General features: G+C 51.9%; 7 protein-coding genes across 12 annotated transcripts in view; 3 read left to right on the top strand and 4 right to left on the bottom strand.

The window, feature by feature from the left end:
- The first annotated feature begins 4,378 nt into the window (after positions 1 to 4,378).
- Positions 4,379 to 15,648, top strand: LOC120497664 (polymeric immunoglobulin receptor-like). The gene is given in 9 exon segments (XM_039699427.1): positions 4,379 to 4,521; positions 8,074 to 8,169; positions 9,256 to 9,585; positions 10,371 to 10,694; positions 11,288 to 11,611; positions 11,967 to 12,465; positions 13,921 to 14,063; positions 14,189 to 14,247; positions 15,053 to 15,648. Coding segments are annotated over 8 exon segments (1,887 nt in total). The 5' UTR covers positions 4,379 to 4,521; positions 8,074 to 8,087; the 3' UTR covers positions 15,179 to 15,648.
- A 3,254-nt stretch (positions 15,649 to 18,902) lies between these two features.
- LOC120497636 (interleukin-20-like) lies at positions 18,903 to 20,466 on the bottom strand. Its single transcript, XM_039699381.1, has 5 exons — positions 20,308 to 20,466; positions 20,152 to 20,217; positions 19,597 to 19,749; positions 19,144 to 19,218; positions 18,903 to 18,980 (listed from the first exon to the last, which is right to left on the bottom strand). Exons 1-5 carry the CDS (start codon positions 20,464 to 20,466, stop codon positions 18,903 to 18,905), a joined length of 531 nt encoding a protein of 176 aa, XP_039555315.1.
- A 14,720-nt stretch (positions 20,467 to 35,186) lies between these two features.
- IL10 (interleukin 10) lies at positions 35,187 to 39,854 on the top strand. The gene is made up of 5 exons (XM_039699380.1): positions 35,187 to 35,351; positions 36,559 to 36,621; positions 36,849 to 37,001; positions 38,146 to 38,211; positions 38,456 to 39,854. Exons 1-5 carry the CDS (start codon positions 35,187 to 35,189, stop codon positions 38,546 to 38,548), a joined length of 540 nt encoding a protein of 179 aa, XP_039555314.1. The 3' UTR covers positions 38,549 to 39,854.
- Positions 39,855 to 50,679: 10,825 nt separating this feature from the next.
- Positions 50,680 to 78,655, bottom strand: MAPKAPK2 (MAPK activated protein kinase 2). Its single transcript, XM_039699357.1, has 10 exons — positions 78,528 to 78,655; positions 57,636 to 57,775; positions 55,905 to 55,969; positions 55,190 to 55,269; positions 53,483 to 53,609; positions 53,200 to 53,275; positions 52,967 to 53,091; positions 52,636 to 52,721; positions 52,215 to 52,295; positions 50,680 to 51,215 (listed from the first exon to the last, which is right to left on the bottom strand). Exons 2-10 carry the CDS (start codon positions 57,773 to 57,775, stop codon positions 51,072 to 51,074), a joined length of 924 nt encoding a protein of 307 aa, XP_039555291.1. The 5' UTR covers positions 78,528 to 78,655; the 3' UTR covers positions 50,680 to 51,071.
- A 12,692-nt stretch (positions 78,656 to 91,347) lies between these two features.
- DYRK3 (dual specificity tyrosine phosphorylation regulated kinase 3) lies at positions 91,348 to 102,237 on the bottom strand. 2 transcript variants are annotated; one of them, XM_039699348.1, is made up of 3 exons: positions 102,081 to 102,237; positions 101,353 to 101,468; positions 91,348 to 97,671 (listed from the first exon to the last, which is right to left on the bottom strand). In XM_039699348.1, the coding sequence occupies exons 1-3, from the start codon at positions 102,118 to 102,120 to the stop codon at positions 96,106 to 96,108; spliced, it is 1,722 nt and encodes a 573-aa protein (XP_039555282.1). In that variant the 5' UTR covers positions 102,121 to 102,237; the 3' UTR covers positions 91,348 to 96,105. The 2 variants fall into 2 exon arrangements, with proteins under 2 accessions (XP_039555282.1, XP_039555283.1); XM_039699349.1 differs by lacking the exon at positions 102,081 to 102,237 and adding an exon at positions 101,824 to 102,009.
- Positions 102,238 to 107,711: 5,474 nt separating this feature from the next.
- On the top strand, positions 107,712 to 115,495 carry EIF2D (eukaryotic translation initiation factor 2D). Its single transcript, XM_039699414.1, has 15 exons — positions 107,712 to 107,868; positions 108,876 to 109,066; positions 109,287 to 109,370; positions 111,346 to 111,436; positions 112,029 to 112,136; positions 112,437 to 112,726; positions 112,823 to 112,940; positions 113,409 to 113,454; positions 113,596 to 113,699; positions 113,819 to 113,977; positions 114,093 to 114,182; positions 114,289 to 114,384; positions 114,591 to 114,711; positions 114,976 to 115,150; positions 115,250 to 115,495. Exons 1-15 carry the CDS (start codon positions 107,813 to 107,815, stop codon positions 115,318 to 115,320), a joined length of 1,800 nt encoding a protein of 599 aa, XP_039555348.1. The 5' UTR covers positions 107,712 to 107,812; the 3' UTR covers positions 115,321 to 115,495.
- Positions 115,496 to 116,097: 602 nt separating this feature from the next.
- RASSF5 (Ras association domain family member 5) overlaps positions 116,098 to 139,572 on the bottom strand; it is a 29,164-nt gene continuing 5,689 nt past the window's right edge. For 3 of the 5 annotated variants that reach the window (XM_039699407.1, XM_039699405.1, XM_039699406.1), the window contains 5 exons: positions 134,376 to 134,494; positions 121,145 to 121,258; positions 120,011 to 120,308; positions 119,570 to 119,685; positions 116,098 to 118,981 (listed from right to left, as the gene is read on the bottom strand). In XM_039699407.1, the coding sequence (XP_039555341.1) occupies positions 118,829 to 118,981; positions 119,570 to 119,685; positions 120,011 to 120,308; positions 121,145 to 121,258; positions 134,376 to 134,494 (800 nt within the window). In that variant the 3' untranslated portion in view covers positions 116,098 to 118,828. Of the gene's footprint in view, positions 118,982 to 119,569; positions 119,686 to 120,010; positions 120,309 to 121,144; positions 121,259 to 129,684; positions 130,176 to 134,375; positions 134,495 to 139,572 lie in introns of those variants that run through there. The other 2 variants (XM_039699408.1, XM_039699404.1) reach the window with 2 other exon arrangements.

The following is a 139,572-nucleotide window of genomic DNA, read 5'->3' as shown; positions in this document are numbered from 1 at the left end:
GCTCCTCACGGGAACCACAGCTGCTCCCAGTCGTGTTATCAGCTCTGCTTTTGCTGGTTTGCATCACCATCATCGTCCTCACCCTGGCCAAAATCAAGCTTCAAAAGCAGACAGGTAAATTGGCCAGGCAACACGTTTTGGGGCTGCGGTGGTTGTTTTGCAAGGGCTTTGCTTGTGATTTCCAAGGGCTGGAGTCTGACCCATGGAATATTTCCATCTCCCAGACACGTGTCTGGTCTGCAGCCCCAGAACGTGGCTGCACCTGCAAGCAAAGTCCTTGAGAAGTTGTTTGGTTTTGTTTGAAACGTGCTCAAACACAAAGCAAATGAAGGAAATGGAAATGCTGGAGCTAAAAGCAAGGCTGGGTTTTTGGGGGTAGAGATTTGTGGCTCCTTGGGTGACAGAAAATCCTGGTGGGAGGGACCTGTGTGGTGTGACTGCTTCACTCTGGGCAGCTTCTGGGGCCAAATCAAGCTCATTCTATGCAAAGCTGACAAAGACAGGCCCAAAAAATCCTTTCTAAGTACTGATTTGCAAAGATAGGTGCATCTGTCTCAATCCAGACCGTGTAATACCCATAGAAATAAATTTAGGGACAGAAAATCTTCAATAATGACAGCAGTGAGGGGAAACGCACAATTCAGAAGACGGAAACTGTGAAATAATGGCCTAAAATTGGCCTAATTTGGTGTCTGACACGCTGGAATACTTCAAGAGGTGCTGGTGGGGGTGTTCCCGGCAGTGCATCCGTGTGTTTTGTTTTACAGGAGGAGGAAGAAGCAGCACAGGGAGCCTGGAGCCAGCTTTAGCCTGTGCTGGGCTGAGCCCTGGCAAGGAGGAAAGGATGGAGGAGAACCCGAGCCCAGGAGAGCAGCAGGAATTCAGGATGAGCTTTGTAGGCAAATGTAGGTGGGTGTTTGCTGAAACTGGCGCTGTAAGTGTCCTCTCTCTTGATAAAAGAGAATAAACTGACATTTTAAGCAGGGGATTTGTGGCTTAGTAAGGAAAAGCAGGTTTGCAGTCCAGGAATCACAACCCACAGCCCAAGAATCACATTCTGCTGCCAAACTCCTGCCTTTACTACTTCCCAAGAAACCTTAAGGCATGGATTTCATAAGACTTGGATTAAATCGTACATCAAGTTTATATATTTACTGTAGGGTCGATTATAATTTTTGATTGCAAGCAGTAAAGCTGTTATCTCGCTTCCTGCCTCTTTCAGTAAATTCTGATTTCATATCTCCTTTCTCAGCATTAGACAAAAGTAATTATTGTTCTCAGTGTTGCAACCATGTCATTCTCTTTTGTTCTGTTGTGCAGGACAATCTCTGCTATCCTTGGAACTATCAGGATGACCAGCTTCTATGTAAGAGTCTCAGATTGTTGATGCTTTTTAGAGAAAAGCTCCTGTAAAAATCATCTCAGAAAATATTTTAAACTGTATCTAATCTGGAGGAATTGGTACCAGTGAGAAGGACTCCACTGAAAAAAACTAGTGGAATAGTGGCTCAGAAATTTGGTGATTTCATGTTCTCACTCCAATGCACCCACAGCCAACAGGGGTCTTCTGGTCCTAAATATAAATAATAGAAAGAAAAATTACACTTCCACTAAAACCTTGCAAATCAACTATACTATCAATATTCTGTGAAAAACTCCTAAAAGGGAGAATAAAACCCAGAAATTATTTGTGTCTTTCCTTCTCAGCTGTCTGAGCTGGGGTAAGCCTGGGATAATTCTGTAAACCCAGCAGGAAGTTGACTCCAGAAGTCCCCTCTGACCTGGGTTTTTCCACCTTTCTCTTCTCAAAACTCCCTAAAATGTAATTTTAAATACCAAGTTTGGCATAAACCCAGAAATACCTATGAAATTACTTCTACAAATACCAGAAAGAGGCAATTTCAGATCACAGCTTCTCTTGTGTTTCATTATTTTACAGTTATCCTATGGGGAAAAATTACTTTTCAAGGTGCCTGATGAAGACTTGAGCCAGAACCTTCTGTGAAAGCCCCTGGGTACCCGAGCTGGGAATTTTCTCTGTGGAAAGCCAAGCCCCCAACACCTCCCCCATAACTCCTCAGAACCCAAATCCTCTTTGCTGAGAGCTGAACCCCCACCCTGCCCAAACTGCTCCGTGTTTTACAGAAGAGAGAATAAAATAGCGCCCTGAAACCAGCTCTTTGTGGGTTGTTTCTCTGAGGGAAAGGTAAAACTGGAGAGGGGTAGGGAAGGAAGGACCTTTGTTGCTTCAGGGTTGCTCATATCAGAGAATCACAGAATTGGAAAGAATCCGTCTGCTCAAAAAAATAAGGATTTTTTGTGTTATTTTTAAAAAATCTTGATCCACAGAGTCATTTTCCAGCACATAAACCACGTTTTGTTTCAGTTTCTCAGACACCAATGTTCCCAAAGTGCTGTTTTTCCTTCACCTCTCCTGCAGGGACATCCACAGCTGCAGACCCAGCTGAAATCCAGCCCAAGCACAGCCCAGCCCCGAGCAGCAGCGTTGGTTTCACGCTCAGATCGGGGCTCATGCTGCAATCTGCACTCCCCAAATAAAAGCAATCCGAAGGTTGTTTGTTTTCTGGAGATGCCAAAATGCTTTGGAACCTGGGACTTGGCAGGGAAACGCTTCCTCGTGTGCTAAAGCAAGGAAACACATTTCAAATATATTTGCATGAGGCAAGGGGTTGGTTTTACTGGAAACCTTGAGGGTGAAAAGGGGGGTTTGGTTTAAAAAAAAATTCTGCATTCACCTTGGATTAATTTTTTTCTCCTTGAAATGCAGCAGCAGGTAGAGGTTCTCATATTTCTGCCAGGTTTTCCTCTGCCCAGACCATCCCACCTTCTTCTGCAAGGTGTTAAAAGCACATTTCCATCCCTCTGCAGGGTCCAGCAGGGAAGCTGATCCTGAGGGATCCGTGCCTGGGAGAGTGGGAGCTCCAGGAGAGCAAACACAGCTGTGTCCACCGTGGTCCAGCCAGCACAAGTGGTGGCCACGAGGCAAAAAAAGTCATGCCAGCATGACCTGGGGAATGTTTGGAATGCCCAGGGAAGCAGCACTGGTGGGAAGCTTGGAGGGGATCAGGGTTTGTTCCCATCGAGGAGAGGTGGCTGCTCCCTCAGTCCATGATCCCCACCAAGCACAGCCACAGCCAAGAGCTCCTTCCTCGCCCCAAAAGATCCTTTCTCACCCCATAAAACTCCTTCCTCACCCCAAAAGATCCTTCTTCGCCCCAAGAGCTCCTTCCTCACCCCAAAAGATCCTTCCTTGCCCTAACAACTCCTTCCTCACCCCAAAAGATCCTTCCTCACCCCAAGAGCTCCTTCCTCACCCCAAAAGATCCTTCCTTTCCCCAAGAGCTCCTTCCTCACCCCAAAAGATCCTTCCTCACCCCAAAAGCTGCACAATCACAGAAGAAATGGAGCTCAACACCCTCAGCTAAATAAAAGGTACTTCCAGGGCTGGCTTTAGGATCTGATAAATCTGTTGAAGATCCCAATTCTGGGTCAGGCTCTTGCAGCTCCCAGGCACTACAGGAGCTGCCACCCTCTTCAAACACATCAGTTTTCACTGAGTGGGTGAGAAAAGCTCCAAGTGACTGCCCAGTCAGAAGGAATTCCTGCTTCTGCATCATTAAAACAAGGCAGAGCAAGGAATCACAGCTGCCTTGGCTGCTCGGGTCCTGCCTGGGCAAAAAGCTGGCACAGAGGTACCCAAAAGACTCTTCATGCCCTTGACCCCAAAGAGCCACCAAGCTCCTTCCCAGAGGAGGAGGAGGAACCTTGGGCCTTTCCTGGGAGCCCCCCAGCCCTGGGGTGGCTGTGATCAGAGGGGACACCCTGGAGGGACAGCAGAGCTGGGCTGGGCATTGGCCGGGCGTGGGCTGGACATGGGCTGGGCAGTGGCTGGGCATAGGCTGGGCAGTGGCTGGGCTTTGTCAGGGCAATGTCTGGGCTTTGACTGGGCAGTGGCGGGCTTTGGCTGGGCTTTGGCTGGGCAGTGACTGGGCAGAGGCTGGGCTTTGGCTGGGCTTTGGCTGGGCAGTGGCTGGGTTTTGGCTGGTCTTTGGCTGGGCTTTGGCTGGGCAGTGGCTGGGTTTGGCTGGGCAGAGGCTGGGTTTGGCTGGGGCTTTGGCTGGGCTTTGGCTGGGCAGTGGCTGGGTTTGGCTGGGCTTTGACTGGGCAGAGGCTGGGTTTGGCTGGGCAGTGGCTGGACAGTGGCTGGGTTTGGCTGGGCTTTGGCTGGGCAGTGGCTGGGCTTTGTCAGGGCAATGTCTAGTCTTTGGCTGGTCTTTGGCTGGGCTTTGGCTCCCAGCCCCAAGAGGGCAGAGCTCACCTGGCAGCACTGCTGGATGTTGTTCCTTTAAGGCACAACAGGTGGAAACACAGGGCTAAAGGTGCAGGGAGTATTTAAAGCAGGTTGGCACTGCCACAGCCCCACGGGGACACAGGACACTCACAGCAGCTCGAGGGTCAGCCTGAGAGGGAAAGAGAGAAGTGCCAGGAGGAGCCTGGAGTGTAAGTAATGCTGCTTTGGCATCTTTGGGAGTGCACAACCTTCTGTAGGGCCGTGCTGGGATGGGGAAGGAGAAGAACACGAGTCTTGAGCCACTTTTGAGGAGCCTTCCTCACACGGGAGGGACGCAGCAATTTGGAGCCATTTCATGTTCAGAGCTCACTGGTGGGAGGCTGATGTCTTCTGAAAGAACCATAGGAACAGGCTTATGGCAGTTATGGTTTCTTCTCTGCAGCAGATTTTTAATATTCAATTTCTGGAAGAAAAAAACCAACCAACATTAATTATCACTACAATATTTGCATTAAGTTTTAACATAGGAAAGAAAAGTCAGTAATTATTGCTGTAGTAATCTAAATTTTGCGACTCAGCCTCAGGTCATTACTGGCTTTTGAACCCCAACAGGCACATTTTGAAATTTTAGGAGAATTGTTGCAGTTGTGTCCTAAAGTAGCTGCTTTGGAAGCTCTCTGAGAAGTTTGCACAGTTACAGGAGGATAAGTAGAACCTGAAGCTTAAATGGATGGACTGGATGTGGTGTCCTAAAAGCGAAATCAGAGGAGCCTGGCAGAGCTCTGTCCCACTCAGACCTGTGAAGTTGTGCGTCCTACACACCTGAATTCCTACTCTGCAAAGGGAACATTCCTATAGATTTAATAGATTTCTGAAGTGCAAATAAACATCGCCTAATTTCAATTGTTAATGAACCCACAGTGGCACCATCCATCCCTCCAGACTGAGGTGGACGTGTGCTCTTGGGCCATAGGATGTTCCTCCTCCTTGCAGGTGGTAGAGAATTAAACGAAAATAATTTACTAGTGCTGAAGCTGGTTTCACTTTCCAGCCCAAGAAACAAATGAACCATGAAGGTCTGATCTGAAAAGCAACAAGTGGGTGTATGGAGGATCTGAAAGGAACAAAAAATCAGTCCCAGGTTATTGTAGAGTGGATCCAACAGCTGAAAGGAACATAAAATTGGCCAGCAGCACAACCTCAGCTGGGATTGCAGTCATTGCCATGAGAGCTGGCTGTTTATTCTATTTTATTTCTTTTCTGAAATAAATTGCTCATATTTTAACTGACACAAACGATTCTTAGTTCAGAGGGTCCCAAGCACTGCAGGCGTTCCTAAAAACTGCTGATTCTTGGTTAATCCTGATAATCTTCAGCAAGTTCTACCTAAGTGTTTCTGCTCACTGCACCACCAAACGAGCCCCTCTTATTTATTCTCTCAATATTGTAAAGGAGGCATCTGCTTGGAACTGGAAAAGTTTGTTTTCTGAACGTGTTTGGGTCAGCTTGATTTTATATCTGGAAGTTGATTGCTCATTCTTAACCCCATGGAAATGGGGTGGTTTAGTGGCTTTTCCCCATTCCAGCAAATAAAACCATGGCAGCAAATAAAACCCATAGCAAGGCAAGATCAGCAGTGACCTTGATGGGCAGTTGAAGATGTGAATAATCCAAATGAAATTTGTTTCTGTGCCCTTTTTCTGGGCACAGAAGCCTCCAGCACCTCCTCACAGCACAACTCTCTCTACAACAATTTGCATCTGCACACCTTCCCCATGGGTGAAAAGGATTTGAGGGGCAAAATATTACCTATATATAAAATATATAGAATATATGCAATATATTATATCTCTGTTGTTATTTCTCAACTATTTGAATAGGAGCAAACAAAAAGCCAGAAAGGATCCCAGGCTGGAGTGACAAATGTCACAATTAAACCTTCGTGTTTTGTCAATGCCATGGCACGGCCTTGACACTGGTCATTGTCAGGAGCAATAGTTAATATCTAATGGGCTGGACTGGGCTGATCCCTGGCAATCCCTGCAGCAGGAATTCAGCAGAATTTGGGAATTGGACTCTGGTGTTCCATACCCAAACAGAGCAGCTGCTGGCTCAGGTTTGCACAACTTGGGGGTCAGGTCCTGGTCTCTCCCAAATCATCATAAATCTGAAGATTGTCCCCAGGACTGACAGAATCCCAAAAGCACAGCAGAAACATGGGGAAAGTCTTGTAATGGAGGAGATTTGGAAAAGCCAGCATGGCCAGAGAGCACTGCTGCTGGAAACATGGAAAATATCAAAATTTAGGCATAAAATGACACTGGAGAGGAAAGTGATGGTCCCAACCCACGTCCAGAGAAGTGTCCTGGAAATGACCATCAGCCATTTTTAAGGGTAAAGACACTAAAATCACATCTCTAAAGAGGGCCTGGGAGGGGGCTCTGCCCTCCCCAGGGCTTTACACACAGCACTAAAATGTCCTTGTCACCCAGTGGAGCTGCAGCGAGCTTTAGAGCCCAGCACGAAATCAAAACAGAAAGTGTTATTCCTTCTCAGAACCGCACGAAGACAACAACAACAACAACAACAACAACCAAATTATCTGTCCTCATTTGGAAAGCAAGAGGAAAGGTCATTCTGTTGCAATTTTCCCATTTACATTTTAAGAGCATCTGAGAAAACAGGGCTGGAGACAGTTCAGAGCTGTAGGTTTTGGTGGTGCAAGAGCACAGGAGCCACTGGTTTGGGTGGGCACAGATCTTGGTAACCCTGCCAGACCTGACAGAACAACGTGGGCTGTACCCCAAAACCAGCTGAACTTTTAGAAGAAATGAGAATAAGAGGTTATTTCAACTTTGCCCAAACAGGCAAGGCTGAGCTGGGGCCTGCTTGCAGCACAGGCTGGGGGGCAGTGAGGTGACCATCAGGCAGAGGAGCTGCTGTCAGCCAGGGGCAAACATCAAGGCCCTCTTTGTGCCACGTTGTTTGCTTTGTGCAGAATTTGTTATGTTTGCCTTGCTGGCTACTTCTGGGATGTGTTTGAAAGAGAATTTTTCATGCTCAGTGAGTTAATTATTAGCCATGGACAAGTGGCCATTGAGCAAGGAGAAATCACAATACAAGGAAGAGGCACAACAGAACACCTTTCATCTTAACAGGGAAATAAAAGCTTTTTTCTCCTGCCGGGAATTACCCTTAATAAAATTGTGTCACTTGATGCCCTGAAATCAAATTCCTCTGATTGTTTATAAGGGTTTTCCTTGGCACCTCTCATCAGCTCCTGTAGGTGCCTTCTATGAACTTGGAACAGGCAGGCGGATCAAGAGGTGTGCTCAGGAAATGCATATAAAATCTGATTTTTGGAGGAGCAGAGCTCACTCAATTCCTCAGCAGCTGAGGAAAGAATTAAAAAGCAGAGGTGAAAATATCATCCTTTTTCTCTTTTGTGTGTCCTTGGAGAGACCAGAGAAACAAAAGGTCACTAAATAAAGGCTCCAGCCAGGAATTCTGTGACAGAGGGAATATTGGGATGCTGGAATGAGATCCATGGTTCCTGTTCCTGTGCAGCAGCCCAGGCAAGAACAGAAATATTATTAACTCTCTTTTCCCCATCCAATTCCTCAACAGAAGCAATTAAAAATATGAAAATATTTCTCTCTATTTCACGTAGCCACGACCCTCATATCCTCCAAGCATGAAGATTATTAGATGATCAACATTTTGCAAATGTGATTGTTCAATATCTTCCACGTCTTTTCCAGGGAATGCAAGAAAAATGACTTTACTGGCGTTCCTTCTCCTGCTCGCCTTGGTCCCAGCTGGGTCTGCAAGAAGCAGACACCTCCCCAAGGCAGCCAGTGAGTGTCACCTGCCTGGGCGCAGGTTTTGGGGTGCCCAGGGACCAGACGTGGCACTGGGAAGGGAGGAGGGGGGTCTGGGTGACGCCGACAGCAGGCTTGAAAAGATAAAGATAAAGATAAAAAGATAAAAGTGGATGTATTTAATGAAGGGCCTTCAGGTACATTGAGGGCAGATGAAGCCTCGCACAAGGCTACACCCAAAATGGATGATGGTCATGAGTTTCTTGAAACAGAGGCCAGACAAAAAGTTAAAAATATAAAGGTGGATGTTTTTAACAAAGAGGCCAGACAAAAAGTTAAAAAGATAAAAGTGGATGTATTTAATGAAGGGCCTTCAGGTATGTTGAGGGCAGATGAAGCCTCCCACAAAGCTACACCCAAAATGAACAATATTTCCCAAAACCAGCTTTTTGAGTTTCTCGAAAGAGAGGCCAGACAAAAAGTTAAAAAGATAAAAGTGGATGTATTTAATGAAGGGCCTTCAGGTACATTGAGGGCAGATGAAGCCTCCCACAAGGCTACACCCAAAATGGACAATGTTTCTCAAAAACATCTTTTTGAGTTTCTCAAAACAGAGGCCGGACAAAAAGTTAAAAAGTTAAAAGTGGATGTATTTAATGAAGGGCCTTCAGGTACGTTGAGGGCAGACGAAGCCTCCCACGTGGCTACACCCAAAATGGACAATGGTTATGACTTTCTCAGAGTGAAATAAGTTTGGTCCATTTGCACATTCTGCAATTCCACCTTCGGGTATTGAAGGCAGATACCCCCAGTTTGCTCCCTCAAAACTCACTCTTGTTTATACTTTTGGGGCCTGAGGCAGAGGGCGTCCTTGAGCTGCAGGCCCAGAGGGATTTTTGTCTGGCCAAAATGTGAAGAGAGCTTCTAACACTCAATATGCACTTCAGAGCTCTACACTAATGCAGTACAGGATCTGAAAAATATAAAAGCTAAAATCTGAAGGCACCATGGGGAAGACTTTTATCTCGCGGGTGCCCCTCACTGCTACGAGACGTGGGCCCCTGGTGGCATACAGAGCCCTGGGGCACACAGAGCACTGACCCCAGCCTGTTCTCCCCGCAGTCTCCAGCCCCGTGTTCGGCCCCCGGGAGGTGCACGGCGTGCTGGGCGGCTCGGTCACCGTGAAATGCTTCTACCCACCCACCCCGATGAACAGACACGACAGGAAATACTGGTGCAAGCAGAAGGGCTCCAGCTGCCTCACCGTGGTGTCCACTGACTACGTGGCTCCCGGCTACCAGGGCAGAATCGCCCTCACTGACCACCCCGAGGCAGAACATTTCCTGGTCAACATCTCAGCGCTGGAGCTGAAGGATGCTGGCACCTTCCAGTGTGGCATGGGGGTCAATGGCAGAGGGCTCTCCTACAGAGTCACTCTCAGTGTTGCTGAAGGTAATTACAACTTTGGGATTCCCTAAAACACCATTTCCTTGGTCTTTTACCAAAATTAGGACTCCCCCAAATACCATTTTCTTGGTCTTTTACCAATATTAGGACTCCCCCAAATACCATTTTCTTGGTCTTTTACCAATATTAGGACTCCCTCAAACACCATTTTCTTGGTCTTTCATCAATATTAGGACTCCCCCAAATACCATTTTCTTGGTCTTTTACCAATATTAGGACTCCCTCAAACACCATTTTCTTGATATTTTACCAATATTAAGACTCCCCCAATTACCATTTTCTTGATATTTTACCAATACTAGGACTTTCTCAAACACCATTTTCTTGGTCTTTTACCAATATTATGACTTCCCCAAACACCATTTTCTTGGTATTCTACCAATATTAGGACTCCCCCAAACACCATTTTCTTGGTCTTTTACCAATATTAGGACTCCCTCAAACACCATTTTCTTTGAGTTTTTCCCTCTCTCCCTCTTAAACCTAAGTAATTACACCCTTGGGACTCCCTCAAATACCATTTTCTTGATATTTTACCAATATTAGGTCTCCCTCAAATACAATTTTCTTGGTATTTTACCAATATTAGGATTCCCCAAAACACCATTTCTTGGGTTTTTTGCCAATATATTTCCTAAAATACCATTTTCTTTGAGTTTTTCCCCCTCTCCCTCTTAAACAAGACTCCACCTCTGGCCTGCCCGGTGTGTGAGAGCTGCAGGTGCTTTCGGGGAGGGTTCATTTCAGCCCCTGTGTGTCTCTGTGCACAGCCCCACCTGTTCCTGAGGCACCTGAGCTCTTCTACGTGAAGCTCCGCAGCACGTGGACCGTGACCTGCGGCTTTGGGAAGGACACCGCCGCCATGAGGAGATACCTGTGCAAGAAGGAGAAGGAGGGCTGCCGGAACATTATTAACACCCATCAGGAGGAAGATATCCCAGCGAGAGTTCAGCTGACTCATGAGGACCCTGCAGGCTCGTTCCGTGTCACCATGACTCAGATGGACTGGGAGGATGCAGGCTTGTACTACTGTGGGGTTGGTGAATATGGCAAGGACAACACAAGCAAGGAACTGGACGTGTTCATCTACGAGGGTGAGCTCTTTCCCTTTCTCTCTCCTGCTTTTCAGAAGCATCACCAGCAGTTTCACTTTATTTAGCAAGAACTTGAATTTCTCTTTGCTATTATCCCATTCTCTCATCTACATACTTATTTCTATTCATTTAGCCACCTGTAATGTACTAAATCATCACTAAATGAAGGTTGTGTCCAAACTTCACCTTCCCAGAAGTGGATAGCTCTGTTCCCCAGCCCAAAACTTCAGGAGACAAATTCCACCCCCCCAATCTGATGCAAGCAAGCTGTCTCTTGAAGCCCCCAGTTCCTTAAATCTCAAACTGACAACTGTAGATGGTCCCTCTAGCAAAGGGAACAAAGCTTTGGAATATCTGTCCACAAAGCCAACAACGCTCAGTGAATTTGGGAAAAAGCAAGACCTGACCAACCCTTTAGGATGAATTCCCACCAGTGCCAGGACAATCTCCTGATGTGTGCACCCCTGAGCTTTGCCTGACCCTCCCTTAGCCATAGCAGCTTTGTTTGATCTGATAATGTTGATTTTCTTGGGAGGATGCCCCATGGACACAAGTGAGACTCTTATAACTGCTCATTTCATTCTCACCAACAGACAAAAATTTCCCTCACCTAAAGACCGAGATAACTGCAAAGAATGGAAGTTCAGCAAGCTTCGAGTGCCTCTATGACCCTCTAATAAATTCCTCCACGAGGTTCTGGTGCAAGCGGAGAGGCAGGGGCTGTGACATGATCATAGACAACATTGGGAATGTGAAGAGGACCTATGAAGGAAGAGTGGCCATGTTTGAGAACCCCGAAAACAAAACTGTCACCATCATCCTGAACCAGCTGCAGGAGAAGGACAACGGCAGTTACTGGTGCATGTCAAATGAGCTGAGGGATCTGCAATCATCAACAGAACTGACGGTTGTACCAGGTAAGAGCCGTGCCCTGGCAGCTCTCTGCCTGCTCAGGAGGTACAGACCCACCCCAAGTGAGCAGTGTGGCTTTTTGGGGAGAGACAGGAGCTCCAAGGCTGAACTCACTCCAGCAGCTTTAAAACTGAGACAGAAATTTCAGTTTTGTGGGAATGCATTCGCAGAAAATTCTCATGAAATATTTCTTAAGCCTTGCAAGAACAGAACAATAAACAGCATCTCTAATGTTAATTTAGCAACACAAGGAGCACTTTCCCTCCTGGCTCCATCCCCAGCAGCACCACCACCTGCTGCCTGCCTCCCCCACCCCTGAAACCTCTCCCAGCAGCCCTGATGTCCTGTTTGCCCTCGCAGGAGAACCTGCACTGACGGGAAAGAACATCGTGGAGGCACAGGCGGGCTCGCGGGTGAATTTAACCTGCTGCTACCCCTGCAAGTACTACTCCTTCGAGAAGTACTGGTGCAGGTGGGACAACACGGGCTGTGCCATGCTGCCAGCGCAGCAGCAGGGGCTGCCGGAGCCGGGAGACTCCTGTGACCGCTCCAGCAGGACGGCGGTGCTGAGCCTGGGCCCGCTGGCCGCGGAGGATGCAGGCTGGTACTGGTGCGGGGTGAAGCGCAACGGGCTCTTCGGGGAAACCATGGCCGTGGAGCTGCGGGTGAGCGCAGGTGAGTCCGCGCAGGCTGGCCCTGTGCCGCGGGGCGCTCCCCATCACCGCTAGGCTGCAGCAGCTCGAAGGAGAAGCGCTGGCACCCCGCAGCCAGGGGCCAGCAGCGCCCTGCTTCGCACGGCTCGCCTTCGGGGGTTTTGCCTCTCGAGTTCTGACTTCCCAGCCGTAACAAAGCTCTTTCAGTCTAAAACTCGCCTCTTTCCACAGCAATTTTACTTTTAGCCCAGTGCTGATTAATTGTTCCTATTACAATGTAATATTTTATTTTATAATATTTATTTTCATTGTTGATAAATAGTATTATCTATAATTATTATAATTATATATTATTATATTAATAATATATAATATATAATATATAATATATAATATAAAATATATAATATATAATATAATATATATAATATAATATAATAATATATTATTCTATTAATTATAGAATATTATGATAAATTTATAATATAATGATAATATTATATAATATTATCATTATAGAATTAATTCTAATAAATAACTTATAATTGCATAATAAATAATTATAATTAATAATGTATACTTTTATAATTATATGTAAGTATTATTGTGTTAATATTTAATAATAATTATTGTTATTATTTAATAATAACATAATAGATAATATATTATTTTCTAACATTATTTTATTTATTTTACAATATATTTATTTTGTTTTGTATTTAATTATATATGTATTATTATATTATTGAATAATATTATTCAATAATTATTATATTATAATTGAATAATAATTACTGATTATTATTATTTATAATAATATATTATTGTAATATTCTAGAATAGTATTTTATTTATTTTATAATATATTTATTTAGTTTAGGCAGCATCTGGCACCTTTCAGGTGAAGTTGACAGATCTTGCTGCAGGGAACTTATCTTAGTAAACATGAAGCCAGGAAGGAGCAGGAGAGGCTGACACCAACAGCAAGGGGCTTAGTCTCAGCTTTGGGTGAGTCCCTGCCTGTCTGGGCTCTCAAGAAACAGCAGCAGCATTGAGCTGAAGGTGCTGGGCTGAGCTGCTCTCCTGGTACCACACCAGAACAGGCAGAAAGGTCCCTGCTCCTCACACTGACCCATCCAGAGAGCTCCAACCCACTGCTCCTCACACTGCCCCATCCAGAGAGCTCCAACCCACTGCTCCTCACACTGCCCCATCCAGAGAGCTCCAACCCACTGCTCCTCACACTGCCCCATCCAGAGAGCTCCAACCCACTGCTCCTCACACTGCCCCATCCAGAGAGCTCCAACCCACTGCTCCTCACACTGCCCCATCCAGAGAGCTCCAACCCACTGCTCCTCACACTGCCCCATCCAGAGAGCTCCAACCCACTGCTCCTCACACTGCCCCATCCAGAGAGCTCCAACCCACTGCTCCTCACACTGCCCCATCCAGGGAGCTCCAACCCCCTGCTCTGACCCATACAGAGATCTCCAATCCCCTGCTCCTCCTGTGACCCATCCAGAGAGCTCCAGCTCCCAGAGTGTCCAGGCTGGGACAGAGCCCAGCCCTCCGTGGGCTTTGCCCCTTGTGCCACAGCATCACCTGGCACAGAGGGTTTGGCTCTTCATGTGCTCCCACCCACTCTGAGCAAGACCTGAGAGATTTTCCTCCTCCTTCTCACCAGACCTGGTGTCCGTGGGGAGCTACAGGACCAACATCAGCATGTCAGACTTTGAGAGCGTGAGGGACTTCAGTGCCAGCAACAGCGTGAAGGAGAGCCAGGAGACTGCCATGGGAGGGGACGGTGAGTGAGCCCAGCCCAGCCCCAGGGTCAGGGGCAGCCCTTCCTTGCTGAAATGCCCCACAAAAGCCACAGAAACACCTGCAAGCCTCTGCCCCCTCCCCAACACTTCTTTTCTCCCCCTGCAGAGTTCATCACCACCACGGACACTCCAGAAAGTGCTGCCAACACAACGAAGGCAAAAAGGGTAAGGGGAGGCAGGAGAGAGGCCACAGCCCTGGGAGATGTGGCCACAGCCCTGCAGTCTGTCCCAAAGGGGTTGTCTCCACCCAGGGGCTTTATTTATATCCAGGGGCTCTCCATTTTACCCAGATCCAGCCCCTGCTGAGATCAGGCCCTGTGGGTGGGGGGGTCTCACTCCTGTCCTCACTCCCTGTTTTAGCAGAGACATTAACAGCAGCCACTCTGCTTCAAGAAATAAACCAAGGCAGCCCCAGGCAGCATCAGGAAGGTTGGGCTTGTTACCAGAGATACAAATCACTGGGATAAACAGATGGCTGGAAACTATCACATCCCACTTCTCAGTGGTTCAGGGGACACAGGGAGGCAGGGAGGGCTCTGCCACTGCAAGAGCTGAGATTTGCTGTCATCTCTGCCTTTCCCCAGTTTTCTGTGCCTCCCCTCCTCTCCCCTTGGGTAAGATCATGGTGCAGTGGCCCCATTTGTCAGTGGCTGCAGGTGCCAGATTCAAGCCTGTGCTTTTCAAAGTCCCTACCAACAGGAGAGGTGTGGGTGTTGGAAGTGCCAGCAGCTGAACTGGAGCAATCAAGGAAACTGTCAGGACACCAGTAAAGGGGGAGCTGGATGCCAACACCCAGGGGCAAGCTTGCCAAGGAATCCCAAACCTAAAAGCTTTCGGGGTTGATGCTCACATCAGCACCAGTGTGAGCCGCTGGATTACCCCACTCCTGCAGTGTCCCCGTGTTATCCTGGGATATCCACAAAGTGCTGCCCATCCCCATCTCCTGACTGTGTCCTCCTGTCCTTCCCAGAGCTCCAAGGAGGACGCTGACCTCGCCTACTCCTCCTTCCTCGCCACCTCCAGCAGCATCGCCCAGGGTTGCTCCGGGGGGGACAGCGCTGCCCTGGACCTGTCCCCACCCCAGGACCGCGTCTGAGGGGAGGTGGCACCGCCTGGGTCTGGCTCTGCCTCGAGGATCACAGTGTCAGCAAACAACTCTGTTCATTTCTCCCACAATTTGCTATAGCTTGACCTGTTTTTTGCTTAAATTCAGCTTCGAGTGGTGATTTAGGAGGAATGGTTTGATGCCAAGGGGGGCTGGAAGTGCAGGTCTGAGTGAGAAGGTTGGGCTTGGAAACAGCGGGAATTTGAGGGACTCATCCCACCAGCAGCCCCAGTTCCTACACTGAGCTCTCACAGGCCAGAAGGAGCATTGTGAAAAAAAAAAAAGGGAAAAAAATTCCCATTTTCTTTTAAAGGCAGCTGGAAAACCCTTTAGAATAGCATCTGATTTGACAGCTTTTGGTTCCTCTGAGCTTTCCTGACCTGAGGGCAGCACCTGCAGGCCAGATGCGTCTGGAGCGTTTGTGTGCACGGGCAATAAAGAATCCAGTGGCTTTCAGCAGACTGGGGCACTCAGCGTCTGTGGGATATCACAGGAGAGCCCACCCAGAGAGGCACAGAAAGGGTGGGAAAAGCTGAAATTCCACAGATAAAACAGTGCAGGAAGAGGTGACAATGGCAGGCTGGGTTATATGGCCGACACTGAATTTCATTGAGGATAAACACAAATTATTCCTGAACTGTGGGTTGCAGAATTTCGCTGAGGGTGAAACACAAATAATTCCTGAACTGTGGATTTTCGGTGCTGGGATGAGCAGGGCAGCATCTCCCTCCTGCTCACCAGCTCTCACATCCACATTGCACCTTCCTGCCAGCCCTCAAAGGGAGGCCAGGGCTCACCTGCCCCTCCCCAGGGCTGCATCCCCTCAGCAGCGCCGTGGGAAGGGGTTTGGGTCTCGGGAAAGGCGGGGAGGGGCCGGGTCAGGTCCGTGAAGGGCCGAGACAGGTCCATTGAAGGGCCAGGACAGGTCCGTGAAAGGGACCGGGACAGATCCGTGAAGGGGTGGGATAGGTCCGTGAAGGACGCAGGAAAGGTCCGTGAGGGGCCAGGATGGGTCCGTGAAGGGCCGAGACAGGTCCGTGAGGGGCCGGGACAGGTCCGTAAAAGGGACCGGGACAGATCTGTGAAAAGGACCGGGAGAGGTCCGTGAGGGACCGGGACAGGTCCGTGAAGGAGGCAGGACAGATCCGTGAGGGACCAGGACAGGGGGCCGGGACAGGTCCGTGAGGGGGCTGGAACAGGTCCGTGAGGGACCGGGTCAGATCCGTGAGGGGGCCGGGACAGATCCGTGAAAAGGACTGGGACAGATCCGTGCTGGGACCGGGACAGCAGAAGGAGCATTGTGAGACAGGTCCGTGAGGGGCCGGATCAGGTCCGTGAGGGACCGGGATGGGTCCGTGAAGGGCCAGGACAGGTCCGTGCTGGGACCGGGACAGGTCCGTGAAAAGGACCGGGACAAGTCCATGAGGGGGCCGGGACAGGTCCGTGAGGGGCCGGATCAGGTCCGTGAGGGACCGGGATGGGTCCGTGAAGGGCCAGGACAGGTCCGTGCTGGGACCGGGACAGGTCCGTGCCGGGCCCAGGACAGGTCCGCGCCCGCCCGGGCCCGGGAAGGGAGGGAATGCCTGACTCAAGTGCAACAGGAAAGACGTGAGCCTGGAAAGCATCCCCGGCGGGCAGCAGCGGCAGGAGAACGCTCGGGTTTGGAAATTTCTCAGAGGAGAAAACCCCTTTCGCTCTCCCTTTGCAAATCCTCTTCCTCCTCAGCCTGCCCCACGGCGTCCTTTCCCCAGCTCCGCTCCTCCCTCGCTGCCCTGGGAGCTGAACTCCGGGAGAGGAGCAGGGGCTGGCAGACAGGGTGGGCTGAGCGTCCTGCAGCCCTCAGCCCTGCTGTGCCCCCCGCTCCTTCCCACTGCTGGCATTTAATTAACTGTTCTTATTGCAATGTGTAGCGTCATTTAGTTTAGGCAACATCCGGCACCTTTCAGGTGAAGAACTGATCAAGTTCACAGATCTTGTTCCACAGAACTTCATATCTTAATAAACATGAAGCCAGGAAGGAGCAGGAGAGGCTGACACCAACAGTGAGGCTTAGTCTCAGCTTTGATGGAGTATTTTGGAATTGAAATGGTTTTGGGTGGAGGAATATTGCTAGAAACAGAGAAAGAATAGAGCCCTGGGTGTCTGATATTTACCATCCTGAGTGGGTGATGGCCCTGGGTGCTGCCGTGCCCTGCAGTGGGGACAGAAGTGTAAAATCCCTGGTTTAGGTGATGGCACTGAGGCAGGCATGGGCTGAGGGGTGCAGCACCCAGGGAGTGATGGATGGGATGAGCTGTAATGGTTGTGAAGCTGAAGGTGTGGAATAAACCCCTCAAGCTGTGATCCAGAGCCCACAAAGATCCCTGAGGAACTCACCAAACATCTCCTGCTCCTTCAGCATGTGCCAGCTGATTTCCTGGGGTCAGGGACAAGCTGTGGCACCTCACTGCATCCCAGGGGTTGTCCTTCAACAGAGAACCATGGAATGTTCCAGACACCTGTCATTCCTAGCAGAGTGATGGAGCTGAACCATCAGCTCTCCTGAGCACTGCCAGAGCACGGTGAGATGTGTTCTCCTGTTCGTGCCCTGACACCTGGACAAATGAAACCCATGGGAATGTGAATTAACAGAATCAAAGCCCTGAGAAGCTTTCCTTTGGCATCAGCAAATATCTGAGGGAGGACAGGGAGCAGTCAGAGATCTTTCCTTTGAAAGGGACCAAATGTCACCCAGCCTGACACTTGTGCCACAGGGAAATCCTGGTGCTGTCCCCCAGCTGGGATTTAGGGTACCAGCAACACCCAGAATGGGAGAGAACACACCAGAGCTCTAAATAATGCACAGTTTTGGGGACAAACTGAGGGGATTTAGCAGCACTGAGGCCTGAGTTTGGTGTTTCTGGCGTGCCCGGAAGGATGCATCAGCCCTGGCATGCTGGAGTGACACCATCTGCTGTAGGAGGACACCACAGAGAATTCAGAATGTTTCACCAGCAAGAATCATATAATTCCTCAGAATTTTGACAAACAGACTCAGCACAGTTTCAAGTTGGGTTTATTTATGGTCATCACAACCAATTTCCACAAAACTCACTACTGAGTGTCAGTAAATTGCTCAATACACTCAAAAACCTTTTTCTATTCAGCAACCACATATCTTGCACAGAAACTTTTTTACTGATAAGGCAGAAAATATCATCTCAAAAGGAAACACAGATTTCTAAGTCCTGACATACCTGCTAGGACCTATTCTTGGAAGCATTTCCCACACTGTACTTCTCATTTCAGCCAGATCCATCAGTGGCAGCAGCCCTGAGACCGAGCCCAGGTTTATGCAACATCAGCTGCAGCAGAGCCCTCCCAGCCAGCTCTCAGCACTCCTTCCCCACATTCCCTAGGCAAAATATCTGTAATTTAAACAAGAATTTTATGACATGATCACAGCTTATGTCTGCCAGCAAGAGAAACACTTGTGCGTTTTCCCTGGGAGCCTCCTTTGGTAGCAGTAAGGGTGATGCTGATTTAATCAATCTCGTTATTTTTGTCTTAATGAAGATTCTGCTGATGTCCCTGGCTGGTAAAGCTTTCCATGTTTGCCTGAATGCAGCTGGAACTGCTGGGGAGCTGCACTGATACAGTGATTTATTGTCCCTCTCATCTCTGCAAAGCCCCTGCAGCTCCTCAGCCCCGGCCCGTGGGTAATTAACACCGCCCGCTAACGAGATTTCTCCATCCAGTCCAGGAGGATGTCCAGCTCCCCCAGGGATTTCATGGCTGCAGATGTGACATTCAGCTGAAATGATATTTAAAAGAATGAGCTGTAAGCCAGCACCATCAGTACTACCCAACATATAGAGAATTTAAATATCTGCATTAATAATAATATATATTATATATATATTATAATATATATAAATAATAATAGTGTGTGTGACCAGGCTCAGTCACCAACTCACCCCTTCATAGTTTGCAAGTATTTGTTTGAATTTCTCCGTGGCTTCCTCCCCACACAGGCAATTGTTCTGCTCATGCTGGAAAAACAAGATCAATTCATTAGTCTGGGTATTTTATTTTTTAAAATAAGATTTCAGTTTCTGATTTTGCTGGGCATCATAGACTGAGACACTGTGAAACTGTGGGAAAGGCTGCACGTCCCTAAATCAGGCTTTAGCCCACTTGACAGACACAAGGACAGGATAAATTTTGGCCTTCAGGACCAACAGTGGAGTTTGCTGAATGGGCAAATAAAAAAATCTCTCAGTGGACAGAACATTCCTCACATCACACACTTTGTATTCTCATTACAAACCATTTATATAAATAGAGACTTTGCAGCTTTATTAATCTCCCAGGTTAGTTTATAGATTAAATATTAAGAGATGCACTCTGGAGCAGAAGCCAGGACTTACACACTGCCCCAGCTTCCTCCTCGTGCTGAGGAAGGAGTTGGCAATGCTGCTGATTTTCCTGTTCACAAATGAGTCCTCGGTCCTGCAGTGCTTGAAAACCTTGTCCACGTAGAAGGTGAAGAGCTGATAAGTGATGCAGCACCTGTCTGAAGACTTAGAAAATTAATTTAATGATTAAAAGTTCTTCCAAAGGGGTGTAACCCGCAGTCGCTCTCTAGGATAAAGCATCTCTGACAGGAAACTCATGGTAGCTGAGCACAGCAGGACAGTTTGACTCAGAGAAAGCTTCTTCAGTGGTGCTTGATTGAAGCTGATAAAATAGATAGGAAATCATTTTAGGCTGATTTTCCAGGAGATCCATCCTCAGCAAGTCTCACAAAATGAAACCAGCTGATTTTGCAGCTGGGTATCAGAGGCTGATGGACAGTGGCTCCTGCCCTGGGCTTTGGGGTGTGAGAAAGCTGCAAATCACTGATTTGTGATAGATTGCACTTCCCAAGGTCACATTCACCTGCTTTTGGATCCTGTAAGGGCTCCCCAGCCAGGGCCACCTACCTTAACCTTGTGGAGGGAGTGAGGGTGGGACAGGATGCTCAGGGTCCGGATGGGGTCTCTGGATTGCTGCGGAGAGGACGGAGATGGGCATGGAGCTGCTGCTCCAGAGCGGCTCCAGGGGCTCCCCAGCCCTCCAGGAGCCTGGGAAATACTCACAATATTGGCTTTAATTGCCATGAAGCCAGCCCTGATCTCTGTCATGCTCATGGAAACCCTGCAGGCTCCAAAGTGGAAGATTTTGTCCCCAGCTGTCGGCATCAAATTCATCCAGCAGGACACAGAGAAGAAGCAGAGGAACAGGGGGGATCCTCTCATGTCAGCTGCCTGGGAGACCTGCCCATGAAGAGAATATTCCTCCTTATTTTCCTAAATAGCACAACTGTGATCCATATGAAAATACACACATTTTATTTAAAACTCGTACATCTGTATTTAAAACCCCAAACTCATTACTATCTCTTACCCATTTCTTTTTGCTCCCCATGAGCAAGAGAAAATATCAAATATTTAACTGAAGAGCTCAAAAAGAAAATGAAAAATAAATAAAATATCAGTTAAAAATGCATCTAAATAAACATTAGACTGTAATAACTAATAACATTAGTTATTCTGAAAAGATCTTGTCAGAAAAATAAATACAGTGAAATTAAATTTTTAAGTCTAATGACACAGAAGCAACAGGAGGTAACTGACTGAAAGTAACAGATCCCAAACTCTTATCCCAAAATAAACCAGCTTCCCTCTGGAACAGCATAAGTCAAACACAAATTTTGTTAGCACTGAAAATTAAAGTTATTAATTAAAAGAAAATATTTCAGAGATAGGAACACAAAGAAATCCCCAAAAGGACAAAGAGCAAAAGGATAAATTCAGTTTCTTACCTTGCTCTTTGGTGTGGGCTCACCTCTCTCACCGACATCTGGCCTGGAGAGCTCCAAAGGAGGCGTTTTTATCCCGGTACCAGGAGGAAATAACTCTTGGATTAACTTTTGGGATTTTTCTTGCTTTTCCCAGCACGTATTTCCCTTTGTAATTTGCTGAATTAATGAGCTCGTGCAAGGGACCAGCTCTCTCTCCCACAGGTGTTTCCCTCACCTACGGAGGCGGGAACTCTGGCATCACTGCGTGGGTTTTCTTTTGGGAAGAGGGATGTGAAATCCCAAAATTAGGGACCATCCTTGGGAATCACATCCCCAAAATGCCCCAGCCTGGAGCAATGCTGGCAATCCCCTCCTGGAGAGGGGCCGTTCCCAGCTCCCCTCAGCTGGGATGGGGGAAGCTCAGGGGCATCCCCACACACAATGCCAGTGGTCCCAACACTCCAGGAGTTCTGGCAGTGGACCTGGTGGAACTGGTGAAACTCAAGTCCAGGGTTTTCTCCACCATTGTCCTGGCACAAGTGGCCTTCCTCTGCCACTTTCAGGGAATCCTGATTCAAGGAATTCTACTACCAAATTCAAGAAATGCTGCCCCCAAGCTCCTCGGTTCCTGGACACTTCTCCATCCTGTGTCTGCGGTGTTGGACATGCACAGAAACACAAGATCAGGGGTTTTGGAGGACCCAGTTCCCACCCTGCTGGCAGAAGTGGTTTCCAGGGTCAGAGGAAATTCAGATGATCAGTCCAAATCTGCCACCCTGCAGGACAGAAATTCCACTGACACCTTCCCGAGCCCCCCAGCCCTGTGGCACTGTGACATCAGTGACCATCTCACCACGAGCTCTCCCTGCTGAGCAAAAGGAGCAGACACGTTCTCCTCGCAGCATTTCAGCCCCAGGCTGTCCCCAGGGCACCAGGGTTTGTCAGCTGGGGCACGTTGTCACATGGATGTGGCAGTGCTGGTGCAAACCCTGGGCCCCTGTGCTGTTGGCTCCGAGGCTGGTTTTGGACATTCCTGCAGCCCCTTTGGAGAGAGCTTCATTCAGTCTGCAAACAAAAATGTGCAGCTAAATAAACTCCCTGCAGTTTCTGGGACCAGGAGGGATGGTCAGCTGGACTTGGAGGGCACTGGGGTGGCAAAGTCACCCCTCCAATGCCAGAGGCAGCCTCTGGAGCAGGTTCCTGCTGGGAGCAGCAGCCCCGGCGTGTCCCTGTTGCAGTGCAGGTGTACCTTGTGCCTGTGGGCCAGGGCTGTCCTGCACGGATCTGCTGGGTGACTAATGAATTTATTGATCACCAAGCTCAGTCTTGAGCGGAGATCTGTCACTAGGCAAATGGATTTTCTGCCCAGGCTAGTCAGGCTGTTGCACACGGGTTGCTGGAAGTGCCCCAGATGCGCCCACCGTGCCTCCCTCACCCGCTGGAAATCAGCCAGAGGGCAGGGCCCAGGCTGCAGCAGGTTGGATTTGCCCTGGCTGAGGTGTTGGAGGGATCTGGGCTGTTAATCCTCCCCCAAATCCCTGCTGCTGCCTGGAATTGCAGCAAAAGTTTTGCTGGAAGCAGAGGAAGTGGCAGCATTCCCGGGAGCCCGGTGCACACCCAGCCCGGGTGAGGAAACAATGGAAGAGGCAGTGAGTTCTTACTTCATTATGTAAATGGCAGATGACATGAAAGGATTTCTTTTTTTCGGTTTTTTTTCCTTTTGGTAACTGAACTGACGCCCAGGATGGGTCAGCCAAGTGCCAGAAGGCAAGGAGGAGACGTGGCTGTGGGGGAGGTGGAGGAGAGATGCTGGGATGATACAGGAACAGCAGGGAAACGTTGGATTATTGGGGTCCAGGGCCTTGTACAGGTCTCTGCATGTGTCCCTCAGCCTCTCTATCCTGTCACCAACCTTCTGCAAAGCAAAAGAAACAGCAGGACCCTGAGCACAAGGGCAAGAAGGAGGAAAACCCCACCGGGGTGGGGAACAACCCAGAGAGATTTTCATTTTGGGGTTTTACTGGGTGTGAAGTGGTGGTGGTGGAGCACCCCAAGTGCTGGACGTGGGGGATGCCCAAAAGCCTCTCATTTCAGAGCAGAGGGGGTGGAACCAGCAGGGTTCCCAGAATGGTTCGGGTTGGGAGGGACCTCACATCCCAAGGCAGGGACACCTCCCATTGTCCCAGGCTGCTCCAAGCCTGTCCAGCCTGGCCTTGGACGCTTCCAGTGATCCAGGGGCAGCCACATCTGCTCTGGGCACCTGTGCCTGGGCCTTCCCACCCTCACAGGGCAGAATTTCTTCCCAAAATCCCATCCATCCCTGCCCTCTGGCAGTTTGAAGCCATCAGCACACGTTGGACCAAACCCAGATGGAAGCAGATCCCCCCAGCGTGGCTCTCCCCAGGCTGTCATCAACCCAGCAGCTCCAGCAGCATGAAAACACCCTCAATAAAACAGCAAATCATCCCCCTTTCGCTCTGGGAAGAGGGAAAGAAGGAGCAGGGATTTCTGAAACACAGCACTGTGACACTGCAGATGAGCTCAGTAAAATGGGAAGTGATTCCCGCAGGCACTCTGGGCACGGTTAATTAAACCTTTGGGGCACTCAGGGCTGGGAATGGGGCAGGGAAGGCACTCCTCTCCCCAGGAACACTTCCAGCTAACGGGGGAGGGCCCCTCCCTCGGGATTTTATGGCAGGCACGTTGTGACAGGGCACTCCAAGGGTAGTGATGGCCCAAATAACAAGCAAAGGCAGCAGAGAGGGTTGTGAGCCAGCTGCCCTGGTGCTCAGGAATTAAAACTCAGCCCTGGGTGTCATTAACTCATCTGAGAAATCATTTATGCAAAGCCCGTGGCGAGCAGCACATCCCACATCACACAGGCACAGAGGGGGATGAGTTGGGATCAGAGGGAATATCCCCAGAGCAGCTGGAAAATAATGCTGTGTCAGGAGAATTAATCCACAAACATCAGAGGTTTATGTCCAAAAAGGAGACAGAGGAGTCCTTTTACTTTATTCGAATAAAGGGAGAGGCCATGGGGCATTCCCTGGGGTCTCTCACATTTTTGGAGGTTGCAGTCTCCTTTTTATCCCAATTTCCCTTCTCTCTTTCCCCATTGGCTGAGGTACTTGAGAGGTACAGCCTCCTTTTTATCCCAGTTTCCCAACCATATTTTCCTCTCTCTTTTCCCATTGCCTGAAGTACTTGAGAGGTACAGACTTCCCGAAACACCTGATACCAGAGATTTCCCTCTCATGTACAACCCTCCCTTTTAATTTTTAATTCTTATAGAAGTTAGGGTTTTTTCCCCATTGTTTCTTTCATCTTTCAATATCCAATTTCATTTATCAGCAAACCTAAAGTTTATTCGTAAAAGCCATTTTTCCATTCATCAATCAGTGGAATCCTTCCCATTGTTTATCTCTCAGTGTTGATTTTATCTACCAGCAGACCCACAGCCAGGACAATGCTCAGCCCTGCCCAGCACTGCTGTCACTGTCACTGCTGTGGTGACAAAACATCTCCAGGGTGGCAGAAAGCACCAGGCTGCTGCAGACACAGGGCTTGGGGCAGTGACTAACACAGGGCACGGTCCTGGAGAGCCCTGGAGCGTGACAAGGACCAGACACTCGAGGGGACAAGACACTGACTCACCCCTGCCTGGCTGCATTGGGAAACTCAGCCCTGCTCCATCCCCTGTGCACTGGGAGTTACTGGGAGTCATCCCACTGGTGTTACTGGGAGTTACTGCACTCCTCACCCAGCTTAATTAATTCCCAATAATTCATTTCTAACCATTCATTTCATCCTAAAAAAAAAAAAAAAAAGTCCTTCAAGAAATTGTCATTGAGCTGTTGTGATCCGAAGGTGCCCCGCTCTCGAGGGCTGGTCCCAGATCAGTTTAACATCAGGTTTCCAGTAAAGTGTCTGGGGGTGATAAGGCAGTTTCAATAGTGCCTTTCAAGGCGCTTTTTGTGCTCTAAGAAGTTCTGATAACACTCAACAGCCCAGCTTTGGTTTGACATTCTTTGTCATCGCTCCTATTTCACAGCAGCTTTAGGTAAACCATCATTTCAGATATGAGCCTGATAATGGTTTTTCTCAGGTCCCCAGCGCCAGAGAACGTGAGAGAAATGCTCCCAGAAATTTTCAGAAAGGAAGAATTGAGCCTTAATAACAACATCCAGCAACAATATCTGGGCTCAGGAGCCCTTCCTGATCTCCTTCAGGAAAAGAGCTGCAAAAACCAGCTCACAAAAATCATTGTGGGGTGTTACACCTGCCATGATAATGCTGTAGCTCACCACAACCCCTGTCAAATTTTGTTTTCAGCAGCAGAAGAAAATGTTTCTATGTGGTTTTTTGCACTGGAGTAATTTCTGTGACACCTGAAGTGATGTAATTTGTGAGCCAGCCCTGCCCTCTGCGTAGCTGGGTGTCAATGGAAAGGGTGAAACACAGTTCTCAGCTCCTTAAAAATCAATATTTAATTGTCGAGAAATCCCCGTCCCTCCAATCCAAAGCCAAACCTCGTCTGAAGGAGTGCTAATGTGGCACTGTCCTCCTGAGCCAGGCAGCACCCTACAGGTGCCACCCCAATGTCACTCTTTCCATGAGCCTGGCATCACTGTCATGGAAACACCCTCGGCCAGCCCTGACGATCAGACTGCTCTTTTCTCTCTTAATTAGTACAGCTCGTTATGGGCAGAAAGCCTGGCCAGGGCCAGCTCCAGCCCTGCCCTCGCCCAGCCCCAGCTCTGCAGTGCTGCTGACAGAAGTAAAAAAAAAAAAATTGTTTTTCTCGGTAAACTCGACAAATGAGTCAGAAAACACTGAGTGAGGAGGTGCTGCCAGAGAGGCACATCGTGTTCCCTCTCCTCAGTCACGTTTTGAGCCACAACCCCCTGAATAATTCTGAAAATCAAACACTGGTGCTGCCTCGTAGGGAGCAACAGGCTGAGCGTGGCTCAGGGAAATGCGGATTTATTCAGCTGAGCTCCAAGAGACATCCAGAGCAAAGGCTCAGCTGCTTTCCAGGGTTCTTCCCGAGAGGTTCACACTGCCCAGGGATCTCAGCAGCTTTAGGATGGGCAGAGCAGCTCCTTTCCCAGCTCTGGGGGCTCAGGGACCTTTGGAGAGCCTGGGACAGTGTCCCTCACCCCAAAAGAATGTCCCTCATCCAAACAATGTCCCTCATCCAAAACAATGTCCTTCACCCCAAAACAATGTCCCTCACCCCAAAACTATGTCCCTCATCCAAGACAATGTCCCTCACCCCAAAACAATGTCCCTCACCACAAAACAATGTCCCTCACCTCAAAACTATGTCCCTCATCCAAGACAATGTCCCTCATCCAGGACAATGCCTGTCACCCCAAGACAATGCCTGAATCCTCCTGATTTAGGGCATCACCCATGGTTGTCCCTCTGGCTCTTCCTGCCATCATCAGATACCAACAGCCCAGCCCAGGGTGTCCCCGGGTGTAGCAGGATGGGACAGTGCCAGGTCCCCCAGGGAGCATCACCCCAGTGCTGGGGGTGACCCTGGGCTCCCCCTGTCCTGGCTGGATGTCCTTGGCCAGGTCAGGGACACGTGCCAGCAATGCCACCACCTGTGCCACCTCCTGCCCAGCACAGATGTGACACTCGCCCTGTGACTCATTGATGGCGCTGCTGCTGCTACTGCTGAGACAAGATTTCACTCTGAAAGTGGAAAGAAATTGCAAAAAAAAAAAATTTAAAAATAAAAGGAAATGTTCTTTTTTTTTCCCCCCTCCTCTTCTAAGATTCACCTTTGAGGAAGAGGAAAAGCGTGGTGGAGGATCTCGAGCATCAACAGCTGTTCTGCAGAAAATTCATTTAGTCACCAGACTGGGGGGTGTGGAAGGTTAGATAATTGTTTCCCCTGCTCTGGCAAAATGTGAACTCATATTTTGGTTATCATAAATGGCATCTTCCCCACAGGGAAATGCGTATTTCAGGCTTTTAGAGTTAAATAATTCAGCTCAAAAAGCTTTTATTTTTCAACTATCCAGCACTTGGGTTTCAGCTGCCACCTTTGTGTCCATGTGAGTCCACCCAAAGTGCCCCTGTGCCCAAAGCCAGGCTGTTCATGCTCTCAGTGATGCCAAGGAGCAGCCCATGCAAGCCCAGCTCACCCCTGCCCAGTTCAGGGACCAACTGGAGAATCAAATTACCCTCGGGAAATTCTCATCCAAAACTGCAACAGCTCAGGAGCTGCCCACAAAGGGGAGGGAATCATCCATCACATTCCAAGAGCGGTGCCACCAGCAGCACCAACACCACTGGGACCAGCACTGGGCTCTGGGCCAGGCTCTGCTGGGATTCCCAAACCCACCACCAGCTCTCCTATTCCCCAGACCCATCACTCCCATTCCCCAAACCCACCACCCACGACTCCTATTCCCCAAACCCATCACTCCTATTCCCCAAACCCATCACTCCCATTCCCCAAACCCATCACTCCTATTCCCCAAACCCATCACTCCCATTCCCCAAACCCATCACTCCTATTCCCCAAACCCATCACCCATATCACTCCTATTCCCCAAATCCATTACTCCTATTCCCCAAATCCATCACTCCCATTCCCCAAACCCATCACTCCCATTCCCCAAACCCATCACTCCCATTCCCCAAACCCACCACCCATGACTCCTATTCCCCAAACCCATCACTTCTAATCCCCAAATCCAGCTCTGCTATTCCCCAAACTCATCACACATCACTCCTATTCCCCAAAGCCATCACTCCTATTCCCCAAACCCATCAATCCTATTCCCCAAACCCATCACTCCCATTCCCCAAACCCATCGCCCATATCACTCCTATTCCCCAAATCCATCACTCCTATTCCCCAAATCCATCACTCCTATTCCCCAAACCCATCACTCCTATTCCCCAAATCCATCGCTCCTTTCCCCAAAGCCGTCACCATCTCTCCTGTTCCCCAGGCCCATCACTCCTCTTCCTCCCATCCTCATTCCTGGAGATCCAAAGCTGCTGTGACAGCAGAAGCCGCACAGGGCACTTCACAGAAATGCAGAATCACCCAGGCTGGAGGAGGCTTTCCAGATCACCTAGTCCAACGATCAACCCCATAACCACCCCTAAAGCATATTCCCAAAAGTATCTTTTGGTGGAAAAGCAGGTTTGGAAGCCTGGTGCAGCCAATGGATGGGACAGTCCCCCACAGCCCCTGGGTTTGCCCCGAGGGTGAAATGTGCTGACAGTGCAGGGAATAAATGACACCTAATAAAGGAGAAACTGAGAGCTGGCTGCTATCAGCTCCGTTTTTGAACAATCCAGGGAGCAAATGAATCACTCCAATAGCCAGCCAGGTTCAGCTTTCACCAAAACTGAAAGCTGTGTTTCAGTAAATTCGCTGTTGGCTCTGTACGCAACCGGCTCGCGGCGCCGGGTTTCGGTTTTGGGTTAATATTGCCCCTCTCAATTTCACAACCCCAGGGAGCCAAGGCTGGTTTCGGGATGGATGCACGTGAGTCTGGGGAGTTCTGCTCCAGCTCTGGCCCCAGGGCACAGAGATGGGCAGTCAGGGACAAGCAGGGGCTGGTACGTCACAGCCGCTGGGCTCCACCGATTCCTGCCTGATTTGATTTAAAAAAAAACCAAACCAAACAAAAAACAAACAACAAAAAAAAAACCAAAACAAAACAAAACAAAAAACCAAAAAAAATCCAAAAAAAAACCACCACCAGAAAAGTTGGGCACTGTTTGATTGCCTCTAGGTGTAAATTCCTGGAAAATCATGCTCTGGCACAAGGTTCAAGGTTGATTTTTCCAGAAGCTTCTCTTGTTCCCCTGGATAGCTCTGCCTGATCCTGGCACACATGGGGAACACCAGCTTGGCCTTCTGTCCCCTGACCTCAGAGGACACTGAAATCTCTGGAAATGCAGAGCATTTCCTCCCTGCACAATCCCTTTTGGCCATCAAAATAAATCAGGGGCACTGTGAGGATTTTGGCTCTTGATTTCACGTTGTATTTTCAGCAGACACTGCTGGACACTGCTGAGGGGCAGGGATGAAGTTCCCTCCTTTCCCGACAGCAGAGGAAGTTTGCTTCAGATCTTGTTTTTTCTTCTATTTTTTTTTTTTTGGTCTTCTTATTTTTAAACAGTGAGAGGGGTTTTCCACCATTCAACTTCATCTTCCACTTCCTAGTTACAGTCCTCAAAAGCCACAGGGAGAACAATAACCAAACAGAGACATAAATGCCTGATGCTGTTAAGGAAGTAAATCTTCCTCAGAAAGATAAATCCCAGAGAAATTGTTGAAGAAGCTCAAGGAGATTTCAGTTGAACTCTGCTGCTTTTATAACTCAACTTCTGCCTCCACAGCAGGGGCTTAGAAAGAAATGATCTTTACAGTCCTTTCCAACCCACAGCACTCTATGATTCCATTATTTATTTTGGGTCTCCATATTAAGATATCTGTCAGGAGAAGGAGGTTGGATCACCTGTTCTCTCTGAAACCTCCAAAAAGCTCATCAGGTGGATCATTTTTTTTAAATCAAAAAACCACAGCAAAGCTTTTGGAGCAGAAAGACACAGTGGGACCACGTGGAAAATCCCCTGGCAGCTCTGGGGATGCTGCATCCACCATCCCCACCCGGCCAGGGCTGATCCACACTTTGTGGAGTGACAAAGAAAACCCAGGATTTCCAAACCCTCTCCTCACAAAAACCACCCCAAAACCCCACAGTGGGGGTCGCCAGGCCAGTGTTGGCTGCAGGGCCTGGTGCTGCTGTGGAAAGTGAGTGAAGCTGGCTCTGAAATTCACCCTGAAGCTTCCGAGCAGCAGCTTGGGCTCATCTGGTTTCTCAAACCGTGATAAGGAGTTTCTGTCTTATGACCCCTCAGCACTATAAATAGGCTGGGTTGGTGTTATTGGTCAGAGTTTTGGTGATAAATCATGACAAAGTCGATATTCTCCAGAAGATCCACACGCTCCCACCCTCGCCCCCACCCAAGTAATACCAGAACTAGAAAAAAGAAACTCCTCAAAGCAGCACTTGTGCAATGAGCTGCTCAGGCGGGAGTTGCTCAAAATTGCTTCTGTAGAACACTCAAAAACCAACAAAAAAAAGGCAGTGCAAGTGATATTTGGGCCAACTGATTATATATTCAGGTTTTGGAGGGTTTTTTTTGCATACTTTTACACTTTATAGTTATCTGCAAAGAAACTCACCTGAGAAAACCTCACTTGGAGCACACAGCCCCCACTCCTGAGACTCCAGTGCCAAGATCCCGTTGGTTTCTCTAATGACAGTGCTGTGAGCATAATAAAATCCCTGTCAGCAGCTGATTTCAGGAGAAATAAAAGAGATAAAAACAGAACAACACCTCTGTTTGCTTTGTGGAGTGGGAAAAGCTGCATGAGGATGATGGCAGCATCACTGACCTCACCCAGGACTCCTCAAACACCTCAGAGAGGGGCTTAAAATGGCAAAACCATGGAAAATAGGGAATAAAGCACAGCTTGCTCTTCCACGTTGGCAGAGGGCACCCTGGAATTCCAGGGGGGATATTAAATTTGGATATTATTCAATCTCTGCCATAGGCTGCAACAGAATTGCAGATATTGGGAGGTTTATGTGTGTGATTAAAAACTCCAAATATTTCTCAGTTAAGTTTATCACCAAAATTGAATCTGCAGAGGGGGGAATGTCTCCATCTCTTGATTCTTTCATGTGGCAATTCCAGACAGTTCCAGCTTAATTTAGATCACGTGGAAATTCTGGACCTTCTAAGAACGTCTTATGTAACGCTCTCTCTGTGTCACATTATCAGTCATATCAACGTCCAATGACACCAATTCCTGATTAATAACCCATTTCTGGACAAGACAAACCGGTGACATTGGTTAAATTTCCAAAGAGCAATTTGGGATTTACCTGTTGCAGTCGACGTGAGTCACGCCACGAGTTCTGACCAGGTTTCCATATTTGAAATATCCAACGTCACGCCTCGCCAGCAGGAAAAAATCTTGAAAAAAACAGAGAGCGGAGCACTTGGTGCTTCATCAGGAACTGTTAGTCATCAGCACTGGGCTGCTGAGAGAGCACTGCCATCACTTCTAACACAGGGTGAAAGAAAGGCCACCAAGTCCCTACTTCCCCCACGAGCATCACTGGCAGCAGATCGTCCAGATCTGGAGGGGTGAGAAATGGGGAATTTCTGAAAAGGAGAGAAAGAACAACACCACCGTGACAGCCTGGAAATAGAGGGGATACTCCAAGTTACGTCTAGAATAGATGGTGCAGAAAATCACAGAACCACAAATCACTGAGGCTGGAAAAGACCTCTGAGATCATCAGTCCAACCTGTGACAGACCCCTGCCTTGTCACCAGACCAGAGCACTGAATGCCATGTCCAAGCATTCCTTGGACACCCCCAGAGATGGTGAAACCCCTCCAGGGACGGGGAAACCCCTTCAGAGGTGATGAAACCCCTCCAGAGATGGTGAAACCCCTCCGGGGACAATGAAACCCCCACAGGAATGGTGAAGCCCCTCCAGGAACAATGAAACCCCTGCAGGGATGGTGAAACCCCTCCAGGGATGGTGCTACACAGGGTCCCTCTGTCCAAAAGCAATGCAGAGACCAAGAAGGCAAAAAAATGTACAAATTTGTCACATCAAACCGTGCCAAGATAAGAAAAGGCCCTTCAGTTATCAGGGTGAGGTGCCACCCTGCTCCAGTGATGGACCCTGAGGATGTCTGATCCCAAACCCTGCCCATACCATGTCCAGGACCAACCTTTCCTCATGGCACATTGTGGGAGAAAGTGTCTGTCCACGAACCTCTGTTTCAGTGCAGAAGCAGCATTTGCTGCCCCACTCTTTCTGGTGAACTCGCCGCTGTCAGAAGCTTGTGGGAGGTGGGGTAGAATCACAGAACCACAGAATAATGAGGTTGGAAGAGACCTCTAAGATCGTCAATGCAACCTATGCCCTAGCGCCTCAACCAGACTATAGCACCAAGTGCCATGTCCAGTCTTTTTTTAAACACACCCAGAGATGGTGATTCCACCACCTCCCTGGGAAGAGCATTCCAGTACTTTATTATTCTTTCAGTGAAATTTTTTTCCTAATATCCAACCTATTCCTTCCCTGATGTAGCTTGAAACTTTGTCCTCGTGTTCTGTCAGTGCTGCCCGGTGGAAGAGACCGACCCCCACTAGTCTACAACCTCCCTTCAGGAAGTTGTAGAAAGCAATAAAGTCCCCTCTAAGCCTCCTCTTCTCCAGGCTAAACAACCCCAGCTCCTTCAAACGTTCCTCCTAGGGGCTTGTGTTCCAAGAAGCACACAAATGGCTTTTGAGGAACGCACGTTCTCCTTCCTGAAGCGATCTTCTTGGCAAAGACGAAAGCTGTTTCCTAAAGGTTCAGCGCTACACCCACGGCCCCCGGACACTCTTTAGGAAAAGGTGTTTTCTTCATTCATGAAGCTCTCTGTAGTAGTGCAGCCACCGCCTTTCCACAGCCTCAGCAGGGCTGAGTCACAGCGAAACTGCACCGTCAAGATCTCTGACGAGGCAGAGGAAACGCAGGTAAACACAGCAGAGAATCGCCCTGCGCACGCCAGAGTTTCCTCTGCGGAACGGGCACGGCTGCCTGACGCTGCTGCCAGCCCCAAAACACAGCCCAGGCTTCCACAGCGGGCTGGAGGGAATTGCACAAGAGCCAGAGCACGCTCGGGATGTCACATGTGACTTCATGGAGAGCCAGGGTGGCTCGAAACGAGAGAAGTTTGGAAATGAGCGCTCAGCTGCTGGGCAGGGTGGAAGGAGGCTCCCAGCGCTGTGGGGCTGCTCCAGCTCCTGTGGCTGCCTAGGCTGGATGTCAGGAAAATGTTTTTTATTGAAAGGGTGATAAAGTTCTGCAATGGCTGCCCGGGGAGGTGGTGCAGTCACCATCCCTGGTGTGTTTAAAACAAGACTGCATGTAGTACTCAGTACCAGGGTTTAGTTGAGGTGTTGGGGCTGGGTTGGACTTGATGATCTTGAAGGTCTCCTCCAACCTGGTCATTCTCTTCTCTTCTCTCTTCTCTTCTCTTCTCTTCTCTTCTCTTCTCTTCTCTTCTCTTCTCTTCTCTTCTCTTCTCTTCTCTTCTCTTCTCTTCTCTTCTCTTTCTCTCAGCCCCCCTGCCATGTACCCCATAAAAACACCAGCTCCTAAGCCCACAGCTGAGCCTGAGCAGCCCTTCCACTGCAGGGGAGAGCCTGGGGCTGCATCCTTCCCCGAAGGGAGTGGGATTAGCTCCAGGATCTGAGGATCCAGGAGTACATAAACCAAACTCACACATCAGCTTCCACGCCCTGATGAAGCCTCAGCAGCCGTCCAGGTCTTGGCACTGAAGATTTATTGAGCCCTGGCAGGTTCAAATTAGTGCAAAAGAAGCAAAACCATGTGTGGGATCTCAGGGAAAGGTGGGATCCTGCCTGTGGGAATTGAGTTTAAGACTAATTTTGTCCGAGCTTTCAGCCCTTCTCCTTTCAGATGGATTCTGCTGACAGTCAAGAGGAAAAACCCCACAGCTGATTTAGAGCAGGGGAACCAAAATGGGTCACCAAAAACATGACCCAAATCATGGCCATGACTCAGCTGCACTGATGTCCCTGCAGTGATGCCCTGGGAGCAGCTTCCCCATCACCTCTGGAAGAGGCAACACCAACAGAAAACAGGAAAACAAATCACAAAATCCCACACTTTCCCTGCCTCGGGCTCTCCAGTTGCTGATGCTTCATCCCCTTTGCTCTTACACGTGTGCATGCCAACCATTCCTCTCTCCTGCTCCTAAAAATAAAGTGGAAAAACTCTCAGTATGCAGGAACAAACAATACTTTGCATTTTTCCAGCAATAAATTCCTTCTCAGAAGTTCACAAATTCAACGAAGATCAGTGTGATGAAGGAGATGAGAATTTAAGGGATTTGTTCCCTAATGGAGGAAGGCTTCCCTACTGGGAAGAATGAGCTCTTTTAAAATAGCATGAGGGATTTCAAAGAAAATCCCCTGATTTCAGAAAAGCCAAATTTATCTCCGCTCTCACTTTCTTGCATGCCAAATTCCTGAATAAATAAGTGAAATCTTTATCCCAAGGAAGCAGGGGGTGTGGGCTAAAATAGATATAGAAAGAGAGGAGAAAAGAGAGGGAAACGGAAAATGGGGAGACGTCACAGGAATTCTCTGTGGCTCCAAAGGGACAATTTTATCACAGCTGGGACAATAAGTCCCAGCTAAGATAGGACATGCTGCTGCTTGGATGGGGCTGCTGTCTATTTCTAGGAAACAAAATCAGATTTAAAAGCCTGGAAAATGGATTTTTATGACCTGCTCACACACTTTAACACCAGGCATCAAAGTAATGGCATAAATCCTGATCCTGCTCTGGAGGATCCACGAGGGATCAGAGCAGGGCTGGGATCCTCCCCTGGGATCCACCTGGCATCCAGCTGATATTTGGGAGCACAAACTGAGCTTGCTGAGCAGTGAAAATTCACATTAACTTCAGCTGACATGTGCATTAACTGGGGAAAAAAAAAACAAACCAACAAACAAATGAATTAAAAAATGAAGATTTCAGGTGATGATGTGAGTCTGCAGATTAGAATGACAAAGGAAGAGACAGAGAATTTGTACAGTTCATGAAAAGCAATTCTGCTGAGTGATGCTCTCTGCAGGTTTGATACTGAGATTTAAAAGTAGCAACACTTTTTTTTCCCTAACAATCTAACATTGATCTAAAAATAAAAAATGGAACTGTGAGAATAAATGAACATCACACAGAACCTTGGCTTCTTTGTGTGTCTCTGCAGCTTTCCTCCTCAGCCACAGCTAAATTTACAAGAAACAAGCAATGTAAAAAAAAAAATGCAGAGTCTAAGCACAAAAAAATTGATGGGGTGTGAGGAGAGGACAGGAAACCCAAGTTGACGGGAAACCCAAGTGACATTTGGGCTTAATACTGACTTAAAACCCCAATATTGCTCGTCAGGAAATGGGGAGAGGAAATGGAGTGATGTATAAATTAGGGGCTCCATCAAGGTGAAAGCTACAGATCTGCTTTGTACCCTCCTGGGGGATCCAGCCCAGAGCTGCAGCAGAGGGGAGCAGCCCTGGCCCACAGCATGAGGACCTGCTCCAGGGGCACGGCCGTGCCCATCCTGCTGCTGCTGCTGCTGCTGGGCACTGCGCCCGCCCGCGCCCAGCCCTCCTGCCTCCACTTCCCCCAGCTCCTGCCCGCCAGGCTCAAAGAGCTCCGGCTCAAGTTTGAGGAAATTAAGGATTATTTTGTAAGTATCGTTATTTTCTCTTCTGGTTTTTAGCTTTCTTCTGCAAAGTTCTGGGATCTGGAGGAGGGGGAAGAGTTTCCTCCCAGCAGAAATTATTTGTGTTAAGAGCAGCTCGGTTTCGTTGCTCACTGAGAGAAAATCTGTGAGGTTTTTCTTCCTACTTTTTTCATTAACAATGAACTCGAGGTTTCACAATGAACCTCTGCGAAGCTTCCTAACCAAGCTTCCCCCGAAATATTGCAAACCAAGTTAATCACTGAATTATTAGGAAGGAAATCGTTTTTTCTTCAGGGCAAGCAGGTCCAGCCCTGCTGAAGTCAGTGCCAGGTGAAAAGGGAAATCTTTTGCTGCAGATTTTTTTCTTTGAAAGAGCCACAAAACCTGCACTGGGTGTTTTATGAGGGGAGGAGCACAACACCTGCACTGGTGCCTGTGCAAGGTCCCTGCTCTGCATCTCAGGAGCCTCAGGGCTGCTGAGCACACAGCTCACGATGCCCTCAGAGCATCTGCCGTGGCTGATAGAGGAGCTTGGTCACAGCCCTGTTGCTGTTTTGGTCCATGTCTGTGTGTTTTAGCAATCAAACGAGATAATTCTCCAGATCAAATCTCAAGCTCGTGTCATGGCTTGTGTTACCAAACGAACACAGCCAAGATTTTAGATGTTCAGCTGGCTGTGAATCCCCCAGATAATGCTGGGAAGGAATATTTTGAACCTCTCAGGACAGCTTTTGAGGCTTTAATTCTTTGAGTGGTGCCAGCTCACCCCACTGCAGCAGGAGCCATGACAAAAAACTCTCCTTTTGCCCATCAAGAGAGGCGACCACACCAGGGGGACTGAGCCCTGCTGCCCTGGCAGAGAGGCTGGGGGGGCTGCCAGGGGCTGCCAGGGCTCTGCCACTCCTCTGGAGAGCTTTGCAGTCTGCAGCAGCACCCTCAGACAGCACCACCCCTGCAGCTCAGCCCCAGGAGTTTCGCTCGGACAAACTCAGTGGCACCAAAGGCTGTGATTTAATTTTCCTCCTGGCCTGACCTAACATCTCTGTGGAGCAGTGATGCCTCTGCCTGGTGCCACTGTGCTCTGCCCACACCTGCACTGGGTGCCCTTGGCCTCTGCTGCAGGGAGACCCTAAATGCAAACAGGGGAAGGATCATTTGTTAGGAAATGGAAAGAACGAAAAGCTCATTTTTCAATTCCATCCTCCCCCAGCAATCACAAGACGACGACCTCAGCATCCAGCTGCTCAGCTCCGACCTGCTGGAGGAAATCAAGGTAAGAATCCCATTCCCTTGTGGCTTCCTCCTCCTTCCCCACCCTGGGGCAGTTTCATAAGAAGGAAAGCCAGCTGGAAAGGGGGACATGTGCTGCTGTCACACCAGCGTTGGGAACAGCACCAGGGTTGCCCCGTGGCCAGCGTGGCTCCCACACCCTGCTCTGGTTTGTCCAAACCCACCCTGGTGCTGCTGGCCATCCCTGAGCAGCTCCCCTCCTGTCCCCAGGGGAGCCTCGGCTGCCAGTCGGTGTCGGAGATGATGGGGTTCTACATGGACCAGGTGCTGCCCAGCGCCATGAGGAGCAGCTCCCAGCACCAGCACAGCGTGGGCGACCTGGGCAACCTCCTGCTCAGCCTGAGAGCCATGATGAGGCGCTGTGTGAGTGGGGCTCAGCAGCACGGGGACACTGCCCGGAGCAGGGCAGGTCTGGGAGTGGGGTGGGATGGAGGAGCAGGGGTCCAGGCAGGCGGGGTTTGTGGGGTCCAGGGTGGGGTTTGTGGGGTTCAGGGTGGGGTTTGTGGCATCCAGGGGTCCAGGCAGGTGGGCACTGCCCGGAGCAGGGCAGGTCTGGGAGTGGGGTGGGATGGAGGAGCAGGGGTCCAGGCAGGCGGGGTTTGTGGGGTCCAGGGTGGGGTTTGTGGGGTTCAGGGTGGGGTTTGTGGCATCCAGGGGTCCAGGCAGGTGGGGTTTGTGGGGTCCAGGGTGGGGTTTGTGGCATCCAGAATGGGGTTTGTGGGGTCCAGGGGTCCAGGATGGGGTTTTGGGATTCAGAGGTCCAAGCAGGCAGGGTTTGTGGGATCCAGGGTGGGGTTTGTGGCATCCAGGATGGGGTTTGTGGTATCCAGGGGTCCAGGATGGGATCAGTGAGATCCAGGATGGGATTAGTGGGATCCAGGATGGGCTTTGTGGGATCCAGGGATCCAGGATGGTGTTTGTGGGGTCCAGGATGGGATTTGTGGGGTCCAGAGCTCCAGGATGGGGTTTGTGGGGTCCAGGATGGGGTTTGTGGGATCCAGGGATCCAGGATGGGGTTTGTGGGGTCCAGGGCTCCAGGATGGGGTTTGTGGGGTCCAGGATGGGGTTTGTGGGATCCAGGGATCCAGGATGGGGTTTGTGGGGTCCAGGGCTCCAGGATGGGGTTTGTGCTCACAGCAGTTCAGGGATGATGGTGCAGCCAGCCCTGCACCAGCCTGGCTGCAGACACAAAGGGAGGGCAGGGGGAGATCTGCCCCTTACCTGGATGCTGGAGCTCCAGCATGGGGTCAGGTGGGACAAACCCTGTCCCACACAGGGAGCTGCTGTCCCCAGGGACTGGCAGCAGGGCCACAGGGCTGGGGCCAGGCTGGGAGCCCGGGCTGGGGCACTCCAGGCTCCTTCCAGCAGGGCACGGTGCCAGGCAGCTGGCATCACTGCCCTGTGGGCACACAGGGCAGGGCAAGGTGGGACAGGAGGAGGGGACAGCCACCAGCAGAGCCCTGGGGAGGGAGCCTGGGGCTGAGGCCGTGCTGGTGTCCCTTTGCAGCACACATTCTTCACCTGTGAGGAGAGGAGCCGCAGCATGGAGCACATCAAGGAGACCTTCAGCAGGGTGAGGAAAGGGTGGGGCAGAGGCTCAGAGGGGGAACAGAACCCAAAAACGGCTTTAATCACACAAATTCTTGCAGCAGAGAGCAAGAATCTGGTGGGAATTCTGGAGCAAGGGCAGGAATTCTGGAATTCCCAGGGGATGGGGCAGAGAAGCTGGAGGTGTCCATGGAAGGAGAATTTCTCCAGGTATTGGACATCACATATCTGTGCCAGCCACACTGACCACGCCTGGCTTTCCCCTGCAGATGAAGAAGAATGGAATCTACAAGGCCATGGGGGAGTTTGACATCTTCATCAACTACATTGAAAAATATTTAACAATGAAGAGAAGGAACTGAGAGCACCCCTGGGTCTGCATTTTCCACACCAAACCCCGTTTAAAAATCACTTTTGGCTGCAAGAGCTCAAATTAAGTTATCTCAAGGTTCAGGTTAAGAGTTACAATAACTTCCAGCTTAATATTGTATTTAAGAGCTATTTTTGGAATAGTTGAATTTATTATTTATTACTTCTAATACCTCAGTGTTGATGTTTACAGTATGTTTTGAAGAAAGGAGTGATGAGGTTGTAAATTACTATTTATTGTTTAATATTTTAATATTGTTTATCATAGTACTATTTTATTCATAGCTTCAAACATCCAAAGCAGCATTTTTCTGGAGGGCAGACAATGAGCTGAGCTTATCCCAAGTGAATTAGGAGCAAGGCCAGCTCCGAGTTCAACAAAATTTCATTTGAGTTAAATTACCCTCTCCTCGTATCCTATATCTCTGTTTATTTATGCAATCAGGTGCTTTTATGTTTAGGAGGAGAAAAAGCCACACCAACAGCTTGGCTGACTCCACTTTAGACTTCAGCCTGTAGATTAGTCCAGACTAAATTAAAAAAATTAATAATAGGAATGAAATGTTTGGTTCTAATAGAACTTGGTTAAATATTGCTCAGTATCTGCCTTCCAGAGCTGCTGGAACCCTGCACTTTCCAAAGTTAACCTTACTGTTTTCCAGTCTCTGACTGGGTTTCCTCACTGTTTTACTGCTGTTCATTTTCTTTTAGAAGTTAGAGGATAATTAATTAACCACCATTTTAAGGTGGCTCGGGTAATTTGCATTCAAATCCGTGGGGCACTGCTGGGATTGGGTTTTGGATCCTCACCAGCACTGGGAGCAGCTTCAGTGCCCCCAAAAGTGGCTGATTTTAGGGCTCAGCTTGCTCCTCACCCCCGTGGACCCTGAGCCAGAGGTAAATGCCACAACCCCAGGAGAGGCTTTTGCTTCTAATATTTAGAAGTTTAGAGGCCCCCAGCTGATGAAACACTGCCAGTTTGGTGTTTACTGTGCAAGTCCCAGCTGAGGAGAGGTTATTTATATGGGATTTATTCTGTGTGGACAATTCTGGTGGCAGCAGGGGATTGCCTGCATGGGATTTGGATATTCCAGAGCAGGGCAGGAATCCTGCTCCATGGGTCGCTCCTCCTGCTGAAAGCTCAGGCTCAAGGGCAGCCAAAGACTGTAAAACTTAAATTAAGCTTCTTACGAAGCACATTCAGCTCCAGTTGAGCCAATTCTGAGCTTGTTTTTCCCTCCAAACACCTTCGATGTCGTGGGAGAAGCAAGGACAGCCCTGGAGCCAAGGACAACATCAGCACGGCTTCTGTCACTGGGTGAACTGCCACCTATTTATCTGAAATGATATGACAAGAAATCCTTTATTTTTGCTAATAAAGACTCTCTAATGAATGCAGCCTCTGTCCTGTCCTTGTGGGCTCTTAGCAGGGATGTCAATCAGCTCCAGCCATGGGTGCTGTGCCCGGTGTCACCAGTGTCACCAGCGTCACCAGGCTGGGACAGAGCCCAGCAGGCACACAGCCAGGTGGGAAGAACCCCCAGGGACACATTGCTTGTGTTAACACCAGAGAAGTGAGAAAACCTGAGGTCTGTCACATTTAAAAGCAAATTTTTCACCAAACACCTGGCATTGATCCCTTAGAGCAGGGGAGCACCAGGGGAGGAGCAATCCCATCAATCGTGCAATGCTCCAGCAGCATCTTCCCACTGCTGGAGCTCTGTGCACAGGATGCACTGCTTAAAAAAAACAGGGAAAAAGCCCAGATGGCAGCTTGGAGAGCTGGGAGATCCAGGGCACCATCACAAGTCATGCAGGTGACCCAATTCCAGCTGGAATCCTGGCACCAGCAGCACCCAGCATCCCTCCAGGCTGCACCTGACCTGTGCTGGGTGTGGGCAGCAGCTCTGCACATCCCTCAGGTCCCAGCATAAGCCCAAAACATCAGTGTTTGGGGAGAAAAAACCACCACAAACCCGGCCTTTTGCTCCTCCTGCCTCCCCAAAAGCTGCTGTGAGCCCCAGCAGGGCTCCTTAGCCCCGCTGCTGATGCAGTTCCTGCCAATCTCAGTGGCAGTCTGGGTGTTACAGTAAGAGCACGAAGCCGTGGCAGAGATCAAAGGTGGTGGTTTCTGGTTTTGCTATCCCACAGAAGTTGGGTTTCCTTGCTGGGTATCCTCCCCCTGAGAGCGCTGCCTGCTCAGCAGCCCCAGAACTGAGAGCCTAAATCACCTCCTGACCTCGCTGCTCCTGCTCTCCACTCAGCTCAAATTCTGCATCTCCACCTGGAGCTGCCTCGGACCTTTCTGCTGCTGCTTCTGCTGCTTTTTCTCTCTTTAGACACTTTCCTTAAAGCCCTGAGCACCCAGTGCTGTACTTGCTGCCAGGGAAGCAATTAACTTTCTTCATCATCTCCTGTTGGCCAACATGAGGAGGGCAAATCCCAGCTGAACACCAGGGTGGAAATGTGTCCTGAACACAGCAGGACAGACAGACAGACACCTCCTGTCATGTGCTGGGACTGAGGAACCAAACCTCACTTGGAACAGTGAAAAAATTTGTCTCTTGTCACGAGGAAGATGAGCATGACCCTTCAGCCTCCCAGGGTGCCACAAAGCCCAGGGACAAGCCTTGAGGTGAAATGAGGGACCTTAAGCACAAAAGGGGCAAAATTAAAACAAGTAAACTCTGCTGTAACTCCATTTGAATTGCAAAGCTTTCAGAACTTTCCTCATTTTGTTGTGGTTGTAGTTTTAACACTTGTTATTTAACTCGAGCTGGCGGCACCGCTCAGGCCCACGCAGCTCCTGCCTCTCTGTGTCCTAGATTTTGGCAGCACGTGACAGAAATTGGGGCTTTTGCCGTGAAAGAGGCCAGGGGGAGCAACAAAAACAGGGCTGAGAACCCCAGCTGGGCACGTAGGTCACGGAGGGGAGTGGAGGGCACAGCCCTGACTTGGCAGAGCTGCCAATTCCTTCCCTCAGGCGGCGAGAGGCTGAGTAATTACCAGAGCTGGGTGTTAAAAACGGGACCACACTCCCCGTACTAAAGCGATTTCAGCATTTATTCTAATAAAAAGAAAGGCCTAAAGCCAGGGGTACTAAAGGTGATTTCAGTATTTATTCTAATAAAAAGAAAGGTCTAAAGCAAGGGGTACTAAAAGTGATTTCGGCATTTATTATAATAAAAGAGAGGCCCAAAGCAAGGGGTACTAAAGTGATTTCAGTATTTATTATAATAAAAAAAGGCCTGAAGCAAGGGACACTAAAGGTGATTTCAGCATTTATTCTAATAAAAGAAAGGCTCAAAGCAAAGGGTACTAAAGATGATTTCAGCATTTTTTATAATAAAAAGACAGGCTTAAAGCAAGGGGTACTAAAAGTGATTTCAGCATTTATTTTATTTTAAAAAAAAAGATCTAAAGCAAAGAGTACTAAAGGTGATTTCAGCACTTATTCTGATAAAAGAAAGGCCTGGAGCCGGGCCCGGGCCGGGCAGGGGCAATCCCGTCCAGGACGCTGCAGCGCCGGGCTGGGGCTGCTCCAGCAGCGATGGCCCCGGTGTCCCCGGGGAATGGCACAGCTTCCCCGGGTCAGATGCCCCTTTGCATCCTGATTTTGTCCCCCTGGGTTGGTTTCTGTTCGGATCCTCCCTGTGCATGGCGGTTTGGGGCTCGATTGGCCCGCGGCAGCTCGGCCCAGGCTGGCTCGTTCCGCTGGGGTGGTGCTCTGTGCTTCGGTGTCATTGCTTATCGCGACCCTTTTAACCCCTTTCACAACAGAATAACCGAGCTAACAGCACAATTAACAATTATCAACTATTTTACAAGCGTTTCTAACTTATTTTTAACACTGGGGATTGCTGAAGATGCCACAGCCCAGTGATGCTCACCTTCACCACCAGCGCCAGCAGCGCAGCGCGGGGCTCTGCAGGCACCCAGCTGCTGCTCCGGGGGATGGAGAGGGGAAGCTGGAGCTCAGGAGCCCTGGGATGGCACCCAGAGCTCCCCAGGGTCTGCATCCCCAGCTCCCAGGGACTGCATCCCCAGCTCCCCAGGGATGGCACCCCCAATTCCTCAAGGACTGCACTCCCAGTTCCTCAGGGACTGCACCTCCATCTCCTACACCCAGAGCTCCCCAGCACCAAAACCCCCATATTGTAAAAGCAAGGTGCCCCCGAGCAGGAAGAATGATGCATCTGACTCCATCATATGAGAAGACTAATTAATTACTTTATTATACTATATTTTTCTACACTATATTACACCATATTACACTACTTCTACACTGAAGCTGCACAAGCACCCAACTCCACAAAACCTCGTGACTGTCTCCCCTCAGTCCTGACACACACACGTGGATGCAGTTGGCCACCTCGGGTAGACAATCTCCAGAACACATTCCACATGAGCACAAGAGGAGCAGCAATTGAGATGATAATTGTTTTGGGTTTTTTGTCTCTGAGTTTCCTCGCTGCAATTCCCAGAAAACATCCTTGGGAAGTAGTGCCTTGCTCTTGTCTGTGAAGAGAAATGCAGCCACACCCCAGGTTCCCCCACCAGCAGTGGGGGTTCAAACCAGCAGGAGCATCCCAGGGAGGAAGGGATTCAATCCTGCCACACCAACCTGGCAGAAGCCTTGCCCCATCCCTGCTGCTGCCAGAGCCTGCTCAGAGCAGAAAAAGAGCAGATGAATGGTGGTTATGGGGCAAGCAAGGCCACACAAGTTCCCAGCAGGTTCCCAGCAGGTTCTCACCAGGTTCTTAGCAAGGTGCAGGTTCTCAGCAGGTTCCCTGCAGGTTCCCTGCAGGTTCTCACCAGGGTGCCAAGTTCTCTGCAGGTTCCCTGCAGATCCTCTGTAGGTTCTCACCAGGTTCTTAGCAAGGTTCCAGGTTCTCACCAGGTTCTCAGCAAGGTGCAGGTTCTCACCAGGTTCTCTGCAGGTTCCTAATTCTCAACAAGTTCTCAGCAGGTTCCCAGCAGGTTCCCAGTAGGTTCTCACCAGGTTCTCATCAGGTTCTCAGCACAGGACTGGGCTGTGCCACAGCCAAGCCCCTGGCAGCCCCGCAGCCCCAGAGCTGAGGGTTTCACAATGACTCAGGGCTGAGAGAAGAGGAGCCCAGGCAGGCTGGGAGAGCAGCACCCACAGGAGCAGGCACTGCTCGCTGTCCCCTCTGTGCTGTCGCTGCATCCTCACACAGCCTGGGGCTCTGCAGAGGACTCAGAACCAAAACTGAACCCCAGGGAGGCTCCTGATCACAGAATGGTTTGGGTTGGAAGGGACTTTATTGATCAAATTGTTCTCACCCCATGCCATGGGCCGGGACACCTTCCACTATCCCAGATTGTTCCAAGCCACCTCCAACTTGGCCTTGAATGTTTCCAGGGACAGGACAGGCACCACCTCTCCCAGCAGCCTATTTCAGGGCTTTACCACCTTCCTTTTAAAGTTTCTCCCTTATATCTGGTCTAAATCTGCCCTGTTTTAATTAAAACCCATTTTCCCCTGTACAAGCTCCTCTGAGACGTTCATCCCCACCTTCATCAAAAGCCCCTCTTGTGTTTGCAGGGTGCCCGTGGCAGGAAGGAATGATGAATCTGACTCCATGTTCTCAGAAGGCTCATTTATTATTTTCTGATACTATATTATATTAAAGAATACTAAACTAAACTATACTAAAGAATACAGAAAGGATACTTACAGAAGGCTAAAAAGATAACAATGAAAACTCGTGACTCTTTCCAGAGCCCTGACACAGCTTGGCCCCAATTGGCCAGAGAGTCAAAACAACGCACAGCAGAAATCCAATGAAACAATCACCTGTGGGTGAACAATCCCCAAACACATTCCACATGAGCAAAACACAGGAGAAGCAATTCAGATCATTATTGTTTCCTTTTTCTCTGAGGCTTCTCAGCTTCCCAGGAGAAAATCCCGGCCGAAGGGATTTTTCAGAAAATGTGAACATGACAAGCCCCCTTTAGGTACCAAAAGCCCACGCAGCAGCAGTGGCAAGGTGAGGGCACAGGGATGGCACCCTGGGACATTTCTGAGTGCCATCCCAGCCAGCAGTGCACTCCTGTGTGACATTAATTAACATGTGGCACACCTGGATATGGGACAGGCCCTGCTTGGAGGGTGCTTCAACCAGCGACTTCTCTGGGCTTTCCAAAGGAAAAGGAGCTGGGGATTCCAGCCCACGGTACATGGAGAACACCTCAGCTGCTCAGGCTGGTGATTTAGAGGTTTAACATCACCAGTTCTGGTTTTCTGCCTTGTGACCTGCTGCCTTTGGCCTCTTGGCAGGGTCTCTCCACCATTTCATCACACCCTGAAGCAACCAAACCATCTCCTTTGCTCCAGAGCTGGACTACAAAGTTCCTTTCCTGGCAGCAGCACCAAATTTACTTTTTTTCCGAGCTGAAATTCGGTTTCCTGACTCTTTTGCAATGCTGAGCCCAGCTGCTGTGACTGGCACATCTCACACACCCTCTCCACAACCTGCTGGCTCTGATTTTCACAGCACTGAGGAACAGCTTTGCCTTTCCTGGTTGGAAAAGGCGCTGCAAAAGCCCAGAGCAGGATTCCTGTGGGCCTGTTACATTTTGATGGAGCAATTTCTGAAGAGAACTTCACTCAGAGTGAAAATCACATCTCCTTCTTCTGCTTTTTACACCAGATTTCCACCACCAGCTGTCCTTTTGCAGCCAGCCCTCAGCAGGATCCCTGCAGCCCCAGGTCTGAGCAAGCTGATGCCAATGGATTTTCAGAAATGCTGGATTTTCTGACCATTAAGATATTTAGCCATGAGCAGGCCAAGCCTCACACCAGGAAATCCTGACATTCCCCCAATGTGCCTGCTCTAATCCTTCGAAAAATACAGCCATCAGCTGATTTTGCACAGAATTTTTGCCTTTTTGAGTTGTCCAGCTTACCAGGAGGTTTTCCCAGGGTAGAAACCAAGCCAGGGCAGAAAGGCAACCAAGCCAAATCTTTGGCCAACAGAAGGAGGCAGCAGAGCAGCCCTGCCAGTCCTGAGAGCCCAGGCATGGAAAAACACCACCCTCAGAGGTGAATTAGGGCAATAAACAGCAAACAACCCCCATCCTCACAAAACAAAGGGCAGGAGTGAAACAGCAGCCAGCTGAGGGCTCTCAGTGCCATTGCACAACGCTCCTTCCTCCTGCGCATCCACGCCAGCCACAGGACTTTCTGTCCTCCTGGGGCTGTCCAGAGTTGACCAACACCAAGGGAGCTCAGCAAACCACGGCTGGAGGAAGGGGCTTCACCCCCATCCTTGCAAGAGCAGCAGGCACTTCTTGTGTGGACAGATGAGAACAGAGATCTTCGTGATTCATCCCTCCCCAGAGATCGGCCTGGAGCAGAGCCAGACTTTTGATCAAAATCACCTCAAAAGCAAGAAATATATTTTTTAATTTTTTTTTTCCTTAGCAGGAAGCTCGCTGCTAAAAATAAAGCAGGTGGGGTGAGGAGAGAGGGGTTATTTTTCTACTAACTACTAAAAATTTCAAATGTTGCACTGAATTGTTCACTAATTCCTTTGCAGTCAGCAGGTCACAGGTGCCCCCAGGTTTCCACGCTCTGCTCCCACTGCAGCTGACTCCTGCAAATAATTGTGGCCATCACCTCCCACAGATCCCAGACCAAGATTTTGGTCCTCAGTCCAAGATTTTATATCCTGGCTGCCCTTGGGTTGTTTTTCCCAAAGGTGATGGAAGCCCAGAATGATTCTGGAAGGGACCTTGAATCTCATCTCCTTCCAGCCATGACGTGTGACTCCATCTCACCTTCCCCAGCACAAAACTGGATTCCTCCCTGTTGCCTTTCCCATCCTTACCTGCTCCCAGGGGGCACAGAGCCCCCAGAATTCCAGCACCTCTCCTGTGCTCTCCAGCCAGTTCAGTCACAGCTCCCTGTGAGCAGATCTGCCCCAAAATTCGGGTTTCAAACCTAAAAGCAACAAAACACGGCCCCGTGTGAGTAAGCCCGTTCTCACCCCCACCCACGCTGCCCCAGCTGTTCCCTTTAGCATCAACACTTCACAGAAAACAGCCCGGCTTTCACCCACCCAGGCACCGAAAGCTGACAGAAACAGAGAGCCCGGGGCCAAAACCCCTCCTGAGGGACAGCTCTGCTGGGGAGGGAGGGACAGGGGAGGCTGGAGGGCGTGACACCGTGGGCAGCCTTCTCCTGCAGGGGTGGGGATGTTCAGGAAAGCCTGGGAAGCTCCAGGACTATCCTGGGAAGCTCCAGGGCCACGCTGGGGAGCTCCAGGACCACCCTGGGATGGTTCAGGGGCACCCTGGGGGGCTCCAGGATCAGCATGGGAAGCCCCAGGACACCTGGAAAGTTCCAGGGCCACCATTGGAAGCTTCAGGACCACCCTGGGAAGCTTCAGGAACATCCTGGGAAGCTGCAGGACCACCCTGGGAAGCTTCAGGAACATCCTGGGAAGCTTCAGGACCACCCTGGGAAGCTTCAGGAACATCCTGGGAAGCTGCAAGACCAGCATGGGAAGTTCCAGGACCACACTGGAAAATTCCAGGACTATCCTGGGAAGCTCCAGGACCATTCTGGAAGCTCCAGGACCACCCTGGAAAATTCCAGGGCCATTCTGGGAAGCTTCAGAACCACCCTGGGAAGCTTCAGGAACATCCTGGGAAGCTCCAGGACACCCTGAGAAGCTCCAGGACCACCCTGGAGACCTGGTGTCCAGTGCTGCCTTCAATCCCAGCGCCCAGCTGAGGGGAATGGAGAGGGGACTCAGCCGTGGATGCTGCTCTGCTCTTCCCTCCCCAAACACACACAGAGAACATTTCAAGCTCTTCCCAGCGGGGCTGAGGTTTGTGTCAGTGAGCACTGTAATTTCCAGAACAGGATCTCTGTAATGAAGGAACCTGACCCTCATCCCGCCCGGGGCAAGCTGGGGTTCACCGCCAGGATTTGCGTTCGTTCGTGTAGAAAATCTTTGTTGGTTTTTTCCAAAACGTGGAACCCGCGCAAGCCCTCGGGGGATGGAAACTGCTGCCCGTGCTTCACACCTCTGCCGTGTCTCACACCTCTGCCGGGCTGCTTCCCCTCCCGACAGCGGGCACCGAGCACGGGGCAGTGCCAGGGATGGGCTCAGGGCTGGGATGGGCTCAGGGCTGGGATGGGCTCCCTGCTGCCCTGCCAGGGATGGGCTCAGGGCTGGGATGGGCTCAGGGCTGGGATGGGCTCCCTGCCCTGCCAGGGATGGGCTCCCTGGTGCTGCCCCAGGGGCTCCTCCTGGCACGGGAGGCTGGAGGGGGCGGCTGGAGCTGCTCTGGCTGCTCCCACCTCGCAGCGTCTCTGTGGGGTTTGATTCCCTGCAGCCCCTCTCTGCTGAGGAACACAGGCACGGGCTGCTTTGGGTGGGAAGGGACCGTAAGGACACCCAGTGCCCCCCTGCCATGGCAGGGACACCTTCCACTGCCCCAGGCTGCTCCCAGCCCTGTCCAGCCTGGCCTTGGGCACTGCCAGGGATCCAGGGGCAGCCCCAGCTGCTCTGGGCACCTGTGCCAGGGCCTGCCACCCTCCCAGGGAAGGATTTCTGCCCAGTATCCCATCTAACCCTGCTCTTTGCCAGTTTAAAGCTGCTCCCCTGCAGCGGGGATGCTCCGAGGACCACAGCAGGACAGGAGGGTGAGGAAGGCACCTGGGGACCTCCCTCCTCCTCCTCTCCTGCAGCAGGACAGGGCACAGCCCCGGGGTGACAGCGGGGACAGGGCACAGCCCCTGCGGCCCGACAACGGGCAGGCAGCCTCTGTCTGTCTGTCTGTCTGTCCCCTGCCGGCACCCGCAGCCCCGTGTGCCACAGCATCATCCACAGCATCATCCACAGCACCCCACACCACCATCCACAGCTTCCTCAGCACCCCCCATCATCCTACATCAACCCACATCACCCCACAGCATCCCACGCTGTCCCAAAGCATCCCACAGCACCCCACATCATCCACAGCACGCCCCATCACCCTACAGCATCCCACATCACCATCAACAGCACCCCACACCATCCCACAGCACCCCATACCTTCCAAATCGCCCCACATCACCCCACAGCATCCCACGCTGTCCCAAAGCATCCCACAGCACCCCACAGCATCCCACACTGTCCCAAAGCATCCGACAGCACCCCACAGCATCCCACAGCACCCCACATCATCCACAGCACGCCCCATCACCCTACAGCATCCCACATCACCATCAACAGCACCCCACACCATCCCACAGCACCCCATACCTTCCAAATCGCCCCACATCACCCCACAGCATCCCACGCTGTCCCAAAGCATCCCACATTTCCCCACAGCATTCACAGCACCCCAGAGCACCCCAGAGCATCCCACACCACCATCCACAGCTTCCACAGCACTCCCCATCATCCTCCATCACCCCACACCGTGCCACATCGCCCCATATCCTCCCCAAGCACCCCACAGCATCCCACACTGTCCCAAAGCATCCGACAGCACCCCACAGCATCCCACATCACCATCCACAGCACCCCACACCATCCCACATAGCCCCATATCCTCCCCAAGCGCCCCACAGCATCCCACATCACCATCCACAGCACCCCACACCATCCCACATTGCCCCATAGCCTCCCCAGGCACCCCACAGCATCCCACGCTGTCCCAAAGCATCCCACATTTCCCCACAGCATTCACAGCACCCCCGAGCATCCCCCACCACCATCCACAGCTTGCACAGCACTCCCCATCATCCTCCATCACCCCACACCGCGCCACATCGCCCCATATCCTCCCCAAGCGCCCCACAGCATCCCACATCACCATCCACAGCACCCCACACCATCCCACAGCACCCCATACCTTCCAAATCACCCCACATCACCCCACAGCATCCCACACTGTCCCAAAGCATCCCACAGCACCCCACACCATCCCACATTGCCCCATATCCTCCCCAGGCACCCCACAGCATCCCACACTGTCCCAAAGCATCCCACAGCACCCCACATCATCCACATCATCCACAGTACCCCCCATCATCATCCTCCATCACCCCATACCCTCCCAAAGCACCCCCCATCACCCCCAGCCCCAGCCCAGGGGGACACGTGCTGGGGAGGGGAGTCCCTGTGCAGCTGGCCCCGGGACAGGGATGTTGTGTCCCCACAGAACAGCCAGGGGAGCTCAGCCTTTCTGGTGGAAAAAAGAGCAATTTTAGGACACAGGGAGAGCGGCTGGAGCACTGGGGGGGTTCTTCACAGCCACACAAGCAACAGGAGAGACGGGGTGACTCTTGAAGTGTCTTTAATCCAAAGGACTGAAGAGCAGACTGGGAAGATTAGTATAAGCCAACAGACAAAAATAATTAAAAAAATTAAAAAAAAAAAAAAAGAGGGGGGAAAAAAAAACAGACAAAAATAATTAAAAAAATTAAAAAAAAAAAAAAAGAGGGGGGAATAAAAACCAGTTTTCAAAACAAATTAAAATTCCATACAGTGTCTAAAAAGATCACCTAAAAACTAAACATTGCCTTAAAAAATTGTTTTTTCCCCATTCAAACACATTTAACGAAGTGAAACATCGTGACAAATAATAATAATCATCATCATCATCATCATCATCATCCATGGACTAAAGACTTCAGAGCAGCTGCAGGAGCCACGCTGGGGGCACAGCAGGGAGGGGACAGTGCTGCCAGCCTGGCTCAAGCTGTGCCACCTCCACCCCTGCCCTGGCACCCCCTGTGCCCAGGGACCCCCCCAGGGCAGCAGCACCTGGCTGGGGACGGGGTGAGGGGGGGGCACATCCCTGCAGAGCTGGGGGGACAGCACAGCCCCCCCCGAGGTCAGAGCTGCATTCCAGGCCACGCAGGGGCAGCCAGAGCAGCTGCAGGCCCACGGACAGACACACACCCCACACGGACAGACAGACGGCGCTGCCAGGCAGAGCCCCAGGGAGGGCTGGGGCGCTGCTTTTTTTGGCTCCTGTGCTCGATTTGGTGGCCACAGGGACCCCCCCACCCAGGGCAGCAGGACAGGGGGGAGGGCAGCTCTCCTTCCCTGGAGCCTGTCTCTAGCCAGCATCCACACAGGGTTCAGCTCTACAGTAGTTTTTAAAAAATATTTATATGTTATATACCCTAAAAAGGTCACCACAGGAGTTTCCATGTCTTTGGAAGGAAGGAGGAGGGAAAAGAGGAAAAAAAAATATATATATAAATCAAAACTGTTTCACAAAAGAAAAATAAAAATCCAATTATTGGTTGCGTTCACCTACAGGACAAAAAAATCCCTGGCTGCAGGTGTGGATCTGAGGGGGCATCTCACCACCTGCTCCAGAAAGGTCAGAAACACAGGTGAGTAGCTAAAAATAACTAGTCTGGTATAAATGTCTGAATTCCATGCGCTCGATAGAACAGTCTGTTTCTTTTTGTCTTTTTTTTTCCTTAAAAAATATATATATATATAGTTATTGCTTTCTGGAGGGCTGGCAGGGCCCTCAGTGGGGCAGCGTGGTGGGCTCGGGGGGGTTGGCTTTCTTCCTCCTCTTCATCAGCAGAGGGTTCGAGGAATCCTCGATTTTCTTGATCTTGATTTGTTCGTAGTCCACCCTCATGGTGGCCAGGGCACTGGTCATCTCCTCCTGTGGGCAGGGGGCACAGAGCCATCAGCAAAGCCCCCCCAGGGTGGAACAGGGGTCTCCTCGAGCCAGGTCTCAAAGCTCTTGGAGATTTATTTCACACCCAAGATAACCCAGCTACCTCAGAAGGCATAAAATCAGCAGGATGGCTTCTGTGGCGGTGTTGGAAACAGAAAAGTTTTAATAAAAGGCAAAATAACAAAACTCTTTACAGAGAAAAACCAATCCAGGTGCAAGAGGTTCTTGCTCCTGGTAAAACACCTCACAGAAGCAATTAGTTCCTTTGTTCTCTTATTTTTCTATTGCTTAGATGTGATTTTTTGGCTCCTGTCCAATTAGCTACCCATAAGTTTGAGGTGAAGACCCCCAGGTCCTAGGTGGTATCTTTTCACCTAACTGAGGAGAGAAACTGCTGGGCTCTTTTCCTTTTTGAGGAGACAAAGGACAGTTTTGTCACTCCCTCAAGAAGGGGCACATTCCTACCCCAGGGTCCCCAGAGCAGCTGGAATAAACTGCAGCAGGGCCTGAGTGTCCCACTGCCACATTTTCCAGCTCCCTCCCAAGCACAGCTCTGCCCCGGAGCCAGCACGCCCACACCAAACTGGAATCATGGAATTGTTCAGGCTGGAAAAGCTCTCCAAGGGGATTGAGGCCAAGCCCTGTGAGGGTGAGGAGGGGCTGGCATGGCATTCCCAGAGCAGCTGTGGCTGCCCCATCTCTGGCAGTGCCAAGGCCAGGCTGGTTTGGAGCAGCCTGGGGCACTGGAAGGTGTCCCTGCCCTGGCATTTGAGGTCCCTTCCAACCCAAACCATTCTGTGATTCCATGGTTAACCCAACACAGCCACTCCACACCACACCATGTCCCCAAGTGCCACATCCATGCAGCTTCTGAACACTCTTAGGGACAGCGAACGAGCCTGGTCTGCCACACCACAGGAGAGGGCATTCCCCAGATGACAGAGGGGTGCAGAGCTTGCAGACAGGGACAGAGAGAGGTTTTACCTTCACATCCTCCCACAGGTCCTTCTCCTCCTTCAGCACACGGCTGGTGTGCAGCGGGGTCTGGGGCACCTGCATGGATTGCTGCCAGGAGAGGGGAGGGGCGTGAGCTGGGAGCCACAGGCAGCCCACCCCATCCCATCCCATCCCATCCCATCCCATCCCATCCCATCCCATCCCATCCCATGGACCCCATCCTATCCCATGGAACCCATCCCATCCCATGGATCTTATCCCCATTATCCCATCTCATCCCATGATTCCCATGATTCCCATCCCCATGGATCCCATCCATCCCCCCCCATCCCATCCCACCCCATCCCATCCCGTGGATCCCATCCCATCCCATCGATCCCATCCTATCCCATGGATCCCATCCCATCCCATCCCATCCCATGGATCCCATGGATCCCATCCCACCCACCATGATCCAGGGGTGGTTCATGAACTCTGTTATTGTCATGCGCTGGGTCGGGTCTGTCTTCAGCAGGTTTCGGATCAGCTGCTTCACTGCAGGGGTTGGGGCAGGGTCAGGGGCCAGCAGCTCCTGGGGGACTCACCTGAGCTCCAGCCCCAGCCCCAAAACCCCTCCCGAGTGCCCCACACCTGACCCTGCACAAACCCTTCAGCAAAAGCCTCTCCAGCAGAGGTGGAGATGCTGAGAGGTGAGCCCTGACACAGCCAGGGCTTTGAGCTGCTCGCAGCCCTCCAAAGGAGACCTCAGCCTGGGCACAGCACCCGGGGACCACGTTTACCTTCCTCTGACACCTCGGACCACTCGGGGTTGGGAAACTCGTACTGGCCCATTCGGATCCGCTTCTTCATGCCAGGAGAGATGGCCAGCCCGTGGTTGGAGTAGAAGGGGGGGTACCCGCACAGCCTGCACCAGGAGGGGAAACAGAGTCGATGTGCCACCCCAAAAACCTCCCCGGGGGCACCAACAGGGCACAAGGCAGTGCCAGGAGCAGGAGGGAAGCCTCAGACTTACAGAATATACATGATGACACCGAGGGACCACATGTCACAGGACTTGTCGTACTTCTCTGGGCCCAGCACTTCTGGGGCTGGTAAAAACAGAAAGAAAATCCTAAATCTGTGTGTCAGCACCGGGTGAGAGGGCTCTGACAGACACCAAGAGCCACTGTGGGAAGCGCTGCTGGAGCAGCCCCCAGCTCCCTGCTGCAGCCTCCGGGCTGGATGCAGAGGTGATGGGGCTGCTCCAAACCCCCCAAACCCTGCAAACCCCCAAGCCCAGCCCCACAAGCACTCACCCACGTAGTAGGGCGTGTAGCAGGGCGTGGCCAGGGAGTTGTGCGTGGTGGTTTCCTTGGCAAAGCCAAAGTCGGTGAGTTTCAGCACGGCGTTGGGCCGCTTGGACGTGTACAGGAGGTTCTCTGGCTGGGAACACACAGGGGACAGGGAGTGAGCTCCATGCTCACAGGGAGGGGAGTAATGTGCTCTGACTCCATGATTTCAGGAGGCTGAACAAATGCTTTCTTATATAATTTTATATATATATATATATAAAATATATATATATATATAATAGAGTTTCAGCACGGCGTTGGGCCGCTTGGACGTGTACAGGAGGTTCTCTGGCTGGGAACACACAGGGGACAGGGAGTGAGCTCCATGCTCACAGGGAGGGGAGTAATGTGCTCTGACTCCATGATTTCGGGAGGCTGAACAAATGCTTTCTTATATAATTTTATATATATATATATATATAAAATATATATATATATATAAAATATATATTATATATTATATAATATACATAATAAATATATATTATATAATCATATAATATATATTTTATATATATTCTATATTTATATATAATATTTTGTATCATATTTTATATATTAGTATATTATATTTATTATACAATTATATAATGCTTTATACGCATTATAACTATATAATGCTTTATTATTACACTAATACTATCTATTAAAACTATACTAAAGAGATACTGTATGTGAAAAATGCGTATTTTATGATTGGCTTTTCGCAAATGTTAAAATGAATATTTTATGTGTTACGTTAGGAAGTTATGCTGTGTTAATTTTCTTAAGTAGTGTGGCAAATATAGTTTTAGGTTATGACAATGTTAAAACAGAAACTATGCTATGTAAGATCCTTTTTTTTAAGAGAGGACTCGCACTGAGATAACAGCCACAGGACACCTAAATCTTTCAGAAGAAAAGAATTTATTGCTCTCTTATCAGAAGAAACTAACTTCTTCCCACCTCCCTCAGCCCTGAAGATGCCGTCAGGATTCAGAGGAAGAAGCTGACACTGACCAGACAGAATCCCTTGTTTGAATGGAATTTATGCATCATGTATGAGGTGTATGAATATGCAACAGGCTGTTGCTTTTAAGGGTTAATCCTCTGTTAACGGGTTCCTTTTTTGGGCTTATTTTGCCCAGAAAGAGGTACCTGGACTGGCTGTAACTCTTGTTTTTCATTGTCTTGTATTGTCCTAAATCCTAATTGTCCAAATTTTTATTACTCTAATTATAGTATTATTTTTATAACCATTTAATTACTATTAAGGTTTTAAAATTCTAAAAAGAAGTGAGTGGCGTTTTTCACACTATACTACAAAGATACTACACTAAAAGGATACCACACTAAAGAGATGCTACAGAAAAACCCGTGACTGTAGAGATGCTACAGAAAAACCCGTGACTGTCTCCAGCCAGCCACCACACAGCTTTTTTCTAATCAGCCAACCAGTCTCAACAACCATCTTCTCCAGTAAACAATCTCCATAACCCATTCCTCATGTGCCCAACAACAGGCGCAGCAAGCAGAGGTAAGAATTGTGTTCCTCTGAGCTTCCCACTGCCCTCCCCAGCAAAAACCCTGGGAGAGGGAACGGTGTCTCTGTGTGTTGAATGTGAATGCCACGTGGAGCAGCAGGGCCGGGCCAGCCTGGCCCTGGCAGTGCCAGGGGGCTCAGGGTGGTACCTTCACGTCCCGGTGCGCGATGTTGATCGAGTGCAGGTACTGGATGGCTTCCCCAATGCTCTTCATGATCTCCGAAGCCTCTGCAGCAGCAAAGAAACCATCAGAAGCCAGTTTAAAAGGGCACTGCTCCCTGGGGAACTCTACAAACCAGGGGCCAAAGAAGCTGGCTGAGGTCAAAGGGGCTTGCTCTGCTTGAAGTTCCCCTTTCCGTGGAGTCTCTGCCGCTCCCCATCCCTGGGTAAGGAGCCTGCAGCTCCCAGAATGTCCAGGGGAAGGGATGGGGCAGTCCAGCCCCTGGCCCTAATAGCCAGGAGGGGCTTGCACAGTTTAGGACACCAAGCAGCAAGGAAGCCAGCTGGGAAAGGTTTGCCCTTGGGATGGGAAGTCAAGGGGACAACGGGGTCCGAGTTTGGGTTATGTGGTTGTTTTTCCTGGCCAGAGGAGTAGAGGGAATGAGATTAATGAGATCTGTAAGAACCACAGCCCATGGACTTAATTTTTTGAGGGAGGTGGGTGTTTCTGACAGGAGTGGGATGGACAGAGTGTGGGAGCAGCTGAGAAAATACCCCCTAAGCCCCTTCTCAAGTAAACATGAAAAGCAGGGCCCCTTGCACCCACATCCTCCTTCCCTGAGTGCAGAACTCTGCTGGGGATTCAGAAGGGTCCCTGAGGGGATGGAGGGGACTGAGAGGCCAGCAGGAGGTGGGCTCCATACCCCGTTCTGTGAAGGCCTGGTCTCCCCTGTCCTGAATGCGGCTGAAGAGCTCCCCGCCATCCAAGCTGGAAGGGAAGAGCTGCTGTTACACACCTCACCCCGCCCCAAGCTGCACCAAACCCTCTGCTGCAGAGCAGGGAACAATCCCCTTCGCCATCCAAGCCTTGGGTTGGTGCTTCTGGGGCGTTTCAGAGCCTCCTCCTTCCCGCAAGGAGCGGAGCTCTGAGCAGGCGTGGCCACCCCAGCAGCCCACAGAAACACATTTACAGTAAAGGCAGCAAGTGTGGCTTGAAGTGGGTGAGAGCACTCCCAGCACACGTGGCCTCCTTTTGCTCACAAGCCAACTGCCTCAGCAGCACCATGACCCAGCACAAAGTGCTGAGCAAAGCTCGGGGCACGGTGAGATAGCAGCAGTGTCACAGCAGGCTCCCCAGGCTGGGACACAGAGGCTGGACCCCACTGCAGCACGGCCAGGTCCTGTGGGAGGTGTTCAAGAACTCTGGTGGGGTTCCCTCCCCAGGTACCCTCAGGGAAAAAGCAGCTCCCACAGAAATCAGTATGGGAGAATTCTCCATGAGAGCAGGGATAATGGCACTTCCTGCCCCTGCCTTATCTGCCCGAAGCAGGAACAGTTTGGCTTTCCCAGAGCTGATAGCATCTCCCTGACATTTACTGACATCTGCAGCAGCAATAGCCTGCAGCCCTGGGGACCCTCTGCTGCACAGAGCCTGGGAGGAGGGATCCAGGGCAGTCAGAATGGATCCACAGCCTGTCAGGAGGGATCCAGGGCAGTCAGAATGGATCCAGAGCCTGTCAGGAGGGATCCAGAGCCTGGGAGGAGGGACCCAGAGCCTGTCAGGATGGGATCCAGAGCCCATCAGGAGGGATCCAGAGCCTGTCAGGAGGGATCCAGGGCAGTCAGAATGGATCCAGAGCCTGTCAGGAGGGATCCAGAGCATGAGAGGACAGATCCAGAGCCTGTCAGGAGGGATCCAGAGCCTGGGAGGATGGAAGCCAAATCCTGCCTTGCCATGGGTGTTACCCCAGAGCATCCCTCGGTCACACAGACAGTCCTGGGGACTCTCCTCCTACCCCTCAGCCATTCTTTCTTTCTTTCCCCACTGCCCCCTCTTGCCCATCCCTGGCTGCCCAGAGTGCCAGGGCTGTTCTCAGGTGCCCGTTTCCCCACAGGAGCTGCTCTGGGGGCTGCTGTGCCACGTGCCCTGGCACTGCTCCTGCACCCGCTGCCCCCCCGGGCGATCTACCAGCTTGCCAGAGGAGAGGTTTTGGCAAGGAAGCTGCATCAAATCACAGCTGCGGTTGGGATGTGGTTTCAATACTTTCCCCTTCATCCCTCCTCCTCGTCCCCAGGTTAATACCAAGCTCCTACCCGAAGCAGAGCTGCAGGCGGTGCCAGGGCAGCACCAGCAGTGCCAGGGCAGCACCAGCAGTGCCAGCTCGGTCACTGCCCCACCGCAGCCTGCCAGGAACCTGCTGCCTAGCCCAGCTTTTGCTGGCCAGAGGCAGTTTGGTTATGACCCACCTGTGAGAACCACAGGCCCCGAGCTGAGCGTTTTCAGGATGACTCAGAGCCAGCAGCCCTCGCTGTCCCCGTCCCCCCAACACCATCCCCACAGCTGCATCCCCCTGGCATCCCCCGGGCTGGAAGGTGCCCACCCCGCTTCTGGCAGCCCCCCAGCAGCCTGCAGTGCTCCTGGGCCGGGCGCTCACCACTCCATGACGATGAGCAGACACTTCCTCCCCTGGTAGAGGTTCTCGTAGACGTCCATGATGCGCACGATGTGCGCGCACTGCGACGCTCGCCAGTGCAGCTCCACTTCCCTGCGGGCCTTGGGGCAGTCCTGCAGCATCTGCGGGAGAAGGGACACCCTGTCAGCCCCGAGACACCCCCGGGCAGCAGGGTCATGACCCCCGGCTGGCACCGTGGCCACCAGAGAGGACGCGGGGGCGAGGGCAGGGCGCTCCTGCGGGCGCAGAAGCGCTCTGGCAATGCCTCCATCCCCATCTAGTGGGAACTCTGAGAAGACGTTTGCCCTCAGCTTGCCCTTCCTCCCGAGGTTCATAAAAGCTTATTCGGGCTGCCTGCCACCTCCCAGTGCACCACCAGCAAGATCTACTGCACTAATGAGCCACTGTGCACCCTGATACCTGCAGCACTGCACCCCGGGTGCCACCGAGCATCCTCACCCTCACCTTTGCTTTGCTGTCCCCATCATCTCCCAAACTTCAGCCTGCTGCTCCAGACAACAAAAACTCCCTTACCACAAATTCAGAGCCCAGTAGCACCCGTGTCTGGGGAGGGAACAAAGCAAGCATCCAGATGTTCCCTAAATTACAGCTCTTTAATGAGCCCCCTGCCCTTCCCAAAGACAGCTCAGAGTTCCCAGGTGCAGGAAGGATTTGTTTGTCTGCCACAGACTATTAGTTATGATGTTTGTCAGGATAAACAGCCAGCCTTAATTATTGTGTTCCTAAATATAGAACAACAAGCGTGTCTATCTTGAGCACAGTTCATTTTCCTTCCTGTCTCCAGCAGCCTTTGGGGCCGGGCTCAGCCTCTGGAGCAGCTCTGCCCCTTGGAGCAGAGCGAGCAGGGGGATGTGGAAGCACACCCCCACCCTGCAGGAAACAGCAGGTTTGGTCATTTCACCAAGATTTAGACAGAAAAGTCCTTCTGACCCCTCTGAACTCCCCCAGAAGAGCAGAGGAGCATCAGCCCTGGGATGCTTTGCAGGACCCAGGGGGGTGCTCAGCACAGTGGGGTGTGGTAATTTCTGAGACCCCCGTCAAAGGGAGGAAATGATGAATCTGACTCCATGTTCTTAAAAGGCTAATTTATTATTTTATGATCTATATTGTATTAAAGAATGCTATACTAAAATTATACTAAAAATAATATAGATATAATGAAGAATATCTATAATATCTATATCTATAGAATATCTAGAATAAGAATATCTATACTAAAGAACAGAGAAAGGATACAGACAGAAGGCTAGAGGATACTAAATAAAAACCCGTGACTCCTTCTTCAGAGAATGCGACACAGCTGGCTGGAATTGGCCAACAAATAAAAACAATTCACATGCAACCAATGAAACAAGCACCTGTTGGATAAACAATCTCCAAACCACATCCCAAAGCAGCAAAACACAGGAGAAGCAAATGAGATAATATTGTTTTCCTTTTTCTCTGAGGTTTCTCAGCTTCCCAGGAGAGAAATCCTGGGCAAGAGATTTTTCCAGAAAATATGACGGTGACAGTGGGGATCTCACAGAAACAATAATTAACTCCCAAAATCCACACAGAGCCCGTTTCCAGATGAAACACTCCCTGATGGTGCTGCCCTGGCAGAGTAACCCTACCCAGAGCAGCAGCTCTTTGCCACGGGGAAGGGCACAGCCAGGCTGTGCCCTTCAGCCACCCACCCAAAACACCATCCCCAGCTCTGGTCACCCCTCTCCCACCTCCCCAGGCAGAGGAAACCTGTGGGAACCTGTGGCACGCTGCTGGCACCCAACCACCAGAAGCTCTGCAAGGAGCAAAGTGGCCAAAGCCAACCTTTGCACAACCTGACATGGCTCACCCCAGCAGCCTCAGGGCAAAGGAAGACAGGGCAGGAGGCTGGACGCCCTCTCCTCGTTCCTCTATTGCTTAATTACCCTAAAAACTGCATCCTGCAGGAGCCAAAACCATAAGCAAGGGTAACATCAGCCCCCAAGGAGCCGTGCAGAGGGCACTGCAGAAAAGCCTGGCTATTTGCAGCCCCATTCTGAAGAGCCTGGCGTGGGGAGCCAGGAAGCTGAGGAGAAAAGAGAAAAACAAAACAATTTGTAATTATGCACCGGGAAAATGGACCAGCAGGAAGCAGCTAGTTAACATCATTCTGCACAAAGACAAACAGCAGAGGTACAGCAAAATACATCCCATTTTTAGAGGTCACTCTGAGTGCTTTTATAGGAGATTAATTGGATTTCTAATGAAGTAGGAGGCAGCAGCCTCCATTACCTGCACCAGCACAGCCCTGATGTTTGTTTTTGTACCCAGGCAAGCTCTGGGAGCAAAGAGCTGCCCCGGGGTTCTCAGAACACCCAGCTGTGATCCAGCTGCTCCCTCCATCCCCTGCTGGCTTTGCAAGGACAGGTGATGGAGAGGCTTCAGTAGGAGCAAATTAGGCCTTGTTAAGGCAATAATTTGGTTAATTTAGGAAGTATTCCTGGTAGCAGCAGTGTGAGGGGGAGCTGAAGGCCAGATGCACACCCCACTGCTGCTGCCAGAAGGACATGGAAAGTATAATTGACTCTTATGACCTAACACTGTCAGGTTGTAAGAATATTTCCTCTATGATTTTAATGAACTCTCACTATATTTTATGATATTAAGAAAGCTGATAAGCCCAGAAACACTTATAGTGTATTGTAATCAGGAAATAGCTGGCTTCTGATTGTGATGGTGTGAATTGTAACACGTGTATTGTCTCACCCTTCTCATGAGACTGAAAATGGAATAAAAGCTTTTAAAACACCTCTCAGTGCCCCATCTCTGGCTCAGAAAAGATCATAATCCAACAGACAAGCCATGGCAGAGGCAGCCCACAGCCCCAGCAGCACCCCAAAGCTCCTGCCCTCAGCACAGGCTCCCTGTGCCCTGGGGTGCCAGGAATGTGCCATGGCACAGCAGTGGGGCAAGAGCAGCAGTGCCATCAGCCTGTCCCCTTCAGTGGGAGCCAGCAGCTCCAGAGCTGCCAGCCTTCCCTCCCACTGCCCAGCCAGCAGTGGAAGCTGGGGTGGGTGATGTCCTGTCCACATCCGAGGTGTCTGGGGTGTGACAACACTGCCCACGCCCCAGTCCAGCTCTGGTGCCCAGGGCAGCCCGTGGCTGAGGCAGGATTTGTGCTTCTTGGCTCCCAACAGGGAGGCTGGGATGGGAAAATCACCTCGTGTTTCCCCCGAGGTGCAGCAAGGATGAATGCCCCCATCCCACCCCAGCTGATTTTTCAATCCAGTAATCTGGAGCACAGCCAGGGTTAACCCTTCCATGGCCAAGCTGCTGACTGCAGACAGCTGCTCAGCTTCTCCAGCTCTCACCTCCTGTTCCCCTTCCAAAGAAGGGCTCTTTGGAGATCCAAGTGTTCATTATTTCAGAGGGAAAAAGCTGTCCTTCCTGCCGGAGAGGAGGGCTCCTGCCGGAGGGCAGTAACCGGATCCCGCGTTACACAAGTGTCCTGGCAGGGCACAAGGGCAGCGCTGGGGAGAAGCTCTGCCAGCACCTCCGAGCAAACCCGGCCAGCGGCCAGGCAGGAGGAGCTGCATCCCTCTGCTGGGTGCTCCAGGTGCTCAGCATCTCCAGACACCAGCTCCTCATCACAGAGCACCCCAGGGTCCCTTCAGCATGGCAGGGGACAGGGCACTGCCTGAGCTGTGCCAGCCCAGGGCTCTGCCCCATCCCATCCCTGCTTCCCGTGGGCACCTCCCTGCAGGAAAGGAGGGGGAGCAGGGAAAGAGCCACTCCACCCTGCTGGCGATTCGGGAGGAAATTCAGCTTTCAGCCGCATTCCAGCTCCCCTCCCAGCAGCCTGACACCTCTGAGATTTGGGCAGACAGCGTTTGCTGCCATCCTGAGCCTTGGCTCAGCCCAGCTCCCCCAGGAGCCTTTCCATGCTGCGAGAGAAATTAGTTCTGTGCTCCTCTAAACGCCCTCATTAGCTTCATTAGAGCTCCCACACTGCTGCCATCAGAGCATGGCACAGCCCAGCCTGATGTGCTCAGGACCCCGAGGGCAGCAAAGGCTCCTCACGAGCTCCAGCAGCACCTCCGGGCTCTTCCCCACCTTGGAAACACAAACCCTGGAAGCAGCTCCTGAAAACAGAACAGCTCAGCGGGGCTTCTGCAGGGGAACAGCACCCCCTGAGCAAACCCAAACCCAGGCCCCAGCCTGGTCCTGCAGCATCAAAAATCAGCCTCAGCTCCAAGGAAGAGCTCAGCACCACATGGGGCACAATGTCACCCCCATCACCTCAGGACAGGCACAGCACAGGTGGGTGAGGAAGGGAAGGAAGGGAGGAAGGAAGGGAAGGAAGGGAGGAAGGGAGGGAGGGAGGGAGGGAGGGAGGAAGGAAGGAAGGAAGGAAGGAAGGAAGGAAGGAAGGAAGGAAGGAAGGAAGGAAGGCAGGAAGGCTCTGGAGCAAAGCAGGGGCTGGAGCTGCCCACGCTCACGTTCCTCTCCCGGCGTGTCCTCAGGCACCACTGATTCAGTCCCGCCGCCTCCTCCTGGGATGATGTTCCATGAGTCATGACAGGTTGGAAAAGGAAGCTCCCTCCTCCCCTGGCACGGCAGGAGGTCGCTGAGGACACTGTCCCACTGTCCCTCCTGTCCCACTGTCCCTCCTCACTGTGGGTGCCACCCCAGCCCCAAACGCTGCTGCCCCTCGGCGAGCCAAGCACACTCAGAGGGGCAAGGCATCCCTGCAAGAGGGAAAACTCACCTCCCACGGGCAATTCCCATGGAAAGTGAGGGTCAGGCTCACACTGGGGTGTTGAGCTGTCCATTTTCCAGGGCTGCCCCACGCTCACCCCGGGCTCTCCAGCTGCTCTTGCAGGCAGGGTGGTTTTATTTCCATGCCAATTTTGATCCCACCCTATTCTCCTCAGTCCCCAGCAGAACAGAACAGGCCTTGCAGCACCCACCCCTCCAACAGGGTGTTGTACCCAGGCCCCAACCACCCCAGCAGCCCCTCTCAGAACCTGTCTGCACCACAGGGGTTAAAAGAAACTCTTCTTGAGTTGCAGTAAGAATAAACCTACAGCGAAGAGAGGCAGGCTGTCATCCCCCAAATTATCAGCAGGGAAGCAAAGCAGAGCTTCCCCCTGCCTGGAACACACACGCAGGCTTTGGATTCCCCTGACCCGGCTAGCACAGGGCAAGGAGCATTTTTTCCTAATAAAGCAAAAGGGTTTCTCTTCAAAGGATTTTCCTCTTCTAATCTTCCCCTGCAAACTCGCTGCCAACTGGCGTCAGCTGCTTTACACATTTGTAGGGCCAGTGCTGGAAGCTCTGCACAGGCTGTTCCCAGCTCTCCCTGCACTGAGCTGAGCCTGTAAATGCCAGAATATTTGGGGAGCCCACAGGTAATGAGCCCAAAGCCACCCCAGACCCGGCTGGGAGGGAGAGGGCAGCAGAAGGACGTGGAAGCAGCAAAGCTTGGTTCCGCTTTTGCTGTTTATGAGCTACAAAAGAGAAATAAAATCACGAGTCCCAGAGCCCCTGAGAGGAATTGTGTTACCAAACAGAGGGAAATTCATGGTTGAACCACAAGGCAGTAACAATTAAAGGTGCAGCTCAGGAAGCCTCCCCCACATCATCGTGGCTCTTACATAAATCTTTACATTAACCCCATCCCCGCTGCTTCCACCCACCACAACCTGCCCCGCTGCCCTGGTGACGGGACTTTCCCAAGCTGGGCTTCATTTCTGCTCTGCCCACGCCCAAAGAGCCACACAAAGAGTCTGAAGCCCCAGCAGAAGAGGTGAAAGCCTCATCCTCACGTTTGTTTTGCCCGGGGAAAGGCAGCAGCAGAGGTGACGTGTCCCCAGGAGGAGCAGTGTGGGTCCAGCAGCATCCTGCCCGCGGCGTGCCCCGTCCTGCCAGCCCAGGAGGGCTCTGGGAGGGTGCCTGCTCCTGCCTTCAGCCAAGGTGGTTTGCCAGCTGACAGCAGCAGGCATCAGCCACCCACCTTGCAGAGGGATGGGGCAGCGCCACCAGAGCCGGCTGGATGCTGAGGCTCCGACCCACACAATCAGCTCCATCCTCCACCTCGCGGGGAATGGAAAGGATGGAGAAAGGATCCCAGCGAGAGAAGATTGTTTAGATCAGAAAGAGCGAGACAGGAGAGGCAAGCGAGGCTGAGCAGAGGCGAGCTGACACACACACAGACAGACATACACACACAGACAGACAGACACAGAGACACACGCACACAGACATACACAGACAGACACACACACACACAGAGACACACACAGACACACAGACACACACACACAGACAGACACACACACACACAGAGACACACAGAGACACAGACACACACAGACACACACACAGAGACACACAGAGACACAGACACACACACAGACAGAGCTGGAGCTGCTCAGCCGCATTCTCCCAGCCTGAATGATCGCAGCGCTGCGAGGAACACCCGGAGCTGGGCAGAGCCTCCCTGTGCACAGCCCAGCCGAGCAGCCAGCCAGGCGTGAAGGGGCTGCGAGAGCCAGGGGACAGCTACAAACCCTGCCAGGAGCAGCACGGAGGGAGGCACATGTGGCAGAGGGGCAGAGGGGCAGATGTGGCAGAGGGGGCAGATGTGGCAGACGGGGCAGATGTGGAGGGGGGCAGATGTGGAGGGAGGCAGATGTAGCAGAGGGAGGCAGATGTGACAGCAGGGGCAGATGTGACAGAGGGAGGCAGATGTGGCAGTGGGGGCAGTGTCACAGCAGGGGCAGATGTGGCAGAGGGAGGCAGATGTGGCAGCGGGGGCAGTGTCACAGCAGGGGCAGATGTGGCAGCAGGGAGGCAGATGTGGCAGCAGATGTGGGGCAGATGTGGCAGAGGGAAGCAGATGTGGCAGCGCTCTCGCCACTCCTGCGGGCGGTGTCGCAAGGGGCAGAGATGGAGGCTGGCTGAGGAAGAGGCAGCTGTCACACGGCGCTTTCACAAGGCGCCTCGCTCGCCCGCCAGCGTTGCACAAGCCCCGGGTCCCCTCCTGTGCTCCCCTGCTCGTGGGGTCCCTGCCCGGTGGGCGATGCTCGGGACCCCCCGCCCCGCAGCCCCCCTGCCCGGGGCATCTGCTGAGCATTTCTCTCCCCCTGCGACAGATGCAGCAGCCATTGAGCCTTTTCAGGCGGCAACAAAAGCCTCTCGAGGCACACAAAGGCGAGGAGCAGAAGAGAGGCCTGGGTTTAAATAAGAGCCACCTGCCAGGGGCCCGTGCCCCCCGTGCGGCCAGCCCCATTTCCCAGCAGCAGAAATGTTCTTGGCACGTCCTGGAGATGAAACGTCCAAGTGGGGATCCAGGAGCAGCACGCTGGATGCTTGAGGGAAGGGTCCCAGCGTGGTGGAGGCGTTGGGGATGAGGCTGGAGGGAGGAGATGGAGGTGGGTGGGAAGGGGCTGTAAAACTCACAGGGAAAAGTCAGAGCAGGTAAATGGCAGCAAGGCAGCAGCACGAAGCATCCCCGCTGACTCACACCCAGCAACAGGCTGGGGCTGGTGTTTAAAGGAGACAAATAAAGGGTGCCGGCTTCATTTATCTGAGAAAAACAAAATTAGGGGCCTATTCAGCCCCGTGTTTTTGTTTTGGGAGCCTCCTCTTCCTTCCAGCCCTCAGCAGCAGCCAGTGCTGGGTTTGGCTGACTCACCCCAGGCTCATCTCTCCAGGAGTGAGGAGCAGGAGCAGCCCAGGCACGAGCCATGGTCATGAGGTCCCATGTCCTGCTGTGCTGGAGTGACAGAGCCACCACCTTGCCAGGACCTCCCCGTGAACCCCACAGGGACAAACGGGGTCACAACGGCCAAAATGCTCCAACCCAGCCCATCCCATCCCTGTCTAAAGACATCCAAATGTCACTGCCCACCAGGAGCCACCACAGCACTGGGCTTGAGCAGGGAAGGGACCCGTTGCCTTGGGGCCAGAAGAAGCCACAGCCCAGCTCTGAACGGAGCCATTCAGGGCAGGGATGCTCAGACGCTCTCTGCAAACCAAACCCCTGATCCCACACAGCTCTTCTGCCTCTGCCAGGGCCTTCCATCCACACAACACCAAGTGAAAGGGAAATGAGGAGCCATGGGAAGGGCAGAGGTCTTCCCAGCCACACACAGCATCTTCATCTTTCCCCCTCTCTGAGGAGCTGAGGGCTGGGGTCAGCTCCTCCTCCCCACCCCTCTCCTTGCCAGATTTGCTATCGAGCTGACAGCACCACGAACGGAAAAGCACACATGTGCTTTTATGATAGGAAGTGGTTGTTATTTGCAGGTGTGATTAATACCCAAGTAAACACTGATGTAAACCATTAACTCAGGGCTGACCTATGGTCTCTGTGCTTCCCTCCCACAGGCAGAGCTTGAAAAAACCCCTCATCAGCAGCACTGCATGGTGCTGCTCCAGCAGCCCTGGACCCACAGCCAGGGACTTCCCCTCACATCAGAGCATCTCTGTGGTCCTGGCTCCACCAGCCTGCCACCAACCTGGGGACAACCCTGCCTGACCTTCCCGCTACCTCTGATCCCAGGGACAGCCCTGGATCCCCCACACCTACATCCCAGAACTGCTTTTATTTCTGGACGTGCACACCCATTCCCTGAACGCTCCAGCTGGAAGTGATTTTGGGGAGAGGCCCAGACCCACGCCTGCAAGCAGAGCAGCTCTGAGGCCCTGCCAGAAGAAGCCTCACAACACTCGCTGCTTCCCAGCAGCTCCTGGGCTTGAGCTCTGCCCAAAAATGAGATTTCTGAGGGTTCAGGCCATGGGCAGGACAGAGGAGAGGCTGCCACCCACCCCCCAGCACAGGGATGCTGTCTGTGGCCTTTCAACACAGATCTTCCTGCAGCATAAATAAACACATGTATGTTTAAAGAAAGACAAAAAACAAAAAAAACAACTGAAACACAAAGCTGCATCAAGGCCAGCCCTTCCTGAAGTGCCACTCACCCCTGGCACTGGGAGCAGGGTGGCCTTGGGATGTGTTTCCTCCACCAGTGCCAAGCCTGAGGAGGGTTTCATTTACGCAGCCCCGGTGACGACAGCCCCGTTTTGCATCACCCTATCTTCCTCAGCTGTTTGTTTAACACAGTTTCACCCCTGCCATGGCTTTGTCAACACCAGGGCACAGCAAACACCTGGCTGAGATAAGCCCAGTTGGTGCAGCCCAGCCCTGCAGGGATGCAGAGCAGAGCATCCCCCGGTGCAGGGACCCACCTGGGCAGCACCCAGCAGTGCCAGGGGCTGGGCTCACACAGAGCCCTCAGCAGGCACCGTGCCACACCAGCCTGGAGGCTGCCAGACTGCTGGGAGCAGGAAAAGGCTGGGCCAGGAGCAGCTCAGGGGTTTCATAACAGGGCTTTGCGTGCGCAGGTGCTCAGAGAGGCAGCCCTCCTCTTCCTCCTCCTCCTCCTCCTGCTCCCCTCACATGGCACAGCAGCCACAAACCTCTGTCACCACCAGCCCCCATGCCCAGGGCAGGGAGAGGGGCAGTGAAGGAGAGGGGATGGCAGTGAAGGGGCAGAGGGACAAGAGGGGACTGAACCCCGCTGGGTGATCCAGAGCTGGTCAGGGGCACACATCCCCCCCAGCCTCTCCTCTGCCATCTCCCCAAAGCTCTCAGTGCAGTCTCCAGGCTGTCCCTGCCCCACAGGCCTCCCTCCTCATCCTCCTCCATCACAGGGAGTTTGTACAGCCCCAGCAGCCAGCAGGGCTGCTGGAAACCCCCGTCTGCCAGGAACCCACGTGGGTGAAGAGCCAAGCAACACCCCAGACTCGAGACCCAGCACTACCCAAGGCTGTGCACTTCCACTTTACCTACAGCAGGCTGGATTTTAGGGGAAATCCTGGGCTCTGAAGCAACGCAGTGAAAACCTGAGAGCCTCCTGCCAACCCAGGAGCCAAGCAGGGCTCTCCTCCTCCAGCAGCTCCCCGAGGTTCCTTCAGCCAGCAGGAAAACACAGTTGTGTTTCTATTTTAAAAAAAGCCCTTCTCTGCATCCTGCTGGCACCGCATTAAAGCTCTCGGGACGTGGTGGCTATTCTGAGCTCCCTGCAGGCTCCTGGCAGCCCCAGGAGCCTCCACAGCACCTGTTGGCAGCAGCAGCCGTGTGGCCCCAGAGCTGGGGAGGTTTGGTGCAGCTGGGACACAGCCTGGACCAGCAGGGTCCCAGTCAGCACCATCACCTCGAAACACCTCGGCCAACAAGTGTGCAAAACTCACCACAAAGTGCCTGGGGGCACAAACCTCTAAATAACCAGGGGGGAATTTCCCCCCTGTTGGTGTTACCGAGGCTGGGCTCAAGGCAGAGCAAGGAGTCACTGAATCATGAAGAGGTTTGGGTTAAAAGGAACCCTAAAGAACATCTCATTCCAACTCCTGCCATGGGCAGGGACACCTTCCACCAGACCAGGCTGCTCAGAGCCCCATCAAACCTGATCCACTTTTGTACTCTTACTTTTTCAATATACAGCAAAAACACGTGTGGAGAGCTCACAGGAAAGAGTCACTGATCTTCCCACGGATGCTCAGTACCCCACTGCTTGACAGTGTTTACCAGCAGGCCACTTGATTTCCCACCAAATCCCACGGGCAGCAAGTGGTCTGGACTCATTTTGCCTGCTAGATTAAAACGGAGATGGGATAAAGGGATAACTGCACGGATATTTAAACAAACCAACAGAAAAACCTCCTCCTGCAGCTACTGCTGCTCCCTTGGCAAACAGCCTGCTCTCCTTGGGCATTCCCATAGCCAGCTTTTAAAAGGAACCCCTGCTCTCAGCCAGCCTCACACAGTCCCTCACCCCAGGGCAGCGTTACCCGGGGTGGGTGAGCAGGGGGCAGCTGCTCCCTCGGGGTCAGCCGGGGGCTCCCGGGCCCTGCTTTGCATGAATTTAAGCTTTTTTCAATCCCACTTATTCACGAGAAGGGCTCAGGGCTGGGGGAAGCCAAAGAGCAGACAGGGCAGCCTTTGTGTGGCCCTGGTGGGCTCACAGCCCCCGCGCCCCCCACGCCAGCCCTGCAGCAGAGCCCGGGCACTGCGGGAGCAGCGGGGCTGGCACAGGGCTGGCACGGCCCCACAGAGCCTGCAGCAGCACCTCAGGCAGCACAGCCTCCTTTCCTGACAGAAATGGAGCCTTGAAAAGCCCCTCACTGCACTGCTCCCACCTCCCACACAGGGCAAGGCTTAAAAAAACCCAACCAAGCCTGGATGTGGCACTGGGTGCCAGGGTGCAGCTGGGGTGTTGGGGCTGGGTTGGATTCAATGATCTCGAAGGTCTCTTCCAACCTGGTCATTCTGTAAATTCTTTTTCCAGGGCTGCGTTTCAGGTGGGTACAAGATCCAGACGTGATGGTCAGCAGCTCAGCCACTAAAACCCTCCAAGCATCAGCACCACGGCCCAGGCTGCAGTGACATGTGCCTGGTTGTTTCAGGGCAATCTTTGAGGAGAAGGAAACATGAAAGGTTAAACCAGAGGTGCCTGACCTGCTAAGAACACACTGCCCTTACTGTCAGAGCCTGGCAAAACTGAGCTAAAGGGATGCCCTGAGCTTCCTAAACCCTCTCCTTGCCCTCATTAGCTGGACCCACAGGGCCATGCCTGAGCTGCAGCTCCTCCAGGCGAGGCCCAGAAGTGGGAATGTCACCCCAAAGCACTGCACTGAGCACTCAATCACCTCCCACAGCCACCCCAGGCTGTGGTAGCAGAGGCAGAACCTCAGAGCTGCTCCACAGCTCCCAGGAAAAAGCAGCTCTGGCTCCCACCCAGCCCGAGCTCCTGCTCAGTGGCACCCAACCCATTTTAACCCATTCAGAACCTCCTCATCATCTTCCTCACCCAGCTTTCATCAGCCCAGCATCACAGGGCTGGCTGTCTCCTCCAGCAGCAAGCAGCTGGGGAATGGGACCACCAGGACACTTCCAAAAAACTCCCAGGGACCTGGAGCTGAATCCCACCAGCCAGGGAACATCTCATGTTCTGGCAGAGCTGTTCTTTGCAGCAACTCTTCCTCACCACAGGAGACTGGGAGTCTGAGCTCCGAGGTGGAAGCAGCAGGGTGGGAGGGGATGGAGAGGAGATGTCAGTGTGCTGCTCCACCACAGCAGGGTCATTCCTCCTGGGAAACACTGAGGACAAAAGCAAAAGGCTTCCCAAGCCTCTTCCAAGCTCCTGGGCTAGCAAGGGGCAGATGTTCTCTCCAGGAGCCTGGGAAGACACCCAGCAAGGGCTGCAGCACCTCCAGGCTCCCCAAAACAGCCCTGTCCCCGTGCCAGCACTGCTCTGCCAGAGGCATGGGTGGTAGCACGCCAAAAATGCCAAATTCACAGCTCTGATGACTTCCAGGAGATAACCTGAGTTTAAACTTCCTGGCAAGCCTGCCCTTCCCAGAGCCTCTTGCACAAGAACCGCCTGCCCAGAGCTCCCTCAGAGAATCCACCCAGCACAGCCAGGTTGGGAAAGGGCCCAAAGGGGAGAGAGAGTCACACCAGAGCCCCAGGGGACCCGGAGCAGGCTGCTCCAGGTGACAGCGGCTCCTCCAGCCCGGCTCTGGGGGTCACACTGAGTCGTGGGGACAGCTCAGTGACACCCACAGTGGCCTGCTCACTAAAACAGGTGGGGACAGAACAAGTTTGAGCTGCTGCTAACGCCGAGCTGGGAGATGCCACAAGGCTCACTGCTGCTGGAATTCAAAATTCAAAACCATCCCTGCCACCACACACCTCCCCTGCTCTTGACTTTATTTACTGCTCTTGTTAGACTAAGCTGAGCATAACATGCATACTTTCGGGTTTGTTTGGGCCTGATTGCATCTGCTTTTTGGGATTCCAGCCCCATTCCCTGGAGCCGGCTCCCGCCCGCACCTCGGGGCACGGCAGGAGAGGAGCTCCTGGAACTGCAGCCCAAGGGGGACACGCTGCCAGATTTCCACAGCAGCCCCGGCTTGTGTTCCAGCCACATCTCCCTGAAAACACACACTTGGCAGGACATGCGAGGAGCCTTTGGAGAGGCTGCCCCAGCCCGGTGCAGGGCAGCAGGCAGGGCTGTCCAGGCTGCTCCAGCTCAAAGATGCTCCCAGTCCAGGAGATGCTCCTCGGAAAGGGACAGCACTAATGGCCCCTGTCCCTGAGTGCTGCTGTGGCACCTTGATTTTTTAAGATTTTCTAAGCCTTCTGGTGTTTACATTCTTGTAACGAACTTTCTCACACACTTTCTGTAAATAGCTTATTGTTTTACATTGTTTTATGGAAGAAGATAAATTTGATGGACTGTTGGTTTTTTCAGTGTCATTACAGAAGTGATACTTTCACCTTCCAACCCACTGCCACTTTTAGAAATCTATAAATGTGGAAATCAGAAAGTAAACTACCCCTTTTTACCTCGAAAACAGCAGCGTGTTCACGTTGAGTTTTCGTGTCTTATAGTGACACTGCTGGACCTGAGATGACCTGAAACAGAAAGTTTTGCTGGAGGTGCTGTGAGGCACAAAAATGTCACGTGGAGAGTGTCACTGGGAGGGGGGCACAGGATCCACTCTGGGAGTCCCAGCCTGCTGTGACACAGGTTTAGCCTGACCCAGAGTGTGGGGCACACAGTGACCCCAAAGCTGCCTGAACCCCATGTTCTGGAAAGGCTGAGCTCAAACCAGGCACCCACCTGCAGCCAAGGGCACAAAGCAGCAAACTCAATTATGGTGACAAAGGAAATTAATCCGTGCCTCTCCTGATCCCCAGTCTATAGGCCAGACCAGACAAGGACACCAAGAGCAGAGCAGCAAAGCCCCAGCCTGGCTGGGAGCCCCAGGAACATTCAGATCTGGGTTTGTATTTTGGACTTTATCTCTGGTTTAGGCTGCAGGGCAGCCAGGCACGGAACCACGTGCGGCCCTGACGCCAGGGGCCTGAATAATCTCATTACATATGACAGCAAAGGCTGTGCCAGCTGCACAGCTGCTGAGCCAGAGCTCACCTGCCCTCCCCGCTGGGACAGGGCACGCTGGCACAGCACTGAGGGAAGGCCCTCACCCACAAGAAGATGCCAGCATCCTTCCTGAAAGGTGCCTGTGCTCAGCTGGGGCTGGGCTCTTTCTGCAGGCACTGACACAACCAGAGCACACAGCCTCCAGATGCACCAAGGGAAATTCAGGTTGGATATTAGGGAAAAGTTTTTCACATAAAGGCTGATAAAGTGTGGGAAATTAATTTCTAGAGAACTAGGCATTTACAGCACAGTGTGGCAAAAGCTGGTAAGCCAAGAAACACTTTTAATGTATTGTAATTAAGAAATAGTTAACTTCTGATGGTGATGGCGTGAATTATAACACCTGTATTGTCTCACCCTTCAGATGAGACTAAAAATGGAATAAAAGTTTTTAAACCACCTCTCAGTTGGCCCATTTCTGGGTCAGAAATGAGCATAATCTGACAATAAAGTTCTGGAGTGGCTGCCCAGAGGTGATGCAGTCACCATCCCTGGTGTGTTTAACAAAGCCTGGATGTGGCACTGGGGGCCAGGGTTGAGTTGAGGTGTTGGGGCTGGGCTGGACTCGATGATCTTGAAGATCTCTTCCAACCCAGTGATTCTGTGAATCCTCCTCAGCAGCACCAGAGTGAAGATGGAGCCACAGGGGAACTCCCAGGGTGCTCAGAGTAGATCCTGTGCCCCCCTCCCAGTGACGCTTTCCACGTGACATTTTTGTGCCTCACAGCACCTCCAGCAAGACTTTTTGTTTCAGGTCATCTCAGGCCCAGCAGCACTCGGGGACTGGGTGCCTCAGTCCCCTCCCCAGGCCACAGAGGAGCAGCGAGTTAATGCAGCCATTAAACCTGCCAGCCCCTGAAATCCCCACCTCAGACTGGTAGGATCTTAAAAGGCTGAAATCTCTGAAATGACTCAGCCACGGGGTACACAGGAAGAATGGTTTAAAAGGCTGTTAAAGCTCTCTGCTTTCAGATCTGCTCTTGCTCCAAGCCCTGCACGCTGCTCCCCATCCATCTCCTTTGGGGAAGGGCCACAGAGCTGAGAGCTCTCCCCAAAATGAGCCCCCAGGCTCTGGGCACACTCACAGCCCTGTGCCAGCCAGAGCTGAAAGGAAAAGATGTTTTCAGAGAGCAAGAGAGTCACAAAATGGTTTGGTTGGAAGGGACCTTGAGGGTCACCTCCTTCCAACCCCCCCACCGTGGGCAGGGACACCTTCCACCAAACCTGGCAGGATTTTTCACCTTGCAGAATGAGGATGGGACCCACTTTCAGTGGGATACAGACCTCAGGGTGATGTTAAATTCCACATGGCACCCCCAGACATGACCACGATGCTGACTCAGTGGGACTGCCCAGGCTCCAAACTGGTTTTCTGGGGAGTGGTCAGGCCAAGCTGCATTCCCATGCCAGCCTTGGAGTTGGTGGAGGGATCACCCTGGTCCTGCTTCAAACTCTCCCTTCTCCAAAACCAGCCTGCAAGATCAGCCAGGCCCTGAAGACCCTCCCCAGCTGCTGCCCCACCTCTGCAGCCCACAGAGGAGCTGAGCAGCCTGGGGTGGGCACGGGGCTACCTGAGACACCTGGCACAAGCCAGAGCCCTGGAACTGGCCTGGAGTGGGCAGGGGGCTACCTGGCACACCTGAGCACAATCCAGAGCCCTGGAGCTGGCCCATGCCAGGCTGTGGCAGCAGCCCTGGCCCCACAGACACCCCTGGCACAGCACAGGGGAGGCAGAAAGGGAGGCAGAAAGGGAGGCAGAAAGGGAGGCAGAAAGGGAGGCAGAAAGGGAGGCAGAAAGGGAGGCAGAAAGGGAGGCAGAAAGGGAGGCAGCACGTTATTCTTGGAAACCAGGAGGTGAGGTCATGCTGCCTGAATGCTGCAACTTGAGGCCAGACGAGCGGGGCCAGTTGTGCTTGGAGAGGAGCCTGCCTGCTGCAGCGAGGCCGTCTGCAGGTTGGGAGGCTGCCTGTGCTCCCAGCAGGAGGAAAGGGTTTCTGAAGGAAGGAGGGCTCTTCCCGCTCAGTTTCTCAGCACAAAACCACAGCAAAAGGATGGGTTTGAAAAGAGCCAAGCCCTCGGAGCAGCCCGGTGTGGGGCACAGGAGCCCAGCAGGAAGGCTGAGGAGGTGGCAGACCATAAAGCTGGAGTGATGCTGCTCCTGTGCCACACATCAGCCCAACAGCCACTCCTCCAGGTGCCTCCCACATACCTGCACCACCCTGCAGCCCAGCAAGAGCTCTTCCATCCCATCAGATACCACAGCACATCCCAGAGCTGTCTGTGAAGAGAGAAGTCACCAACCTGATCCTTCAGGCTCCCTCAGCAGGAACCTTCCAGGAGTTTTCACCGCCTGAAAACGCTCCAAACATGCCAGGAGACCTGGCTCTCAGGCTGCACAGCTTCAGCTATTATTTGAGGTATTATTTCAGGTATTATTTCAGGCATTGTTTTGCCAGAGCTGTCTGTGAAGAGAGAAGTCACCAACCTGATCCTTCAGGCTCCCTCAGCAGGAACCTTCCAGGAGTTTTCACCGCCTGAAAACGCTCCAAACATGCCAGGAGACCTGGCTCTCAGGCTGCACAGCTTCAGGTATTATTTGAGGTATTATTTACCCATTGTTTTGGTTGTTTCAGAGTATGGCAAAGCCCAGCCTCTGTTCTGCATCACTGCTCAAGGCACAGCCATCACCTCCACAGCCCCACGAACCAGCTCTGCCCTGTAACGAGGCTTTCCTGCCCTGTGTGTGGACGTGGTGGCACACACAGCACTAACCTTGCCAAAGGCCAGCAGGGCTCAGTGTGAATGGCAGAACCATGGTTTCACCTGGTGCTGTTTGGCTGTTAAATCACACATGCAGGGGCTGTGTTGTCACCCTGCGTGCCACAGGCAGCTCGGCTCCTCAGCCCGGTGCCGCCTCTGACGTTCAGTAAATCACTGCATCTCAGCTCCCCGCCTCTGAAAACATGGGAAAGGTCTTTTGCAAGACCCATGGCTGATGGCATTAGATCATTATGGAGAGGAAGAGCCCCGCCACTTCCTGAGCACGTACCAAAGAGAAAGCCCCTGCTCCCAGCCTTATCAGTCCATCACAGTCCTAGCTCTGACTGCTCAGAACATGTGAAGTGTTTAACAGAGATTATGGCAAATCCTAAATCGTTTAAACAAACTCAAACCCCAAGTCAGTAGGCTCCTTTGGTCAATGAGATAATAAACCACAGCTTTGGAAAAGTCCCAGTGATGTCACTGCAGTTTCCACAGCTTTTCAACCACATCTCGCACAGAAGGCCACAGCGAAGACATTTCTGATTATATAAAATACATGGCAGAGCTAATTAAAAAACCATCTCTCCACAGAGAGAGGGACAGAAGAACAGCAGAGACGGCAAGCTGTTTCTCATGAGCACGAGCCCAGGATCTCCATTTCCTCCCTCACTTCAGGGATGTTTTCCCAGATGGATTTTTGGAGGGACACGGGGTGCTTTGGCTGCACCAACTCATCCACAGAGCTGCTCAGCCATCAGCTCCGAGCTGCCTGCCCTAATTCCACACCAGGCACCTTCCCAGAACAGCAAACCACAAGCACCATCCTCCTTCCTCCTTCTCCACCGGGGGAACCATCACTCAGGGGTTATCAGATGAGGCCAAGAGCGAGACCGAGAGTTTCGCAAACACGCCCCAAAGCACCAAGGATGCTGCAGAAAAAATCCACGAGCAGCCTCCACAGCCCTGAGCTCCTCCAGCCCTTCCAAAGCTCACCAGTCCACGTGAGGATCTCCTGCTTTGAAGGTGAAGTCAGCAGCCAGGTTTGTTCATTTATTATAAAGGAAACCTGCTCCACAAAGAGCTCCATCATGCAATGCATACAACAGAGAAAAACTCATCACCTGAAACACCAGTCCCCACTCTCCAGCCTGGCTTAGCTGCCATTTCCTCGTGGAATTAAGGCAGCCAGCCCAAAGATTAGTCTTAAAAGTGGAATTTGCAGCAGGCAAAGAGCCCTCACTCCCAGCCCCACCACTGCAGCCTGACCACAGCCAGCCCTGCCAAGTCAGGCCAGCAGTGACCTACATACAGCAGCCTCCACAGAAATTACAAGCCTAATTTTGCCTAATAATAAATCACACCAAGGCACAAGGAAGAAGGGGGTAAGGAACCAGGCGTTTCAGCTCCATTCATCACCTCTCCCCAGGCTTTCTGTTGCCACCCTGCAGCAGATCATCGTGCTTCAAACAGGGTCAGCTCACGGGTGACTGGGACCATCCGTGGCTGCTTCACACCAGATAATTCAGGGATGCCACGCTTCAGGTACCAAAATAATACAATAAAATTGGGGGTGGGAAACAGGAAAATGAGCAAGAATCTATATGAAAAGTAGAGGAATCTCTTGTTTTCACCCAGGTACTACACAGCAAGCAGAACTACCATCCATTAACTCTCACACAGCATCATTTTGTTTAATGATGTGTCTCTGCCATGGACTATTGCTCTGGAACAAGAAGAAAATTGGCCCTTATGTTTTCACTGCTGCTAGAACACTTTCTCCAAGCTCAAACTCTCCTGGAGCACTGGAAAGTTCTCTTCAGCAAAGTGACTCTCAGCAAAACCCTTCCCAAAAGCACCTCTTGATTTGGGAGGAAGAGCTTTAACAACACAACAGCTGCTCGTGACCCAAGAGGAAGCACAAGATGACCAGAGGACACCATTCACATCAGGGAGGGACACAACTGCGTCTCATCCTCCAGTGAAGGATTGCATTGTTATACAAGATTTTGGAACAGCAAACCTAAAGAATGACACTCCAAATGGAAAGGTTCACTGCACAACCAAAGCAGGCAGCAGACAGATTTCAGCTGTGGCTCCTGGCGATGGGCCATCAGGATTCTTTTAAGCATCATCTGAAACATGACAACTCGATGCAATCACTTCTGTGGATCCTGCTTTAGGTCATCTTTCCACTCTGCTGCAGCCCATGAGTAATTTGGGCCCAAATACCTCTCCACAGGTCTCTAGCAGAGACGTCAGCCCGGCTGCGTACCCGAGGAGGGAATGAAGTCAGCACACATCATGTCTAGGGCAGTCACCCACACCAAGTTTGGGCTCTGCAGCTCAGTCCAAACATCCCAATGGAGTAAGGCAGAGCAGCTCACGCTCGTGAGGGCAGGACGAGTACCCAAACTCCCAGCAGAGCCGTTTGGAAGGTGCTGGAGGGAATCACTTACAGTAGCAGCTGTGCTGCTCTTTGAGAAGCCAGGGACACGTCCAACCACTGAGCTGAACCCGTCCCTCCCCGGCAGGGACGCCAGGAGAGGCCAGGACAGGGGACAGGCAAGACAATCCCTTCTCCTACAAGAGACTGAGTGTCGAATATTCCTCACCCCGCAAGAGCCACACGGGCACTCTGTGTCACCCTCCTACACCCCAGCCCTGCACTCCAGGAGGTTTTTGGAAGCCAAGGGACCCGTGTGGCACAAACCCTGACCCCGGGCTGTGGCACGGGCAGGGTGACAGCAGCAGTCCCGTGCCCTAGCCACGGCGGGCAGAGGAACCTCCGGCCTCCTCCTCCTCCTCCTCCATCCTTCCTCTTTCAGGGCTGCGAGAGGGAAGTGCTGGGATCTGTGCTTTAAATATGTGACTCAACTTCAGAGGCGAGGAGGAGCCCGTCTGTCAAAACAGAAGAGGATTTCGCTAATTTTCAACCCGATGAGATGACAACACAATGTCACCCCGGAGTACGACGTGGGGCGGCTCATGATCCATGTCTTTGGCATTTCTGAAGGAAAAGCCAAACTTCTATCACCCAACTGACCCCACTTCCTCAACCACAGACATTCAGCACCGTACTCTGCCCACTCCACCACCTCTGCAGCACAACTTGTACTCCCTAAGCCCCACCTTTGTTCTCTCACTGAGGTTAGGAACCCCAGACACCAACAGAGGGGCAACCCTAAACACAAAAGAAGTGGGGTTACGGGTGTAGGTGGGAGTTACGGGTTTAGGTGAGGGTTATGGATTCAGGTGGGGTGTTTTTAGCCTTCCCAGTTCTCGGGGTGACGCCAAGGATTGGAACAGCTCATGTGTGGGCGCAAATTGCACGGATGCTGGAGAACACGGCGCTCCCAGCCAGCAGCCAGCCTTGCTCCCGCGTCACCCGGCGTGTCAGGAGCCATTCAAACTTCCCCGAGCCTGGCTGGCAGGGAGACACTCTCCCCTCTTTGCCCAAAAACCTCCTTGGAAAACAAGGGCAAGGGCCGCATCACCTAGAGCGGGCTCGAACACCCCTTGTAGCACCGCTTATCCACGCCTGTCAAAGAGAAGCAAGTTAGGGACAAGGGGTAACATCGTAACGCTGAAATATTCCAGGTGGGAAGCGGGGCACGACAGTCGCTCGCTGTCAGAGCCGGGAGGGGACACGGAACGGGGACAGCGAGCAGCTGGGGGTGCTCACAGCACACACCAGAACGCCCCACGGAGGGAACCCCGCATCCCCCGGCGTGCCCCCCACCCTCGGGATGCACTCCAAGATGTGCATCCCCCGGGGGGATCCCAGCCAGGCCACGGTCCCCTCTCCACTCCTGCTCCCCCTAACCCCCCTCAGGCTACGAAGATGCCATTTCTCTTCGTTTCCCACTACAAAGCTGGAAACCCGCGTCTCGCTGCTCGTAAAGAGGGGGGGGAAAACGAGATTAAAGCGCGGCCGGAGGGGCGGGCGGCCCCTCATTGTCCGGCGGGCCCCGCTGCCGCCGATGCCCCCGGGACCCCCTTCCCCGGCAGCAGACACCTTCCATCACTGCCGGCAGCGCCGCTGCCGCCGCCCGGCCGCCCCCGGCCCCGCGCCCCCCGCGCCCCCCGGCCCCGGCTCCCCGCGCACCTTGAGCGCGAACTTCTCGCCGCTCTTCTTACTGAAGATCTCCAAAACTTTCCCGTTGATGCCGAGCCCCAGCACTTGCGTGGTGACCTTGTAGTCGTCCGTGATGGCATTCTTCCGGATCTGCAGGCCGCCCTTCCCCGGGAACGGCGGCGGCCCGTGCGGGGGAGCGGCGGGCGGCGGCGGAGCCCCGCGGGACGGGCCGGGGGTGCGGGGGGTGAAGCAGCAGCGCCGCCGCCGCCGCCCCCCGCCGGTGCGCCCCGGCCCCGACAAGAGCGATGGCTCCGGTGCGGCGGCGGCTCCTCCTCCTCCTCCTCCTCCCGCCGGCCCGGCTCTGATGTCAGCGCCCCGGCCGCCGGGGGAGGGACGGGGCGGGGCGGCCCCGGGGCCGAGCCTGCGCCCGCCGGACCGGCCCCGCCGCTGCCCCGGGGGCGCCGGGGGGGGCTGGTGCCCCAGGGGTGCGGGAGACCCCCGGCCCCGCCACCGCCTGTGTCCCCAGTGCCCTGGAGCCGGCGGTGGGATGGCAACAGGTCGCGGTGTTGCCGGTGACGCTCCGGTGACAACAGCAAAGACTGTTGGCAAAAGCGTGGAGCGACAGGACGGGGGGGAATGGGCTCAGGTTCGAAGAGAGAAGGGTTAGGCTGGATATTAAGGAAAAAAAATCTTCTCTGTGAGTGTGGGGATGCCCTGGCACAGCGTGCCCAGAGAAGCTATGGCTGCCCCATCCCTGGCAGTGTCCCAGGCCAGGCTGGAGCACCCTGGGACAGTGAAAGGTGTCCCTGACCATGGCAGGGGTGGAACGAGATGATCTTGAACGTTCCCTCCAACCAAAATCGTTCTGTGATTGCACTATTCAACCAGTGACAGCGTCCCATCCATGCCTGGCGTCTCCTCACTGCCCGGGAGCACCCTGAGGTGACAAAGGGCTGCTCTGGGGATGGGTGACTGCTGGTGCCCAACACCTCATCCACCATCGCTCCATCCACAGCCGCTTCCCAGGAAGGCAAGAGGTGTAACCAGCACCACAGCACAGAGAGCATCAGGGCATGGGAAATCCAAAAACAGTAAAGCCTGATATCAGCCTGATATCATCAGCCATGTCCTGATGGTAACAAATTAACTGCTATGTCCATGTTCATCCCAGAATCCAACAAAGATGAGGCTAAAAGAGAAGAGATCTACACTGAGGTGCAACCTGCCCTTGAGCTGCCTGACATCCAGTAAAATCCAGTGAGCATTCCTTCTGCTAGAGCGTCCCAGGAAATCAAGGTATTTCATTTATGGATATAAAAGGCACACTGATAATCCCTGTTCTCTAAGTAAAGAACATGTGTTTTCTGACATCCATCCCTCTCGCCCAGCTGTCCCACAAAAGGCAGGGAGTGTTCCCTGAGGAAGGGATGAAGGAACATCATGGTACACAGGATCTGCACCGCGTCCTCCACAAGCAGCTGCCACCACGAGAAAGAAGAATCCAGGTCCTAAAAAGGGACAGGACAGTGAAGGGCAGGACAGGGAAGGGCACACGGTGGCCTCTGTGTGTCCCTACACACAGGCAAGGCCACCCCGCAGCAGGAGCCATCTGCTCCACCTCTGCCACCTCAGCACCTTCTGAGATCAATAAAATCCTCTCAGGTTTTTTAATCAAGCCAATAAAACTGCTCCCAGCTTTACACAGGCAGTTCTTACCCCGTGCCTGATCAATAGCCGGGCGAAGCAGCGGATCCAGCTAATCAAAGTACGTCATTAGCAGCAAGAGACTGAGCGTCTGTCAGGAGGTGGCAGTGACAGTCACCAGATGGGAGAGTGAGTAAACCTACACCAGGCGCTGGCAGCTTTATAAATAAAACTCTTGTCGAGCTCCCCGTGCCTCTCCCTGAGTCCTGAGTTTCCCTGAGAAACCTGGAGAGCAGCAGAGGCCTTCCCCCGCTCCTGGCTGAGAGATTTCCCTCTTGGAGAACGGATTCATTCTGAGCCTTGCAGCATCTCCAGAATCTGATCCTCCACCCCAGCTGACAAGGGGTTTTGGGGTGGGAGTTAAATCCTACAGACCCTGTAAGCACAGATCAAAGCTGCTGCTCTGTGGGGTTTTCCCAGCTTTGGCGTCCCCTCACTTGGGCTGGTCTCAGCACGTCTGGGGAAAGGAGCCTTTCAAGCCAAGTTTTTCTCCACAGAGGAATCTGGTCAAAGGAAAATGACTGACCCGTTTCGTTGCTCCGTTTCCTTTAGTTTCATTCATATTTGCTTTGTAACCCGACCCTGCAGCTATTTCAAAGATAAACAGCAGTCCAGAGGAGGCACAGTTTGGGAGCCCCGGGTCCTGGGTTTCCCATGGAGTCCTCCTTGGTTGCTCACCCGAGGCGAGGGCTGGGCTGGCTCCTGCTCACAGCCTGGGCCCCCTGGAGCTGGGACAGCACAGCCCCACTTCCCTCTGCCTGCAGACTTGGGGGAGTCAGGAAACCACATCAATTAAACAGGATCGCGGCAAGGTTTGGGTTGGATGACTTTAAAGCTCATCCAGTTCCACCCCTGCCATGGCAGGGACAGCTTCCACTGTCCCAGGGGGCTCCAGCCTGGCCTTGGACACTGCCAGGGATGGGGCAGCCACAGCTCCTCTGTGCCAGGGCCTCCCACCCTCACAGGGAAGAATTTCCTCCTATACCCAAGCTGAACACCCCCTCTTTTAATTTAAAACCATTCCCCCTGTCCTGTCACCAAGCCCCTTCAGCACCTTTTCATTCACCTTAATTTCTAAGGTAAATCTGATGCTTGCAGGGAGTTTGTCCTTGCTCTGTTTCCTCGTGCTTGTTGATAAACTTAAGCTTTCTCCTCTAAATTCGTGTCATGGGGACAGATGTTTCTCTCCATCCTTGCACCTTTCACAAGGTAATTGCAATGACAATCTTCTGCTGGAGCCAGTGGGAAGCAGTGAGCCAGTCGGTGTGAATTTATTAAGAAATAAAGACTTTATTAAAGAAATCGCAGTGGAGGGGCAGGCAGGAGAAAGCCCAGTGTGACCATAAATATTTAATTTTCAGTTCTGTGCCCCTCACAGCGAGCCTGAGCAGCGGAGCCTGGGTGAGACAGAATTAGCGAGATTCCCCCAAAATGATCCAATCTCTCCTCCAGACAGGACAGAGGGGTGCCGGGTCCGTGCTCCGGGGTGTCGGGACTCCCTGCCCGGCTCGGAGCTCATCGCCCCGAGCCACCACGAGGTGGCCCCCGGGCCCCGCCGGGCCCCGCTGCGCCCGGGGCCGCGGGACGGGAGCGGCCGGGGGCTCCGGGGCTGGTACAGGGCACGGAATAAATACTCGGATACTCGAATGGTAAGGTAACAAGAAGAGGAGTTTATTTTCTGATTCTAGTATTTACAGACTTTCAAAAGTGACAGTGGATTGGAGGATGGAAGTGCCACTTCTCCAATGACGCTGGACAAACTAACAGCCCGTTAAATTTCTCCTCCTCTAGAGAGGAATGTAAAAACGATAATTATTTACATAAACGTAAAACCAATAATTATTTACATAAAACTGCATGAGAAACCTCATTACGAGAAACATCAGAAGGCTTAGGAGAACAGGGTGACACTGCGGGGTCCCCAGCCCTGCTCAGGGTGGGACCATGAGGAGCCACCTCCCCCCTGGCTCAAAGGGAACCGTCCTGGTTCTCCTCACAACACGTATTCCCTGGGGAATGGGGTCACAGGAGGGTTGGGCTGAACCCTCTGAACTTTCTGAGCCTTCTGGATGTCAGAAGGTTCTTCCCCCAGAGGGTGGTGGGGGCCCACATCCACCCAGTGCCCTTCCCACACACCCCACGGATTTACACAGCAGGGGAAGAGTCACCATGTGGGGTCCAGCATGGGAAAAACCCATCAGATTTTGCTCCCTTTTTGTCAAAAAACAAACAAACAAAAAACAAAACCAAACAGAAACAGAACCCCCCCACAAAAAACCAAAACAAACAAAAAAAACCAAAACCAAAATAACAAAAATCCCAAACAAACCAACTCAAAAAACCCTCTATGAACACCAAACCCAGTGGCAGTGACCTCCAATTCTCAGCCAGGAGAAAAGTCTCAGCCAGATGAGAATGGAAACTGATTTTTCCCTCCTTGCACTCCCATTTCCACTGGGGAACAATCACTGGCTGGCAGCAGGCTCAGCCTTTACGTGACAGAAGTGGCTGATCCCTGAACATGCTCTCCATGGCAAGTAATAAACCAGACTGTTATTTAATTTTAGCAGAGTTACCAGGAAAAATACACCATGAAGATGAGGGTAATGATCATTAAGGCTCTGTGCATCCTGTTCTTCTCCCTGGGTGGATTTGTGGGAGCACTAAGCTGGTGAAAAGTTATCCCACCTAAAAAATGATAATTCTTTTAAATAATCTTTTCAGGAGAGGGGTAATAGAGTTGAAAAGATGCTGTTTATCACCATCACAACTATCAATGCCACCTGTAAAGCAACGGAAGGATGGAAATAAGCACAGGAGGCAGCGCTGGAAGTTGCAGTGAGGATTTTTTCCAGCGTTCCTGGAGCTCCAGCTCAGCTCCCGGCAGCTGCTCTGCTCTCCCAGGAAGCGGCTGCATCCCAGTGCCTGGAAGTGATCCTTGTGCACGGCTTGCAAATCTATTTATAAAGCACTGTGGGATCCTTCAGGATGAAAGGAGCTATTCTAACTCGAGTTTATTTCCCAAAAACGCAACCACAAACTTTCTCACGCTGCTCCACCCAGGACAAGTCTGAGAAATCACATTTTTATGGAGCACCGGGGCACGGGGTGGGTCTGGCTGGCAGCACCATCCCCTTGCCGGGGATATTTACCCCGGGCAGCACCTTTCTGCAGCAGCAGGAGATGGAGCGATGCCCCTTGGCACACGGTGGGAAGAGGCAGCAGCTCCAGGGCCGGGATTCCCATCGGGATTATCACCCGCGGGCTCCGGCGTTGCTCACATTCCCCAGCGGGATGGCTCCCCAGCCCCTTCCCGCTGGGCATTCCCGAGCTGAGCCCATGATTGCGAGACATGTCAGGAAATACTGCTCGGGATTAGAGCTGTCTGCCTGCTGGGGATGAGGATTTTCCTGCCCCTTTCCCGGCCAGCCGGGTGCCAGGCACAGGGCACAGGGCACAGGGCACAGGGCACAGGGCACAGGGCACAGGGCACAGGGCACAGGGCAGAGGACACAGCACAGCCCCTGGACTCAGCCAGGCCTAAGGGACAAGCCAGCATGTCCTGGGTGTCCACCTCACTCACTGACCCCCCATCCAGGGAGGGTTTAGCACAAGGCAGGAGAACACTGAAAGTACAAAAAAATCCCAAGCACTGACCCCGTACTCTGCTTTTCCCAACACAAGGATTTTTCCAGCTGGAAATTGGATGCTGATTCATTGCCCACCGGATGATGCCAAATGCACTTCCCCGAGTCACAGTCACAAAAACCACCACTCACAAACACAGACATGTACAGGCCCTGAAATAATTGGCTTTTAAAGGGATGGAGCCCAAGCTGACAGGTGAAACCACAGAACCCACACCAGGAAAAACCCAAGGCAAAGCTGGGGCAAAGGGACCTGGCTCTAAGGCCAGCACCGCTGTCCCTGGATGGCAGGTCACAGAGGGGTGACAAGGTCAGACCCTGGAGCAGGAGGAGGATTTTCCCACCTCCTGAACCCAACCCTGAGCCCTGCACGTGCCTCCTGTCCGTGCCACCTCCCAGAGCCCTTCTATCTGCTGGCATCCACACATAACCCAAATCCCCCCGCTCTGCCAGCTCGGGGGAGGCATTTGAGTGACGAGATTATGGAGATTAGCCCCATTAGCATAAGCAGCTCCTGGGCTGGCCCTAATCCAGAGGGACATATGCAGCCCATGCTGCTGCTGCTGCTGCTCCCTGGCTGGCCAGAAGGACCTGTGGCAGCTGGGGGACACGATTGTCACCCATGTCCCCGTGCCAGGGGGGGCACCATGTGCCAGCTGGGAGACACAGACCTGCCCAGCTCAGCCCAGCCCCTGCAACGGGCTGGCCACACTGGGCAGGGGCTGGGGACAATCAGAGGGGTGGCAGTGACCCCACGCCACCAGCACAGCCCTGGGTCAGGGTTTGGGGACAATTCCAGGTGGCAGTGACCCCACACCACCAGCACAGCCCTGAATCAAGGGTTGGGGACAATCCAAGGTGGCAGTGACCCACCCCATCAGAACAGCCCTGGGTCAGGGTTTGGGGACAATCTGAGAGGTGTCAATGACCCATTCCACCAGTGCAGCCCTGGGTTGGGGTCTGGGGACAATCTGAGAGATGGCAGTGCCCCCACGCCACCAGCACAGCCCTGGATGAAGGATTTGGGGACAATCTGAGGGGTGGCAGTGACCCCACCCCAGAAGAACCCTGGGTCAGGATTTGGGAACAATGTGAGGATTGACAGTGACCCCACACCACCAGTGCAGCCCTGGCTGAAGGATTTGGGGACAATCCGAGGTGGCAGTGACCCCACCCCAGCAGCACACCACTCACACAGGTACTGCGAGGCTGGCAGGGCTTTCTCGGGGCTCCTGCGCAGGCTGGAAAACCCTCGGGCCACCGAGCGGGGCTGAAAGCAGCCGGGTCAGGGCAAGCAGCTGCCAGGCTGGGCTGGGGGCACAGAGCTGCCAGGCTGGGATGGGGGCACAGAGCTGCCAGGCTGGGATGGGGGCACCAAGCTGCCAGGCTGGGCTGGGGGCACAGAGCTGCCAGGCTGGGATGGGGGCACAGAGCTGCCAGGCTGGGCTGGGGGCACCGAGCTGCCCAGGCTGGGAGCCCCCGGTGCCCGGCGCTGCGGGGATTGCATTGCACAGCCCGGGCTGGCATGCGGGCCAGCCAGAAATAAACCTGTGTGTGTAGCAACTGCAAACACAGCAACGGCACGAGGGGAGAGGGACTCGCTTTGGGTGCGTGTTTGGGGGTTTTTTTTGGTTGGTTTTTTAGGGGGGTGGGAGAGATTTGGTGTAAAGAGGTTTTTGTTTGGGATGTGAGCTCTTAAAGCATCCATGGGTTGGCAGTGGCAGCAGGATGGCTCCATGCTCCTGGGGCTCCCAGCAGCATCCTCACTGCCCTTTATGTACCAAGGGACTCTCTTGTTTGGATGTTTGGGGTTTTTTCAGGGGTTTTTTTTTGGTGGTTTTCTTTTTGGGTGGGAGGGATTTGTTGTAAAGAGGTTTTTGCTTGGGATGTGAGCTCCTAAAGCATCCACAGGCTGGCAGTGGCAGCAGGATGGCTCCATGGGGGTCTGGGGCTCCCAGCAGCATCCTCACTGCCCTTTATTGTACCAAGAAACTCTTTTTTTGATGTTTGGGGTTTTTTTGGTTTTGTTGTTTTTTGGGTTTTTTTGGTGGTTTTCTTTTTGGGTGGGAGGGATTTGTTGTAAAGAGGTTTTTGTTTGGGATGTGAGCTCCTAAAGCATCCATGGGCAGTGGCAGCAAGATGGCTCCATGGGGGTCTGGGGCTCCCAGAGCATCCTCACTGCCTTTTCATGTACCAAGGTGGGGCTCTCTCTTTTGAGTGTTTGTTCCAGGGGTGGGGCTCTCTCTTTTGAGTGTTTGTTCGAGGGGTTTTGGTCTGGTTTTTTTTGTTTGTTTTTTTTCTGGGTGGGAGAGATTTGTTGTTAAGAGGTTTTTGCTTGGGATGTGAGCTCCTAAAGCATCCACAGGCTGGCAGTGGCAGCAGGATGGCTCCATGGGGGTCTGGGGCTCCCAGAGCATCCTCACTGCCTTTTCATGTACCAAGGTGGGGCTCTCTCTTTTGAGTGTTTGTTCGAGGGGTTTTGGTCTGGTTTTTTTTGTTTGTTTTTTTTCTGGGTGGGAGAGATTTGTTGTTAAGAGGTTTTTGCTTGGGATGTGAGCTCCTAAAGCATCCACAGGCTGGCAGTGGCAGCAGGATGGCTCCATGGGGGTCTGGGGCTCCCAGCAGCACCCTCACTGCCCTTTGTGTACCACAGGCTTTGGGATGCTGGGCTGAGTGGAGAAATGCTGGGTACACACAGAGCAGAGCCAGCAGGATGCAGGGCCAGGCTGGAACCAGGTGTATCCCAATATTTGGGAGACATCACTGACCTTGCTGTGCTCTAGTCCCTTTCCAGCTGTTGTTGCACCTTGTGGACAGGGAAAGGGAGTCGGGAATGATTTGGGCTGCTTCAGATGGACTCAGGAGCCAGGACTGGGCCCACAGAGCCCTGCACAATCCAGGACAGAGCAAGCTCCAAGGTCAGCAGACAGAAAAAGGAAAGATGGCCTGACCTGAGGCATCCAAACGAGTTATGTATAAAATATGCTTCCAGAAAGCAAAGCACAAGGTCACCCCGTGGCTGGGACAGAGCAGTGACAAAGCTCCCCCCTCCCACACCTGCCAGCCCTGCTGCTGGTGGCACTTAATCCCCTGGCAGTGCCCTGTGGGAAGAGCTCTGCAATGGCATCGGGAGGCTGGAGAAGGGAAAGGACTGAAACTGGGCCCAGCAAAAGCTGTGTTTGTTGTGGCCCTGTGGGAAGGTGAAACATCTTTCTGTAACGCTGCCAGAAAGGGACGTGGAATGAGACCAGAACCTGAGAAAGCAGCTCATAAAGGCCAATTTCTCCAGACCCAGCAGTGCAGGTGAAGCATGAAACTCCAGTTTAGTTTAATAGGGGGGAAAAAATCACCGAAGAATATTTAGAAAGGTTTGTGTCACTCTGGAGCATTTCCCATCACATGAGGATGTGTCAAAGGACCACACTCAGTCCTGCCAGTGCTGAAGAGGGGCCTGGAAATAGTTACAGCACAGCATGTGATCCATTAGGGAAAGAAAAAAGAATAAAAGGCAGCTTGGAGATTCTCTCTCACCTCTCCCGTCACCTTTTTGCTCCTCCTGGAAGCAGAGCCAGTGTCCCTGAAGAGGAATGAGGTGGCCAGGGGGTGAAACGCTGCGGCCAGGCCGTGTCACCAGGGCTTGTCAGCTCAGCTCCACGCAGCTGGCACTGCTAAAACCTCCTGAATCAGCACCAGCTGGCTGGAAAATGAAAGCTGGCCTGTTTGCTCCCCTCTTGCACCTCCCAAAATAACCAGCAGCTTCCCTCTGCTCGTCCCCTCTGATCACACACACCCCCAGCAATCAGCGGGCACTGCCAGCCTCCTGCTCTCTGTGCCCCGCCAGTGACCACCTGAAGTGGGCATTTTTGAAGATCACCAGGCTGCAAATGTCTGAGAAGTGCTGGAGAACACAGCTCCCCCCTCCCAGGGCCCAGGGTCCCGTGGGGAGGTTGTGAGGTGCTGTGGGGCACGTCCAGCAAGGAGGAAAATCATCTCAAACCAGCCTCATTGTTTCCACTTTTATCTCATCCAAAGAAGAAACAGAGCATAAAAAGGTGGGCAGCACATCTCTCCAGGCTCCTTCAGAAGTCTGAGGAGCTGCAGGAGCTGCCCAGCTCCAGCTTCTTTCTGTCCTGGGTCAGACAGGACTCGACAGCATCCAAACCATGCTGGGGGCTGAGCTCCACACAGGACAGCAGCAGTGACGGGAATTGTGCAGGGGATCCACGGGGGATCTGCAGCTCCTGTCTCAGAGAGTCAGCTTCAGACAAAAAATAAATCATCCCCCTGTGCTTGCCTGCCTGTATTTACCCGTGCTCGTGGCTTTGGGAGCAGAGCAGCTCTGGTGTGAATTACTTGCACGACCTTTCCTGTTCCATGACTTTACAGCTGGCTGCTCACACCTCACATATAATTCCATTTATGCCATCCATCATTAGCACCTGCTGGAGAGCCTGGCAGCTCCTGTGGCTGCTGCTGCTGTCACCGGGGGCTGTGGCAGTGGCAGGACACAGGACGGGGTCACAGGGAGGTGGCACTGCCCTGCAGAGCCCCGGGCAGGGCAGGGCATGGCCAAGGACCTCGGGCATTCTTGGTCAGGCCTGGCACAGGATTAAATTAAATCCCTCTTTTGTCTTCTCCTCATTTTCCACCCACTTTGAGCTCTGAGGCTCTTGCTGAGTGTGGAAGGGAAATAATTTTCCCAACTCTTTTCCCTGCCCTAAGAGGTCATCCTCACTCCCGTGGGTGCCCACCCCAAAGTCCTTGGAGGCCACAGCAGCTGAGCTCCACTCTGCCAGCAGCTTCTTGGTTCTGAGTTCTTACACTTCCACGTCCTCAGCAACTGCCCCAGAGCCAAAAAACCACCCAGGGCAAGACCTGGCTGTGTCATTTCTCATCTGGAGAGCCCCTCACTCACATCCCCCCTACCCAACACACTGCAGGTGAGGTGCTCCCACAATTAAAACGGAATAAATTCAGATTAAATCCAGCCCGCATTGTGTCACAGCAGCCCTTCCTGTGGGCTAATCAGGCGTGTGCTTTATTGCTCTCAGCCCCTTCTCGGCTATGCTTAATTACACTTAATTATTGTAATCCTGGCTTCTGCCCTCCTGCCTCCAGCCCAGCAGCCAGCACAGCAATCCTGGCGATAGCGGAGCCGAATTCCGGAGCTTCCGAGCCGGCAGCAGGAATGCAAACCCTTACATGGCTCTGCTCCTCTGCCAGCAGCTCCTCTCCCCGGGCTTTACAAAGCTCCTCTCAGCGTTTGAGAATGGACAGGCTTAATTCGGGCAGCTATTCCATCCCCGCAGACGCAGGGAAAGAGCCGGAGCGCACTGAAGGAGCAATTATTGAAATGCCCGTGTCTGGGAGGCGGGGGAGAGCTGCTGGTGCCAGCGATCCCCTCTCCCGGCAGCCACATCCCGAACTCTCCTGCCGCTCCTTATAAGTTCAGCTTTCCCCAGATGTCTCCGCCTGCATCTTGCACCCAGGAAATCACATTTGTTATTCCTCTGTAAACTCTGGAGAGAGAGGGATGGGACCACAGGAAAAAAAGCCGGTCAGAATATGAGTTTATTCCTGGGTTTTACGCCCAAAATCCAAGTGAAGAGAGCAGTCTTCACAGGGAAAGGCATTTCTGGGCATCTGTGCACGTGGCTGTCCCAAGAAGTGTTTGCAAAGCTCATTAGGGTAATTGGACAAGAGGAAAGGAAACAAACCCCGAGGTGCCACCACTCCCTCCTCGCCTGAGCCACTGAGCTCACAAAAACCATCCGATTTCTGTAATCACCCCAGCACTCCGAGCCTGCTCCCTGATGCTTAAAGAAAACATAACTGGGGCAGAATTCTCCTCTTTGGTTCACACAGCCCTGGGCAGGGACGCCTTCCCCTGTCCCTTCTGTCCCAGGAGGCTCCAAGCCCCACCAGCCTTGGACACTTCCAGGGATCCCGGGGCAGCCACAGCTGTGCCAGGGCCTCCCCACCCTCAGAGAAGAATTTTTCCCTAATACCCAATCTAACCCTTCTCTCTTCCAGTTTGAAGCTCTTCCCTCCTGTCCTGCCACTACAATAATTAACAATAATTGGAATACACCATGGCAGTAACAAACTCCAGGCTTCTGCTCCCCGTCATGAGGGGTTTGGAACACAAACCCTGAGAGGAACCCCTGAGGGAGCTGGGGGGGCTCAGCTTGGAGAAAAGGAGACTCAGGGGTGCCCTCATCTCTGCCCAGCTCCTGCAAGGTGCCTGTGCTCAGCTGGGGCTGGGCTCTGTCTGCAGGCACTGACACAACCAGAGCACACAGCCTGCAGCTGCACCAAGGGAAATTCAGGCTGGATATCAGGGAAAAGTTTTTTACAGAAAGGTGATAAAGTTCTGGGATGGCTGCAGGGGAGGTGGTGCAGTCACCATCCCTGGTGTGTTTAACAAAGCCTGGATGTGGCACTGGGGGCCAGGGTGCAGTTGAGGTGTTGGGGCTGGGCTGGACTCGATGATCTTGAAGGTCTCTCCCAACCTGGTCATTCTGTGATTCTGTGAATTCTGTGAATCTTTGTGCCAATTCAGGTTTTTACCAACATCCCTCAGCAGGACTTTGCCAGGCAGAAAGACACGGGCTCAGCTCTGGTGTTGGATTCCCCAGCCCTCCACTGGCACCAAACATTATTTCCCCTCCCAGCTCCCGGTGCAGCTCAGACAGCAGAATTTGGGAGACAATCCCTTATCATGTTACATCAACAAGCATTACAGCAGGGCAGATAAGCTTATTTTTTTAATCTGAGGTGCTGTGCTTGAGAAAATGTCACTCAGAGAGAGTCCCGTGGCCTCATGGCAGTCTGAACATGAGCTACACATTTATATACATATACCACAAAAAAAGACATCTAAATCTCTACATATATATATATTTTACTGTTTTCAGCTTGCAAACTTTTTAACAATCAGGTATTTGTTGTTCACTGACATTAAAATGAGGTAAAAATTCACTGTGTAGTCTGCACACTCTGTGTGTGTAACACACATGGTTTAATCACCCAGGTTGTAGCTGGAGACCTTTTATTGGAGCATGATTTCATCTTCAAACCATCCCAATATCCACTTGTGTACAGTAAGTTACCCATTTATAGGTTTCTAATAAAAGCAAATCTTCCCTAAGTGGCTATTACTGGATTTCTCCTCTCAGCCTGGGGATAAGCAGGATTCTGGGCTTTAAAAAGCTCTCTAGTGGGCTGAATAAGAAAGTGACAACTGAAGAATGTCATGGCAAAACTCTGGTGTGTTCTAATTACAGCACTGTTAACGAGGGGAACATTTGTCAGACCAGAGCTTCATCACGTTTAGCACAGACACAGAAACCTCCCACTCACACTGTGACAATTTTCTCTCCTCTCCAGGCAGATGCCACGGGAGGTGGTGTCTGCCAGCACAAGGTAACTTCCACCATCTGGAAAGAATTATTATTTTTCTTTTTAATCAAGGACTTTAAGGAATTTTGCACACTTGATTGCTAAAGAAAATGATGCATTTATTTTCTTTTAAAAATGACCCAAAGTACAACTTCAAGAAATCTGCTCATTACATTTTGATACATAGTTTGAGACTGACTGATTTCCAGAATGTTCCTCCACACTTATATCCACATGCACCTCCAATGCTTTCCACATTCCCCACCCTATCACACCTCATCACAATATTTCTAATAAAAAGGCAAACCTGCAGATTCTGAGCACGCTGACATTTAGCTGGAACATCTGCAATGTGTAAGAGCCCCTGAAGAGGAACGTGGCTGAAGCGAGGCAGATGGAGGCTGCTAAAACCCTGAGTGCTGTGTGTGGGGAGGCTCTGGGACAGCACAGGCTGCCCAACCCTGCCAGCCCCTCTGATATGGAATAAAAAAATCCAGGAAAATGTTCTGGAGCCATGGATTTCTCCTGTTACAGAGGGAGTTACAGAGCTGGAGGCATTGGTGGCGTTTTGGAACATGAGAGCTCTCTAATGAGAGGAGGTGTATTTATTTCCACAAACTGCCCTTAAATTAATTTAAAAAATGGTGTCTGTGATCCTCAGGCTCTGCACAACTCCCTGCCAGGAGGGGACAGCCGGGGGGGATTTGGGATCTGCTCCCAGGGAACAGGGACAGGAGGAGAGGGAACGGCCTCAGGCTGGGCTGGGGAGGCTCAGGGTGGACATCAGCAGGAATTTCCTCCTGGAAGGGGCTGGAAGGGGCTGCCCAGGGGGGTTTGGAGTGTCCAGTGACTGGGCACTGCTCTGGGTGACGAGGGGATCAGGCACAGGTTGGATTTGCTGATCCTGGAGGGCTTTTCCAGCCTCACTATTCCAGGATTCTGTGAAGCACCAAATATAAAATCACAGTGCCCAACACCAAAGCTGCCAGGCACCCACAGCTCTGAGCACCCAGCACGTGCAGAAGCCCCCGGAGTTTTCACTCAAGTCTCTGAGCACAGTTTGTTTCCAGTCTCAGCTGGTGCTGCACACAAGTCCCACAGATCTTTCCATATTATTTCGGCTCTCCACTTCCACAACGGAATTAAACTTTGGCAGGCAGGGGATTTGTATCATTTCAGCAGAGATCTCTGGGTGCAGCATCAGCCTTTTGCTTGTGTGCCTGGGATTAGCAAGACATTGCTGAGATCATCATATATATGTTTCACAGCCAGGACAGCTTTTGGTATTAAACAAGAAAAAAAACCCAGGAGAGCTGCAGCCTGCAGCCCTTTAGAAAGGACCCTGGGGTTGTTGGAGAGGTAGTTCTGAAGATGATCATCACTGCAAAGAAGTTCTGCAACTGCTTAAAAAGTTTTCAACTGCAAGAGGTAAAAAAGATTGTAAGCAATCACTCACTCTTCTAACAAACATTATATTAAATCTGTCCCATTAATCTGCTGCGAATTCTTGGATCACTGGTCAACCAGGATTGCCATTCCAGCAGGCTGGGAGGATAAAAAACACCAGTGAGGAGCATGTGGTACCCAGAAAAATCTCTAGATTTAGGTTTGGGTCTTTCAGATGTGCTGCTCATGCACTGTCATTGATTTATAGGAAAATATTGCTGAGCCAAAGAGCTGGAACTGCAGCCAAAGAACATTTGTTGTTTGCACCTCTCACAGGGCAGTGAAACACTCCAAGGAGTGCTTTAAAACAGGTTTGGGTGACTTTCAGAAATGCAGTGCCTGATTTGCTGTAAACACAAGTGATTTGCATGTGTTCTGAGGTAACTTCTGAGGAGAACAGCACCGAGGTGCCAGGGCTGGCAGCTCAACAAAGCACAGCTCCTCAAAACCAAAACCTGCTCTTTATCTCCTCAGACACGGTTCATTTTAGGCTACTTCCAACATTCTCAGCAGCAGCACAGCTCATGATGTGATGGTTTCTGGTGACTGCAGAGCTCCCCAGGGCTTGGCTTTCCCAAAAACAAGTGTTACTGTGAGGTTTGGCCATATCTGGAGAGCACAGGCACTGTGACTGCCCCTGATAAATGGCAGTGACACAGCCCAGGGTCCCCACGTGGGGCTTGGACAACTCCTGCCCCAGTGCACAGGGAACTCAACCACTCCAGGGCTTGCAGGGATGATTCCTCACAGGATATTTACTGGCTCACCTGGAGGGCTCTCCCAGTTTGGGAATTTTCATCAAACAATTCACCAAAAGCAAATGCTTTATGAAGAAATTGGGGGCTAGTGACTGGAAACAAGACTCCAATATTCTCAGCTGTGTTTCCTGGGTTAGGAAGGAATTTCCAGCCCAGTAAATATCTGCTGAGGCTGCTTTTCCTCCTCACCCAAATTAGCAATTCACTTAACTACATATTTGATTTTCAAATATGGCAGTACCAAGGAAGCAAGAACAAGTCTTAAACAAACACCTTCTGCAGTCAGGGCATGCTGAACACATTTTCTAGATGAAAAGCCATGGTTTTGCCAGTTAATTGCTTTATCTGCAGCTTCACAGCCCCAGCCTTAAGCAAAATTACTGAGTGTGCACCAGAGGCTCCCACAGGAGTTTCCTCACAGCCACCTCTCCCTAAGTCACAGAATTATCAATATCATTCTACACTTTTTATAGACAGAATGGTTTTGAACCAGGACCCTGCTGTGTGTTCCTGAGCCTGTTTGTGCAGCTCCCAGCACACCACCACTGCTCCTTCTGCCAGGCTCCAGCACCACCTTATCTTCTCTATAAAATCCTTTTCCATGCATCTTTCCTACCAAGCTATTGCTCCTGAAAGGTTCCTTCTCCTCTCTCACCTGGTGTGCTCTGTTATAAATAAATGTAAAGGGCAGAAAAGGAAGAAGATTTCTGGCTTCTGAAAATGTGCCAAATCTATTAAAGATTCTGCTAAAATCAATGGTATCTTCTGCCACTCCCCTCCAGAATCCACTTCCTGGTTCTTCATTCATATAAAACTCCACTCAGCCTAGCAAAATAAAAAATACCAGCCACGTGTTGTGGTAAGTGACCCATGGCCAGCCCATCCATGCTGGCTGCTGCACGGAAAAGGGCCAGACTGTTATTTTAATATCATTACTGAGCTCACTGAATTGACACTTGCTCAACAGAACAACTCAGGAAAGCTCCACACACGAGAGCCTCCACTTCAGCTCCTGGGAAGCTCAGTTTAAGGTCCTTTGGAGCTTTGGCTGAGTCTTTCTGAGGTTTTCTGCAGGCCTCCACCCAGTGCTGCAATGACCCAGAGCAGCCCCATCTCCTCAGGGGAAGGGTCTCCTACTGAACATTTGCTCACTCATCTTTAAAGTCACCCTGGTGACTCCTTTGTTTGCATTCTGGGAGCCTCCTTCCTTCAGCATTCAAAACCTGCTGCAGAGAAAGTCATTGCATTTAAAACCTTCTGTTCATAACAGCTCTAAATTGCATTTCAAGTCCTGTTGAGGCACCTGGCAAGGGATCAGATGGGTCTGGAGATGGACTCGGGCCACGAGGCTGCAAGGAACAACCCCAACAAGCTGTGCTGTGGCTGTGACAGGTCACACCACCCTGGCATGTTCTGGGAAGATAAAGGAAGAGGAAATACAAGCTCATGGAGTTCAAGAATGAGAAAATGTAGGCACCCAAAGGCCTGAAGGAAGGCAATTAGAAACAAAGCAGCTCTTCCCATAAAATATTTCCATTTGGATCCTCCAGTTCTTGCACCTTATCAGCCCTTCCTGGTTATGTTTCCAGAGATTTTGTTGAGATTTCAGAGCACACTCCCAACTATTAATGTGTGTTCCCCCCCTCCCTCATTTTCCAGTCACAGCCCTGGGCCTGAAAAAGTTCTACTTGTCTGACAGGGGTGGCATGTTTGAATTTTTATTAAAAGAGCTTCATGTAATTCAATGGAATTCACTCTACACAAAGAGATAATTTTTTGCAATTACCAGAATCTCAAACATGAATATAAACCAGCTCTTGAAGTTCAACATTTTTGTTTTAGAAACACAGGAAAAACAAAGACACACACCTGGCAGAACTGATGATGGAAATCTGAGCTCCAAAGAACCAGATAATTCAATCATTACCTGAACAAACTGGCCCACTCCTGTGATGGACCAGGCCTGATCCCAAATTCCCCTACAAGCTTCCCATAGATTTTTAGGGGGAAATAGCAAGTGGTACAGAAATTAGTAGTTTTATTTAGAGATATCCTGTGTTTCATGGCATTTCTACTCTGCTTTGAAATTTTAACATCTGAGTATTTTTTTTTCCAATAACAAATTCCTTTGGTGTCTACATCCCATCACAGTTTTTAAAATCCCAGGATAGTAAGGGAAAAGCAATGCAGAGAAATAAAATTCTTCAAACTTAAGCAATTTGCAAGTAAGTTCCTAATGCATTACATTAATGCATTTGTGCTTTTGACAAGAAATTTAAAAACTTTCCCCTGGAACAGAAAGAGTTCAGTTGGAGATAACTGAAAACATGGTATGACGAAGTTTAAATCAAGTTCCTTAAGCAAAAGAACCTGTTGAACCATGATAAATGGTTTGATTTCTAAACTAGCATTTTTAAACAGCACATCAGCCAAACTGTCTCTGAGCTGAACCCTCAGCAGTGGAGTATGCACCAGGTGTGAGTGAAACAACTGGATAAAATCAGCCCTTTAATGTGCACATTTCTGACTGATCTTCCAATATTCCAGACTGAACCCCTAACAAAAAGCAAATGCATTAAAACCCCCTGCAGCTGATGTCCTCCCACAGCATGAACAGACAGTTAACACATCCTGGGAGCCCAGCACTCCCCACTAGCTGACCAGTTTGGGGAGCACAGCACACAGAGGGATGTTGCCACTGGGCTCAGTGGCCAGACTGGCCCTCAGCTTGCTGGGGACTGCAGCCACAGGAGGCAACTTGTTAGCAATTCCTTGGAAGGAACCTGAATAGCTGGAAAGGCGCCTGCCGGAGCTTTTCTCCAGGCCGGCTGCTTTGGGCACCCGTTTGCAGATCCAGGGGTGCCGCAGGGCCTGGCTGGGAATCATGCGTGTGGAAGGATCCCAGCTGAGGCAGTCCTTCAGGAAACCAGTGAACAAGGGGTCGTCACAGCCCTTGAGAGCTGTCACCCAGTCCTTGTTCCCCGGGGCCCCGCGGACCTTGCCGCGGCGCGAGCGGCTCCCGCTCAGGGTCACCTTCCCGTCCGGCTGCGTCAGCACCGTGCAGTAACGGGGGTGACCCTTGGAGTTGATGAAGTTCTTGGCTCGCTTGGATTGATCCAAAAGCTTCTGAGGTGGCATTCCGAGAAGTTCCATGATGCAGGCCAGCTGGTCTGCCTCGTCCTCTCCAGGGAAAAGAGGGTAGCCAGTCAAAAGCTCCACCAGGATACAGCCAAAACTCCACATGTCTATGGGCATGCCATAGCGGCTCCCCAGGATCACCTCTGGCGCCCGATAAAACCGGGACTGGATGTACGTGTAGACTCTTTGGTGCTCAAAACAGCTGGACCCAAAATCTATAACCTTGATTCCACTCCTCCCTTGCTGTTTCAAGAGGATATTTTCTGGCTTCAAGTCACAGTGGATGATTTTGTTTCTATAAAGGGCATCCAAACACTGCAGGATGGAGTGAGCGAACTTCCGAACCAGCTGGAGGCTGAAACCCTGAAACTTGTTCCTTTTAATCAGCTCATACAGGTTCATACTCAAGAGTTCAAAGGTCATGCAGATGTGGTTCCGAAAGGTGAAGCTTTCCAGCATGTGGATGACATTCATGCTGCCAGTTTTGTCCTGCTTCTTCAGGTGCTCCAGGATCCTGATCTCCTCGGCAGCTTGGCGATGGAACCTCTTCTCATTGCGAACCATCTTTAAGGCCAGGTGTTGGTGGAGTTTGTGATCATAGACTTTAGCAACTTGTCCAAAACTGCCCTTGCCAATGATTTTGAGCACCTCATACCTGTAAGCCAGGTGGTCATGGGGCACGTGGATGTAGCTGCCTTGGTCGTCGTCGTAGCCGCTGTTGTTGGGGCCACCGACCACCCCCTGCCTCTTTTTGGCAGATGGCCCCACAAAGTAAATCTCAGAGAAGCTGAAGATCTCCTGCTGCTCATAAGCTGACAGCAGATGTTTGAATTGTTTAACAGCTTCCTCTGGAGCTTGGGAGACAGATTTATATGATTTCAAGGAGCTTCCATTGCTTCTAGCACCCAGGCTCTCTAGGGTTTTCTCTTTTGTCAGGGAAGGGAGAGATCTTTCTGGAGTAAGGCCTGCAGACTGAAGAGCACTGCTCCTTCTGTTGCCAGAGTCCTCAAATAACTGCTCCACTTTGACCTGATTTGCAGCCAGAGAGTGATCCTTCATTATAAGTTTGTTGATGGAAACCTACAAAGGGAAAAGAAGTTTAGTTTATCTTTTAAAACACAGATTAAAAATAAAATCACTGCCAAAAGAAAATCAGTAACACGGATGAGTTTGGCATTTATTAGGAAGAAATATAAAATGCTGGGCTAAATTAAGTTACAAGCATAGTTATAGAAGGGTACACAAAGAGAAAGCAACTCCCTGAAACAGCTCATGTGCTTTTAAATCCAGAAAGGGAAACCCTAGCCAGCCAAAGACTCAAACAACCACAAAATACCTATCTCCAGTGTGTGGAGGGCCAGGGAACAGCTATGTTTAGCTTCAAACGTGGGTGCAGCAGCACAACCACCAACAGATGCAACTTGCACCTGTCTGGAGCACGGAATGGAACGTGGATGTGCAGAGAAGTGGCAGGAGGATTGCACAGCCAGGCTGCCAAAGAAGACAAAGCAACACCAGCAGGTGACACATGGCTGCTGTGAGGCAGCTGCACGAGGAGCAGGAGGAGGACAGGGCAAGGCAAGGTAAACCATCCTTTAGAAAAAAATTAATCGTGGGGTTTTAATTTCAAGGGGAAAACATCATCATATCCACACCTCTCTTTGAAATCATGGTGGAATTATGGAATATCCTGAGCTGGAAGGGACCTGCAAAAGTCATCAAGTCCAACTCCTGGCCCTGCACAGGACACCCCAAAATCCCTCCCAGTCCCTGAGAGCGTTGTTCTGGAGCTCTGGCAGCCTCGGGGCTGTGCCCGTGCCCTGGGCAGCCTGTTCTGTGTCCCACCACCCTCTGGGGGACGAACTTTTATCCAGCCTAAATCTCCCTGACACAGCTCCAGCCATTCTCTTGGGTCCTGGCACTGTCACAGAGGGAAGAGAGAGCTGCACAACTCTTTTACACAGACTTGAATTACCAGGAACAACTCCCACTCCAACTCAGCTGAGAGCAGCCTGCAAGCACTCCCTCTTACCACCATGTGCTAAAATATTTACTTCTGAAACAAACCCATACAAGGTGAGACAAACACTGTGAAATTTTCCAGGCTTGTCAGTTTTACTATTTAGTAAATGCTGGGCACCCCAGAGGTCAGTTCCCCACAGCACTGCAGTTTTTCCTTTTCCTGCTTGCTGGCACTCCTTGCTGAGAGGCAGCACAGAGGTGTTGTCCCATCCCAGGCAGAACTGAAGAAGCCCTGACTAAAGCAGCAACATCTGTTTTCCATTTTGTCCTTTAATCTAAAAATAAAGATCTCAGACACATGCCAAACCAAATCCCTGAAAACCAAAATAACTACACAGGAATCAAACAAAAAATATAAATAAACCTGCCGCCCCACAGCAGTAAAACTAAATTCCTTTTTAGTTACATGCAGTCCAACATCTCAGCAGGGTCAGCACATAAGGGAAGTCAATGTTCTCCCCAAAGCCAGCTACACACAGCTCATAAAAGACTCTGTTGGTGCTGCCCTGAAATGCTAGTTCTTGCTCACAAACCCCAAAAAATGGACATTTCCCTGCAGAAGTCAGTTCTTATCAACATGGAGAGATCCTACCGAGCTGCACTCCTCCTATCAACCCCAAAATGCAGCGTGCTGGGAGGGACACGCCTAGCCAGAGCTGAAATGAAAACAACAGAGCCCAGCCCTGGTAACTCAGAATAAACGCCTTTTTCTTGGAGCCTGGCTGAACCTCCCAGATAAGAATGACATTTTTTCAGAGCTGGCTCAAAGACTCCTCAGGCCAGCAGACACAAACAGAAAGTTTACAAATAAACAGAAGATATAAACACAGAACTAGGGTCACACTTGTTTAAATATTCTCTACCTAAGAGCAGAAGCAGCTCTGCGTGTGCTGCTGTTCATAGCAAACATTTTGTACCTTTGAATCCCTAAATAAACCAGCAATTCATGATTCCATTTATCCTGGAACGATTTCTTAATGAAGGAATTGTGGCTTTGGATTTCAAACCTGACTCAACGGTAGTAAGGTCTCAATTTTCATTCTTAGAGGGCTCCCAAAATCAGTTGCCACATGATGGTGAGACACAAATATAGCTCCATCTTCCCCTGAACTCAGGAGAGCTGCACTCAGATGACTCCTGGGTCACCAGCTTTATTTTACAAATCCCAGCCTCCACAGGTTTTTGGTTTTATTGCTGAAGTGCAGGCACGACATGAGGCTGACAACACCAGTGGCACCCTGTTGAAAACTCTGACAAAACTTCATTTTCATTGACAAGGAAACAGTTACTGCAGTTCCTGCACAAACTGGTTTGCAGAGATGCTCTGAACACTGAATTACACAGACTCAATGCAGCCCATGTATTCTCAAAGCAGAGAGACTTTGTGTTCTCCTGCAGGCTCAGGTGAAGGAATGGGCAGCTGCAGTCACCAGACTCCTCAATTCTCATGTAACATTATGTAATAATAAAACATCTTGTAAGAAAACTAAAACTCCAGGTATTTTCCCATTAGAACTCAGCGTCACCATTTTCAGCCTCAGCTCCTGCTTGCCTGATACCACTGAGGCAGGATTTTATTGATACATCACCATGCAAACTGCAATAAATCCTTAATCTTGCCCTAAGAAGTTAACAGGCTTTAAGGAAAAAACACAGATGAAGTCAAATCAAAATATTCATGGGTTTATATTTGCATTTCACTGGATAGTTCCACTCTACTGACTTGTATTCAGCTATGAACAAATGAAGTCACAGTACAGCTTAAAACATTGCAGCTGAAATGTTTCCATATTCCTGCACACAAAAAACCCCAACCCACTACTCTTCAAACCCTACTGCTCAAGAGAACTCCAAATTCCTTCTGTTCCCCCTCAACATTTCCAAAAAGGGAAAAAAACCCCAGACTCATGCCCCTGAGTTTGCACAGACCGAATTTGTTACACCAAAATCCCACAAGGTGATGATTTTCAAATGCATCTTACTCAGGGCAATGTCTATTTTCACTTTTTAGAAAGTGAGAGGTTTCTTTTTAAGCTTAAGCTCCTTCCCTTCTGCCAGAACTCCACAAGAGCCAGAACACAGATTTAAAACCCATCTAAAGGACAGATCAGTGGACAAAAGTACAGCTGAACATGAGCACTACTGAACCAATTAAAGGGAAAAAAAAACCTCCGAGCTCCACATCTGCTGAGGGAACAGAGCCCTGATGAAAGAGCCCAGCAACACTTTCAGCTCATAAGGACTATTTTGGTAGCAAAAGAAATGACAGATAATGGCCAAGTTTTCAGAGCATTAAGATACTTTTGTGAGCTGTTTGGCAGCCACAGAGATTCACACTGCTCCTTCTGCTGCTCCTGCAACACTTACCCGTCAGAATTTTCATGAGGGAAACTAAAATGGAAACGTGCAGGAGGAGGCAGAGCAAAGCGTTTGTGGATTGACTTATCAGAGCACAAGGTGACACGGCAGAAGGCTTCAGCCCTTTGTAAAGTAACTTTTTTTTAATTAAAACACGAGCTGAGGGCAGTAAGATGGGATTCCTCAGGCTGCCAGCAAGTTCTGCACTGAGCACAGCACATCATTTTCGTGCTCAGTAAAAACAATAATGTTAAGAAGCCTCTACAGAGCTGCAAAATCCCACTTTTAAAATCTATTCTCTGTAGGGAGGTGTCAGACCCCAGCACAGTTCTCACTCCCACACAGCACAACGTGAAGACACAGATGACTTAAAATACTCACATGAGGTCTTGAAAGGGAAGGAAGTCCCGAAGGGCTCCGTTCTTCATTTGTAGGCTCTGGGTATCTGCACTCATCTATCCTCATATAGGAGTCGTATAATCCATCTCCAATCCTGCCTGCAACGGTCCCACACACAAACCAGTTATTCACAACAATTCACACCGACACAGACAGAGCCGAAAGCTGAAATGCACATTTTAGTCCGTAAAATCATTGATTCTCTTTCATTCATTAAATGATCTTTGGAATTTAACTGATTTTTCAAACCGCAGGAGTGCGATGCTTCTGGGAAATCTTAATTAGAGATACTTTTAATTTAGAGGTTCTTTTTTGTTAATCAACTTCTGCACTGCAAAAAAAAAAAAAAAATCCCTAAGAATCACTGACCACCATTCTCCCGCCTTCCCCTTAATCAGGATAATCCCAAACGAGCAGAAAACGAGCAAACACTTAAACACTTGATAGGACTACCCTTCAAAGCAGGTTATCGCTTAAAAATGAGATGTGAGAATTACAGCTGCAAAAGCGTGGGGAAGGAAAAAAAAAAATAAGAAAAAAGGCGGCGTCTCTCGCTGTCGGCTGCTGAAGAACTTCAAATCGCGACGCCTATCGCGACAGACCCGACGGACGGCTGGCACCACGCGGGGGGCTCGGCAACCGCCGACCCAAACCGCATCGCCCCCTTTCCCCCAACCCCGCGGGACCCCCGGCCGCCCGCTCCTCCTCACCGGCCGCCAGAGGCCCGTCCGGCTTCCTGCCGAGCAGCATCGTGTCGGGGGGGCCCCGGCGCGGGCCCCATTCCCGGCGGGTGCCGCTGCCCAGCGCGGCCGCTCGGCCCCGGCCCGGCCCGGCCGTTGCCCCGGGAACGGCCCCCGCCCGCGCCTGCGCAGCGCCGCCGGGGCGGGATCGCGCCCGGGGCTGCGGAGCTCCGCGGCTCGGTTTGCTGCTCCCCTCAGGGGCACCCGCCCTACGGGACCGCCTCACCCGGGGCTGCGGAGCTCCAGCGCTCTCTCGCTTGTATCCTGAGCTAAACCCGCCCTACGGGACGCCCGCACCCGAGGCCGCGGAGCTCCGCGGCTCGGTTTGCTGCTCCCCTCAGGGGCACCCACCCTACGGGACCCGCGCTCCCGGGGCTGCGGAGCTCCAGCGCTGTCTCGCTTCTCCCATCAGGGGCACCCGCCCTACGGGATCCCCTCTCCCGGGGCTGCGGAGCTCCAGCGGTCCCTCGCTTCTCCCCTGAGGTGATCCCGCCCTATGGGACGCCCGCACCCGGGGCTGCGGAGCTCCAGCGCTCCTTCGCTTCTCTCCTGAGCTAAACCCGCCCTACGGGATCCCCTCGCCAGAGGCTGAGGAGCGCCAGTGCTCCCTCGCTTCTCCCCTCAGCTGAACCCGCCCTACGGGACCCCCGTTCCCGGGACTGCGGAGCTCCCGCGCTCTCTCGCTTCTCCCCTGCGCTAATCCCTCCCTACGGGATCCCCTCACCCGAGGCTGCGGAGCTCCAGCGCTCCCTCGCTTCTCCCCTCAGGGAAACCCGCCCCGCGGGGACCCCCGCACACCGCGGAGTGCTCGGCGTGGGGGAGAGGAGGCCGCTGGGGCGGGATCGCGCCCGGGGCTGCGGAGCTCCAGCGATCGCCTCGCTTCTCCCCTCAGCCAAACCCCACACCCAGGGCTGCGGAGCTCCAGCGCTCCCTCGATTCTCCCCTCAGGGAAACCCGCCCCGCGGGGCCCCCGCACTCCGCGGAGTGCTCGGCATGGAGGAAAGGAGGCTCCTCACACCGAGGTGTGGAAGGAGCGCTCAGTAGTAAGGCAGTTGCAGAGAGGCGGATGGAGGCAAAAGTCTGAGTGCTGCATGTGGGGGCATCTGGCACAGAGCAGGCTGGCTGAGCCTGCCAGCCGCTCTGCAGGAATTGATTTGGAATAAAAAGTCCAGGACAACGTTCAGGCCCCCCACGAGCAGCCATGGATTTTACCTGATACAGAAGGAGTTACAGAGCTGGAGGCATTGGTGGCATTTTGGAACATGAGAGCTGTCTAATGAGATGTAGAAGGTGTATTTATTTCCACAAACTGACGTTAAAATAATAATAAAAAAAAAAAAAATCAAGTGGAGTTTGACTTTCTGGCTCTGCACAACTCCCTGCCAGGAGGGGACAGCCGGGAATCTTATCCCAGAGAACAGGGACAGGAGGAGAGGGAATGGCCTCAGGCTGGGCTGGGGAGGCTCAGGGTGGACATCAGCAGAAATTTCTCCATGGAAAGGGTGCTCAGGCCTTGGCAGGGGCTGCCCAGGGCAGTCAGGGGTCCCCATCCCAGGAGGTGTCCAAGGAACACTTGGATGTGGCACTGGGTGCCCTGGGCTGGTGACAAGGTGGGGATCAGGCACAGGTTGGATTCAAAGGTCTTGGAGATCTTTTCCAACCCAAATGATTCTGTGATTCTGTTTCTCATCCTTATAATGCTGGCATGACTTCTCTGATACCAAAACAGACCAAAGAGCCTATACTTCCCTCCACAGGGATCAAAATAAAAAATGAAATAGAAAATAAAATCCCACAATTCAGTAAAGAAGCAAGCCAGAACTGGATGCTTTAGATACAGAATATATCCACAAAGAGATCTACACAGGTCTGTAAACACAGGTCCAACTCACAATTTGAAATACTCCAGGCTAAAATACACAGCTGCTTGAAAAGCTCAAGTGAAACAACAAAAAAATTGGAGTATTTTTCATTAATCAGTCCCTTAAAGTGTATTAGTAAATACTGAAAATTAATTATAGTGTCCCTGTAACTCCAGCATGTTCTTTGTGCAGTGGAATACTTCAAAAGTGAGATTGAAAGGAGAAAATATCCAAAGTCTGTCATGGAATTACAGGATTATCATGGTTGGAGAAGACCTTTAGGATCATCAAAGCCAACTGGCACTGCAAGAACTGAAACATAACACCACTAAAAAATCTATTAAATACTTTTTGAAATAAAAATCTAGTAAATACTATTCATACAGGTTCATCAATAGGCTTGTTTAAAAAAAAATTAAAATTAGTGTCTGAAACACATATGATACTGAAGTAGTGTAAGAACTCCCAAGTTTCAAGAAAAATTTCCTCCCAAGAAAGGTTTCCCAACCACAAAGCACAGCAGCTCAACCCATGAAAATCACCATCCTTTCTTTGTCTCATTAATACTGTGCTAATGATCCCAGAATCCTGGAGTGATTTGGGTGGGAAGGACCCTCAGGGCCCACCCAGTTCCAAGCCACACCATGGGCAGGGACACCTTCCACTATTATCCCAGGCTGCTCCAGGCCCATCCAAGCTGGCCTGGGCCATCCAGGGACGGGAGAGCCACGATTCCATATCCTGCAGCTCAAGGCTCCGAATTGTCACTGTGACACTCCCAAGCTTTGCCAACTCACACTGACTGTAAATAATTAAGGGAAGAGAAATCCATGAGAGCCTGTTCCCAGCTCCACAGTTGCAGCTATGGGTTAAAATCTCTGGAATGATGGCAGATGGTTTCCCCCAGCCGGCGACGTGGGCGGTACGAGCCCCCAGTGCCACCTTTGCACAAACGCGTAACGGGAGATTTTCAGCTGGGAGGAAAACGCCAGAATCCGAATTGTTCCAGGCTTTTTCATCAGACCCTACACCTCAAGCAACTCCCCTTTCCCAACAGCCCCAGAACCAATAAATTATCCCTGTGGAAAAGGCTGGATCACTTCTGTAGGCCCAACACGTTTCCTTTCCTTCGCGTTTTTCATAAGGCACCAAGACAAATGTTTGCTTTGGATTCCTGGAAAAAAGGCTGCTTTTCCCATTACCTCCATGTGAGCAGAACGCAACCTGGACTCGGGTGCAGCCACCTGAGAAATCTGAAAGCAGGAATTTTCTTTTTTAATCAAGAAGGTGGAAATTATCAACAAGGCTCCAGAAGCCACCAGAATTTCAAGAAACAGCATTTGCTTACTTTTATACACCTTCAAAGCCCTTTCTTTTTTTTTAATTAACAGGCTTTTAAATATCAATCAAATTAGTACAAGCATCCATCAAGCATTTCAATAGTTTCTACAGCCCCTTTTAACACTATTATTACGTCCCACTAGGAAAACAGACCCAAGTAATCACATTTTATTGAGCTCCACCATTTCCCCCCACCTCTTTCTACAGGACAGGGCAGAAACTTCATTTTGTACAAGTAACTGGGATACATCCATTGCAAAACCAACAAGGTGGGGTGCTTTTTTATTGTATAAAATATATTTTTTGATCATAAAGGGTGTTTTCTTTTCCTGGTTTTACAGAGTCTGTGTTTTAAGTAGATTGTAACTATCTGCCCCGGGAACGGCCCCCGCCCGCCGCCCGCCCGCCCGCGCCTGCGCAGCGCCGCCGGGGCGGGATCGCGCCCGGGGCTGCGGAGCTCCGCGGCTCGGTTTGCTGCTCCCCTCAGGGGCACCCGCCCTACGGGATCCCCTCTCCTGGGGCTGCGGAGCTCCAGCGGTCCCTCGCTTCTCCCCTGAGCTAATCCCGCCCTATGGGACGCCCGCACCCGGGGCTGCGGAGCTCCAGCGCTCCTTCGCTTCTCTCCTGAGCTAAACCCGCCCTACGGGATCCCCTCGCCGGAGGCTGAGGAGCTCCAGCGCTCCCTCGCTTCTCCCCTCAGGGAAACCCGCCCCGCGGGGACCCCCGCACACCGCGGAGTGCTCGGCGTGGGGGAGAGGAGGCCGCTGGGGCGGGATCGCGCCCGGGGCTGCGGAGCTCCAGCGATCGCCTCGCTTCTCCCCTCAGCCAAACCCCACACCCAGGGCTGCGGAGCTCCAGCGCTCCCTCGCTTCTCCCCTCAGGGAAACCCGCCCCGCGGGGCCCCCGCACTCCGCGGAGTGCTCGGCATGGAGGAAAGGAGGCTCCTCACACCGAGGTGTGGAAGGAGCGCTCAGTAGTAAGGCAGTTGCAGAGAGGCGGATGGAGGCAAAAGGCTGAGTGCTGCATGTGGGGGCATCTGGCACAGAGCAGGCTGGCTGAGCCTGCCAGCCGCTCTGCAGGAATTGATTTGGAATAAAAAGTCCAGGACAACGTTCAGGCCCCTCACGAGCAGCCAATGATTTTACCTGATACAGAAGGAGTTACAGAGCTGGAGGCATTGGTGGCATTTTGGAACATGAGAGCTGTCTAATGAGATGTAGGAGGTGTATTTATTTCCACAAACTGACGTTAAAATAATAATAAAAAAAAAAAAAATCAAGTGGAGTTTGACTTTCTGGCTCTGCACAACTCCCTGCCAGGAGGGGACAGCCGGGAATCTTATCCCAGAGAACAGGGACAGGAGGAGAGGGAATGGCCTCAGGCTGGGCTGGGGAGGCTCAGGGTGGACACCAGCAGGAATTTCCTCCTGGAAGGGGCTGCCCAGGGGGGTTTGGAGTGCCCATCCCTGGAGGTGTCCAAGGAAGGATGGATGTGGTACTCAGTGCTCTGGGCTAAGGACAATGTGGGCATTGGGCACAGATTGGACTCGATGATCCTGGAGGGATTCTCCAATCTCCATAACTCTGTGATCCTGGGAAGGCTGCAATTACTACAGTACTCCTGTGATATTCCTACCCATTCCACACTCCTCAATCTCCAGCTAGAAATCGATCAGGAACACTCGAGCAAATGTATAAATCACAGCAAGAATGCCCAGCTGCCAGGGCACATTAAAAAGAAAACAGCTAAGAAATTTAAGCACAAAAGAAACCCCACATTTCTGGGAACCCCTCGTGTGGAGGAGCCCCAGGGGCGCCGTGGGGGGACCCGAGAGCCTGGCAGGGAGACCAAGACCCCCTCAGGCAGCTGGCGTTTGGGAGACCGGGACCCCCTTAAGGAGCTGGGATGGGGAGACCGGGACCCCTCAGGGAGCCAGCGTTGGGGGGACAGGGACCCTCTCAAGGAGCCGGGATGAGGAGAACAAGACCCCCTCAGGAAGCCGGCGTTTGGGAGACCGGGACCCCCCTCAAGGAGCTGGGGCGGGGTACCGGGATCGCCTCAGGAAGCCGGGGTAGGGAGACGGGGACCCCCTCAAGGAGCCGGGGCAGGGTGACCAGGACCCCTCAGGGAACCGGCGTTGGGGGGACCGGGACCCCCTCAAGGAACTGAGGTGGGGAGACCAAGACCCCCTCACGGAGTCGGGGCAGGGGAGACCGAGACCCCCTCAAGGAGCTGGGGCGGGTGGCCCGGGACACCTCAGGGAGCCAGTGTTGGGGGGACCGGGACCCCCTGAAGGAACCGGAGCTGGGGGACCGGGGCCCTTCAGGGAGCTGGGGCGGGGGTCCCCAATCGGGCGAAGGGGACTGAGAGCCCTGAGGGCGGCGGGGCGGGGGTCGCGGGGGCTCGGCGCGGCCGGGCGCCGTTTCCAGCCGGACGCTTTATGGGCGCGGACGGCGCCATGGCGGCCGCCGCGGGCTGAGGGGACGGCGCGGGCCCGCCATGTTCGCCAGGGCGTTCCGCGTGAGGGCCAACACCAACATCAAGGGCTCGGACCGGTGAGTGCCGCGCCGGGACCCCGCAGGGACCCCCGCCGGGCCGGGGGGACGCGCGGGGCTCGGCCCCGGGGTCGCGGTCGCGGGCGGCGATGCCCCCGGGAGCAGCTGCTTTCACCCCCTGCTTGTGATACACTCCCGGCCTGAGCACGGAGTGTGCGTTTCGCTGGAAGATGTTGCTGTAATTAAGGCAGGTTTGATTGAATTGTTATGCCGAGGCCTGGATGAGGCCTTCTGTGCTTATTTATAGCAGCGTTCAGTGTCTAACGTGAGCTGAAGAGGTGTTTTGGATAAGGACAGGATTGGGGGGAATGGCTTTAAACTGGAGGAGGGTGCGTTTATATTGGATATTAGGAAGAAATTATTCCCTGTAAGGGGTGGAATGCCCTGGTACAGGGTGCCCAGAGGAGCTGTGGCTGCCCCATCTCTGGAATTGTCCAAGGCCAGGCTGGATGTGGCTTGGAGCCACCTGGGACAGTGGAAGGTGTCCCTGCCATGACAGGGGTGGGACTGGGTGGGATTTAAAGTCTCTTTGAACCCCAACCACCTGTAATTCTCTAATTCTTTATGTTCCTGAGCAGCACTGCTGGGCTGACCTCCTGATTGTTCAGGTTCACTGGACACTGCTGTGAATGACCACAAACCCCCCTGTGCTGGTCACTGGGGTTTAAACTTCAATTAAAACTGGGGGGACAGGGAGATCTGGCTGTCCCCTGCTCCAGCTGTGGGTGACAGGCTGGGCAGAGCCAGTGTGGCACTCCCAGGTTGAAATCACAGCAAACAGAAGCTGAGAGCAGATGTTTAAAGAAGATAGGAGCAGGGCAAGTGTATTCAGCCCTTTCATGGTATTCTTACATGATTTGTAAACCCAGACACAAATGCTTCAAACTATCTCCTGTGAAGAGGTGGGAATCTCAGGAACAGCTGACAAAACAGAACAGCAGATGTAGGAATTAATTTGAGGGATGGCTAGGCAGCTTTGTAACACATTTGGGATTTTGTCATTGCAGGAGGAAGCTACGAAGTGATGTGGCAGCAGCCTTTCCCAGCCTGAGCACTGAACAACTGGCTGAGTTGGTTCCAAACAAGGAGGAGCTCAATGTCATCAAAATATACTCTCACAAAGGGGAGGCCATCACTGTTTACATGAACCACAGGAACCCAATCCTGTTTGAAGTTGAGAAAGTTCTGTATCCAACAGGTAGGGGGAAGGGATTGGAGTCATCCTCCCTCTTTGCTTACCTTCCCAATTAATTATTTTGATTTCACATTTCTTTATTATCCAATTAAGTGGTTTATTATCTAATTAAGTTTAATCTCCTTGATCATCCAGTCAGAGTTTAGTCTTAAAGATGAAAAGAAACAGCATCTAGAAATGTTCTTAATGATGCATTTTTAAATTTACTTCTGTTTTGGGACAGTGTACACTCTGTGGGTCTACCCAGACCTTCTCCCTGCCTTTGCAACATGGCCCCCAGTGCTACAGAAACTTGCAGGAGGTGCAGGTAAGAGCACCAGAACTTTGTCCCTTTGCAGTGCAAAAAGGAGTTGCTTCCAGGGCTTTTTAGGTGTTTTCCTTCACAGTGCAAAAATGTACCTGAAACAAATAGAGGGAATGAGTACTCAAAAAAAATAGTGGTGGTGTCCTAGAAAGGAAATAAATCAGCTGTAAAAGCAGTTTGTGAACAAAGGAAAGTAGGTGAAGGTGTTTAAAGGCAGTGACCTGCTCCGTGTGGGAGGCTCAGGTTTGGAAATCCCTTCTCAGGGTGATGAGCAGCCCTGAACTGGGGCACAGAGCTGCCCGTGCCACTGCTCTGTCCCTTTTGAAAGTTCCTTTGCTGCCAGCCTGCCTCCTGTCAGTGCCCAGGTGAAGAAGCTCGTCCTGTGCATAGGAAGGAAATTTATTTTGGAAGCTGCAGTGCAATCCCTGTCAGCCTGTGCATTGTGCAGGTGGGTTGGAGCTGAGTTCCTGGGTTTCCGGCTCTGCCACCTCCTTGTGGATCGAGACTAACAGGAAAGGATTCTGTTTGCTGGAACCTGCTTTGGATGCAGTTCAGGCTCAGGAGAATCAGCCCATTATAAACTTTAAATTGCTGAACTGCTCAAGCAGAAGAGATTAAATTTGAGCTGCGGCAGCCTTGGTCTCTACCTGGAAGTGCTCACGTAGGAAGGGCTGTCTTTTTCCATGACACAGCATCCAAAGTGGAACTCGGGTCTCTGCTTTGTTTGCTTTTGGGGAAGATCAAGTGCTCGAGTGTGGAGCTGTGATAGACATCTGAGAGAGCCTCGCTGCTGACTTGTAACGACCCAGTTTCTGGGGAAAAAGACTTGCTAATGGGGCAGGACATTGATGAAAGAGGCGTGCGGGTCATTCATCGCCCCTGGCAACCAGGCTACCTCTGTGCAGGATCCAAAGATAAGGAGCTGGCCAGGAGACAATGGCCACAAAGGCAGGGGGAGAGGTAGAGCCAGTCCTCAGAAGGGAGAGGAAAGGCACCAGGCACTCCAGCGCTGCAGACTGGAGGAGAGTCAGTTCCTAAAACAGCGTGTTTTGGATATCTCCTCCATAAATTCAAATACCTGCTGTCTGCCCTGGTAATTGACATAATTTAATGCTGCTTATGTCGTCACATTAAGGCCTTGATGTGGTTTCTGTCCCCAGCCACGTGGAGCTCTGGTGGCAGTTGCAGAGTTCATTCTGAACTTGATAAAAATAGTTGTGACAATGATCAGGGGGAAGAATCTTGGCTTTCTTCAGGCTCCACATTAAATCAGAGATGCTGAGAAAAAATGTAACTGAGATGTCAGCAAAACCAAGCCATGGAACACTCAGACTGGAGGCTGCAGAGAGGGAGAGCAGCTGCTGTTCCCATCCCTTGGTGAGGACATGGTGCCACACCCGCAGCATGGAAAGCTCTGCTTTGCTCACATCCCAGTCTGGGCAGCCCAGGTGTGGGAAGCAGAAGGAAGCAGGGGTGTGGTTTCTGTCCAGAACAGCAAGGAGGCAGCTCCCTGAGAATTCCCAGCTGCCTGCACACATTCAGGAGGGATGGAGCAGCAGTGGCAACTTTGAGGCAATTCTCTCTCCAGGGAAAAAGCTGCTGGGGTAACTTTCCCTTGGGAAGGGGTAGAGTAAATGGGTTATTCCTGATACTTCTCCTTGTTCCTTTCCCTTTCCATGCCATTAGTGAAGAGCCCTGCTTGGAGCTCGTTAAAAGCAGTCCCTCAGGTCTGGCAGGGCTGAGCAAGCTTCATTCCTCTGCAGTTTTTTGGGATGTGCCCAGCAGCCTTATATCCAGATCCTTATGGATTGGATCCCGCACTCCACGGGGAAGAAGCCGTGCTTTAGAAGGAGGAGCAGAGAATCCTGTTCTCCCTGGCGTGTGCTCAGCTCGTGTTTTTGCTGAGTAACGGGAGGGAGGGGGCGGAGGAGGCGGTGCCCGAGCGTTTCATTGAGAAATGGGTTCATTCTTCCCGCAGACCTGATGCTGCCAGGAGTTGTGGTGCCACCTTCTGGCCTCCCTCAAGTGCAACGGGGCACGCTCTGTGCTGTCACCCTGCTGGGAAACAGGTACAGAGGATTCTCCAATCCACACCTGTCCAGAAACTAAACATGAGGTGAAGGGTTTTGGGGAAATCAAAGCAGGAGTGCTGTCGTGCATTTGATGCACAGGGAACCTCAGCAGTAGAAGATACAGCAGGAAAAAAACCTTAATTTTTTGGCTTAGGATATGTTTGAACTGAAGTGGGAAGCTTTGTAAATTGGTTCTTTTGGGCCAATGTTTTTAACAAAATGTTGTATTCTGCACAATTGTCTTTGTGTCTGTGTGGAAATTTGAAGTGAGGGAGTGTTAAAGCCATTGGTTTTCTCTCACTGCTGGTCTCTTCTGGCAGTGCATGTGCTTCTTGTAATTTATTAAAAGCAAGAATGTGTCACTGTACAACCTTCACTTCATCCAGGCTGCACTTATCCTCGGGATTCTTTGGAAAACCTTACATACCAGAAGGATAACAAAAAAATACGTAGATGCTTGAAAAAAACCCCACATTGTAAAGAACAGGGAGGTTGTAAAATAAATTCAGTCTGACACATCAGCACAGCCTGTGTGCAGTAGCACAGCATGTTTGTGTTGTCCTGCTCCAACATTCCCTTCTTTTCCCAGAGCTCCCGTGGCAGTTGGAGTTGCCACCATGTCCACAGAGGAGATGCTGGCTGCTGGAATGAAAGGGAAGGGCTTTGCTGTGCTGCACACCCACCTGGATCACCTCTGGTGGGTAATCTTGGGGAAAATGTGCAACAGGTCTCATGTGTTTACTGAAATCCAAATCTGTGCCCCACTAAGATTAATCTGCCAGGCCAACTTAGTGAATTGTTTGGGTACAGCTTAGGTAGGACCTTTATTTAGAATTTATGGAGGAAAATGAGTTCAAAGTAAATTTTATAGTTCAGAGATTACAGAAAAAGACCCGTGCAGGTGCCAGTTCCTTTATTCAAAGTGACATCTGTTCACTGTCCTGTGGTTGAAAGCAGCAAAAGGAAAGCTGTGTTCTGCTTTTTCTTCCTTTTGTAGGGAATATGGTGACAAATCTTCTCCTCCTACCTTAGCTCCCTTGGTAACAGATTCTGCTGCAATGGAGAGTGCTGGAGACAAGGAGGAGCTGCAGGGGAAGGAGCCTGGCAGCAGCTGCTGCCCTGAGCCAGAGCAGCACGTGGACATCAGGGATTTGAGCCTGAGGGACAGAGACACTTGTGCAGAACTGCTGGGGAAGGAGGAGCTGCATGAGAACAGAGCTGCAGAACCAGCTGAGGATGCCAGCACAGAGGACCAGCAGGAGGCTGAGGACAGCAGGACCCCACAAGGTATTTTTGGATCCCAGTGAAACCAAACCATGCCCCTTTGGTTTGCTGAACCCACAGACAACTCACTGCCTACCTGTTCTTTTTTTCTCCCTGCAGAGCAAATGGATGCTTTGTTTAATCAGTGCTTTTTCCATGCCTTAAAATGCAGAGTAAAGAAGTCAGATCTCCCTCTGCTCACCAGCACATTTCTAGGCAGCCACATGGTCTCCTGCTGGTACGTGGGAAGGAGATGGAATTGGGATTTGCATGCTGGGATTTGGTCTTTAAAACGTGGAGATTGTGTGGGATATTTAGGAAGAAGGTTTTGAGTAAAAAATGAAATCCAGTTCTTGAATAAGATTATGCTCACTTCTGCCCTCAAGTACTTTGATCAAATACAGTTCTTATATTAAAGACTTGGATGTAAGGATTGTCCAGACCTGGATTTGCACTTGGGAGCCAACTTGACTTGGCTGAGATTGGTTTCACCAGGTTTAGTCACCTGAGTGGCTGCTTCCCTGCCCACGAGATCGTCAGCACTAATTTTACTCATCACATTCTGTTTATCAGCTCCTTTGGACTAGTTCTTCCTCTGTGTGATTTGTATTCCTGCTGTTAAGAAACTTCTAGCATAAGTAGCAAGATTTAAGAAGAAATGAAGGGTGACTTATAACTAAAGAACTTTTAAAAAATCCATTTATAGCCCTGCTGGAAAACAACTGGACATAAAGAAATCAAGCTATAAGAAGGTGAGATTTTTCTGTTGGTTTGGGTGTTTGTTTTTTTTTTAATTAATTTTAATAAGTAACAGAAGAAGAGAAAAAGTTTAAAACACAAGAGCAGGAGTTTAAGATGCTTGACTCCACATTTCTGATTGTTGCTTCCTTCAGTTCTCTAAATTCCTGCAATGCATGCAGCACCAGAGGATCTTACAAGTGAAGGAGCTGAGCAAAGGTGTGGAGAGCATCGTGGACGTGGACTGGAAACACCCAGAGTACGTAGAATATCCCAGTTTTTAAAAGAGCTGGGAGGCTCTGAAAGAAGGGAGTGCAATCTGCTGCCTCCAGCTCTGTTTCCATCCCTTCTACTCACTCCCAACAATTCTTGTGGCAGCATTAAAGCATTTGCAGTGCCTGAAGGATTTTCCTCAGCCTCTGCTGCCCAAGACAGCAAAAGTGAAGACAGAGAACAAGTGTACCATGCTCCTGAAATCATTCCACTCTATGGGGTCTCCACAAAAATGATCCCACTCTTTCAGGAATCTGGACACAGGTAAGCACAAAAAAAATGAAGAGAGAGATCAACAAAACTGCAGTTGCTGTTTCTTTCTTACTGCCAGAACCCAACACCCAAATACTTTGGAGTTAAAAATTCTCTTTGTCTTCAGAAAAGGCAGCATCCTCTCAAGCAGTGAGGTGAGAAACATCATCATTAACTACGTGAAGAGTAATGAGTTGGTTGATGAAACAAACAAAAAGTGAGTACAGGTGGAAGTTTTCCTCCCCTGCTTCTACAGGAGAGGCTGAAATGAGAGGGAAAAAAAGTGACCTGGTTTGCTCCTTCTGTGTGCTTTTGTTTTGCAGCTTTGTAAAGGTGAATGCCATTCTGTGTGACTGCCTGTTGGATAAATCAGAACACGATGAGATCTCACACCTTAAATGGGATGAACTCTTGAGCAGGTGATTGTTCTCTCAATATCCCTTCCCAGAACTGCACAGATTTATTGCCTGCAACTCAAACCCCATGGTGGGAGCTGCCTGAGCTGTAATTTCCTGGAGATAAATGGGAACAAGATGAGATTTCACACCTTAAATGAGACAACCTTTTGAGCAGGTGCTTGTTCTCAATATCCCTTCCCAGAATAACAGATCATTGCTTTGTCCAGGTGCCTGGAACGACTGCAGCCCTTACACCAGGTGACATTTTCTGGACAAGAACCCGTGGTGAGGAAAGGAAACATTGAACCCATTGACATCAGCATAGCACAGAGATCATCAAACAAGAAGGTGAAAAAACACAAATTCATGGAGCAGATGAGATCCCAGGTCCTGAGGGCAGCTTTGGCAATCATTATTAAACCCTCAGAACTGATATTTCCAGTCCTTACGAGTTTCCAATCATTATTTAACCCTTCAGCAGTGATGTTTCCAATCATTATTAACCCCTTAGAAGTGATGTTTCCAAGCATTATTTAAACCTTCAGCAGTGATGTTTGCAATCATTATTAAGCCTTCAGCAGTGATGTTTGCAATCATTATCAATCCCCACAGGTGACAATTATCAAGAACCTTGAGCTGTATGGTCTGGACCCACAGTGTGTGGCCAATACTCTCCAACAGAAGGTCCAAGCCAGTGCCACCATCAGCCCAGCACCAGGAGCAAAGGACAGAGTCCAGGTCCAGATCCAAGGCAACCAAATCCATCATCTTGCCAAGATGCTGCTCGGTAAGAAGATTCTGGAACTGGGCTGGTTGCAGCAAAACTGAGATTTTAATTCTTCTTTAACTCTTCCTTACCTGAAGTGAGCTCTTGGTTGTGTTGCAGAAGAATATCAGCTACCTCGGAAATACATCCAAGGCCTGGAGAAGGCTCCAAAGCTTGGCCGTAAGAAGTAGGAGAAAAATCCACTGCAAGGATTGCTCAGCTCTCATTATTTATAGAAGGATCATGCACAGGCCCTGCTCATTCCACAATGAGTCCTGGGCGTTTACAAGGTCTGGAATTCACCCAAATAATAATAGTGCTCCAGGTGTTCATTTTTCATAAAAATAAAAAGCTCAATGAACCTCTTGGCGTTATCCTCTTGTGATTGTTTAATGGAAATTGATACTGAAGCACTGGATGCTACAGTGGCTTTTGGGTAGTTCAGCATTCTTGCTTTGCATCTTTGATCAAGGATGTGGAATAAATCTCCTCTGAAATATGAGAAAAACACATTCCAACACAATCCTGGGGCAGTGCAGTGTGTTCTGCCATTGAGTAAAACCCGCTGTGGCTTAGATTTTATCCTTTTAAACATTGCCAGATACTGAATTCAGACACTTCCAACACTGAGAATTAACTGCATTAGCTGCACTTCTGTAGTTCATACCATTTTTATATATAAAAATACATTAAATACAATAAAGATATTATTTTTATATATAAAAATACATTTTAATGTATGACATGAGCTGTAATTTATCACAGGTAACAGTTCTGACAGCCCCAGCTAAAAGATTAATTAATGGAACACTTTGGGCAGGTCTTACAGGTGTGGATGTTCTTTAGCTCTTTAACAGTAGGTTAGGAAATTTAAATTCACTTCTAGGAAGGATTCCTGTATTTCCCTTTAGACTAAATTCATTAAAGTTCCATAGGAGGGCACCAGAAAAAGAAGGTCAAGAGATTTCTTTAATTACTGACCATTTTATTGTCATTGTCTCTTACACTGTCTGTACATGAACAAATAGTTCCAGAACCTTCAAAAAAAGCTGAGAGTGAGACATTTTGTAAAAATGCCATAGAATCACTAGGGAGTAGTAAAAATAAATTACAGCATTGCAAAAATGCATTTCACTTTGCCATAGAAGCTCTACTATTCCATCCTATACACATTATTTTACAGGTTTTACAGTAGCCATGGAAAAGAAACTCACACGACCTAGGCGAGACAATTGCTAACCAAAGGCACTGCCAACAGGATTTGCGCTTAAAGAAGGGGCAAATACTCCTAAAAACAGCTCAACTGACCCATGAGAATTTGAGTTTCAACACCCACCAACTCTTCAAATGCCCCTCATATTGAAAAAAAAAAAAACAAACCCAAAAGAACGAGCCCTGCTGGTGGCAGGAGGTTTCAGCAGCATCCACAGTGATTGCATACGAAGCCATGCCTTGTACAAACTGTCAAAGACATGCTGGGGCCAGGAAGGGAGCGGGGACACTCACCAAAACAAAAACAAAAACAACAAAAAAATGAAACCTGCACAACTTTCAGCCAGAAAGAAAAGGGATTTCAAACCAAGCGTGTGGCTCTTGCCTCTGAGCCACCGGCAGTTTTTTACAGCGCTCTTCCCACGGTGGAACTGAAGTATTTATAAGGTGCTGTCAAGGCTCAGAGCACCAGATAAACGGTATTTAAATGACTCCACAAGTGAAGAGTGAAGTGCTAAGTCTGCTTGTAGCTGGACAAACAGCCCCAGAGCATGGCAAGTGCTGCTCCGTGGCTGCCAGCACTTGTTAAAGGTCGTTGGGTGTAGAGTACAGTACAGCTGGAGGCTCCTCTGCACCAGAGCCCTGCGAGCAAACCCTCACTGCTGACCAGAACAGGAGCTGCAACTGAGCTTGGCACAAAGTGGCTTTCACACCAGCCGAGGGCTCCAAGTGATGCAGTTACTCTCATAAGGTTTAGAAACAAACATACTCAAAATCTGGAAAAAAAAAAAAATCCCAAGCAATCACCTTCCAGAAAGAAACAAAGCAGTTCCTCATCCCTCCCTGTGGGGACAGGAGAGACAAGGCCTCTGCACAGCTTCCTCCTTAGCCCAAATGCAAAGTTTTCACACTTAAGGGAAAAAAAAGGCACTGAGGTAAATTTGAACTCCTCCCTGTTCCCCCATAACCTGCTGGCTCCCCTCCCACGGGGTGTAGGTGGGATCCCAGCAGCCACAGTGAGCTCCGCGGAGCCCACACCAACCCCTGTCCCTGCTCCACCCCAACCCAGGGCTGGCATTCCCTGTTCCTGGGCTGTGACCAGAGGGAGGGCTGGCCCTGCTGTGTGCAGTGTGCTCAGCATGGAGCACTGAGGGTAAACATGGGGCCCATCCTCTCCCCGGGGATCCCTGGAGCATTCCCAGCCTGGCAGAGATCCCTGCACGGCCTCAGCACCAGAGCAAGGGCAGGGACCCAGCCTGCAGCTCGAGGACTTTGCTGAGGGATGCTCAGCGTGGCGTGGTGGCAGCCCTGAGACAGGCAGAGAGAGACTTGCTGTCCTCTCCTGGCTCCACGGAGAGAGCAAACCCTGGGAAGCTTCCTGCTTCAGCAGGACGGCACCAGTTGAGAGTGGGGAGGGAGAACAGGGCACAGGGACAGCAGGGCTGGGACAGCAGGAGCAGGAGGAAGCCCAGCTGAGGTGAGCAGAAAGCATCCAAGGACAGTAATTCTCTTCCTTGGTGCCACCTCCACACCCCAGCCCTGGATGGGGCTCCTCTCCCTCGGGGCCAGGCATGTTCACAGCTCAAAATCTGATTTGTGAAGGGGTTTTGAGCTTTCCTGGGTTCCTCTGATGGACACGTATTGCTAAACCTTCAACACTGAACCCTCAGCCTGTGCCCCAACCATCACCTTTACACTTTTCAAACAGAATTTCTGGAAAGAAAGGTCCCAGTTCCTACAGAGTGGATAACTGGTGAAACCCTGGCTAACTTGGCTAAGCATCAGGGACAGTTACTGTAATTCAGCTCTTTCCAAAATCAGAAGTCAAATAGAATCAAAATGAATGATTTTCCTGGGAATTACTACTACCAAGTTGCAATAATATTTACTAACAGACTGTTGGGGTGTTGCAGCTGCCTTGGTGTGCTAACCTGGCATTTCCCTGGCTGCCTCAGCCCTGAACAAGTCCAGGGCTTGCTTAGAGCTGCAACACCCACATGGTTTGGTGCAACAACCTCCTCCCCTTCTCCTGCTGCTTCCTGTGCTCTCCTTACGAAACCAGAACTGGGCCACGAGGCCACTGTGGGCCACAGCCCCTCCAAACAGGAACAAGCAGCTTGCTGGGAGGAGCAGGAACAGCAAGAGCTGCCCTGCTCCAAACTTCAGCCAGCACAGGGGTCCTGTTGGGTGTCACAGTGAGAATTTTCCACGCAGCCTCTCCAGCGGGTGGCACGGCTGGAAAGCCAACCAGCAGCTGTGTTTGCTTTGTTGAAGCTGTTTTAAAAACAGGCTTCCCGTTCTTGGACTGGCTCTGGTCCTGGGAGAAGAGGTTTCAGAAGAAGAAAATGCAATAGGATCATTTTAGGGGTGCTGGGAGCCAGTCCTTATGGAAGGTTGAAGAGGGAGAATGACTACTAAGGTGTCCTGAGAAGTCTTTTCATTAAAAACAGTCTCTAGGTTAGTCTAATGCCCAGTGCCTCCTGAAGGTTATCCAGGTTTGCCTCTGGCCTCTTTCAGGGTCTGTTGCAGTCTCTGTTTGAACCTCTCGTACTTCTTGTGCACTTGCTGGATTTTGTCCTTCTCCTCTTTCTCCAGGATCATCAGGAAGTTCTGCAGCTCTGGGATGGAGAAGGCTTCCCACTGCAAAACCAGCAAGAGGCAAAGTGAGCACTGGGCTTTGTGGGTTCTTACCTGAATCTGTGAGGAGGAGCAATAAAATACATTGAAATGTATCTGATCTCCAGGGATTTAACCTCGAGTGGCGAGAGGGATGGGATGAGGGGCTGCAGCAGGAAGGACCATCCCAATTCTCCCATCCCACATGGGAAGCAGAATCCTGCAGGATGCAGCAGCTCCCAGCATTCGCTTCACTGTGGTGGGGAGCAAGATTTCAACCAAAAACTGACTGTGAATTTATTACCTGAGTGTCCCTGGCTTTTACTTAAATTAGTGGACTACTTATAACAGTGCTCAGCTAATCTAATTAGTGAGGATTAACCCTGGGGCGGCACTGCCGGGTTCCACAAACAGATTATGGAGTGGCCATCAAAACTGGCCTCAGCATTTCCACAGCTCAAGTCTGAATTGTTTTAAAAACAGATCATTTAGGAGCAATAAAAGACCTCTTAGAGGGAAGCAGCCCTTTTTGTGGTGCCTCTGTCCCACATCCCCCAGCTCTGCCATGTGCTCCATATTCGTGTGAAAACCAAGGAAAGGTCACCAATGTACCTCAACTTCTCCGGTTTCGTTTTCCTTCAGGACAAAGCTCAGCACGTCGGTGTCAGGGCCCGCCAGCAGCCGCAGGTACAGCGGGTACTCGGTGAGAGGGAGCTTCTGGAACAGCACTGCAAGGACAGCAGACACCGCCCGTGAGATCAGGGCTGCCAGGGCAGAGGGAAGCTCAGGGGATCTGCTGGAGCATGGCAAGGATGCTCAGCGTCACAGGGCTGAGTCTTTATCACAGATTTACCACGATCCCTGTGAGGTCCCAGGTGGTTTCACCCCTTCAGAAATCATAACTCCCTGTTAACCTAAGCAGCATCACCTCCTGTGCAGGTCTGGCCTTTGATTCACCTGGATTTAGGCTCTGCCTGCCTGACACCCCAGTGAGTCCTACAGCACACCAACCAGAAGCCAAACTCCCCACCAGCTGCCAGGCCCTGAACTCACCTTGCCCATCTTTCCTCATCTCCTTGAAAAGTGCAAACTTCTGGGGGTTATCCACCACCATGAACTTCTTCAGCAGCGCCTGGATCACCTGGCCCACCGTGGTGGTGCTGCTGATGTGCAGCTGCTTGACGGCATCCAGGGGCAGGTAGAAGGAGGTCCTCCTGTGCGTCATCTCAGCCAGGTTCACCTCGTGGAGGGCATCGTAGATGGACTGGGGCCGGATCCCGGCCGGCACCGTCACCGGGCGCCGCAGCTTCAGGTGCACCTTGATGAACCCCGTGTAGGTCCCGTCGTCGTTCTGGGGCAAAGCACACAGGGATCAGGCTCCAGGCAGCTCTTCCAGCCCGTTTCCCACCACAGGAGGCTGGGGGGTGACAGCAGGAGCTGGCCCTGCTCCGGGAGTTCCAGCGTTCCTCGTTAATCATGTCAAAAATACCCAGTAATGTCGGGGCAGTCACTGCTGGTTTTCTCTTGGTAATGACTCATCCCTTCCTCTCGCCTGTGGGATCTTGTTTTATTTCAAACCAGCCCTGCTACCAGGCAGTTATGGAAATTCCATTGCATGGAATTTGTAGTTGCACTTAATATGGATTTGAAACCCCTGGTTCAGCAGGATCTCCCAAACTTATTCCTTATGTTTTATTCCCCATTTAATGGATTCTCACATCTCCATGTACCAAATCATCCCTGAACATCAGCTGATCCCACCACAGGTCTCTTACCCCACCCTCAGCTCCACAAAAATGCAGGAATCAGGAGAAAAGCCTGGTTCTGCACAGTGCACCTGGAAGCCTGGCAGTGGTGAGGGCAGAGCTTCTCTCTCTAGAAAGGTTTTGTGCTCCTGAAGCCACTTCCAACAGCTCACAGCCCTGGTTCCACCCTGACTCACCCCCACTGGGGCTCATCCAGGGCTTTGTGGCAGCTCCTTGCCAGAGATCAGTGCCAGCAGGAAGGGATGGAGGCAGGGAAGGGTTACCTGGAGTGCCAGTGACACTGCAAAGCCCAGCAGGAGGAAAAGCAGCTTGGCAGCCCCCCTCACCCCAGTGACACCTTCCCCACAGGCTGGCCCCGTGCAGGGCCCACAGGAACCAGCAGCAGGCTGTGTGTGTGAGGGGAAACCAGCCCAGGACGTACCAGCTTCATCACGAGGCAGTTGGTGACCTTTGCATTGTACTTTTCAATCTTCTGTTTGATCTCCTGGATGGTTGGAGGCTCAGGTTTTTCTTCTTCTACCGTTTGTGTCGCATTCTGCAATCAGAAGAGTGGGGCTTTAGATGCTTTGTGTGTTGGGTAATGCTCCATCTGTTCAGCCCCTGAAAGCAGGAGCGGATCCTGCTCAGTTCTGAGCAGTGATGATGCAGGTGGGGACGGTCCCAAATGTGCAGGATGCCACATCCCAACCCCAAACCACCTCTGACACCAGTGACAGGCAGTGGAGGGCAACACAAAATGCACCAGTTGGTGGCACGGGGCAGTAAAGCATCCCAGTACAAACCAGGGAAAAAAAATCCAACCTCTAAAACCCACTTTCAAAGCAAAGCCCCCTCCAGCTGCAAGCATTTATTTCCTTTTTGCAGTGCAAGAAAAAAAAATCCAATCCTATTTCCAGTATTCACGGCTCTGACTCCGCAAAACTCAAGCAGTGGGTTCACCCAGGCAGAACCTGGAGTTAAATCTCTCACTGCTCTTGCCCAAAGCTTGGGAAATTACAGCTCAGAGCAACAAAAGCACACGAGCAGCAGGCTGCTTGTGTGACTGATAATAAATCAGGCACTGCAGGGCCAGGCCAGGCATCCCAGCCATGGCAGGAGCTGCTCAGTGTCTGCCTGGGCTCCCCCAGAGGGACAGAGGCTGCTGCTTGCCCAGCTTTGGGGGAATTTCCTCCAAAACCAACGGGTCTGACCTGTAGGTGGGCTCTGCCTGAAATGTCATTAATGAATAATCACAGAATCCTTGAGGTCAGAAAAGATCTCCGAGATGGAGTCCAGCTGTCAACACAGCACCATGAAGCCATGTCCCCAAGTGTCCCATCCACGGCCTTTTGAACACTTCCAGGGATGGTGATTCCACCATTTCCCCCTTTCATGAAGAAATTTTCATTCCTATCCAGTCCAAAGCTCCCCTGGCTCCCCTCCAGCCAGGAGGGCAGGTCTGCTCCACAGCACTGCCTGCTTTATCTGCTCAATCTGCAGCAAACAAGCCTCTGTGTGTCTTGGGCAATGCTCAGCCCGCTGGATCTCCCTGCTCAGAGCTCTGCTGCCTCCCCAGAACTCACCACCTTCCCTGGTGACAGCCTGGAAATGCATTTTGCCCAGATTTTATGTGGGCTTGCTCAGAAGTTGGCATTAGCAGGGAGCAGGAAGCGTGAAGGGATGTGCCATCAAGGCTGGGAAGGCTCAGAATGAAAACTGTAACCTCTGAGAAGGGAAAAAAAAAGGGGAAAAAGGCAGCTTGGGGAGCAGAGCCTCTTCCCAGGCAGCCCCAGAGCACAGAGGACAAGGACAAAGCAAGCTGTGAACAAGCCAATATTGCCCAAGGCTACCCATGGTATTTCTTTCAGGAGGAGAATCAAGCAGAGAACAATCTGAAACCCTGGCTGCAATCTGGCAAGGCAGCAGCCCTGGATTCACCGAGGCCATTCCCCAGTGACAGCTCAGGATTTCTGCATTTCCACCCCACAGCAGCACACAGCTCAGGACCTCTGGGTCCCCTCTGTGGAGCAGGCACCCAGGGGACAGCAGTGACACTGGGGTGGCACCCAGGGGTCAGCTGTGACACTGGGGTGCAGCCCAGGGGACAGCAGTGACAGTGGGGTGGCACTCAGAGGTCAGCTGTGACACTGGGGTGGCACCCAGGGGACAGCTGTGACACTGGGGTGGCACCCAGGGGACAGCAGTGACACTGGGGTGGCACCCAGGGGACAGCAGTGACACTGGCGTGCAGCCCAGGAGACAGCTGTGACACTGGGGTGGCACCCAGGGGACAGCAGTGACACTGGGGTGCAGCCCAGCCTCCTTGGTCACTCCAGGAGAGGGGCTTTAAACAGGGGCATGGAGTGACAGGACAAGGGGTGGTGGCTTTGAACCAAAAGAGAGGAGATTTACATGAGATATGGGCAGAAATCCTTCCCTGGCAGGGTGGCAGGCCCTGGCACAGGGTGCCCAGAGAAGCTGTGGCTGCCCCATCCCTGGCAGTGCCCAAGGCCAGGCTGGAGCACCCTGGGACAGTGGAGGGTGTCCCTGGGGCAGGGTGGGACTGGATGAGGTCCCTTCCCCAAAGCACTGAAGGTCCTTTCCAACCCAAAGCATTGTATGACAATGAAAGCAGAGCTTTCCTGGGTTATTTGAGAACTGCACATAAAGTTTTTTACAGGAAGGGTGATAAAGATCTGGGATGGCTGCCCGGGGAGGTGGTGCAGTCACCATCCCTGGTGTGTTTAACAAAGCCTGGATGTGGCACTGGGGGCCAGGGTTCAGTTGAGGTGTTGGGGCTGGGTGGGACTTGATGATCTCTAAGGTCTCTTCCACCCAGTCATTCTGTGAATTCTCTGAATTCTGTGAAATATCCTTTTATTAGAACTCCCCAGTCTGTCTGTTGGCTCACGCTGCACCAAGTCTTGGCCACACAAAGGTGCTGGGTTGGCACCTCTGATGTGGCCAAGATGATTTAAAAATCATCTTCAGAAACCATGCTGAGGGTTGAGATTTTGAAAGTAGCATGACGGAAAAGTTAAAAAAAAAAAAAGCAACAAAAAAACCACATCCCTTCCCTATAAGTTAACAGAAGATGAACTCTCAGAAAGCCTGCACTTCCTCATGTCACCCATGTCACAGCACTGAGCCAGGCACAGCTGTGCTGCCCCTCACAGCGCTGGCCCCACCCCAACCATGCAGGGAGGGAGGGCAGGGGACCTCCGGGATTGTCCCCTCCTGCACACAGAGAGCTGGAGCTGCAGAGAGGAGGGCACCACAGCATCATCCATGGCACAAACACAGCCCAGCACAGAGAGCATCATCCATCCATCATCCATCCATGTCCCTGTCACTGCAGATTTTCTCTCCCCAGGAGGGCAGGTCCCTCCCCTGGTGACGTTCCCAGCCAAGGGACAGTGCCAGCAGTTAAGAGCAGCTCGGTTTCCATGGAGGGACACGGCACAGGGCAGGAGGAGCCCCAGGGCCTCACAGCAGGCACACAGCACATGAGGAGAGTTTTGGCTTCCAAGAAACCCAAAGCACTCCCAGAGGAGGGGCCTGGCTCAGCAGCACGTCACCGGTGTCACACGATGTCACCAATGTCACCGCACACTCCAGCACTGCCCAGCTGTGCCATCCTGCCTTCCCCACCCTGGGCAGCTCAGGGGCACCTGCAGCTCGCCCTCCTCCCACACCCTCCCACGCCAGGGAAAGAAAGTTCTGATCATTTCCTTCATGCATCCATCCCACCACGGGCACAGTGACAGGACAGTGTCCTGAGGACACCTGGGGACACACGGTGAAGTCATGGGAGAAAAATGAAGGCAAACTCCAGCCAGCTGTCCCGGAGGATCCAGAGTGGGGCCACCCCAGCTCCAGGAGCTGTTTAGGGATGGGGGAGCCCTGAAGGGCACTGGGGATCCAAGGGCTCAACCCTTCACCTCCTCTTGCCACTCAAGTGATGCTCAGGCCAGGCAACACCACGAGCCCCCAGGCAGGGACCACCCCTCCATCCCAGTCCTGCACACCTAAATATTCTGCTTTTCTGCTTCCAGACCCAAACCAGCCCATCACCAGTCTTGTGGTGCAGGAGCCCTGGGAAGAGCAGCCACAGGCTGGGCAGAGAAGCACTGCTCTTCCTGAGTGCATGACCAGATCAGCTCCTCACAAACCAACCCCAGCCTCTGGTTGTGCAAAGTTTCTGGGGCACAATCTGCAACTCTGCCTAAAGGAAGAAAAACAGAAGCTTTTAACCATAAACCGTTGCTACATTTCCTGTTGTACAGGGACAGGATGAAACAAGCTGGTAACAAAACCTCATCTCTGCTCTGCACCTCAGCCCTGCTGGGCCTGCAGCTTTCCTGGAAAACAGCGGGGGGACCACCTGGACAGTGGCCCCAGCACAGGACACTGGTGTGGCAGCCAGAGGACGGGCACAGGACATTGGTGTGGCAGCCAGAGGATGGGCACAGGACATTGGTGTGGCAGCCAGAGGGACCAGCACAGGACACTGGTGTGGCAGCCAGAACGGGGACATTCCCTGTGCCACCCTCCTGTGTGAGCAGCAGGAAAGCCACGGGCAGCCCGAGCTGCCAGGAGGGCCCACACCTGCCCATGGAAATCCTGCACACAGCACTCGGACAGGAGTGAAGCACTGGCAGCTCGCTGGCCTCGCCAGACTCCAGGTGGAGGCTTTGGCAGCCTGGGACACTGCCAGGAACCAGCTGGAGAGCAGTGGTGGCTGCAGTGACACAGGGACACACAGGCTGCCAGGACAGGCTGGGCACGGGCATTTGGGACATCCAGACCCGCTGTGCCCTGCAGAACCCACACTGCTGCTCAGCTGTGAGAAATCCCGACTGTAAGGAATGACTGCAGCCACCTGGGCTAATGCTCCACGGGACAAAGGCTGCCCGGGAGCAGGGCAGGACCGTGGCACACACAGCCCATGGCCCGGGGCTGGGCAGGATTCACCACCCGGCCCCCTCCGTGCAAGCCAGCACTCAGCTAATGAGCTGCAAACTCCTGCCAGGCTTTTATGGACAGCCCAGGGGCCATCGAGATGATGGTGACAGCTCTCAAAGGAGTTCTAAGCCAAGAGAGGCAACAAGGAAACCTCCTGTGACAGATATTGCCATTTACAAGGATGCCAGGAGAAACACACCCCACATCCAAAGAGCACACTCCCTATAACCTCTCACCTTCTCAAGTCAACTCCCAACTTAAAAACCTTCAAAAACCTTTAAAGTGCAGCAGCTCTGCAGCACGCTGGGCCCTGTTTTTGGGAATACCAGCTCCAGGTGGGACCCAGGAGCTGTCCCACCACACTCCCACTCCAGGGGCTGCTGTGTGGTCCCAGCCTGGAGGACCAGCAGCTCAGGAACTGGGGCTTCACCAGCAAAGCAGGCATGGGAAAGCAGCAGAGGCAGAAAGTCTGAGTCTGGGGGACATTCCCTGGAGCCAGGGCCACCTCCCTGCAGCCCCGGGGCCACCATCCCTGCAGCCCCAGGGACACCATCCCTGCAGCCCCAGGGACACCATCCCTGCAGGTCCAGGGCCACCATCCCTGCAGCCCCAGGGCCACCATCCCTGCAGCCCCAGGAACACCATCCCTGCAGCCCCAGGGACACCATCCCTGCCCTTCACCCCCAGCCAGTTGTCCTCCCCAGCTCTCTCATTAATGAATTTGCAGAGCAGAGCTCTGGGGATGATCTGGCCCAGCATCACCACATTCTTGGCAGTCTGATCTCAGGCAGGAGTGGCCAAGTCCTCCCTGGTGTGTCGGGCACAGCTCCATCCCCATTTCCACCAGCCAGGCTGGGACAACTCACATTCCCAAACCCAAGCTCTCCCTTTGGCTCCTTGTTCAGACTGCAGGAGCATTTCAGAGACCTCCTCTGAAGGGATTTTATGAGCTGGGCCATCAATCCTCCATTTTTCTGCTTAATAAAGAAAGATTTGTCTTAAAACACCAGAAAACAAAGCCTGGAGAAGCACATCTGAGTGTCCCTGGCTGTGGAGCTGCAGCTCAGAGCAGCATCACCTGTGACCACAAACACAGCACAAGGACTGGAAATAAATGTGAATGCTCCAGATTTGAGTCAGAAATGTGAGAATCAACAGCTCAGATCTGTAAATCCGGCTGCAGCAGGGAGTGGTGGCAGCTCGGGGACACTGGGGACAGGGCTGTCACCAGAGCTGGGACATCTCTGCTCTCACAGAGCTCTCCATCCCTGCACAACACCCAACACTTCCCTCAACACCCACTCCCAGGGTTCACAGCACTAAATTGGAAAAGGCTGCACTGCTCCAGCACAGACAGGCAGGGGGGAGGATCATACAGGAGATCTGGATTGAAAAAAAACCCCAAAACCTTAAATACCCCCAACATTTCCCTCCCGTTGAGAAATTCAGATGAGGTGCTGTGGTTTGCTTTGGGGTTCAGAGGAAAAGGCAGCAGACAGGGAAGAGGGATGGCTGCTGCATTTCAGAGAGGTTACAGCAAGTGAAGACAGGCTCAGTGTTTTGATTGCCATGGAGATTTCACTTAGAAACCGATTTTCCTGCCACATCTCAGCTCAGCACTGAGAGCTGACAAGGTCCTCACGGGGAGCTGCATCTCAGGGGGCTCCAGGCTGGAGCTCCTCTGCATTGCAGCAGGCTGGCCATGCCCAGGCTGCCCACCCAGCCCCAGCTGGTTCCCTGCACCCCACAAACCCGCCCTGGGCACCAGCAGCTCTGGGACTGTGGGCAAGGCTGGGTGGCATCTTGGAGATCCCTTCATCCAGCCCTTGCTGGGTTCTGCCCCTCCTGTGCTTCCCAGCCCTGGGCATTCCCTTGCCCCCTTCCCTCTCTCTCATCAGCCACTGGTGAGGACTCCAAGAGCAATTCTGCAGAGTTTTAAGCAATCAGGCTTCAGGCAGGAGACACTGAAGCCATTCAGCTGGAGAGGCCCAAAAAATGCAAAGTAATGGATCTCCAGGGATGGGGGTCACAACTGAGATCTAAACCAGCTCTCTGCTAATGAAGAGTGATTTCCCTGATGGTTCTGAAAATAAAAAGGAATTACAGCATTCCTAGAAAGAGGCTCTTCAGACTAATACAGTTGTTTCAATCACAAAAATGGTTTCTGTAATCCTACAGATCAAATCCCACTCCCTTAAATGCCATGCAGTGGCCTGTGTGTCCCCTCCCACCCACCCACACCTCGTTTCCTCCCCAGAGACGTTTCCTGTGTCTTTCAGGACATGTTATCCATATTCATTCCTAAGTTATCCATATTTATCTTCCTCCTGCCCAGAGCAGGCCCTGCCCTGGGCTCAGGAATCACTCCTGGCACCCCAGGATGGACAATCAGCACCACCCCAAACACATCCACCAGGAAAACTCACTCTGGGGTCTCAGCTGATGTTTCCACCCCGTGGCCAGGAGCAGGTGGTGAAAAACAGAGCTGCTGTCACACACAGCTCTTGCAGGCGTGGAAATGTTCCACATTCAATAATTACCACTTTAATAAGGTGCCAAGTTGAAAAGAGAGGACAGGGAGTGAATCAAACCCAAGAGAGATATCAGCCACCTCCTAAGTGTCCACCCCACCTCTTCCTCCTGCAGAACCTGCACCACCACCAACCCCAAACAAGCCATGAACCCCCCCAAAATCTTCCTCCACCAAGGCCTGAGCATGGTTTCCACTCTGAGAACCCACCTCCTCACGCAGCCCCATTACACAACGCCAGCTGGGCTCAGGTTAGTGCGTGTGGGGTTGTTTTTCTCATGCACAGGAACCATTTCCTCCCCACAACACCGAACCCCTGAAAGGCTCCATCTTCTGTGGCAGCCCGAGCTCTGCCACCCACGCTGGTCACATCCAGGTGAGGGCAAAAAGGGGCTGCAGCAGCCCCTGACCCCTCTGGGAAGCAGAAATCCCAAGCAGCAACAGCCCCAGGCTGATTTCCAGAGGTGCCCCAGGATCTGCAGTGCCCTGGCTCAGACAGAGCAGCTCTGGCTGCACCAGCACCCCAATCTCCTCCATCTCCTACACAAATGAATCATCAAATGACATTTAAAAACCAGCAGTACGTGTCTGTTAATCATAGTGAGAGGGAGCTGCTGGCTAGCGGGGAATATCCCATCTTAAATCATTTCTGCAGAGAAATTCAATAAAATTCCCAGCTGACTGAAGCAGCCCCCCCTGCCCAAGCAGAGCCCTCGGAGCTGCTGCAGGGAGCTGAACCCCAAAGCTCCTGCTGAGGGCTGCAGCTCTGCAGCCTCAGGTGCAAATACAGCAGGGGCTGAACGTCCGTGCTGGTGGTTTACAGGAGGATTTCAAGTGAAAAAGCTGCTCCCTGGGCCAGATTTGATCTCTGGGTGCTGCAGGGCTCTTGTTCCCGTGTGAAACTCCCACTTCTGCAGCAGCACCTTCTCCTTTTATGCTCAGCTCTAGTTGGGGCCCCAAAGTTCATGACAGGGATTTTTAATTTATTTTTTTTAAACAGATATTTAAAAACTGTGAAGCAGCGTTGTTAATGTTGCTGAGACACAAATCTCATCCTGGGTGAAACACTGCCCAGCCAAACCCTCTGTCCTTCTCCAAGGCAGGCACACACAGCCCCAGGCTCCAGAAAAGGACCACATTCCCCACCGTGTTGATCAGTTCACAGATTAATTCCGCCCTGAACTTTCCTATCAACCCCACAGGTGCAATTTTCACCCACGGCGCAGATTCTGAGCCTGACCCGTGGCCGCCTAAAAAAAGATTTCACCTAACGCTGAACCCACACACGAGAGCCGGCTCCTCCGGGAACCCCGGCGTGGAAAAGGCTGAGAAAAACCCTCAGCGGTGCAGACCCCGCAGAGGAGAGGGCAGGACCCCTTCCTGGCCGGCAGCTGAGCCCTGACCCCCGTCCCAGCTCCTTTTTGGCATCCCCGCAGCCAAAGGTGCGGCAGCCCCGCATCCCCGGCCCTGCGCACGACTTGCGGTACCTTGGCAGGGACCTTGCTCTGCGCGCTGCGGAAGAAGGAGGTTTTGGCCGTGAAAAAGCAATCCTCGAGGTCTTCATCCAAGCTGCAGTAGCCGCTGCTCATGCTGCTGCCGATGGTCATGGGAGCCGGGCAGAGGCGAGGGGCTGCGGGCCAGCATCGAGCCCCGCGCTCACAGCCCCGGCTCGCCGCTCACCCGCGGCAGCTCCCGCTGCTCATCCCGCTCATCCTGCCCAGCTATTCCTGCTCGCCAGGCAGCCGTGCCGGGTAACCCTTCCCTCGCCTCGCCCCCCGCTCCCGCCTCCCTGCGCAGCGGCGCTGGGCCAGCATGGAAGGGGCAGAGCTCCCAGTGCGCTCCCAGTTCTCTCCCAGTGCGCTCCCAGTGCGCTCCCAGTCCGTGCCGCTGCCGGGGGTGCCCGCGCAGCAGCAGCTGCAGCAGCAGCAGCATCGCCTCCCCTTCCTGCCCTCGCCTCGCACTGCCGCAGCCCGGCCACTTCCTCTTGCAGGGCTGGTGGCCCCGCTCGCAGCCGAGGTGCTGGGCTTGGCCCCGGCCCCGGGGAGCCCGGGCAGCACCTTGGAGAGCCGAAACGCGGGGCCGCGGAGGGCTGCGGGGTGCTCCGTGCCCGCCCGAGCATCCCCGGGAGTGCCGCGGCTCCCCCGCGGGGAATCGGGGTGCTGGGGATGCACCCCTCGGGGTGCCAGAGCCCCCGGCCATCACAAGTGGGTGCCTCTCCATCCTGCAGCTGGTTTCAGAGCAATTCCAGCACCCAACCTGGGGCAGCCCAGGAAAAAGCTTCAGCCCCTGGCTCCTGCTTTTACAGCAGCCGTGACCTTCCTGCTTGGTGGAGATCACAGGGGTTTGTGGGGCTGGGCAGGGGAAGGGCTCTGCTCCCCACAGGATGCCACGGGCAGGGACACTTCCACTGCCCAGCCTGGCCTTGGGCACTCACAGGGATCCAGGGGCAGCCCCAGCTGCTCTGGGCACCCTGTGCCAGGGCCTGCCCACCCTCACAGGGAGGAATTTTTTCCCAATATCTCAACTTGCTCCTCCAGCTGCTCCTCCAGGGCTCCAAGACCTTCCCACAAGCAGCACCAAAGCCTCTCCTCCTGACAGATTGCAGATGTTGCTCCAAAACCTTCCAGCTGTATCTGCTGAAGAACTTCAATTGCTCCAAGGCTTTGAGAGCTCCGTGCCCACCCCAGCAGCAACCCCTGAATACCAATGGGGATGTAGATGGAGAGACTGGCAACATCTGCATCTCAGAGGGAGGAAGGCGAGGATCCAAGGGCCTTATTTACACAGGGAATAAATAAGCCATGTTCTTATGGCAGCAGCGTGTCCCTGCAGCAGCACAGCCCCCTCTGCTCCACAGGGATAAATTTAGAGGAGAAAGAAGCTTAAATTGAGCATGTGCAACACCAGCAGAAAGTGAGGGTTGGGAGAAGCAGCACTGGGGTCTTCTATGAAGCCTCAGCCCAGAAGTTTCCCAGTGGAACCAGGGTGCAACCTCTGGACTCTCCAAGAATTCTCATTTATTCCCTGCAGTTCCGCTCGGGACAGCTCCATCAGAAATACAACAAAGCCAAACAAACCCAATGACTCTGAGCCCTTTGTTCAGCAGCAGCTCCATGGGGTGGTTCCCTGCACATCAGCCCCCAAATCCCCACTGCCCCCAGTGCCCTGCACCAGCTCTCAGGGTCACAGCACCCAGTGACCCTGCCAGACCCTGAGGAGGCTCCTGCTGCTCCTGGAGACCTGCAGAGGCCTTGGGCAGCTTCAGCAGAGCCTGGGTGTCACCCTGGGAGGCTGATCTGGGACCCAAACATAAACCACTCCTAAGCACTCAACTGGATCAAAGCCCAAATTATTAATGCCTGGAATTACCTGGTAACAGTCTTTAAATAGGTGATATTAAAATAGTTATTTCTCTGATGCTTCCACTTTGCTTAATTTTGATAATATGATTTAATGACTTCCAATTATGCCAGCTATTTAATTTTTACAGGTGTTTTCAGGCCTCTTCCCCTCCTGCCAGTGTATTCAGGCATCCTGTTAGTCTCCTACTGGAATATTGACATTATTTTCCCTCCATCCTCCTCCTTTCCAGCAGCAAAACCTGCCTGACCAACAGAAACCCTCCAGGAACGTGGCTGTGTGCTCAGATCAAGCAAACCTGGCAATTTCCCCCTGGTTATCCATAAGGAATGATGGAGTTTCACTGCAGCCATTTACCCTCATTAACCCTCAAATCAGCCCCCACAGGCCAGGGACCCCAGGCAGGGCTTTGCTGCCCTGAGGATCCCAAGGTGCAATCCCCAGCCAGGCCTTTGGGATGGGCTGATGGATTTCTGTCTGCTGCTGGAATCCCAGAGGCACTTTTGTTTCCTTGGCCCAGGATGGCTCCCCCTGCCCAGGGGGACACCAGGGCCCTGGCAGGGTGATGGATGGCCACGAAGCACAGGCTCCCTGTTTGTTATTAGGCCCATCAATAACCCTGGCTGGGCTGATGGCCCTGAAGATGAAACGAGCTTTTCTCATTTTTCCAAGAGCCCAGCATGGCTGGGGGAAGCCCAGTGACATCCAGAGGGGGTGGAACCACACACAAATTTAGCTTTAGACATCTGAGCGGAGAACCCACTCGGAGCCTTTTGTAATGCATTATTTAAGAAGATCAATCCCATCCCACTTCAGATCTCTCCTGATCATTTTATTTTGAGCAGCAGCTGCCCAGCAAAGGATGGATGGAAACCAAACCCCACACACCAAACAGAAACCCTATGTTTGCCTTTGGAACAGTGCAAAACATTCCCATCTCCAGTTCTGCACGAGCGCATCAGGGTCCTCCACAAAGAGGGATATAAACAGGGGGCTGTAACGAGGGAGAGAACACAGAACCACGAAATCATCAAGGCTGGAAAAGCCCTTTGACTGAATCCCACCACGCCCACCAAGGCAGGTCACAAAGAGCCACATCCACTCATGTTTTGAACCCCTGGAGGCATGGTGGCTCCACCACGACCCTGCAGAGCTGTCCCAAACATTTCCCAAAAGCACAGAGAGCCTGCAAAGGCTCCATCCCGGCCACATACACTCCAGACAGGTCTCCCAGCCGTGCCTTAAGCTTCTCCCATCCCTTCCTCCCTGGTGAGAGCTCCCTGGCCCTGCAGCCCGTGCCACCCACGCAGGAGCCCCAGACACAGCAGGATTAAAGCAAAGCTGAGCCTTCCGGAGTAAGCCTGGGATTACTGCACGTCCTGACAGGGACTGAAGAGCCTCCATCCCCCGGGACTACTGAAACTCTCAAAACAAGGCTGGCAGCCAGCACTCCTGCAGAGGCACGCTCCTGCCCTGGGAGATGCATCTCTGCTGCCCACGTGTGCACCCGTGCTGGGACAGTCCCAGCCCCATCCCAGTACGGATCCTCCCTCGCAGGCACTGGTGGCACTGTCATTTTTTCTGGAAAAATCCCTTTGCCCAGGATTCTTCTCCTGGGAAGCTGAGAAGCCTCAGAGAAAAAGGAAAAAAATAATTTTCTCATTTGCTTCTCCTGTGTTTTGCTGCTTTGGAAGGGGTTTGGACATTGTTTACCCACAGGTGATTGTTTCATTGGTTTCATGTGAATTGTTTTGACTCCTTTGCCAATCAGGGCCAAGCTGTGTCGAGGCTCTGGAAAGAGTCACGAGTTTTCATTATTATCTTTTTAGCCTTCTGCCTGTATCCTTTCTGTATTCTTTAGTATAGTTTAGTATAGCACTCTTTAATATAATATAGATCATAAAATAATAAATGAGCCTTCTGAGAGCACGGAGTCAGATTCATCACTCCTCCCTTCATCTGGGAACCTCACAAATTCAATACCCTGACACTTGGGCCGTGGGGGGGTTGGTGTCCCTGCACAGCAGGTGACAGCAGCTCAGGTGACAGCAGCATTTTAAACACCACAGAGCTCCACACGCCCCTCTGCAGGGAGGAGGGAGGGCGATGCCCACATTCCCAACCTCCATCCTGCCACACCCAGGCAGGGCACCACACTCAGGGCTGCAGGTGACACCTCAGTGACACTCAGGGCTGCAGGTTGTGCAAACCCAGGGCACAGGGAATATTTCTCTGTCTGCTCTGGGGTGCCCTGACCCCCAGGGCAGCACTGACTGTGACCCTCATCAAGGAGAAAGTTTCCCAGACTTCAGATAGACTGGAACCCACAAAAGTGTGAAACAGATTCTAGAGAGTGGTGTAGGTGTGTCACTTGTGAGAAATTGAGGTTTGGGATTTTCAGTGTGTTGTGGATGGAAGCAGGATGGAGGGCACAGGGTGCTGTCCTGGGTTTCTTCCTCATGCTGCTTCTTCCTTCCTCTTCTTGGGTTTGGGTGGCATTTTGTAATTGGGCAGAACAGTCTGCATTGGTGACACTCCTGGGCACCTCGGTGACACTCCTGGGCTGCAGGTGACACCTCAGTGACACTCCTGGGCACCTCGGTGACACTCCTGGGCTGCAGGTGACACCTCAGTGACACGCCTGGGCACCTCGGTGACACTCCTGGGCTGCAGGTGACCCCTCAGTGACACTCCTGGGCACCTCGGTGACACTCCTGGGCTCTGAGGAGCCCTCCCTGCTGGAAGCCCCTTGGGAGCAGGCAGTCTCTCTCTGCAGGCCGCCAGGGGCTGTGCCCCCCCGAGCCCCCTCCCCACGTACCTGGCAGCAGGGTGGCACGAGGGTGCTCTCTGGGGACAGCTGGCTCTGGCACTGGCCCGGCCGGCGGCAGTCCAGCTGGATGAGGCTGCGGCACTCCTGGTGACACGTGTACCTGCAGTCTGCAGGGACAGAGGGGACAGCGTCAGGCACCCGGCCTGCCCTGGGGCTGGGGACACGGCGGGGAGCACGAAGGGACGGGATTGCAGCAGGGCCAGAGCTGGAGCGGGCACGGGTCCCTGCTCAGGCATGTGTCCCTTTTAACACACATGTCCCATTTAACACATGTCCCTTTTAACACACGTGTCCCTTTTAACACACATGTCCCATTTAACACGTCCCTGTTCAGACTCATGTCCCTTTTAACACACGTGTCCCTGTTCAGACACATGTCCCTTTTAACACACAGGCTCCTGTTCAAGCACATGTCCCTTTTAGCATACATGCCCCTTTAACACACATGTCCCTGTTCAGCCACATGTCCCCATTTAGGCACATGTCCCTTTTAACATATATATCCCTGCTCAGGAACATGTCCCTTTTAACATACAGGTCCCCTTTAACACACATGTCCTATTTAACACATGTCCCTGTTCAGCCACAGGTCCCTTTTAACACACAGGCTCTTGTTCAGGCACATGTCCCTTTTAACACATGTCCCTGTTAACACACATATCCCCGTTATTCAGGCACATGTCCCTTTTAACACACGCCTCTTTTAGCACACATGTCCCTTTAACAACATATTCCTGTTCAGGCACATGTCCCATTTAACACACATGTCCCTTTTAGGCTCCTGTTCAAGCACATGTCCCTTTTAGCATACATGCCCCTTTAACACACATGTCCCTGTTCAGCCACATGTCCCCATTTAGGCACATGTCCCTTTTAACATATATATCCCTGCTCAGGAACATGTCCCTTTTAACATACAGGTCCCTTTTAACACACATGTCCTATTTAACACATGTCCCTGTTCAGCCACAGGTCCCTTTTAACACACAGGCTCTTGTTCAGGCACATGTCCCTTTTAGCACACATGTCCCTTTTAGCACACATGTCCCTTTTAACACATGTCCCTGTTAACACACATATCCCCGTTATTCAGGCACATGTCCCTTTTAACACACGCCTCTTTTAGCACACATGTCCCTTTAACAACATATTCCTGTTCAGGCACATGTCCCATTTAACACACATGTCCCTTTTAGCACACATGTCCCTGTTAGCACACGTCCCATTTAGCACACATGTCCCATTTAATACACATGTCCCCATTATTCAGGCACATGTCCTTTTTAACACACGTCCCATTTAACACACATGTCCCATTTAGCACACATGTCCCATTTAACACACACGTCCCCGTTTTTCAGGGACACTCCTGCAGGTGAGGAGAGGCCCCAGAACAGCACACCCAGAGCAAACCCGGCTCCCACACGTGTGCCAGGTCTCTGCTCTGTTCCCCTGGGGCAGCACAGCCCCGTTCCTGCTGCCTCACTGACCTGTAACGGACGGAAGATCCCCAAATCCCCCCAAACCCCAAACGGGAACCCCATGGCAGCTCTGCTCCTGCAGGTGCCACCTGCAGCAAAGCCTGCCCCGGGCACAGGGAAGGGACCCTTCCCCTCCTGTCAGACAGTGCCCTTTGCTGAGCCAGAGCTGGGCCACCGAGGGGAGGTTTAAAAGCTTTTATTCCATTTTCAGTCTCATGAGAAGGGTGAGACAATGCACGTGTTACAATTCACACCATCACAATCAAAAGTTAACTATTTCCTGATTACAAAGCACTATAAGCATTTCTTGGCCTATCAGCTTCTACACTATGTTATAAATATCTTAAAACTAATTATCTAAAATTACTCCTCATAAGTCTTACCACAATCATAGCTCTGTTTCTGTAAAATATCCAGTCTTATTTGTAAAGCTATACTTTGAAACGTAGTTCAATTTCTCTCCCAACAATGTTTGTCTTATTCTGTGGCATTTCTAAGTCAACATTTTTTATCTCAGAGTTTGCATACAGATACACACTATGTGAACTTTTTGTTAAACTTCAAAAATTTGGTAAATCCATTTCCCACAACCTCCCACCATGAGTTTGCATACAGATACACACTATGTGAACTTTTGGTTAAACTTTAAAAATTTTCAATAAATCCATTTCCCACAACCTCCCACCTCTGGGAAGTACCTTTGTACTGGACAGACATCAGACTATTTAAGGTCACTGAATGTCACCCAAGGGTTTGGGAAGGGACATTAAAGATCAGCCAGTTCCACCATCCCAGGCTGCTGCAAGCCCTGTCCAGCCTGGCCTTGGACACTCCCAGGGATCCAGGGGCAGCCACAGCTGCTAAACATGAAAACTTCAAGGGTCAGAGGTGGTGACAGATGTGGGGACGTGCCACCAGCAGCTCCAAATGCACCCTGGACAGGGCAGGGACACGGTGCCACCACAGCTCCAAATCCAGTCTGGAGAGGGCAGGGACACGGTGCCACCACAGCTCTAAATCCACCCTGGGCAGGCAGGGACACGGTGCCAGCACAGCCCCAAATCCACCCTGGAAAGGGCAGGGACATGGTGCCACCACAGCCCCAAAAGCACCTTGGAGAGGGCAGGGACACGGTGCCAGCACAGCCCCAAATCCATCGTGGAAAGGGCAGGGACACGGTGCCAGCACAGCTCTAAATCCAACCTGGACAGGGCAGGGACACGGTGCCAGCACAGCCCCAAATCCAACGTGGAAAGGGCAGGGACACGGTGCCACCAGCAGCTCCAAATCCAGTCTGGACAGGGCAGGGACACGGTGCCAGCACAGCCCCAAATCCACCCTGGGCAGGCAGGGACAGTCCCAGCCCAGCAGAGGCTCACACCTCCTGTCCCAGGTGCATCAAGGCACTTCTGGAGCTGTTTTCTCTGCAGACATTAACCCATTCCTGCACGGGTGATCTGCACAGAGCAGCTTTAACCCTTCAGGCACAGGGCCCTGCCCACCCCCAGCTGCAGAGGGCACGGTTGGCACAGCCAGCTCCAGTTATCCCAAATTTGTGGCCATCACTCCTGCAACCCCCAGCTCCCCCGAACCCTCCTGGCTGCATGACCAACCTGCGTCCACTTTAAGGGCCCACCTGAGCCTTTTAATTTTTAACTGCCATACAAACAGCCTTACATTTACTTTTTACACTGCCCAAAATTCCAGAGCGGTCACCGACCTGGAAAAAAATAATTATATCCTAAAAGGGATGCGAGTGCCTGTCCCTGCACCAGCCCCACGACCTTGCTAAGAGCCACTGAACTTTTATTTTAAATACATATCTTCTTTCTTTTTCCTTTTTCTTCCTTTTTTTTTTTCCCTTTAGCATTTAGGTCATTAGTTTTGAATGTCTGGGGCTTGCAGGAAAGCAAAGGAATATCTCCTGTTTGCTCTGGGAACTGATTTCTGCTCAGCTCTGGTGAGTTCTGCAGTGCCTGAGAATGAATGAGAGGAGCTGAAGCACTGCTGGGAGCTGGTGCCTGAGGGGGGAAGCATCAATCTCCAGGGGAAACAGGGAAATCATTTATCATTTCACATTCATCTGGCGTGAGCTGTCTGTCATTCTCCTATTCCAAGCCAGTTGTCTCAAGGAAGCCTGGGGGAAAAGCAGGGAGATTTGGCTTTTTTTTTTCTTTTTTTTTTTTTTTTTTAATTAGAGATAAGCTGCAGTTACACAGTAATTTAATGCATGACCTTTCCAGCGACTGGAACAGCCTTTCAATGGGGAACATTGGCCAAGTCTTTGCTGGAGCTGCCAGCTGGAGAATGCTCCAGCTGTGGGCTCACCTGAGCATCTGCCAGCACCACAGTGTCCCCTCTGCCCAGATTTTCACATTTGGGCAGCTCCAGCTTGAGGGGCAAAGGCAGCCAAAGGTGTGCCAGGGGTCATTTGCACCACAGAAATGCCAATTGCCAGGGACTTCCTCCGGATCAGGCCCGTTGTGGCATTTCTTTGTGGGACTAAAGTGTGACACCATCACCTATTAACAGGCCTAATCACTGGGGATCCGCTGGGGAACACTAATTTTAGAAACCCTGCACAGCTTTAGGAAGCAGCCACGTGACCGGTTTGCCAAGAGGAGCAGGATGCCTCCACTTAAGGCTTTAAGATAATTTCCATTCCAGTCAAACAATGGAACACTTGGAAATGGAGTTTCTTTTAAAAAAAGAGAGAGAAAGGTCATGGTGGCTGAAGGGAACTTCCCTTTGTGCACAGGTAAAGTCACTCAGAGGGGTAAAATGGGCAAATCAGTCCCAGAAAAATGCCTAAACATAAGATTGTAGTCACAGAATGGCTTGGGTGGGAAGGGACCTAAAGCTCCTCTGCCAAGGGGAACCTTCACCCATCCCAGGCGGCCCTGGGGACACTTCCAGGGATGGGGCAGCCACAGCTGCTCCGTGCCAGGGCCTCCCCATCCTCACAGGGAAGAGCTTCTCCAAGTTTCTGCCCACCCCCAGGACACCACAGACCCCACGGGGCACCTCCCAGCCCCACTGACCAGGGGGGCATGGGGACAGAAGGAGAAGGAGGCTCTTCAGGTGGCACCATGTCCCTGCACGGTGTCAGGAGGGAGATCTCCTCCAGCCAGCCTCTGGGATGCTCCAGGGGCTCCCACAGCTCCAGGTGCAGGCTGGATTTTGCAAGCCTGAGAGCTCCTCCCGTGCCCGACGTCACGGGGGTGACCTCGGGGGTGGCAGCAGGATGTGGCCCTGTGGCACCAGGGCGGTGGCAGGCTCTGAAGGGATGGGGATCTGTGTCACCAGGGCGGTGGCAGGCTCTGAAGGGATGGGGATCTGTGTCACCAGCACCCCAGGGAAGGTCTCTGTCCCCCTGCCACCCCCAGGGCACTGCCCCAGCCCCGGCCCTGCAGCTCCATCACTGCAGTGTCACCTTTTAGCTCCAAACCAGATGCTTTGGGTTCATTTATCTGCAAACACTGATAAGCCCCGGGGGCTGTTTGTGTCTGCCCAGAGCAGACAGGGTCCCCTCGGTGCCAGCCACCCCTCTGTGAGGTCCCTGTGTCACTGCAGCCTCCAGCAGTGACAGACCTGTCACCCCAGCTGCTGGCAGGTGCTGTGGAGCCATTGTTTAACAAACCCCAAATTCCTCTTTGGGGTGGCAGCTGGGACAGCAGCCCTGCCCTGTGCTCCTGCCACAGAAG

This window comes from Passer montanus, unplaced genomic scaffold, assembly GCF_014805655.1.
Source record: "Passer montanus isolate IOZ18808 unplaced genomic scaffold, ASM1480565v1 scaffold132, whole genome shotgun sequence".
NCBI lineage: Eukaryota > Metazoa > Chordata > Aves > Passeriformes > Passeridae > Passer > Passer montanus.
This window is presented reverse-complemented; position numbering and strand designations above follow the sequence as displayed.

What these genes read in the sequence shown, in the direction of transcription:
- LOC120497636 (XM_039699381.1), bottom strand. Translation starts at nt 20,466, where the DNA reads ATGAGAGGATCCCCCCTGTTCCTCTGCTTCTTCTCTGTGTCCTGCTGG. An exon ending in ACTCCCTCCACAAGGTTAAG is followed by an intron (nt 19,750 to 20,151) that starts GTAGGTGGCCCT and finishes TAATTTTCTAAG; the next exon opens with TCTTCAGACAGGTGCTGCAT. An exon ending in TACTTGCAAACTATGAAGGG is followed by an intron (nt 18,981 to 19,143) that starts GTGAGTTGGTGA and finishes ATATCATTTCAG; the next exon opens with CTGAATGTCACATCTGCAGC.
- IL10 (XM_039699380.1), top strand. Translation starts at nt 35,187, where the DNA reads ATGAGGACCTGCTCCAGGGGCACGGCCGTGCCCATCCTGCTGCTGCTG. An exon ending in ACCTGCTGGAGGAAATCAAG is followed by an intron (nt 36,622 to 36,848) that starts GTAAGAATCCCA and finishes TCCTGTCCCCAG; the next exon opens with GGGAGCCTCGGCTGCCAGTC. An exon ending in GAGCCATGATGAGGCGCTGT is followed by an intron (nt 37,002 to 38,145) that starts GTGAGTGGGGCT and finishes GTCCCTTTGCAG; the next exon opens with CACACATTCTTCACCTGTGA.
- MAPKAPK2 (XM_039699357.1), bottom strand. Translation starts at nt 57,775, where the DNA reads ATGCTGCAGGACTGCCCCAAGGCCCGCAGGGAAGTGGAGCTGCACTGG. An exon ending in CCAGGCCTTCACAGAACGGG is followed by an intron (nt 55,270 to 55,904) that starts GTATGGAGCCCA and finishes TTGCTGCTGCAG; the next exon opens with AGGCTTCGGAGATCATGAAG. An exon ending in ACCTGTGGGAGGATGTGAAG is followed by an intron (nt 51,216 to 52,214) that starts GTAAAACCTCTC and finishes CCCTGCCCACAG; the next exon opens with GAGGAGATGACCAGTGCCCT.
- DYRK3 (XM_039699348.1), bottom strand. Translation starts at nt 102,120, where the DNA reads ATGCTGCTCGGCAGGAAGCCGGACGGGCCTCTGGCGGCCG. An exon ending in GGACGGGCCTCTGGCGGCCG is followed by an intron (nt 101,469 to 102,080) that starts GTGAGGAGGAGC and finishes GGACCGTTGCAG; the next exon opens with GCAGGATTGGAGATGGATTA. An exon ending in CTTCCCTTTCAAGACCTCAT is followed by an intron (nt 97,672 to 101,352) that starts GTGAGTATTTTA and finishes TTCCCTTTGTAG; the next exon opens with GTTTCCATCAACAAACTTAT.
- EIF2D (XM_039699414.1), top strand. Translation starts at nt 107,813, where the DNA reads ATGTTCGCCAGGGCGTTCCGCGTGAGGGCCAACACCAACATCAAGGGC. An exon ending in GTCACCCTGCTGGGAAACAG is followed by an intron (nt 111,437 to 112,028) that starts GTACAGAGGATT and finishes TTCTTTTCCCAG; the next exon opens with AGCTCCCGTGGCAGTTGGAG. An exon ending in TTTCAGGAATCTGGACACAG is followed by an intron (nt 113,978 to 114,092) that starts GTAAGCACAAAA and finishes CTTTGTCTTCAG; the next exon opens with AAAAGGCAGCATCCTCTCAA.